Source organism: Solanum stenotomum, chromosome 8 (assembly GCF_019186545.1).
Source record: "Solanum stenotomum isolate F172 chromosome 8, ASM1918654v1, whole genome shotgun sequence".
Taxonomy (NCBI): Eukaryota; Viridiplantae; Streptophyta; class Magnoliopsida; order Solanales; family Solanaceae; genus Solanum; species Solanum stenotomum.
Genome location: NC_064289.1, coordinates 8,228,613 through 8,372,791, shown reverse-complemented (window position 1 = coordinate 8,372,791; position 144,179 = coordinate 8,228,613). Strand labels below are relative to the sequence as shown.

At 31.7% G+C, this 144,179-nt stretch overlaps 15 protein-coding genes, 1 long non-coding RNA gene and 1 other non-coding gene across 24 annotated transcripts in view; 12 read left to right on the top strand and 5 right to left on the bottom strand.

The window, feature by feature from the left end:
* Positions 1-752, bottom strand: part of LOC125872138 (probable serine/threonine protein kinase IREH1) — a 19,618-nt gene extending 18,866 nt beyond the window's left edge. The window contains exon 1 of the mRNA XM_049552816.1: positions 1-752. This exon is cut by the window's left edge and continues 156 nt beyond it. Within this exon, the coding sequence (XP_049408773.1) occupies positions 1-493 (493 nt within the window). The 5' untranslated portion in view covers positions 494-752.
* Positions 753-12,256: 11,504 nt separating this feature from the next.
* Positions 12,257-16,664, top strand: LOC125874344 (protein TIFY 6B-like). The gene is made up of 6 exons (XM_049555220.1): positions 12,257-12,487; positions 15,524-15,782; positions 15,881-15,971; positions 16,065-16,263; positions 16,347-16,404; positions 16,494-16,664. The coding sequence occupies exons 1-6, from the start codon at positions 12,418-12,420 to the stop codon at positions 16,600-16,602; spliced, it is 786 nt and encodes a 261-aa protein (XP_049411177.1). The 5' UTR covers positions 12,257-12,417; the 3' UTR covers positions 16,603-16,664.
* A 2,562-nt stretch (positions 16,665-19,226) lies between these two features.
* LOC125873196 (protein C2-DOMAIN ABA-RELATED 4-like) lies at positions 19,227-23,313 on the top strand. The gene is made up of 4 exons (XM_049554090.1): positions 19,227-19,391; positions 19,921-20,243; positions 22,523-22,618; positions 22,755-23,313. Exons 2-4 carry the CDS (start codon positions 20,133-20,135, stop codon positions 23,043-23,045), a joined length of 498 nt encoding a protein of 165 aa, XP_049410047.1. The 5' UTR covers positions 19,227-19,391; positions 19,921-20,132; the 3' UTR covers positions 23,046-23,313.
* Positions 23,314-27,990: 4,677 nt separating this feature from the next.
* Positions 27,991-36,151, top strand: LOC125874631 (phosphoethanolamine N-methyltransferase-like). Of its 2 annotated transcripts, none has more exons than XM_049555597.1 (12): positions 27,991-28,223; positions 28,635-28,756; positions 32,847-32,984; positions 33,146-33,283; positions 33,913-34,056; positions 34,361-34,471; positions 34,561-34,702; positions 34,907-35,187; positions 35,281-35,442; positions 35,540-35,593; positions 35,713-35,787; positions 35,874-36,151. In XM_049555597.1, the coding sequence occupies exons 1-12, from the start codon at positions 28,205-28,207 to the stop codon at positions 35,970-35,972; spliced, it is 1,485 nt and encodes a 494-aa protein (XP_049411554.1). In that variant the 5' UTR covers positions 27,991-28,204; the 3' UTR covers positions 35,973-36,151. The 2 variants fall into 2 exon arrangements, with proteins under 2 accessions (XP_049411554.1, XP_049411555.1); XM_049555598.1 differs by having other exon boundaries at positions 28,024-28,223; positions 28,641-28,756; positions 35,874-36,046.
* A 3,937-nt stretch (positions 36,152-40,088) lies between these two features.
* On the top strand, positions 40,089-40,931 carry LOC125874969 (calcium-binding allergen Ole e 8-like). The gene has a single exon (XM_049556016.1). It carries the CDS (start codon positions 40,213-40,215, stop codon positions 40,675-40,677), a length of 465 nt encoding a protein of 154 aa, XP_049411973.1. The 5' UTR covers positions 40,089-40,212; the 3' UTR covers positions 40,678-40,931.
* A 6,990-nt stretch (positions 40,932-47,921) lies between these two features.
* Positions 47,922-50,471, bottom strand: LOC125872840 (uncharacterized). Its single transcript, XM_049553639.1, has 9 exons — positions 50,403-50,471; positions 50,251-50,320; positions 49,515-49,582; positions 49,160-49,221; positions 48,964-49,045; positions 48,652-48,885; positions 48,374-48,502; positions 48,226-48,287; positions 47,922-48,151 (listed from the first exon to the last, which is right to left on the bottom strand). The coding sequence occupies exons 1-9, from the start codon at positions 50,451-50,453 to the stop codon at positions 48,046-48,048; spliced, it is 864 nt and encodes a 287-aa protein (XP_049409596.1). The 5' UTR covers positions 50,454-50,471; the 3' UTR covers positions 47,922-48,045.
* Positions 50,472-51,808: 1,337 nt separating this feature from the next.
* LOC125872521 (probable serine/threonine-protein kinase SIS8) lies at positions 51,809-61,756 on the bottom strand. 3 transcript variants are annotated; one of them, XM_049553253.1, is made up of 14 exons: positions 61,188-61,756; positions 59,401-59,838; positions 58,647-58,747; positions 56,625-57,616; positions 56,298-56,516; positions 56,163-56,203; positions 54,836-54,904; positions 53,971-54,071; positions 53,730-53,808; positions 53,535-53,633; positions 53,374-53,442; positions 52,922-52,971; positions 52,565-52,741; positions 51,809-52,312 (listed from the first exon to the last, which is right to left on the bottom strand). In XM_049553253.1, the coding sequence occupies exons 1-14, from the start codon at positions 61,677-61,679 to the stop codon at positions 52,162-52,164; spliced, it is 3,078 nt and encodes a 1,025-aa protein (XP_049409210.1). In that variant the 5' UTR covers positions 61,680-61,756; the 3' UTR covers positions 51,809-52,161. The 3 variants fall into 3 exon arrangements, with proteins under 3 accessions (XP_049409210.1, XP_049409211.1, XP_049409212.1); XM_049553254.1 differs by having other exon boundaries at positions 56,298-56,489; XM_049553255.1 differs by having other exon boundaries at positions 59,401-59,857; positions 61,188-61,386.
* Positions 61,757-69,011: 7,255 nt separating this feature from the next.
* On the top strand, positions 69,012-75,662 carry LOC125874632 (mitogen-activated protein kinase 9-like). 2 transcript variants are annotated; one of them, XM_049555599.1, is made up of 11 exons: positions 69,012-69,533; positions 70,412-70,820; positions 70,905-71,032; positions 71,129-71,188; positions 72,872-73,021; positions 73,238-73,393; positions 73,504-73,641; positions 73,725-73,801; positions 74,203-74,304; positions 74,691-74,931; positions 75,156-75,659. In XM_049555599.1, exons 1-11 carry the CDS (start codon positions 69,258-69,260, stop codon positions 75,225-75,227), a joined length of 1,809 nt encoding a protein of 602 aa, XP_049411556.1. In that variant the 5' UTR covers positions 69,012-69,257; the 3' UTR covers positions 75,228-75,659. The 2 variants fall into 2 exon arrangements, with proteins under 2 accessions (XP_049411556.1, XP_049411557.1); XM_049555600.1 differs by having other exon boundaries at positions 69,033-69,533; positions 70,421-70,820; positions 75,156-75,662.
* A 1,258-nt stretch (positions 75,663-76,920) lies between these two features.
* On the top strand, positions 76,921-79,624 carry LOC125873114 (uncharacterized GPI-anchored protein At4g28100-like). Its single transcript, XM_049553991.1, has 2 exons — positions 76,921-77,707; positions 79,088-79,624. The coding sequence occupies exons 1-2, from the start codon at positions 77,048-77,050 to the stop codon at positions 79,412-79,414; spliced, it is 987 nt and encodes a 328-aa protein (XP_049409948.1). The 5' UTR covers positions 76,921-77,047; the 3' UTR covers positions 79,415-79,624.
* A 1,514-nt stretch (positions 79,625-81,138) lies between these two features.
* On the top strand, positions 81,139-83,828 carry LOC125874778 (guanine nucleotide-binding protein subunit beta-like protein). The gene is made up of 2 exons (XM_049555802.1): positions 81,139-82,102; positions 83,545-83,828. The coding sequence occupies exons 1-2, from the start codon at positions 81,224-81,226 to the stop codon at positions 83,644-83,646; spliced, it is 981 nt and encodes a 326-aa protein (XP_049411759.1). The 5' UTR covers positions 81,139-81,223; the 3' UTR covers positions 83,647-83,828.
* Positions 83,829-85,133: 1,305 nt separating this feature from the next.
* LOC125874777 (uncharacterized) lies at positions 85,134-98,072 on the top strand. 4 transcript variants are annotated; one of them, XM_049555799.1, is made up of 19 exons: positions 85,134-85,244; positions 86,473-86,514; positions 86,694-86,765; positions 87,727-87,792; positions 88,798-88,950; positions 89,689-89,800; positions 91,618-91,663; positions 91,759-91,830; positions 93,982-94,044; positions 94,254-94,408; positions 94,493-94,557; positions 94,736-94,886; positions 95,176-95,281; positions 95,366-95,501; positions 96,560-96,624; positions 96,724-96,888; positions 97,214-97,286; positions 97,380-97,460; positions 97,664-98,072. In XM_049555799.1, exons 1-18 carry the CDS (start codon positions 85,241-85,243, stop codon positions 97,436-97,438), a joined length of 1,605 nt encoding a protein of 534 aa, XP_049411756.1. In that variant the 5' UTR covers positions 85,134-85,240; the 3' UTR covers positions 97,439-97,460; positions 97,664-98,072. The 4 variants fall into 4 exon arrangements, with proteins under 4 accessions (XP_049411756.1, XP_049411758.1, XP_049411755.1 ...); XM_049555798.1 differs by having other exon boundaries at positions 85,142-85,244; positions 86,691-86,765; XM_049555801.1 differs by lacking the exon at positions 87,727-87,792.
* Positions 98,073-98,511: 439 nt separating this feature from the next.
* Positions 98,512-101,117, top strand: LOC125874775 (uncharacterized). The gene is made up of 4 exons (XM_049555796.1): positions 98,512-98,781; positions 99,446-99,628; positions 99,728-99,787; positions 100,576-101,117. The coding sequence occupies exons 1-4, from the start codon at positions 98,563-98,565 to the stop codon at positions 100,870-100,872; spliced, it is 759 nt and encodes a 252-aa protein (XP_049411753.1). The 5' UTR covers positions 98,512-98,562; the 3' UTR covers positions 100,873-101,117.
* A 176-nt stretch (positions 101,118-101,293) lies between these two features.
* On the bottom strand, positions 101,294-102,632 carry LOC125874776 (probable glutathione S-transferase). The gene is made up of 2 exons (XM_049555797.1): positions 102,235-102,632; positions 101,294-101,818 (listed from the first exon to the last, which is right to left on the bottom strand). Exons 1-2 carry the CDS (start codon positions 102,541-102,543, stop codon positions 101,447-101,449), a joined length of 681 nt encoding a protein of 226 aa, XP_049411754.1. The 5' UTR covers positions 102,544-102,632; the 3' UTR covers positions 101,294-101,446.
* A 6,057-nt stretch (positions 102,633-108,689) lies between these two features.
* On the top strand, positions 108,690-110,289 carry LOC125874774 (uncharacterized). The gene is made up of 3 exons (XR_007447306.1): positions 108,690-108,787; positions 109,116-109,248; positions 109,978-110,289. It is a non-coding gene; the product is annotated as an uncharacterized LOC125874774 (long non-coding RNA).
* Positions 110,290-129,843: 19,554 nt separating this feature from the next.
* On the bottom strand, positions 129,844-129,924 carry TRNAL-CAG (transfer RNA leucine (anticodon CAG)). Its single transcript has one exon. It is a non-coding gene; the product is annotated as a tRNA-Leu (tRNA).
* Positions 129,925-133,443: 3,519 nt separating this feature from the next.
* On the top strand, positions 133,444-134,066 carry LOC125874024 (non-specific lipid-transfer protein 2-like). Its single transcript, XM_049554831.1, has one exon. The coding sequence runs from the start codon at positions 133,516-133,518 to the stop codon at positions 133,798-133,800; it is 285 nt and encodes a 94-aa protein (XP_049410788.1). The 5' UTR covers positions 133,444-133,515; the 3' UTR covers positions 133,801-134,066.
* Positions 134,067-138,303: 4,237 nt separating this feature from the next.
* The window catches only part of LOC125874510 (protein NPG1), a 6,909-nt gene continuing 1,033 nt past the window's right edge, over positions 138,304-144,179 (top strand). Inside the window, exons 1-5 of the mRNA XM_049555410.1 lie at positions 138,304-138,477; positions 138,820-139,017; positions 139,787-140,042; positions 140,141-141,351; positions 142,677-142,824. Of these exons, the coding sequence (XP_049411367.1) occupies positions 138,844-139,017; positions 139,787-140,042; positions 140,141-141,351; positions 142,677-142,824 (1,789 nt within the window). The 5' untranslated portion in view covers positions 138,304-138,477; positions 138,820-138,843. The remainder of the gene's footprint in view (positions 138,478-138,819; positions 139,018-139,786; positions 140,043-140,140; positions 141,352-142,676; positions 142,825-144,179) is intronic.

Genomic DNA, 144,179 nt, shown 5'->3' with positions numbered 1-144,179 from the left:
TCTTCCTCAAAACAGAACTCGACAGCCCTTCACCACCGCCCCGTCCGCCTGCTACATTCTTTGATAAATTGCTAGCACCTAATGAATTCACCTTATCTCTGCTGGCATACCCAAAAAAGCTCTCTTGTGGCAAGGGCCCAGATCGAGTCTTTATCTTATTTAACCCCAATGATGATGCTACTATCGGCGACACTGATACAGACGTCGGCGTCAGTTCCGGTTCACGGGTTCTCACCGGGTTCTTAGCCGAATTGGGACTCGGGCTCGAACTCGGACTTTCTTTACCTTTATCATCTTTATTCTTATCTTTGAAAGTTGAAATTGAAGATGGAGTGATCGGAGAGTTGTCTTTGGAAGTAGAACCTGACTTTGCTTTCTTCTTGTCGGATCGGATCGGGGAATTGGACCCAATAGATCGTGGACTGTTGGAGGATCCATCTGGGCTTGATGGGTCGGATTTCTTCGATGAGAAAAATCTACCTTTGAATACCATCTTCGGAAACTTAGCTGATATTGATTCCTAGGGTTAAATTAAATGACTCTTAATTTCTTCTTCTTCTTGAACTGAATTACAGCCCCTTGGGGCTGTGAGGTTTGACTAGAGCATTAATGGAGATTGACTGATTGCAGAGTTTGGTTTGGACTGAAGAAGACTCTGTAGTCCACTGTTGCTCTGTAGAATCGGAAATGGTGACGGTGACTGCGTCGAGAGACAAAGAGAAAAAGTATTGGGGGCTAAAATGAAACAATCAGGAAAAGACTTGACTGTCTTGGAATTCTCTATTTATATGGGGGGGCTTTCGAAATCGTGAGGTTTTTAAATCTCAAATTACACCAAAAAGGCAAATAAATGAAAATAAAAATGAAAAGATGAAAAAACATGTCCATTTTTTTTTCTAAAGAAATTAATACTTCTTCCGTTCATTTTTATTTATCACTGTTTGACTTGACACATTCATTAAGAAAATAATTACTCACTATATAGGTATTTTATTACACTATCTTTGTAAATGATATTTAATATTAGGTCTTGCAAAATGATTTGGAAAATAAGTATTGTCTTTTCTTAATATGTCAAAAGTGACAAGTAAAAATAAAAATTTATTTTAGAAATAAGTGATAAGTAAAAGTGAATTGAGGAAGTAAAACCAACTTCCCCATTAATAAAATATGGAGAAACTAAGAGATAGCCATCAAGCTTATTTTTAAAAAAGAAGTACTTATTTATTTATTTTAAAAGTGAGATATTAGTCAAATTTTTAGGAGAAAATAGGTATTTATGGAGAATAGCAAAAGTTATTTTTGAGAAGCTAAAAAGGTAAGTAATTTTTTCCTAATAACAAAGTGTTTTAAAAATTTATTGCTTAAACACATATTATTTACTTTTAAAAAATACTTTTTAAAAATAAGTTGATTTTAAAAACTTGACAATATGCTATTAATTTTCTTATTATTATAACAAAAAAAATCAGCAAATAGATTTATTGAGTTAAAGTATTTTTAAAATTTAAATTATATAATATAATTTAATTCGATACAAAAACTAAGTGAACAAGGGATATTTTAAAATTTTACGGAGATGCAAATTATGAAAGTTAATGTACAATTTAATTACTAATGTAAATTGAGACGTTACTTTATTCATTTTTTTTGTAATTAATATGGATCTTATAAGAATGTATTCATATTAATTATTACTTTTTGAGAGACGTGTATAATCCAAAATCAACTAGTAAAAAATAACTAAAGGAGTACTAACATTTGCAGTATGCTTGGCATTTGTAGTAAAGAAAAATATGTTAATAGTAATGAGATCATATGAAATGAGACCAAAAAAAGTTGAGCAACTTTCACATATAGCAAATATAAAAATTATATTATATGTTATAACTATAGTTTGCATAATTGTTCTTCGTAGCAAATTTTATGTTTGCTATGGAGCTTTTGATTTGTATAATTCGCTACAAATATCCAATTTTATACAAATTGTTCAGTTTTGTATAAATCCATTTAGACATTGTAATTTGTATAATAAGATCTGTATTTATATAATTATAAGTATATAAGACGAAAATATATGTATATGTATTTGTATATACACTTTTCTCTCGTTTTATACAAACACAAACGCATTTTATACATTTTATACCAAAATGTATAAAATGGCTAATTGTATACCGAAAATGACTAATTGAATACCGAATTAGATGGCAAAAAAAGGGGGATGTTTGTTGCGAATTACAATTAAAAAAAACTATGGCTATAACATTTAATTTGAATTAATAATTTGCTATTTCATACAATTTTCCCAAAAAAGTTTGACAAAAATAAAAAATTAGACAAATTTTAAATATATAGTATTTGTTTGCCTCACGTAAAAGAATTCTAAAACTGGTTGTTTTTTTCTTTAATGACTTCACCTTCTATACGTTTTGATTAAATTCCCCAACAGTTTTGCAATAACTTTGACATATGTTTGTGTAGTTAGGTTCAAAACCTCACAATTAGGTGAAGTAGTTTTGAAAATTAAATTCGAGTTAAAATGTAATTTAATAAACGACATTAATGGATGATTAGTATTTCTTCATCGTTAATTAAAAATTTTATTTTTGAACGTTGAATGAAACAACCTCTAGAAATAAGCATTTTACTTCCAAATATTTTTTTTCCAACATAAAGATAAATTAGTCAAGTCTCAAAACAAAAACATAACATCAAAGTGAATTAGGAGAAGGGCTTTAAGAAAAACATGCATAAAACATGTAAAATTAATGTACTACTCCCTCTGTCCCTAATTACTTGTCCATATTTCTTTTTTAGTTGTCTCTAATTACTTATTCATTTTGACAAATCAAGAAAGGACAATTTTCTTTTACCTATTATACCGTCAATTAATTATTTTGAAAAAGGTAGAACTTATTGAAAATCTTAAGTTTTTTAATTCTCCACTTTATAACTAATATGAGTAAAATGGTAAAGTCACTATGTCAATTGTTGTTTTCTTAATATATGTGTCAATTCAAAAGTGGACAAGTAATTAGGGACTAAGAGGGTAATAAATACACCAACCGCCAATAGTAACACAAATGTTAAGGAATGATGAGGATTAGGTATTCGGAGAACAATTAATACTAAGAGAGAATTAGTTGCAATATTTAATGAATCAGATACTGGTAATTGAATGTTATCATATGTAGGGGTGTGCACTATTCGGATTAAACCGAATAACCAAACCAAACCAAACCGAAATTTTATTTGGATTGGTTTTTTGGTTTTTCGGATTGGTTTTGGATTAATAAATTACTTTGTTTGGTTTTTTGGTTTGGTTTTGGATTTTAAAAGATAAAAACCGAAAAAAACCTAATTATATATATATATATATATACTGCGTGGAGTCGCGTGGTGTGCCACATAAGTCAAAAGGTGTACAAAATTACAAAAAAAATGAGTTCAAGGGGGTAATAGGACCTTAATTTAGTTAAGGTGTGTCTCTGGGATTTCGGTCATAGTCTAGGGGGTACTTGTGTCTTCTCCCTTTTATGTTTGAATTACATCTACAATAGGTATACTTATAAGTATTGTGTTTTAAGTTTTACTTATGATTTATATTAGAAAGTATATTTAAGGGATTAAATATTATTACTTTGGTTATATATGTTATTAATTATTGACATAACCGAATAACCAAACCGAAAAAAGCCAAACCGAATAGAGAAAAACCAAACCAAACCAAATTTATTTTGGATCGGATTGGGTTACACTTTTACAAAACCAAAAACCGAAAATCCAAACCGAATAGTGTAAAACCAAACCAAAAAACCGAATGCACACCCCTAATCATATGTACTCCTTCCGTTCTTTTTTATATGTCATTTCTTTCTAAAAATAGTTGGTCCATAATATTTGTTATTTCGTAGAATCAATGCAAAAATTATCATATTGTTCCCTTTTTACCCTTGTGAGTTATTAGCCTTTAAAATATATATTTGACCAATTTTAAAAAGTCAATTAAAAGATTCATGTTCATTGGTTAAATCAATTAATCAAAATAAATTAATTCACATTCATTGATTGAAAATTTGAGTTCCAAGAAAATTAAATAAGGATAAAAGGGTAAAGTTACAATATCATTTCTTAATACAAGTGCAAAGTAAAAAGGTGACATATAAAAGGAACGGAAGGAGTAACTTTTAAATCTTTAAAATCTAAAATCAATGCCTTCCTAAATATAAGCAACTCAATATGATACTTGTTTTTTCAATTTAGATTTATTCTTTTAATCTCTATTAGACGCACGTAACATCGAGATAGGAAGGGTTTATACTAGTGAGAATTGAACTCAAATATATCGTATATGATATTTCTACTGATGAAGATTATAAGCATATACACAATATATGTTTGGATTTCTGAATGATTGTCACATATATCTACTTTTAGAATGTTTTATTTTATAAACACTTATTATATTTCGAGTAATATATAATCCTAAATCCTAAACAACTTTTTGAATTGAAGTAAATAAATAAATAAATCTGATGACTGATCCACAAACCAAGTCAAGAAAGGAAAAAAATTGGTCCAACAGGGATTACACATTATAGGAAGATATTCCCAAATAACCACTTGAAAATAAGCGTTAATTACAAAACTAATCAAATATAGCCACTTCTTTATGGGGGAATAATAATTGGACCGGAAATGAGTGGTCTTAAATTTTTGATCTATGCTTACCGATTGACACATGAGAAAAATCTTTAAGGTCAAAAAACAAAATGTGTGGACCATGAAAGATTTTCAGACAAACTAATTCAAAAGTTCAAGACTATTCGCCTACAAAATTGTTCGGATAAATCATCCCTTTATTTCTTCATTCCATAGTTATAATGGCCTGGGCTAGCCCATGATGCTAGTAAACATGGCCCAAATGTTATTAAAAACTATAAAATGAAGTTGAAAGGTGTAAAGTAGACCAAAAAGTCTGAAATTACTAGAAGGTCAACCAAAAGTTAAAGAAAATTATAATCCTTTGTTTGGAGACCAACAATGAAAGAAAGTGTAATAGAGAGGAAAAATGGAACCCTTCGGGGTAGCCCAGGGGTTTGGACTTGAGACTTTCATATTGGAGGTCTAAAGTTTGAGATTCCTTGCCAACGAAAGCAAGAGATTTGCCTTCTGAGTCGAGCTCGTCGCAACATCACATAAATTAGACATAAAACATCAATCTTGAACTCCATTACATTACCGCTATGTATTTATTGCTTTCAATAAGGACTGTTCGAAATCACTATGGCTAGAATGTCTCCAGCTAGGACTAGTTCTTTACTTTCTAATTTCTTGTAAATAAATAAAATGCCGTCTTTAATTTCTTAGCTAAAAAATAAAAGTTATGTTAAAGTAGCTTAGTTTCTAAGTTATGTAGAATCGACAAACTCATAATTTGAAGACTTCAACTTAATTTTCAAGTTATGCACAAATCACAATATATACCAATGCAAATATGAACCAACTTTTTTTTTTTTGGGTACGTAGTGAATAGTGATGAAATCTTAAAATGTGTTAATGGATCAGCTATGAGGGCATTCTAGTTCAAATTTGATACATATTGGCTATAAACAGTGCAGTAGTACCAGTGTAGCCACTTTTCAGCCATGCAATAGAAAAAATACTATTATTATCAGGAAGTTTAAAATTTTATGATAATGTCATGGAATTTTACCTGTGGGATCTCAAATTCCATAATCGTAATTATATTACAATTCCATAAATTAAAAATAGTAATTACTTGTAAAATTTACAAAAAAAAACGACATCTTGATTTTCAATCACCAACATGATTTTATTGTCTTGTCACTGAAAATATTGATAGGAAAATAAATTTACAAGAACAATAATACTCCACATGTGGCCATCATGTTCATTACAATATTGGGTCTACTGCTGCAGCTAATCATAATATTTAAATTAAAGATCGTGGCTTTATTTTCATATCGTTGTGACCAGTGATAATAACTTGACGTACTTGAACATATGTTTTTTTACAAAAAATAAAACTAAAATGACTTCCACTCAACTATTATTACTCAAATTGTCGTTCTTATATATCCACATAGTACTAAAGAACGAGTTACATATTTGATGATCAGTCGATCAAAAATAATTAATTATATTCATTTGTTAAATATATATAAATTCTGTATTATATATATAATACTATTGATTCCTTGGTGCTTCCACGTTACTATTCGCCCCACCGTTTTTGCTATAATATATAATATAAGAATTATTTGCGCCAAAAAGAATTCATCCTTGTGGAATTATACAATTATGGAAAAATTACTGAAATACACATCTTATGTTTTCCTTATTTCCAATATTCCTTCCTATTTCTAAAAACCTCTAAAATTCCTTATTTCTCTCCTAATTTTAAATTATTTTATAATGTATCCGAGCTAGTTTTTAATGTATCCGAGCTACATATTATGTATTCTGTTTATTTTATAATGTATCCGGGCTAGTTTTTAATGTATCCGAGCTACTTATTATGTATCCGGTTTGTTTTACTTTTTCAGGGATTAATATAATTACAAACTAAATAGGGATAGATTGTAATTTCATATTAAAACTATGTGATTCCTAAAATTTATACATTAATTATTCTCCAATTAGCTCATTTCTATTGATCATATTTTGAGATCTCTGTAAGAAGCATACACTTTTGCCAACACATAATTCAAATATTGTTGATGCTAAAATTAACAAAATGAATATGGAAAAGTTTAGGCACATATATACGTAGAATAAACTTTTATTATGTAAACATCTAATTCAAATATGTTATTTTATTGTTGAATTGATGCCAACATTAATTAGCAAAAAGAAGATTGAAAATTTTGGAGATAATTAGTTACAAAAAAATGTTTCAATTTTTACATACTTAAATTATTAAAATTGTTCGTTCTCCTCATCTTCGCAATCATTTTTAAAATAATTTTTGAGTAATTTTTGTAATAATCATGAAAATATCGTCTTTTTTTTTTATGTGGTGATTAGACATGATCACCTAACAACAACTTTTAAGAATGGGGAATCATGTAATATTATTATTATTATTATCTTTAATATAATGCACTTTTCTTAATTAATAAAATAAAACACGAATATTAAAGGATAGTCATGGGTGGCGTGTATGAGATATTTTAAAAAATATTTTTGGTGGTTAGTGCTCATGTAGTCATGTGGATTCATTATTTTATACGTTAGTTTAAAAAATAATATTTGCTTCTTTTGGAATGGTCCTTCCTAGAATATACTGGGCACGGCTGCTGTTCTTTACTTTATTTAAATAATAAAAATAATAAATTAATACTCTCTAACTTGCACGGTCGAATTTATTTATTTTTATTTTCATGTACATTATTCATTCATCCATGTTGGGTTTTCGAATAAGGTGTAGTGTAAAATTGAAAACAAATGAAGGTAAATAAAATTTATTTGTCCTGAAAGAGGAAAACTCTTATACTTATTTATAGAGCGCACGATTTAACTTTTAGAGGTGTCAAATGTATGGATTGAATTAAAATTGAAGATATTCAAAAAATGTGAATTATTTAAATGAGAATTGGTAGGGTGGAGGATTAAAAAAGTCTATCTACTATTAATAGGCATTTTTTAGTGCGTAACATGCTATTTGTAATAAATAATTCCTCCTTGCAATTTTTAAAGCAATAAATTATTTGTCAAATTAATAGATGATTATATAATTACAATAATTAAGTGAACCAGATTTTGACACGCCCTATTAGTATATTAAGAACTACTTAATTAGATCTATAAATATTACTAGTATCTAATTTTTTAATTGTACATTAAATCGTGAATCTTGCTACTCCCTTTTTGTCCACTTTACTTGCCATTTTACTTTTTACATACTCCCAAATAAGAAAATAGTAATTAAAAAATAATTTAATTAAAATACAATTATTTATTTTAAAATCTTGATGATATAATTCTTTATTTTTTGATTTTCCACTTGGTGTCCGAAGTCAATAGTGGAACCGCAATTAAATTTGAATTGCATATTGCAGGGTCAATGACACTCCTAAGAGAATTATCTCGGTATTTATTACATGTAACTAAATAAATTTTAAATAATGAGTATTTTTAGTGCGTAACATGCTACTTGTTATAAAACAACTCCTATTGGGTAAATTTAAAGCAAGAAATTATTATATTTCAAATTAAAATAGATGATTATTTAATCAAGTGATCAAAATTTTGACACGCCTTATTAGTTTATTAAAAACTACTACTTCATTAGCTACATATATACAATGTACTATCTTACATCTATAAATATTATAATCTAAAATTTAATTAGTTTGACCTTCCACACCACTTATTAAAGAAGATGGAGTAGGATAAAGATTCTCATTAGCCATCTATTTATAATCTAAAATTTAATTTTTAATTGTACATTTAAAATCGTGAATCTTGCTATTCCAATCGTTTTGTATTTAAAAGAAGAAAGAAAAGGGGTAAAAGTAAACTCCTCGATTTTATCGTAATATATATATATAGACTTTGAAAAATAATTTGAAATAAATAATTAATATGTAAAGTAGAACGGGTTATTTATGTAACACCTCGGGTTTCAAAACGAAAAAAATCCTAGTTTTCAGAAATATGATTGGTGTCAGTACCAACGGAACCACCCACGGACCGTAGGTGGGACCACAGACCGTAGGTGGGGTTCCATCGTTAAGTCCCAAATCTTTATAGTCTCTGACCCCACCCACGGTCGACCAATATGATTTGTGGTTAGACCTATGGACCGTAGGTCAGGGTCAGCAGCCAGCTAAAGGGAAATTATTGTTGGGTCAACTTTAAACGGTCATAACTCTTAGTACATAAGAATTTAGGTTGCCCATTACCTATCAAATGACAGATAATTGAATCTTCTTTCAAACGCCACTGAGTTTGCAAAAATCCCACCTCCGAGTTAAAATTTATGCTTGTTTTAGTGAAGCCCTGTAGGGCAGACTTGACCGACGACCCCACCTACGGTTGGTAGGTCAACCTACGGCCAGTAGGTCCCTCCGTGGGTGGCTTTCGACAACTTTTAAGTTAGGGCCATTTAGGTCTTTTTTTCCATGCGTTGGGCACTTAAACTTCGTCGTTTTATGCCTAAACTATGTTGTTTTACGCAGTGTAAGCCTAATAACTTAGTTAGACTTACCCAAAACCCTCATTCACCTAAAATCATCCAAACTTGGAGCAAAACGAAAAGGAAAAGTCGATCAAAACTCCCAAGAACAAGCAACAGTGTTCTTCAAAGTTTAACCCTCGAAATCGAAGGATCTCTCTGTAGATTTCGTCACCAGGTATGTGGTATTTCACTGGTGGATTCCTTTCATCCACTAGGTCCGTAGAATTCAGTCAGATTCTTAATTCTCTATATCATGTTTAGACCTAGGGTTTCTCAAACCTTACAGAACTGTTGTGAATTAGTTGTTATAGTATACTTAATCAGATTATCATGGTTTCGTAACACTGTTGTTTAGTTCCTTGTATGAAATTCAGAACCCCAGTTGTGTATATTCGTTTAGTTCATGAATTACACTTGCTAGGTCAGTTTAAATAGATATACATGCTCTCACTACAAAAAAAATAGTGCTTATTGCGACGGTTTTTAAGACTTATTACGGCGGTTTTGAACCGTCACAAAGTACTATAACGACGTTTTCTAAAAATGCCGTAATCCAGTCTGTCACAAACATATTACGACGGTTTTTTGAAAAACGTCGTAATATATATGTAATAACCATCGTAATATCCCGTCGTTTATGCGACCTTTTTTGTTTTATAAAATGGCGGTTAGAAACCGCCGTAATTGTAAAAAGAGAAAACTTGCAACGGTTTAAAAACGTCATAGTGTTAGTTCTTGACTGAATAATTTTATTACAATAATTAATTTTTTCAATTTTGTCCATCCAAGTTTACATCCTATTTATTGAATCATATACATTTAAACTCTTATAATTAGTATTTTTAACCAAGCATAAAAGATCAAATAAGCAAAATATTCATCATATAAAACAAAAGTACTCTAAAATTACACAATCAAAATACTAATGTTTTGGAGTGTTATTGCTTATTCGATGTTCAGAAATTACATCATCTAAATATTAGTTTCAAAGTGTAATTCAGCAATGTATTAAAAAAAAAGGGTCCTAAAATGATTTCCATTCGATGCTTTGTCCATCATCTTTGTTACTTCCTAAAGATTTCTAATTGATGCTTGGTTCATCATCATCATGCCTGAAAATGGGATAAAAAAGAAGAGAAACAAGACTTAGATATGTGTTCAAAAGCAAATATGAAATTAAGAGATTCCTCCAACTTGTGACAATAAAGTGACATTCACCCGAAGCATATTTATATAATTTAAAGTGACAAAGAGTACAAATCTCCTGGACAATTTAAGCACTCGTTCAATTTGTTTATCCTGCTATCTTTCTTTAGTCCGCTTAATGTCTCTTTTCTCTTTTGGTGACTCTTTAATTCTAACCTTTTATGTGACATAATTTAAGATCACAAGATTCATGAGCATTGGTTTAAAATCACAAGATTTGAAAGTATAATTTAGTTTCTTAAACTTGGTGTCATATCAAAATGAGACAAACAAATTGAAAGAGAAAACTATTATGTTGAAGCCAAACCAATGAACCATCAGCCTATTTTTGGTTAACTGCACCCTTACTCTACTTTCTCCTCTGCTACACAATTTTGGTTAACTGCACCCTTATACTCTACTTTCTCTTCTGCTACACAATTTGTTACCAAAAAATTTACAAGTTAACCATTCANATAGTAGTCAATTGAGTAAGTTTATTACCTCAAACTTTTTAAAATATTCCAAACTTTTAACTCATATACAAAATCAATTTATACCACAATTTTGTCAAATAGAATAGCTGAGTTGTAGAAGCAAAAACTATTTTTTTTTTAAAAAAATAATTAAGCGAGATCTAAAATTCAAGATCATTGGATAGCGGAGTCATTCTCGTAAATCACCCGATCGTGGGAAGCACTGACTCACTGAGACGAGTCGTTGGCATAGAAGAAGTGAAGTCCAATGAAATGGCCACACGTGGACAAGTTTAATGGATACTTACGTGCCACTAATCTCGTGTTATCATGGAGCACGTGCTTAAATGACCTGTTTTCACCCTCCTTTAATTTCAACATTTACGTGATTATTTAATTGATTACGGAATATAAAAAATATATTCGTATAATTTATTTTTTCCAAATAAGTAGTAGTAATAATTATGCGATTATAAGTTATCTCACTAAAATAAAATAAAATAAAAATAAAAATAATGTTATTTTTAAATTAAAAATATAGTAATTATTTGTTGAATTATCAAACTTCTTCCTGAATATCCATCAAACTAATTGTTTGATTATTATTTTAACTATCACTAATCTAAGAGGTGTATAAATATATAATTTTCTAATATAAATATAGGATCTACAAAAAAGCTAGTGGGTTCGTCCGAATTCATTAACCCCACCTAGCTCCACCTATTAAAAGTCAAATCAGTATATTATTAAATCTGTTGATCTCGTCTATAAGATTAATAATAAACAAATGGAGTAATTTTTAGGGTTATATGTGTCGTGCAAGGTAAAATAGTAGTAATTAATAACCATTATATTACAATTCCAAATTTTCTCAATTTGCTTATTGAAGCTTCTTCTAGTATACTTTTTGCAAATTATTTGTTGAAGACATACCTAGTTTGCCAGGTAAAACATAATAATAGTATTAAATGATTTGATTGCGTAAATAGATTTTGCACCGCGCACTTTAACATATATAAGTTGACTATTACAAATTGTTTTAAACTATTGAAGAATATTATAAAATTAAGTTGTCCTATACCATTAATCATAAATCTGTATTATATTGTACTTTCAATAATCAAATATAAAAGAAAATTAATGTACCTATTATTATTATTTTTTCGAAAAACATGGTGCATGCATCAATGTTAAGTACAGCTGTGTAAATCTCTATTTTTTATTTTTATTTTATAAAATATGAAAACTTCATGAAGATGACCAATTATAATACGTTGAAAATTAGAATTAAGAATAACGTGGGAAATTTTCCACGAATCTTTATAAATGAAGCGAGCTTAAGCTTTAATTTCATTTATTTCCTTCTATAGTTCTTATATCTCTCATAATTTTCGCTTCATCCTCGCAGCACCAATCTCTTGATTAATTATTCTGATAAATACAGTTCTACGCCATCCCCCGGGTCACGTTGAAAGCCTCACTACCTCCCTCGATTTTTCTTTCATTTATGCGTTTCAACTTTGAGTTGCAGTGAATTAATTAGATTGAATGGAGAGAGATTTCATGGGGTTGACTGTAAAACAAGAAATCCTTGAAGAACCGGCCACGGATCCAGCTGGTATGTAGATACTCCCTCCATTTTAATTTCGTTTTCCTTACTTTTTTTTTTAATTAGTCTGCTAAAAAGAAAGTATCTTTCCTTTTTTTTGGTAATTTTTTAAACTTTGACTTTCCATGTAACATGTTGAAAACTAAAAGAATATCGAAGATTTCAATTTTTTCTAATTTATTTTCGTGAAATCAATATGAATCTGTTTGACTCCATGCATGCGGATTCTCAAGAAACTAGTTAAACCCAAAAATGGGTATTTGCATGTAGGTCAAAACATATGGTTTAAATCTTGGTTTGTGGAATATTGATATTAGAAATATTGTACTGGAAAATAAAGAATGTATTTTTATTTTTATGATGTTTGTTGTGCTTGTGAATACTATGATTTTGGTGTTATATTAGAACGTTGGATTCCTTTCAACGTGATTTACTTTTGTATTTTGGCTGAGTTGGGTATAGTACATTAGTAACATGCACCTCTGAGCTACCTTTTTTTTTTATTAGTCTATATAGTTAGGTAACACAAATTATTATAGGATTTAAGTTATATCATACAAATATGTAGTGCATTTTAAGGATTGCTATTACTAAGTTAATCGGTTAAAATTAAATTATAGGCGATTACGGATTATCTCTTTTGGTATAATTATTCATGAGTAAATGCCATTTTTTTTATGTAACTTATGAATCCTTTATTTTTTTGTTGAACAAATTGAAAATTTTATGAGAAAACATTAGATAACAGTTTAATGTTTGGCTCATAAGGTTGAAAACTATGAGTCTAACATAAGATTCAATTTAAAAATTTATGTGACACTTTTCTTTTGTGAGAGTCCAACCATTTAAATTTGACTGGGAATTTGCGTATGAAAATCTTCATTTTTTAAAAATGAAATTTATATATTTGTAAACTACATAAAAATGTCTATAAGTCACAATAATTGATAATTCAAAATGTTTAAAAGATCTATGAAAAATTTATGGTCAAAGATAGACTTGTTTAAATCTCAAAATTTTAAAAATGCTACATAAAATGAAACTTAGAGAGTAGTAAAATACACGTCTCCTTATGTTTCCCTTATTTCTAATATTCCCTTCTATTTCTAAAAATATCTAAAATCCCTTATTTCTCTCCTAATTCTAAATTATTTTATAATGTATCCGAGCTAATTTTTAATGTATCTGAGCTAGTTTTTAATGTATCCGAGCTACATATTATGTATTCGGTTTATTTTATAATGTATCCGAGCTAGTTTTTAATGTATTCGAGCTAGTATTCGATTTGTTTCACTTTTCAAGGATTAATGTAATTACGAATTAAATAGGAATAAATTGTAATTTCATATAAAAACTATGTGATTCCTAAAATTTATACTTAAATAAACTATGGTGCTATACCCAAAACAGGAATTAGCAATAAACAATAAACAATTACGTCTTGGCCACCAGTCCACCACTAGATTTAGAATGTAGAACAAACACATAAAATATATTTATTTCACTCTTTTGACCAGATCTTGCTTTAATTATAATTTATTACCTCCCATCAGATGCACTTAACAGGCTAATTTTAAATTCCACAGACATGTTCAGCCCCTCTTCTTCAGCCATACGTTGACAAATATTATAAGAAAATATAGAATTAGCTACAAAATTTATCGGTAATTTTTAATTAATTTGTCGTTAAAAAGTTTTGAAATAATTATTTTTCTTATAATTTATCGTTCTAAATGGGATTTGTAGAGAATTTTTGTTATTTAGCTATAAATTTTTATCTGTGCCTAATTCTTTATTTTCAAATATCAAGAGCGCATTGGATTATTATTCATCTGAGTAACATTTATCAATATTGATTAAAAGGGGAAATGACATAGAGATGATTATATAATAACATTAGTATATTGTTTGATGGGTTGGCTCTTCATCTATCTATTCTTAATGTGTATTGTTGGCTGTTGCCCGATTTAATTACTTAACTCCTGTTTGATGGAATTTTGTTCAACTCTATGGCGTTCGGGTTATTAATTTTGTGAGATATATGTTATCTTTCATCAATAAATAATTCTATCAATCAGAGGTTGAACAAATGGAAAGAAATCACTTTGCATAGTTTACCTTCGTTAAGATTTGAACCTACCATAGGTTACAGTTACACCCTTATGTATGGTTGTGTTTAATGCAATTAGTACATTGATTCTCATGATAAAGAGTTAAAAATTTGAAATTGGTATTTCTACAATAATTAGTACCTTTTTTTGTTTTTTAAAAAATAAAATAATATCAGGTCACTTAAGAGTGAAGTATAGCCTATATACATAATCTTCATTTCACAATGTAAAAAATAAAGTATATATTAAGATGGTATCTTATTCTATTGTGTTACCTATAAGTTAAAATTGTTGTAAAAGTAGTTTTGGTTTTAAAAGGTGTGAATAAGTTTTGATTTTTATGAAAAATTGTGACTTTTATGAAAAAATGTGATTTTTTTTGGAGAGTTTTGACTTTTTATGAAAAATTGTGACTTTTTTGAAGAGTTGTGACTTTTATGAAAAATTGTAACTTTTCTAAAGGGTTATGACCTTTCTGATGAAGCACAATAAACATCCGTTCACACTATCCTTTGTTGTCTATAAATAGAAGAATTTCTTCTATTTTTCAACAACAAAGCAACCAATTTCTGGACTTCTTCTTCTACTACTAAATCTAGTATTCTAAGTGTACTTTACTATCATTGAGTGGTTTGATGAAATCGTGGTTTTAGGTACCAATACACTGGTGGGTAAGATCGTCCTATCTTGGAAAGATATATTCCATTAACCTTGGGTACTTGATGGAAATAATTTCCTTAAGGACACACTGTATATTCAGTGAACTCGATTTTTTTCTTTGAGGAAAATTATTTTGTATATTATTTCTAATCTGTTTCAAATCCTCTATTTTCTTTACTAGTTTTAAGTTTCTGGTTTTGTATATACTATTTAAACTTTGTTGTTTCTTATCAAATTCTTCAAAACTATTATTCTAAGTATCTTAGAAATACAGGATCAACAAGTTCGGCAATGCATTGGTCATTTTCCAACAAAGCTCATCCTCAATACCACCTATCTTTCAAGGGCCAAGAGAATAATAATAATAATAATAATAAGCCTAAGATTGGTTTCGAATCACTTGCATCGGCTGGATTGGTGACCATAACCACAACTACTGATATTGTTGATACAATTCATCGACCATATAGTACTCAAATTGGTGCACATCATGTTCCCACACACAATGGTGTTGTGGGCACCACTGAATTGAGGTACGTTAATAAACTCGATTTAAGAAAGTATGTTTCATTTTATATGACACAATAATGACATTTTTTATAGTCGTAATTAAAAAATGTTTGTACTGTAGGAGTGCACCTAGAACTTCACCAGGACCTGCTCAATTGACCATGTTTTACGCTGGTTCTGTCTGTGTTTACGACAATATTTCACCAGAGAAGGTATATCCTATAGACACAAATCATCAATTTTTTTTGTTAGTATTTGATTTTAATCAGAAATTAATTATTCTTCGATCGATATTTTAATTTCAGGCTCAAGCTATTATGTTACTTGCTGGAAATGCACCAATTAGTACAACAATTCGAAATTTTCCTTCTCTTGATCATAATAATAATAATAATACGAATGAAACAACAATTATCAGATCAATCAGAGTCCTAAAATCACCTTCTAACACAACAGAAGTTTCCAAAATCGAATCTCGTCAACCTCCCAGCCATAATTTATCAGGTACGTATAATTTGGGCGTGGTTTATGAGGCAAAAGATTTTTTCGGGCACAATAATGATAGCCTTTTTGTTTGTTTTCTATAGCTGTTCCTCAGGCTCGCAAGGCATCCTTGGCTAGGTTCTTGGAGAGACGCAAGGAAAGGTTAGAGTTTTAAGTTTTATGTACTGACGTGTCAACAATAGTGATAGCACTATTTTAATCGTTGTGATATCTGACAAAGCATATTTCAGGGTAGTGAGTGCATCACCATATGGAAATGGCAAGCAAAGTTCACAACATATGATGAACTTTACAATAAACTCCTCAGGTTCCAGTACTCCACTTCCTGCTACAAATTAGTGTCTCAAATATTGAAGACCATGCATCACAAAATAATTAATGTTGAAGATTGTAGTAATTTTCTTTCATTTTACCTAGATATGACATTGATTATTAATTATTATAGATGTTTTTGTCCTTGTAATTGTGATAGGTAGGGAGCTAATTTCATCCGAAAATACTATATAGGTGTTTAATTTGTAGTTTTTTTTGCTAGTGTAATTAAGAGAAGTTCTTTTTTTCTCTTTCAAAGTTATGTTAATTCTATTGTTCTTTATCTTTTTTTTCATAGGATCATGTTTGTGTAAGATAAACTCAATTCTAATATCACCGCCAGTTAAAAGAACTATATATTTTTATCAGATTATCAACTTATGTTTATCAAAATTTACTTGTAATTACCTAACAAGTGGTCTGGTTATTAATCATCTTCTATAATAATTAAGTTCATTTTCTTTCTATAGTTTTTTTTTAAAGTCAAGATGCATATGTAGGAATTAGGATTTTCTTTCTATAAGTTATTATTTGTTCAAGAGGATCTTCTTGAATTTTATTTCAATGTTATAATTAGTTACACTATCTTAGTTATGACTTATGAAACATGGCATTGCAATCTAGTATATATCATTTTTTTGTTAAGATGAAAATAATATTCCCTTATTTTTTTTAACAAATCAAGCACTCATCAGAGGTGAATGCTTTTTCTATTTTTTTCGTATAAAAGTTTGAATAAATTTCTCAAACGTTCACTCAAGATATAAAATAATAATAAAGTATTAAAATTGTTTTGTTTTAAAAAAAAAGTCATTCAACGTATGACATATCTTAAAAAATCACGATTGGTGGATTGTGAACTAAGATTCTCCAGAAAGTGGAAATTCTTAATTGGCATTTTAAATTCTAATTTTTGATTTGGTTGATGTCACTGTAGTAAGATATTTCCAGGTAAACTGCCATCAATAAAATAGTTTGACTTGGACGGCAAATTAATATATAAATACAAAAAGTCATGTTGATCTATAGTTTTTTGTCGATATATTTGTGGAGTTAATTGTGCTAGTCTTTTTTTCCCCTTTGATCACTCCGAAAAATGCGTTTCTGTCAATGGTATCTCCCTTTTTTCTCATACTGAGAATATTACTTTGTACTCCGTTCAAAGGCGAATTTAAAATATTAATTATATGACTGTTAAATTCTCATGTAATTAATAGATTCTCAATATAAATACAGTATTCATGCAAAAGTTACTGAATTTTCGAGAATTATTTTAGTTGTTGGATTCTCAATGTAACAACTAGTTTTAATGGAACCTCAATATAAATATCTCCCTTCTATTTTAATTGTCGGTTTAGTAGTTTTTTTAAAAATATTTCAAAATGTGAACAGTTAATTGACCACATATATAGACGACCTGGTCTATTAGAATATCTAATAATTTTGATTCGTTTGTTAATGCTACAATCAATGTAGAGCTAGATCGTAATTCATGATGCCACTAAGATTAACAAATAAAACTATACATATTCCATTTTGGACTTATTCTATGAATTTGCTTCTATATATGACTACTACTTTTTGTTCAAAGCTATTTCAAAGTAATTTTGACTTTTGACCAAATCATTATGTTTAAAATCAGACCAACTTATTGAGTTAAAATATTTTGAGGTAATTTTATGTTTTGATTGATCAACTAATTGAGATGTTGGAGTGGTTCAATTAGATAACAATCTCCACATAAGATTGTAGAATTTGTTATTTGATTGAGCCGTGCCAATATCACATGTAAGGAAAATAACATACCTCTTTTTATGATAACCTTTATATATTGAGGTTTTGGTTCATTTTTATGGTGCTATTTTGATTCAATTTAACATCCTTTTCTTTAGTTTCTTTCACATTTTTTATTTATAACTCTTTTTGTTCTTACGTGGTTTGTGAAAGGGCTAATTTAATTGTTTTGGATGTACGTAGTTGTGACCTAATGGATGCTTATTTGGCGTATGGTGCACGTGTAATATATGCACAAAAAATATTTTTAGTAAATATACTTGAGATCTATTATTAAGATTTTGTATTAGATCACTATAATTTCATCAAACCGTTTGGTTAAGGATAACATGCATGATTATATTCATTTTTCTACGGCCCTTAACAATATTACTTGTTCATATATATATATATAAAAGAAGTCTGTATAAAAAAAATTGTCATATTAGAATATTAGGGCAGATTGATCCTAGACTCGAGGCTATCGGCTAATCTGTTCGAAGACCAAGTCATGTAGGGGGACTGTGATGTCAGAATTTTCTTAGGCTGAGGTAAGAAGAACCAACGTCTCTTTGATTTCAATTCAGCCACGTATCATAATATAATTTGTCTGTTTATCAAGCACAAATTTCACCTCATACAAGAAGATCTTGTTCAAAGAGGTTTAATTCAGTTTTTCCCCCTTCTAGATGTTTATAAATTCAATATTATCATTCATTCTTTTAGAATAATAATAATACCTATAAATAGAAAAGACTCACGATAGGTAAGTGTTATAAATATGGCTAAAATCATTTGCCTAATGGACTAGAATTAAGCACTCATTAAATCATATATAATTAAGAACCACAATTCCTATTAACAACATATTTTCGAAGTTGTTGCCTTGCCTTAAAATTCATCATTTTTTCCCCTCTTTTGCATGTAAAACTCCATATCCCCCAAGAAATACACAAAATAGGCATTACCTTAACAATTTCCTCTCTTTCTTCCTCTCCTAATTAGGCAGCGCTAAGCTCCTTTATTAAGAAGATCATTCAAATGTAAGTATTAATTATCAACTTTTATTTACATATGAAAATGGATTTTTTTTTTCCATCTTCTTCAAATAATTGAAATTAAATTTCTTTTTTTTCTCTACTTTTTCTTAGAATTGTAATTGGATCCAAGTCAATTTCAATAACAAATTGGATTGGATTCTTTCTTATTAAAGAGGTTCCTAATTCCTTTTACATGATTTGTCATTCGTGATAAACAATGGCGAAATAAAAAGTTCTGATAATCAAATTCAAAGAATTTTAAAATGTCACACATGGAATTCTTTTCTAATTTTTTAAATTTATGCAATATATTTTTTAAATCCCCTTCCTCTTATTTGTGTTAAGAAATTCATTGAATATGTATAAATTGTTAAATACAAAATCCCAGAATATAAAAGAATTAAAATTTCGAATCATAAATTGTAAATTCTAACTCAGCTAATATATATGAAATTCTTCTATTCATACTCCTAAAATATCTAAATTGTGACTATTTTTTCTAATATATATACTTGTTTTTCCATCTTTTCAGATTGACTAGAGGAAGAATTTCACTTGGTAGGGAAGGTGTTAAGGAAAAAAAAGTAAAAAAAAAGATTTTTTTTTTCTTATTAATTAAGTAACTGCTATATTACTGTAATCAATAAGTTTTTTTTTTTTCTTTTTGAAAAAAAAATAATATAAAGAGGGGAGACTATATTTTGTTTAAGCAGCAGAGGAAGGAAGAATAGAGCAAAATCCTTAATGGACAATCTTTTTGGTCTTTTAAGGATCAAAATTAAGAGAGGCATAAACCTCGCTGTACGTGATGTCCGCAGCAGTGATCCCTATGTTGTTGTCAAAATGGGTAAACAGGTAGGCAGACCTTTCGACGAAAAATTACATTATTTATATATGATTTTTTTTTTATGTATATCAGTATATATATAGTTGTACTTTAAAGCCCTTATTAAAATTCTGGATCCGCTACTGGCTCATTCCCAATTAGATTGGGATTGAATGTCTTATGTTTGCTTGCATTTGATTGTTTCCAAGATTGAGTTTTGTTTCCTCTTTTGTCCAATTTTTTTATAATTCTATCTCAATATGTGTATTTTTTGTATTTCTTGGGATGTTGGGTTGGTTTGGTTTCTTCTGGTTATGATTATCTATGAAATTGCTTTTTTTTGTTAATCTTATGAAATCATTGTTTATATGGTGATGGAGATGTATTATATATGATGGTTTGATCACCCCATAGCTACTCTGTTGACTGTTATAATATGTTGTTTTATGAGTGGCAAATGGATTGGTTGATACCATGTTGTTCACGTATTAGTTGTGTGAGACTTTTTTTTTTTAAATTCGAAGTTTAAGAACCCAAAAGTGTAATATTTGGGTCTATCAACTTGTACGACAAAAAAAAGAAGCCTCAAACAACTAGTGTCAGGTGCGGGAGGTATAAAATAAAGTTTTTCTTGTTAGTTTTCTGAAGAGATATTTTAATTTACTTACTTTTGGATCTTTGTGCACTAGAGGCTATAATCAATTATGTGACATTTGAAGATGTTAGTTTTAAAGTCTTGTATACCAATTACATGAAGTAAAAGATGTGATTTTTTACCATATAGTAGTTTCGATGTTACATTAACATTTATGAGGATGGCCTACCATATGTGGTTTGATCGTGCTTCAACATTGTTTTCTTGTCAAAGTCCGGTTAAGATGGTCCTGTAAGTCATGACTTGTGAAAAAGGGGTTGAGGAAGGATTGTTGAATTCTGTAGTGTTTACAACTTTACATATTTCTATCCACCTTTAGGGTGTGTTAGGTAAGAAGGAAAACTTTCCTACTTATTTTCTTGTGTTCGGTAGGCAAGCAAAAACTATTATCCTCAAACCATTTATATATAGTTTAAGCAAATACTATGGGAGATGGGGATGAGATCTATGGGGGGTCGGGGTGAAGATGAGGTATGTTGGAGGGTAGGGAGGACACAATCAGTGTGGATTGTCACTAGTAGAGCTTGTTTTTCCTCATTTCTAAGGAGCTTGTTTTCATAGAGAACATATTTTCCAAAATATTTGACCAACCGAACATGGAAAAATTGAAAAATCGAACACACCCTTAGTCTTTGACTTCTAAAAGGTGTGGCAGAGGGGACTAGTAATCATACAAAACTAAGGCCAACTTTCAGTGTGTTAGTGTGCAGTCCTTATTCCCAATCCTTTTGGTTTTGTAGATTTTAGAAGTTTGGTGCCATAAGAAGTGCTTGAGTTTCGGAAAGTAGATAAAATGGACTGGATGTAGTCTTTATCTCTGTATTGTAGCCAATTTTCGGCAGGCAATAAGCAAAACAGGAAAACGGGATATGTTCTTCGTGGATCTATGAAAATATTCTGCTTTGTAAACTAGTAATTTTAGGTGATTGCTTATAAAAACAAAATGTACTATGTAATGTTAGATGTTTTTGCTCTTCTATGATATCTACGTCCTTTTTACTTTTGGAAACAGCTATGTAATAGATTGCTTCTAGCTTTCACGTGTCTTCAGCGATCAGTCCTTGAGTTTAACAAGTATAGTACTCCTGAGATAGTATAACAGTTTGAATGATATTCTTTTGCGCTTGGAGTGAGGTATATATCTGTAGTTTTAACCCTTGCTATTTTAATATATTGGGATTCAGAATGATGTTAAAAGGTCCAGCTTTCTTTTTCATGATGAGAAAAGATGGGATATTTTAAATTAATTGCTATAAACCATTTGTGGACTGTTTAGAACTTACAAAACTGCTGTAAACATGCAACATAAGTCACAAGCCCCAGCAGCTTGACAGCCTAACCTGTTTCGTTTAGATTCCTCTGATCTTCCAAAAAGAGCAGCTGTGGTTTTATTGATTACATTCTCAGTTTACTAGTACGTAATGCATGCTTCAGTCGAAATATTAAGCTTTATCAAATGAAGGATTATAATTTATATAGAAGCTATTGTTGTAGTGAGACAGAATCAGATCACACATACATGTAGCAATTTTTTTTACTCTACGCTCTTGATAATGTATCTTTCTTGTGAGTAGATTCACAAAATCTCGGACTGTTGCAATCTTTTTCCTATTCTATATAGTCTTTATTGATCACTCTTGTCAACTTATGCAGAAACTGAAGACACGAGTTATAAAGAAGGATGTTAATCCTGAATGGAATGAAGATCTTACCCTTTCTGTTTCAGACGCAAATCTTCCTGTTAAGCTGGTAAAGTTCATTACTTGCTGGTGATTGTATAAGATTAAACCTATATGTTCCTTTTAGGAGTGCTATAAGATAGTCCTTTACGCGTGCAAATTTTTCACTTGTATTGTCCTGATTTTGCATTTATGTTTGCTTTCAGACTGTATACGATCATGATATGTTCAGCATGGATGACAAAATGGGAGATGCAGAATTTGATATCAAACCGTTTTTAGATGCTCTGAAAATGAACTTAGATTCCCTCCCATGTGGCACAGTGATCACAAGAGCAACGCCGTGTAGGGCAAACTGTCTGTCTGAAGAGAGCAAAGTGACATGGCAAGACAACCAAGTTGTGCAAGATATGTGCCTGAGATTGAGAAACGTGGAATGTGGAGAGGTCGAACTCCAACTTCAGTGGATCGACATTCCTGGCAGCAAACGTTTATAGAATGCACACATCCAGTTGCTGTCTTCTGTTGTTTATTGTAAGCTGCTTCGCCCCACATCCCTTCTAACTCTTCATGATATAATCGAGTTTAACATATATAGGCCAAAATTGATAAATATGCCTTTGTACTCCACACTACAGAAGGTCTGCACTCTGCACCTTAGTAAAATGTGATTTGAAACATTCTATATTTTGTGTAGTAATTTGCTGGAATTGTTTTAGTTATATATATGGAGCTACAGATTATATAGTTTAGTTATACTGCTTATACATATTTAGCATGCTATGTCATTCTTAAATAAAATATCATCATATACATAGTTATTTACAAAACAGACAAGTTAAATACCTAAAAGATATGGAATCTAAGGAATAATCACAATTTCAAAAGTGAGTCTATTGTGAAAGGTTTAGATGCATTTACATTCTTTAACACTAATAATCTGTGTGGAATGTCTTAGATTGTTTAGACTCTGAAAATATCGGCTTCTCTAAAAGCAATGCGTTTTCAGAATATTTGATATGGATGCCCAACATTTTTGAAGAGCCGAACAACATAGCCAAATTCTGTCGATTGGACTAAATCATATATAGTTAAACTTTTCTACAACAATATTTTACCAGGCAATATTTCCTTTGGAACCAACTTTTGATATATATTATATTTTATGTTCTCTAAAACAACATTTGTAAGAGGGAAAAAAAAAATCAAACCTAAGCATCAATTATTGAACCTATGCATGTAGATGTAGGCAACTATTTTTATAACCAAACACCGCCAAAAAGCTGCTTTAATATAACTTTTATATACAACACTATGTAAATAAACAGGAAAAAAAAAGAATCACTTTGTTGCAACTCTGCTTTTCATTTTTTTTCTAAATGTGGGACAATGGACAAACTTTTATGGTGGATGAGTGACATGTTAAGTGAATATAGAGTAGGGGTGGATCCATAGATCGATTACGATTTACATGAATTCAATAACTTTTATTCAAAAATAATACATATGTATAATAAGAAATCAATTCAATATATGTGACTATTTGTTTGTCAAACCAATTATTATTATTGTACTAACTAGAAATTTTCGTAAAAACTCATAAAACTTCAAATTTTGAATTCTTTCCGGGGAAGTAAGGGCAGAGATTATGCATATAATAAAGAGATTCCCAAATCGTGTATAATATAATAATTTGTGTCCAAAGGGTTGGTTTCTTGGATCCATCCAATCGTCTCTTATACGTTATTATATATATATATATATATCTGCACGGCCTTACACATCTTGGAAGGGCTAGCAGATATAATAATATAATATATAAAAGCAGAATATTCCCAAAAGATAATGGAGAAATTTATAAGTAGTGAGTGTGATAAATAAAAATGAGGAAGAAAAATATATTAGTTTTCTTGGATCTTGTTTTGTTGTTTGTGAAATTTATCTTTTTAATATTCAAAAACATGAATCATCAGGGTGTGAGGGAACAACTATTTTTTTTAAGAAAAATTTTATCATTGCATTTTAGTGTTTGGATCTAAATATGAACAACCAAATGTTTCCAAAAATATAGTATACGATACTCCCTCCGTCCACTTTTAATTGTTATGGTTTCCTTTTCAAAAGTTAAACGATAAGAACTTTTTGACTAACATTTTACGATATATTTTTTCATCATATTGATATGCAAAAAATGTAATTTATAGTACTTTTCGTATAATTTTTGAATATCTAAATTTTTTGTTTAAAATATCAAGTTAATATAATTTAATTTAGCTTTAAAAATTATTTAAATTGATTTTCAAAATGCTCAACCTGATAATTAAAAGTAGACGGAGAGAGTACGTTAGTTTCAAATATTTGAACATATAGTGGATTGCACTCTGGAATACTTGGTTGATTTACACATATGTTCGATTTTTAAAGCTACTGTTTAGATTTCATTTCTTAAAATTATGTGAATCCAAGTTATCTTTCAATTCACAGAATGATTGGCACTCTTATTTTTCTCTTTCAGTAATTTTATTACATATACTGACATATTTTGGAGTCAAAAGGGAAATTTTTTTTTATCAAAAATTCTAAAAGGGTATATCAAAAAAAATTTAAATCAAAAGAGCAAATCGCTTCTGACCTCTAACACAATATTGATGCCGTTACTCCGTTAAAAATAAGGCATCGAAGCACTAAGACATTTGTGAAGACGACAAACAAATTGAAAAATATCAATTGTATTATTTTATTTTAAAGAAAAACAGAAATGATGATAAAAATGTATGACTCTTTTGTCATTGGAATATGTACCCAAGAAAGAAGACCACAAAATATAATATTCTCTTGATCCAATGTTAAGCTTTTAAACTAAAATATTCAGCCACTAGCCTACCAATAATGTAGGAAAGAAAGACTTAAAAATTCAAAATGAACATCACTCACATTTCTCCTAATAATAATAAAATAAACAAAAAATACAATCTTGCTCATGAAAGCTGAATTTTACTCATAAGAGCACATGGGGAAATGATAATTTTTTTTAAAAAATATTAGAGATTTAATAAATATTTATGATTTTTTAAATTTTAATTTATGTGATGTTTGAATGAAGATGAAGTTTAATAATGAAAAGACAAACTTTAAAATTTTATAATCTAAAAAAAACTATAAATATTTGTGTGACTATAAATTATCTTATTTAAAATAGAATCAACAAATATCAAGTTCGAAAATAACTTTTTATTTTCATACATAAAATTACTTCTTTAATACCTGATACTACAATTTTGGACAATAGATTATTCAACTAAATGTCACTGACTTAAGTAGACATGGTACGTCTAAAGTGCAACAAAGTAACTTAATATTTTTACACTATGGGCTCTTTAGGGTGAGGAAACACAATTATTTCAAAATTGTTATTTCTGTTAAAGAATGACAAATGTCCCACATAGGTGGTTAGTGAGATGGGTGGACTCCTTATAAGGCTTGGGCAATTCTCCTCCATTTGAGCTGGCTTTTGGGGTGTGAGCTAGGCCGAAGACCCAATTTAACTTGGTAGCAGAGCAGAGTCTATCTCACTCGATGTTGGGGCCCCCAAAATCAAAATTGCCCACGCACTAGATGCTAAGCACTGGGCGTGAGGTGTGGTGTTAAAGAATGACAAATGTCTCACATCGGTGATTAATGAGATGGGTGGACTCCTTATAAGGCTTGGGCAATCCTCTTCCCTTCACATTGGTGGTTAATGAGATGGATGGACTCCTTATAAGGCTTGGACAATCCTCCTCCCTTTGAGCTAGATTTTGGGGTGTGAGTTAGGCCTAAGACCTAATTTAACTTGGTATCAGAGCAGAGCCTATCTCACCCAATGTTGGGGACCCCAAAATCAAAATTGTCCACGCACCAGATGTTAAGCACTGGGCGTGAGGTGAGGTGTTAAAGAATGACAAATGTCTCACATCGATGGTTAATGAGATGAGTGGACTCCTTATAAGGCTTGGACAATCTTCCTCCTTTCACATCGATGGTTAATGAGATGGGTGGACTCCTTATAAAGCTTGGGTAATCCTCCTCCCTTTGAGCTAGCTTTTGGGCTGTGAGTTAGGCCTAAGACCTAATCTAACAATTTCACCGCACTAAAATGATAATTAGTTTCATAATCAATTATTTGTCATTTTATCTTGAGAAAATGGTCTAAAACCCCCCAACCTATACCCGAAAATCCAACTACACACTTTAACTTCACGAGTGTCCTATTACCTCCCTGAACCTTTTATTTTTGATATTTTATAACCCTTAAACGCTCAACTTTTGTCATTACCAGATATACACATATGCTTGTATACACGCGCTAGGTGGGCCCATTTTCTTCAATTTATTTTCCTATTTATTTTAGATGCAGTAGACCCCACTTTTTTTTAACTTATTCGTTTAATTAGGTTAAAATTCTCAATTCCAAACATAACCAACAACATGTCTACTCTTCAATTGAATATCAACCTTTCTTCTTCTTCTTCTTCTTCTTCTACATTATTCTTAGCAAGTAATGCAAGTCACAGTGACCCAAGAATTGTTCTTTTCAAGATTACTTGCTCCGCCACCCAGATAATTTTAACAATGTCATTTATCATGTGATATAATCTTTTAAAAAATAATTAAAATTGATCTTTAAATGAAAAAATGGATCTGGCAAATTGGTATTTTCTAAATCAGTAAATCTTCAAGTTCAGATGTAATAGTGAAGGAGTTGGAGGAAGGTGAAAAAAATGGGTGTACATACGTTGTGGTTCTATATTTATGAATTGAAGAGGGAAATAACTTATTTTTGGGCATTGACATGGAGAAGAAATCTCAAGCTCTATAGCTAGATCTAGTTGACTTTGCAATTTTATATTTATGAGTGAGGAAAATAACTTTGAACCTTGAATCTAATAACGATTTTTTTTTAGAGAAGATTAGAAATTCTAAAGGTTCAAGATTTGAAATGGAAGTTACCATTGAAGCTTTGAAATGAAAGACAATCGTTCCCAAGCTTCAAGCTTTTTAAATGGCAGAAGAAAGGAAGAAGATGGAAGATTTGTGGGAGAAAAAAAGCTTAGAAATGCAAGTTGTAATTGAAAGCCTTAATTTTAGGTTGATTTGGACTTACATGTGGATTCCAAAATGCAGATAATGTGTTTTAGATATATCCTTATGCGCCTAAGGGAGGTGAGAACACCTCTTATGACAGGTCAGCGTTTAAGTGTGTAGAAAATAGAGAAATATGAAGTTCAGGGGTAATAGGACACTCGTGAAATTGGAGTGTGTAGTTGAGATTTCGGGTATAGATTAAAGGGGTTTTAAACCATTTTCTCTTTATCAAATATGAGAACTCGTCATAAAATTAATTTCGAGATTATTTATTCCTATTACTAATTTATAAACCATTTTTTGCTTTCCGCTTGACAACAAAAAAATATCAGGAGTGTTGTGTTTCCAATGGTTTTGTCGTGGTCTATAAAGTGGCAAAGCCACAGCAAAACAAATTGCTCAACATATTTTTGTTTAGCTGATGCAGCAGAGAGGTAGAATTAGTAATTGTAAATCAAGGTCCTTTTCTAGATCTCGTCTTGCTGTTGAAGGTTTTTAACCTCTTCAGCTGCTTCCATTTCAACCTTCTATCATGGCTGCCATTGCTCCAGGTAATCAATGTTCTCTAATAATAATGCGCGCTCTTCAACATGATATCAGAACAACTAAATGTCTCTATTACCAGAGTATCCATATCGGGTTCATCTGAACTAATACTTTTGATGAGGAACATAAAACTCAAATATAACACTATAACAAGTTCAATGCTAAGAACCTTGAATATTAAATTAATGCTGGATCCGCCTCTGTCTATGCACTCATCAACAAAAATAATGCTCTGTTTTCGCTACTGAAATAGTCATATCGTGCATAAAGGGAGTGTTGTGAATTGTAGCAAAGTTAATGTGTCACCTATCTAATTGTTATGTTTTTTTAGATGAGAGAGTGAACTATACAGTTAAACTTTTTGATTTTTCTGTTTTTGTTTATTTGATTTGGACATTTTAATGTGATGTGTGTAGGGGTAGGACAAGAGCGTGAGATTCAAAAGAGTTATTGGATGGAGCAAACTACTGAACTCAATTTGGAGGCAATGATGCTTGATTCTGCAGCATCTGATCTTGACAAAGAGGATAGGCCTGAGGTATATATATAATATATGCTTCTTTCTGTATAAATTGTTTCCTTGTTCCTTGTTAATGTTATAGTTGTTGGAAACACAGCGGAAGCATACTAGAATCTTTACTGCTTACATGAATAATAGATAATCAATATTGTTTATGCTATAACACATAAACTTGCTGAAATTTAATTCGATAAATACCTCTTGAAGGGTGAACAAATACTTTCAAGCGAATCCACAAGATAGACAGACTTTTAAGTGAATCTACAAGATAAACAGCAACTATGGTCTTCTACAGTGATGCCAAGTCACATCCGAACTCTCTCAATACTTGGGTGGACAAGTATGATTGAAAACTAATTCATCTAGGGCTAGAAGAATCCCTAATTATAGAGATTTCTTCACAGTCCAAAGAGGAGAACCAAACACACATTATTTTTCTTCAACCGAAAAATACACGCCCTCTCCCCTCTTCCCTTTAGAATTAGGATTCTGAGTTCTAGTTAAATATGGGCACGGGAGGGACCACATAATTAATTACCGAGGCTTCGTATTATGGAAATAATTCCAAATAATTAATTTGAATTATTCTTACCATAATAAATTACAAATCATTCTACTAGAAATTCGTAATTACACTTCTCTATTTATATTTTGTAATTCCCCATTAAACACTATGTAATTCCCTATGTTAAGATTTCAGATATTAATCAATAAATTAAATTACTGACGAATTTAACTTAATGATTAATTTTCTTTAGAGCACTACTTAACTTATTTCATGTGTTGGATTCATAAATCCACTTGCAATGTTTGACACGATGAAAACTTATAAGTGACTCAAAAAGACATATCAATCAATCTCTATAACGAGACATGTATTCCATCAACTAACTTATTATTTCACCAATATATATTATTATCATCCAACTTACCAGACATATTGACCCATCTCAGAATCTTACCTTTTAATAAATCAAAATGATAATTAATATATACAGATCATAATAGTTATATCAGGATTAAGAATATAAGTACATTTAATAGTTTAGAGAATATGTTTTGTCAGTCAGTCTAAAACAACTATCTCTACTCGGTCTCGTTCAATACATACAAAGTGCACTAACACAAGAAGTTAGAACTATACCATTCCCATAATCAAGATAAATTACCTATAATCTTGTGCTACAATCGTACCAATGGCATGTCCAATTTCCATCATAGATTGTGAACAAAAAACTTTATATTTATAAGAACCGATGATTTAATCCTCTGTGTATAAGCTAAAACTCTACACACTAAATTATCTACTATATAAGTAAATAGACATCATAAACAAATATATGATCTATTAAAATTGAGCAAATATTTATTCTATAATAAATATTATTTCTTAACACATGGTTAATAATATATATCCCAACAATAGTTTCAGACTTACTTAAATTGAGTGTGAAATTCTACTATATTATAAAAGGGAGTTTAGGCCTAAGTATAATATATAATATTCAAGATTGAGACTTTTCCCAATCTTTAATATTATATATTACACTTGTGGGACTTTTAAAAGGAAGTTTTTCTATTCTACTATATTATAAAAGAGAGTTTAGGCCCAAGTATAATATATAATATTCAAGATTGGGACTTTTCCCAATCTTGCATATTATATATTATACTTGTGGGACTTTTAAAAGGAAGTTTATATTATATTTATTATATAGTAGAACTTGGGCCCACAAGTATAATATAATAATGTTCAAGATTGGGAAAAGTCCCAATCTTGAATATTATATATTATACTTGGGCCTAAACTCCCTTTTATAATATAGTAGAATATCTCACAAATGGAAAAGTCTCAAGGAAGCAACATATATCATTGACATAATACATATATTGGACCCTAAACTTGGCTTCAAATTTCAACTTTGACCTCCAACTTTTCATAGTGCACAAACAAGCACTTTAACTATCCAACCTTTTAATAAATAAACACGCGATTTTTGGAGCCAAAGAGCGTGAAATGCAAATGCTTCCACGTGTATTAGTGAGCCACTCAATGGCTGCCAACTAATTAAATACTTTACATGTCCATTTTAGAACTAAAAAAAAAAAAAATTAATTAAGGGTAGAGTTGTCATTTCAGCATTTTTTTACTGTTGTGGGCCTTGAAAATTACTCCTAACTCGTGCAAAATACGTGCACATCACGCGTTTTGCCAGATAAGACACGCGTGTTTATTTATTAAAAGGTTGGATAGTTAAAGTGTCTGTTTGTGCACTATGAAAGTTGGAGGTCAAAGTTAAAATTTGAAGCCAAATTTAAGGTCCAATATATGTATTATGCCTATATCATTTACAAATGACTTAAAAAACTTTAAAATATTTAAAAGCTATATAATAAAATAGGTTGACTCTCAGAATTCTATCAGGCTCACATATATTGGGACAGAAAAAATAACACATATCATTTTAATATTACCAAAAAAGTATTATAAATAATAATAATTAACAACTTAAAATATCTGAAAGACATTTTAAAATGGTTAATTTTGTAATTTTATCCATATCACATAAATTAGGACAAGGTGACCAGTAATGTACATTATTTCAAAGTTACATAAAAATATTATAAATCACAATAATTAATAACTTCAAACATTTTTAAAAAAAATATGAAAATTTGGATGACTCTCCAAATTTTATTTGTGTCACATAAATTGAGACAACAAAAATAACATATATTGGGTCCATTTTAATTTATTTGTCTTTTTTTTATATATATTTAAAAATTGCGTAAAAATACTATAAATCATGATAATTGACAACATAAAATATGTTTTGAAAAAAAATACAAAAAATTCCACTGATTCTTGAAGTGAATTTATCGTAAAAATACTATAAATCATGATAATTGACAACATAAAATATTTCAAAAATGTTGTATGTGGGTAGTCTTATTATGCCTTAAATAACGTCAAAGAAAGTACATGTTTGTGATAAAAAAAACTTATTCCTTTATCCACGCAAACAATCGCTTCAAAAACTCGGTTATTAGCCTTAAAATATACAATTTATTATGCACGGGCAACATTATCTAGTCTTATTAATATACACCGGATTGGTGTCTTCCGTTTACCATATGTGTGGGGGTGCTGCTCTTGTGACCCCTTAGTATAGCAATTCTTTGTCCTCTCGAAAAAAGGGTAGTCCAGTGCCGTGGTGGAGCTAGAATTTTTAATAAGGGGTTCAAAATTTGAAGAAGTAAACCACGAACTAATCGAAGGGGTTCGACATCTACTGTATATACATAAAAAATAATGTTAATCATGTATAAATAATAATATTTTCCGCCGAAGAGGGTTCAGATGAACCCCCTAACTCTATGCTAGCTCTGCCCCTGGTCCGGTGCACTAAGCTTCTGCTATGCACGAAATCTAGAAAAGGCTGACCTACAAGGGTCTATTGTAAACAGTCTTATCCTGCATTTCTGCAAGAGGCAAGTGTTTGTCCTCTATATTAGGCACAAATCCTGGATCAAGATTGGCTATCTATTACTTTCTCATGCATGTTACTAGGGGACTTATTTTTCATTAGATTAAGGGTTGTAGAATACCGATGGTTAACTAAAGAAGAAGAAATAACACAAGGATTTAAGGAAGTTCTGTCAAGCCTATCCTCGAGGCAGAAGTAGAAATAGTTTTCCACTATGAAAAAGAAGAAACAGTACATCATCCTCAAGTACAATCCACTTTAAATATCCCAAGTGTTTCCTAAACCTACAGAGTTGGGATGAAAACATACTAGCAATTAGATTCAGGTCGTGTGACCGTGCTCAAGTTGAGCTTCAATAATTAGAAGAGTGGTTTTGATCCAAAACCAACTTACATTAACAAAGTTTTGTGGTTATGCGTGGTGATTTGTTATAAGTTTTTATTGATGTATTTCACTTACTACGACCTCTCTTTTGGAGGTTTAGAATCTTTGACTTAATTTTGTCCAAAAGGTTGTATTATCACATTTTATTATGGTTCATTTTGTGAATTCACAAGATTTGCCGTAAGAAAATGTATTGGCTAAATACACTCAAATATTGAGATTTGTCATGTACGTAGGTGCTTTCACTGCTCCCCTCATATGAAGGGAAATCCGTGTTGGAATTGGGTGCTGGCATTGGCCGTTTCACAGGGGACTTAGCCGAGAAGGCTGGGGAGCTTGTAGCAGTGGACTTTATTGAAGAAGTGATTAAGAAGGTTTGTGGCTTTTTTCCCTTTGGGACGTTTGATTATATGAACTGCTGAATGAGTTGGTTCTATGATTCACTTGTTGTTGCTTCATTTTACATAAATATGGTGACAAATCTAGTGAATAGGTTTTTATATACTTGCTTATCTATTTATTTGCTTCTTTGCAGAATAAAAGCATCAACGGGTGCCACAAGAATGTCAAGTTTGTGTGTGCTGATGTGACTTCACCAGATTTGACGTTTTTACCTGAATCGGTGGACTTGATATTTTCTAACTGGCTACTGATGTATCTTTCCGACGAAGAGGTAATGTTTTCCTGCTTCCTACATGAAAAGTTCAATAAGGTTCCTCACAGTACAAAATTTATGTCCAGTAAGTTATTTCTAAGCTCAAATCCAGGAGGCATGACATGATGCCTAGGCGGACTTCTGCTAATTAAATGCCTATCTTAATAAGAGGATTGTGTAAAAGTCATGGTTGAACTAAAGAAAGAAGTATGACAGACACACATTAAACTATGTCAATAACACAAGATATTTGAATTGACATGATTCATCAATATCTTTTTAGTATTATGTCTGATAACTTCTGTCATAGTGTCTGCATCTAACAGTGACATGCATATATGATCATCAAAATGCAGCCTCTCTTCCAGATCATGCTTGCGGTAGGAAAGCTGAAAAGTAAATAATGTTGTATAGGTTATACCAAAGTTTTTGGAACTGGAAAGTATCATCCCTTTAGTAAAAATTGGAGAATTTGAGTAAAAATTTTCCGAACAAGCCTACGTTCTAGAGTCATTAGGCAACTTCCCAAATGTAGATAGTAACATCTCTTATGGATGATGATTATGGTAAAAATGAATTTGTCTTGAATTTCTTATTTGACTGATTACTATTTAACATTTTAAACTACTTTTTTCCATTTTTCGCAGGTTCAGGACATTGCGGAGAGAATGGTCAAATGGTTGAAAGTTGGTGGCTATATATTTTTTAGAGAGACATGCTTCCATCAATCAGGAGACCACGAGGGAAAGAACAACCCAACTCACTATCGAGAGCCTAGATTTTATACAAAGGTCATTTAGAAAGTGTTATGATATTCTTTTTTTTTTGGGAGGGAAATCCTTGTTAAACAAATTTCTTTCTGCAAGTTTATAAAGAATTTCACAAAGTTTTAGCAGTATTCAAGTCATAAGTGCGTTGAGAGTTAATGAGTTACACTCAGTTACCAGTTTGTCTAGTCATGTTTTTATTCAAGTCCTTGCTTTATAACAGCATAAAAGATCCTCCAATATAGTCACATGCGTTTTCGTTGCTCAGCTTAAACTACTTGATTCTGTTGTTTGATTATCTTCTTCTTCGGATTGTAACTTAATGCAGGTTTTCCAAGAATGTAATTTAAAGGATGATGCTGGAAAATCATATGAACTTTCTCTTATCGGTTATAAGTGCATTGAAACTTATGTAAGAAACAAAAAGAATCAAAATGAGGTATGACTTTGCCATCATCACTACTATTCTGTTAGTTACTATTCACCTGACGTTAAAATCAATGTGTTCTTGCTGCTTGCAACTTGCAGATTTGCTGGATATGGCAGAAGGTTCGTTCCGAGGATGACAGGGGATTCCAGCATTTCTTGGACACTGTCCAGTACAAGTCTAATGGTATACTGAGATATGAACGTGTGTTCGGGGCAGGCTTTGTCAGCACAGGAGGAATTGGTATGCCTCTTGGATTATCACTTCATGCAATAAACTATAGGATCTTTAGTTTGTTTCTCTGGATTTTCACTGTGGTTAGGGCTTGTGCACATGTTTCTTCGAACATTTCTGTTTGCGAGTTTTATTCTTTCTTTCCAAAAACAATAAGTAATTTAGTACAGAATTAAACTGATATTCGGTTATTCTGTATTTGTTCTTGAACAGACACCACCAAAGAATTCGTTGCCATGATGGATCTTCAGCCTGGCGAAAAAGTCCTTGATGTTGGCTGTGGCATCGGTGGAGGTGACTTTTACATGGCTGAGAAGTATGATGTTCATGTTGTCGGCATTGATCTTTCAGTTAACATGATCACATTGGCTTTTGAACGTACTATTGGTCTCAAATGCGCGGTTGAATTTGAGGTTGCTGATTGCACAGTGAAAACATATCCTGAAGAATCATTCGATGTGATATACAGCCGTGACACTATCCTGCACATCCAGGTAATTAGCAGTCTCTCATTTCATTTTCTTGGTTATTCTGCAGTCACAATTCTTCCTTGTCCTAATGGTTGAATAATTATTGAGTGTTTGCAGGATAAGCCTGCATTATTCAGATCTTTCTATAAGTGGCTGAAGCCTGGAGGCAGAGTCCTCATAAGTGATTACTGCAAAAAGGCAGGACCAGCATCCGAAGACTTTGCAGCGTATATCAAACAAAGAGGTTACGATTTACACGATGTTGAAGCATATGGACAGGTATACATTTATCACATACAATGAATGTGTCCCAATCCTCTTTCTTTGCTAGTCTTTTTTTCGCATGACAATGCTACTTCATAATTTCACATCACAGATGCTCAGAGATGCTGGTTTTAATGAACTTATTGCTGAGGATCGAACTGAGCAGGTATGTAGTTATCTTTTTTACATCACATTTGAACTTAAAACTCGTATTCTTTCACGTGCTTAATTTGCTTGGAAGACAGTGATGATATGAACCTAAAATGTCTATTACTTGCCTTGCAGTTCATGAAAGTTCTCCAGAAAGAATTGGATATTGTGGAGAATGAAAGAGAGTCATTTATCCAAGAATTTTCTGAAGTGAGTGCATTATTGTCATATAAGTATAATTGAAATGTCTAATTAGAAATTTCATCTCATTTTGTTTCTGATATTTGTGTATACAGCAAGACTACAATGATATAGTTGGAGGTTGGAAGGCCAAGCTAGTTAGAAGTTCATCTGGTGAGCAGAGATGGGGTTTGTTCTTTGCCAAGAAAAATTGATTTGTCTCATTGTGTGTTGTTTCATTGAAGATAATAAAAATGATTTAATTTAGATGTCGTAATGATTCAACCTCTACCCTTGTAGGATTATACTGAATTTGTTGTTGTTGTAATGATTCCTTTAATGTAATCTGTGAGTTAGTTAAGATCATGTTAACAATAAAAGTTTGCCATAAAAATTTAACAACCTTAGCAATTTAATTTTCATATATTTGATTGTGTAAATTTTTCTTATATTATTAGTGTTTTAATTTGTTATAACAAGTAGCCTATCTAATTTTCTAGGTTATTTGACAATGTAAAATTCTTTTTACAAATGCTAAAAGCTCAAATCCAAGAACTTTTAATTTTTTGATAAACAATATATCACTTTCCTCTTGATTAACATCATCGATACAAGTGATATTTGGAGTGAAAAATAAACATACTAAAAATTAACATATATATCAGCAAAATGGAAGTATTAGAGGTTAATAATATACTATGAGCCTTTTCCAGTACAATTCTTTTTGTTTTCTGCCCGATATCCGGAACTTACACTGGAATGTGATTAAATCCAATTCGTGCTGAGAAGTCCCACATTGGAGGGTAAAGTGTTTTCTTACAAAAATGACTCCATAGACCGTATCCAAAAAGACTCAAACCCAAAATATCTAATCATAATAGCCTAGGTTGTGTTAAAACTTGAAATTTTAAATCCATTTGTTATATTCTAGGTCCAATAATCTATTTTAATTTAAAAATTAATTGCAGAAATAAAAAAAATCCACGATAAAGTGTTCAGATATTTTAATCAAATGTCTAGTAACATAATCAAATCGGATGATCATAATCTATGTCCTCTATCACGATCTTTATAAAGAAAATAATAATTTATTTCCTCTATCAATACTATATGCTTCTTAAATATTTTTCTGCACGCTCAAAACTAAACATTTAAAATATGAACAACGAAAAATTGAGTAAATCAAGATTATGAATGAGTCTAACTATAATATAATGAAATTTATTGAAGTATTAGGTTGTGTTCCTCCACTAATTATATACTCCCTCCGTCCCTTTTTAGTTGTCCACTTTAGAAATGACACACAGATTAAGACAACAATGATTAGCACAGTGAAGTTACAATTTTACCCTTATGACAACTTTTCACTTCAAAATTACAACCACTTATTTGAATTAAAGTGAAATAAATTGGAGGGAAACAACATACACTTTTACAATTTTCAAGAAATGTAAATAAGGGTATAATAGGAAAAAATTTGTTGTCCTTTCTTGATTTGTCAAAATGGACAACTAAATAGGGACAACTAAAAAAGAAAATATGGACAAGTAAATAGGGACGGAGGGAGTAGAAGAGTTCAGATGAAGTAAGATATTTTCTCTAGTACATAGTTGATGATTTATTATTTATTGCAGACAAGTCAGACTAATAATATGAGACATAGTACTGTATCAATAAATTATGCAATTATGGAGTCGTCAGAAGTTTAGTCGGTTTCGTCAACTCTTTTAGCTAAAAAAGGCCGCAACACGTCCTACACACGCCTCACTCCGTACACGCGGCTCACTCACTTCCAACTTGTCACATAGCCCCCACCTCCCTCTCCCATCGATATATTCGGTGTAATTTCACGAATAGTTTTAAACAACATAAGATATACAATTAGGAGCGGTTCAACGTAGTTGGGGGTTTAAAGCGAAATTTCAATTTGAGGTTTAAAATATAAACAAACTTTGTATACACATTTAATCAAATTTTATTTCTATTAGTAATAAGTTAACAAATATTGAATAAAAATAAGAGTTAGAACCATAGAATTTCATGAAGTTGATGACTTGTTATATCCCATTTTAATATACTTGTTGTAATGCTTCAAGCTAAAATTTAAAAATAAAATAAAAAAGAACTTATAGTTTACTTTGTTCAACACCTTTTAGTTTTCATTATTAATTTTTATTTTTAACAAAGTACAAAAAATGTTAAAATGGGTAAAACAATATATTTTTAAAATATTATACTTTTAATCATAAATAATCAATTTTTTCTATAAAATTTTTAACACATAATTTATTCTAGATAAATATTTTAGGACCTCCAAAATTTGGGGGCCTAAGGCATAAGCCTTATTTTACAAAGCATAGAGCCTCCCCTGTATACAATAATTTTAACAGCATAAGAAGCCAATGAGTCATTCATCCTTCAAAGTTCACTGTCGATTTGGAAGTTGGTCATCCAGACCTAGGATCGATTTTCATCAATGCCTTCTGAATTGAGGCTTGCTTAGTATTGTTTATAGCTATTATGTGATTTGCAGACTATTATGTAAATAGTGAAGGATTTATCCGTTGCGTTAAGTGTATTTATTTTTCTTTTTAATTCACAAACTTTACTCTCCGTTTCCAATAATCAATTACTCTCTTAATGACAAATACAAAATCATTTACTATTTTACTCCATTTTGATTTACGTTAACANTTAAGACAACAATGATTAGCACAGTGAAGTTACAATTTTACCCTTATGACAACTTTTCACTTCAAAATTACAACCACTTATTTGAATTAAAGTGAAATAAATTGGAGGGAAACAACATACACTTTTACAATTTTCAAGAAATGTAAATAAGGGTATAATAGGAAAAAATTTGTTGTCCTTTCTTGATTTGTCAAAATGGACAACTAAATAGGGACAACTAAAAAAGAAAATATGGACAAGTAAATAGGGACGGAGGGAGTAGAAGAGTTCAGATGAAGTAAGATATTTTCTCTAGTACATAGTTGATGATTTATTATTTATTGCAGACAAGTCAGACTAATAATATGAGACATAGTACTGTATCAATAAATTATGCAATTATGGAGTCGTCAGAAGTTTAGTCGGTTTCGTCAACTCTTTTAGCTAAAAAGGGCCGCAACACGTCCTACACACGCCTCACTCCGTACACGCGGCTCACTCGCTTCCAACTTGTCACATAGCCCCCACCTCCCTCGCCCATCGATATATTCGGTGTAATTTCACAAATAAATTTAAATAACATAAGATATACAATAATTTGAACAGCATAAGATTTGAACAGCATAAGAAGCCAATAAGTCGTATTCATCCTTCGAAGTTCACTGTCGGTCTAGGATCAATTTTCGTTAATGTGTTTTGAGTCGAAACTTACTTAGTATTATTTATAGCTATTATGTGATTTGCAGGCTATTACGTAAATAGTGGAAGATTTATCCATTGCGTTAAGTGTATCTTACTTTTCTTTTTATTTCACAAACTTTACTCTCCATTTCCAATAATCAATTACTCTCTTAATGACCAATACAAAATCATTTACTATTTTACTCCATTTTGATTTACATTAACAAAAACCGAAAAGATACTCCCCCCTCCTCCATTTATTTGATAATTCGTTTTTCAAAAAAATTGTGACATTCATTTATATATAATCACTAAATTTCAACTAAGAATCTTCAGGACAAAAGTTATTTTATGGAAATTTAACAGCATCATAAATAATACATATAATTACTTGACCTGAGCTATCCGTAAGTTTCATATATTAAAAAACAAATACTTTAGCACTTTGACGTAACTTTAATATCTGCTCATACTTAAACTAAAGATATTACTTTAAAAAGATGAATTATATTTTAAAAAAAACAAATTCAAATGAAACAGACAAATACTACCGACTCATATAATTGAACTTAACTAAATTTGTGTTTTTTTCTATTTAATTTCTCATTGGGTACTCCATACCGTCAACTCAACTCAATTTGAATTTGCATGAAAAAAACGTCATATAATGTGTGTTAAGGTAATCTTATATGAGATTCAAATTCAAAATGTTTAAAATAATAACATATTTAATGATTTCATAAATGAATCTGATTATTCCTTATAAGATACATGTAGATTTTATTTTAATTTTTATTATGCTTTGAATCTCAAAATTTGAAATGTGGCTCATAAATTGAGATAGAGGGCAAGGTAAATTTGTGTTGGGATGTACTAATATTATCATAGTAGGATTAATATTTTAATGTAAACACTTAAAATAAAAATAATAATTTAAAATGACAAATTAAATCCGTTGGGTTCAACTGGTCACGAGTAATCAGCTCTCTATCTCTAACCCTGCACCTCTCATTCTCTCTCTATATAACTCCCTATATAAATCTCCCTCCATTTCTATAACGTATTTTCTCCATTTTTCTTATACACAATATATCGGAAAAAATGGCTACCGAAGGTTCCAAGCCCAGCGTTTACCTTCAAGACATGGAAGAAGTGAAAAAAGTATTTGCACGCTTCGACGCCAACGGCGACGGAATGATCTCCGGCGACGAACTTTCCGGCGTACTCAAAGCCCTAGGATCCGACACTTCGCCGGAGGAAGTTGCACGTATGATGGCAGAAATCGATACCGACAAGGACGGTTGCATTAACATAGATGAATTTGCAGATTTTTGCAAAAACGACGATTCCGTCGACGGCGGCGCTAAGGAACTGAAGGAGGCGTTTGATCTTTACGATCAGGACCATAACGGAAGGATTTCTGCTACGGAGCTTCATCAGATCCTGAACCGTTTGGGCCAGAATTGTACAATTCAGGATTGTACCAGAATGATCACGTCCGTTGATGCCAACGGTGACGGTTACGTTTGCTTTGAAGAGTTTAAGAAGATGATGGGTAATAAATAAACCATTTTCTCTTTGTTGTAACTTTTTCAGTAAAGCGGCTGATAACGGTGAGGTACACCGGATATTCGTGCGTCCTGCTGTAGTGTATAACTTTGTGGTCTAATAAATAGCAAGACCTTAGCTTTCGATCGGCTTTATTCCGCATGTACTACTATCCTGTTTGTCTCAATTTATGTAATTATTTCTATTTTTGAGTATTAATTTATGTTAATTTAAATAATAAGATTATATAAAGAATGATATAAGATCGGTGAGCATGCTTTTAATGAAAAATTCATACGAAGAAAAGTGTTCCTATAAAGAATTAGAACTCAAATTTAGAATTTTTAATTAATAAAGGAATAACTTTATTAGCTCTACCATATCCTGTCATAAAAAGTGATAGTTCCCACAAAACAAAAATTTGTGTTCAAAAAATTTGATGTAAAGGCCATTTTCACAAGTATATCTGCCACAACGAATTTGCCTCTCTGAAAGATCACTTACCTTCAATACCGCTAAAAGTCACCAACAAAATTTTCAATGGAAGAATCGTTCCATTTTATTTAAGTTTTACATAAAGTTATTGAATAATTCTTTTACAATAAAAAGTCGTTAGACTTTGATCAAGTGTCATATAATCTCTTTCATTATTTTTTTCCAAATAAGTTCTTGTGATAGCAGGCAAAAATGAATGACTTTTTGCTTACAAACCTTTTTTATGAATTTTTGTGATACTTCAATAAAAATAATTGAGTTTTTTTTCTACAAAAGATATTTTAGTAAATTTAGTGCAATAAAATAAATTCCAAGAACTAACTCCAGTCTTATATATGGAATCTTTACACAATAAGATGAATCTTAAGTAAATATTGCAATAAATAATAATCGGTAATTTCAAGAAATTCTTATTTGATAATAATTTACTATAATTTGTTAAATTATGCAAGAAAAGCTTTAAATCGACGAAACATTCACCAACTCACCAAGCAAAAAAAGAAAATAATTCCGTCTCAATTTAACTATCGTTTTAGCTCCAAATAATTATACTAAAATAATCATCACTTTAGGAATTAAAATTGATAATTATTTTTAATTATAACCTTAAAATTACAAAAGTATTTGCCTTTTTTTAATAGAAAGCAACTTAAAAAACAGTTAAAATAAGACGAAAGGAGTAACACATACTAATTGTTAATTAGTTTGTTACCTTTACACGTACTAAACTTCCTTATTTGCACTTTCCAATTAGTACTAATTCCTTATATATATATATATGTTGTCCATTTATTTCCTTATTCATACTTTCCTTCTTATTTATGCGTTTAATACATAAAAATTATGCTCTATAAATACTCCTCAAAATCTCAGCTCTCAACAAAATAGTAAACATGTCAGACATAGAAGATGGAGGTTGTTGTATCAATTTTTCAGAATGTCTTTACATCATCTTTTATGCGTTGATCGAAATATTTGTCATCAGTTTCATGTTTTACGTTGCATTCATCAAACCACTTGCTTGTTTACCGCATAAGTTCGATATATTCATCAAAATTTCTGCAATTGCACTCTCTATCAGATTCGTGCTCAGTTTCATTTATCGATTCTGCTGGTGCTGCAGAAGAGGACATTAATTATGAAGACATCTAGAAGATTATTTTTAAGTTAACTTTACTTTTTATTTTTATTTTTTTGGTTATAAGTTTTAGCAGATTTATAATTCATTTATTGCTCTGTTTTATTTAGCATTCAAATTATGGAATAATTACAATTAGTTTCAGAGTTTTGTAAACATGTTGATTTTTTTTTTTCCAATCAAGTCATATACTCCCTCTGTCCACTTTTAATTGTCATGTTGTGCTTTTTGAAAGTTAATCTGACTAATTTTCAAAAATCACATTAATTCAATATTTTAAACAAAAAAAATTTACATATTCAAAAATTATAGGAAAAGTACTATAAATTCCATTTATTTTTTTTTGCATATCAATATGATGAAAAAAATATATCGTAAAATATTAGTCAAAAGTTATTATCGTTTAACTTTAAAAAAAGAAACTATGTCAATTAAAAGTGGATGGATACAGTAATAAGTAGTATTTTTAATTTGTGAATTATTAAACGCATAATTAATGTTGGAAAAACAATAATAGTATCTCAACTATATTACTTATATCATCTCTTAATATTCTTGCATTTAATTGCCTTTATGGCTTTCTTTATGAGAACTTTTGGCCTTTATTATCCCTTTCTTGAATAGCCTATGTTTGACCATTTTTCTAACATAATGTCAAAACGATAATATTTCCAATTGTAACAGATTTCGTTACTTGGACATTATTCCTCTTAATTTTGTTAATAGTCCATTATTCGTTGGAGCTCTTTGACCATATAATGGTATATAATTCATCTACAAATACTCAAAAGTTTTTCTTGTGTAGAAAAGATATTAAAAATACATAAATTTATCCTCCTTTATAATGATAATTTTCATTTTTATCGATTTTTTGTCGGTTTATGTGCTCCTAATTTCTATACCGAATAAATTATCTTTTAAGTAGAGTTTCCCTACAATTTTGTGACTGAATATTTTCCCTAAGATTTCCAATGGTTAAGGACCAAAAAGTAGAGCCAGCAACAATTATATTCCTTGTTCACGTGTTTAATAATTCACTAGTTTAGAGTACTGGATATGTGTTTCACGTCAATCAATAAAACTATATATTCCATTACATTGCCAAAGTATAGTATTAGATAAATTACACATACTATATAGTATAGAAGATAAATTACAAAATTATTTTTTAATTTATTGCTTTTAAACTAATTAATTGTTAGTATAAACTATAGGAGGCGTGAGTCCTAAAATATAGAGGTTTTGTTTAATAAATTGAATCCGAATTTGTATAGGAATCCATTATTGCTACAACTATAAAATATGACCCTTTTAATTCTTAAAAATTCTTCCTAACAAAGGCGACTCTGTATCTAATCTTAGTTATCAACAATTAATAATTAGGTATGGCAGGGCGTCTTCAAGCATGCCTTAGCTTCGTCGAATTTTTTATTAAACTGTTTCTGTTCAGATTTATTTTATACCGTTCATTCAAACCGCCAACTTGTTTACTCTTCAAAATTATTATAGTTACACTGAGTGTGTGTCCTTGACTTAATCTTATATTTGCATAGCTTCAAGAATCAACAATTGGAAATCCATAGAGAAGATTAGTGATGTTACTTTTAACTTCTTCTTCTTTTTGATTAATTAATTTTCTTTAATATTTTTGAAAAGTTACTATCTAAAAAGTTTTTTGACCCAAATTATTTCCCTATACCATAGGACCTATTCATACCTTGAGAGAATCAAATCGTTGCTTCATGTTTTTAATATAGTACTAGTTAGTGTGCGTGCAAAACACGTGTGTCTTACCTCAATCAATAAAATTATATCAAACAAAATTATTTAAAAAATAGTATCAATAAATTAAAGACTTACCTATACATCAATCAAATTAATATCATAGAAAGATTTATTTATAAATATTTTATAAATAGTTTACCATTTTTATAAACTCAATAAGCGGGAACATAACTTTTAAAATATAATACTATAAATTATTTGCATATACAATTTCAGAGAAATTCTTTGAAGTTTGACCTCACAACACTAACCTCCCACATAATTTATAATATTAAGCTTAGCTCCCTTATTTTTATTAGTAATTTTTTAACTCATCTTTGATTTGTAATCTGTTGGATCAAGAATTCGAGATAGCAATGAATTTAAGAAATAAGCCTTAATAAAGATTAACAAAAATATTAAGTTGATAAAGAGTTTACAATATTTAATTTGGTATGATGATAACATGAATTATATAGTAAGGATTCATGTTTATTAACATCAATATTAATTGAATCCGAATTTGTATAGGAATCCATTATTGCTACAACTATAAAATATGGCCCTTTAAAGTCTTAAGCGCTCTCTAACAAAAACGATTATGTATCCAAACTCAGTTGTCAACTATTAATACTTAGGTATGACAGTTAGTATTGATGCATTTGGAATTATTGATTGTTCGTTACTATTTTGGAAATTTGCAAGCTCAAAGATTAGATCAAGTATTCAACATCCATGGAGATTGGAGAAGATTAGTCAAGTTATTTATAACTCTTTTTTTTCTTATGATTTTAGTAGGTTTAATTTGAATTTTTATCTAGTAGCTTGTGTGAGATTTTTTTATTTTTTTTTGAGGTATTCTGGATTACTTACGTACGCATACGTAAAATTTGGAGTTTCTACGGATAATATTTACTGAAATATTTATATAAAAAATTATTATATTTATGTTATGTATTTAAATATAAAATTATTTTATTTAATCATAATTAATTAATATGTATTTTACTTCATTAAATCACTAAAATATAATCAATTATATTGGTTAATAATTAAACACATCCAGCAGATAACTTTATATACTTCAGCTAGTCATAGAAACAAAACATATACATATAAAATTATTAAGCACGCTATATCAATAAGAACAATTTTTTTAAAAAAAATAGCATCTATTCATTTAAGACAAAAAAGTGTAATACTCACTATCGCATATTTGTATTGATACACATTTTGATACGTGAAAACACATTCTAAATAATAATAACTCACTATCAGATATTGGTATTGATACGTAAAAACACATTCTAGATAATACGGTATTGATACGTGAAAACACATTCTAAATAATAAGGTAAAAAAAAAAAACATTGCTACATGATTTATGAGCATAAAAGAAAACTGTTATCTAGCTTTACATTATGTGTAGCATATATAAATTAAATTTTAGGAATAGCAAACATAAAAATCATATTAACGCTCTATAGCTACATGCTATTATGGAGCATCTGATTTGTATAAATAGCATCTGATTTGTATAAATCGCATCTGATTTGTATAAATCAAGCGTCTATGTCTATGAAAATTGTGTGTGTATATGTGTGTGTTCTTTGTGTTAGGCTAGAGTGGTGAGCGAGATTAGGAGAGAGGCCAGAGAGTGGTGAGAGGTGACTTGTATATGTATATCGGTTAGATAATTGTATATATGTAACTATTATTGTGTATGAATCAATGATTGTGTTTGTACATTTGCATAAAATTCAAATTTATATATAATTGAATCGAGTTAAAATATTGGTATTTGTATATCAAATCTCTCTTTCACTTTATACAAACACAATTGTACATTGTATTTGCATAATTTGTATTTGTATAAAGCAAGAGAGAGAAAAGAGAACTAGGTGAAAATTTGTATTAGTATAATTATAAGTGTATAGTATTTGAATATAAAGTCTCTCTCGCTACGAATTAAAATTAAATGAAACTGTAACTATAACATTTATTTTGAATTAATAGTTTGTTATATTGCACAATTTTATATAAATTGATATATTTATGTTATATTTAACTTTTTCATCCAACTTAATTTCTGTAAATATAATATCACATTAGAAAATAATAATGAAGAACATGTTTTTTTTTAAAAAAATAATTAAAAAACGATAGAATATAAAATAAAACATTATTATTTTGCTATCTTTTTTCGGATCTTTTCTAATAACAAAAAAATAACTTGAGAATATAATAAAATGATATATTGATGAAAGAGATTAAAATTTTAGAAAAGTCTTACCATATATTTTCCTATTATTTATATTAAGACTCCTTAATATTTAAAATACATTTTTCTTCTTATCATATATTTTAGTACTCCATAATTATAGTTCATTAGTTCTCCTAAATTCTAATACCTCTTAGGAGTATCATATATTTCAATTATTATTTTTTTACCAAATGTATTTTAGAAGTTATTAATCATTAATTTTGCTAATACTTGTTATCATATATTTTCCTCTTACTATCCTAGTTGTGATCATTATCTGATATATTATTATTATTATTAGTATTAGTATAAGTATAGGAATCCATTATTTCTGCAACTATAAAATATGGCCCTTAAGTCTTAAAATTTTCACGATTCTCCTACAAACAAAATCCCTCAAAATAAATAATCTCAAGAATTGATAATTAGATATGGCAGGACGTTGTTGTCTAATTATTCAAAATTGTCTTAAAATTTTCACAATCGTCTTGTTTTTGTTCGTTGAAATATTTGTAATCAGTTTCATGTGTTTGGTTTAATTTGATTTTTATGTAGTAATTTATTTTTGTTATGTGGGAATTACAATTAGTTTCTTTTTCTTGCAAGTTAGAATATTTGAGCTTCTCTTGACTACAACTATACACCTCCTTCAATATATAACTAAATATGGCACAAATTTGTCCTTAGTTTTGATGGAGTGATACGAATGGGTCTTAATAAATTATATCATCCTAATTTTTCGGGTATCGGTTCAGGTTTGATAAATTTTTTATTTTTTTTTTACTTTTAAAATATCACCTCAAAATATATTATTACTAAAATATATATTTTTTGCAAATATATTCTTATAGAAACACTTTCATTCTTCACCAAGAAGTCAAGAATGTAAAACTTTGTTGCCATATTGTTTGATCTTAGAGTGCTTGCATAGGTTTTGTCGTATTGTTTGACTTAGTATCAATTATAATGTCTTTTAATTTCAAACCTAATTAATTAAATGTTAATTAAAGAGTAAAGATTGAAAGCATTAGAGGTCTAGGACCTAGATTATATTTATATTTGAATAACTATTATAAAATATATTTATATATTAAATTTAACATATTGATAATATATAAAAAATATTTACATACCGGAATGTACTAGGTTCAATGGGTTGCAAACTGGATAGTGCACAACTTGGTTTTGGAATATATGTCACTAAAAGTTGTAGAGCTGGTCGTCTTTCATATCAAGTCGTTACATCGTGCTATAATCGGAGGGAAACCTCCTTTAGTAAGAATGGGAAGAGGAAATAGAAATCCTACGAGTTGGATTGCTTGCGTGTCCAGGGAACAAATCCTATTTGAAATGGATGGTGTGAATTTGTCAAATGCTGGACAAGCCGCTCCCTGTAACATATTCCAGAGTCTGTTTGACTGGCTCAGATAACTCCGATGGGAGAAGAGGTTCTTTACTTGGCGCTCTAGATTTCTTCTAAGCATAATGTTCAAATACTACGATCCGCAGATGTTAATGTTAATATAATTACTGACTTTTGGACATCAACCCTGCCAATAAGGCTAGTTTGTGCACTAATAGTACTAGGCAGGAACAATGGTCACAAGCACAATATTCATGAATTTTATAAAGATTGTTGCAACCTATGAATCATATAACAAATAAAGTTGCAGAAAAATTGAAGAAACATTCTTAGTAGAAGATTGAAGTTTTACCAGCTTAGCTCTTATTGGGAAAGATTGCGACTGTACAGCGGAAACTCAAAAAGGAATATAGTTTTGTACCATGAAGGAAGCATTCCATATAATCCAGGGGGCAGCAGAATAAGAGGGCTGAAACAATTCATTTCAAAAGTCATTGTTACCATCTAATTTAATCTACAATCAGAGAAAGATTATGAACTGACCTTGTTGTGTCCTTATATATTATATATTCAGCCACATTTCCGTATTTCTTGTCTGCTGATTCCTGTTATAAGTACACTTAAATGGTATAACGTCATATATACTCGAATCGGCAACTAAGAGATAGAAGCAACAAGTCAGTGATATCACCTCAAGCAATGGAATGCCACTAACGAAAAGCAGCAACAACGTTAAGAAAACTGGTCCAAGCACAACAAGCCATTCAGCACCCTCCAGCACAGGCGTTGATGCCACAAATATTCCCCACCATAGAAAGATCTGAAGATAATATAGGGATCAAAACCTTCAATGTGATAATGTAGTGCTTGTGTATGCACTGATCCTCGGCATAGAAGCAAATGACTTGTATATCCAACATATTTAGTCCAGAGGATATCAAATTCAGAAATACGAATTGAAAGTATAACCTCGCCAAAATAGTTTGGATGCCGTGAATACTTCCAAAGTCCAACATTGCACCACTTTCCTCTGTTCTCTGGGGAGTTTTTGAATGTTAACTTTTGTTGGTCAGCTGTGATCTCAACTAAAATTCCGATAGACCACATAATCCAACCAATGATGTCTACCGTCTGAAGAGATGGCTGGTGGTCACTTGCATTAACAACTGTTACTGGTAAACTCACAGTCCACACCCAGATTGCCTGTAATACAAATTAAAAGCCCGCGATCATATGCAAGATAATGTGGTATATATAATGGTTTGGAAAAGGAAAATGAACCTGAAATAGCCAAAATATTGCCAGTTTCCCCAGATTATCACGCTTATCATCAAAACGTCTATCCTCGCCCCATTGTAATATCCTGAATAGAACAAATAAGTAAAATCTTAGAGGCTGTAACAAGGATCTGATATGAAAAGGGCAATAGTCCTTTTCTCAAAATAACATATGCCATATAGTAGATAGGTGTTTTTACCTCATTAATAGAAATAGCCCCAGTCGAAGGCCCCATATCACGACAAACACAGACAAAACCACCTGAAAGAATAGACTTCAAATTTTTGATCCGCCTCTTTAACTCAGCTATAAACTTATGGGCACGTTTTATTATGTAATTAAGCTCATTCTTGATCCAACAACATGTGCAGCAAAACTTATAAAACTGACTTCTTTAGAAAGTGAAGCATGGAAGTGCTAGTTGAAGGCAAAATTCCCATGTGACAAACAGTAAGTAGTGGCAAAGTCCTTTATGAAATTACTTAACACACACCAAAAGTAACTTGAACCAATAAATTCAACATTGTTAAATCAGAACTGAGGAAAAAACTTACCTGTCGAAAATTCCATGAACCCTTTAGTATCAAAGTTAATAATGCAAGCACAATGAAATTTGTACCTCCTGTATCCAGATGAAAAAAATGACACACAGTAGTATTAGTAAATGTATTACTAAGTTACTAGTAAAAGTCAAAGATCAGGGTTCATGATTTGGCTGCTTTTAGGAGTACCATTTTTGAACCGCGAATATAACATAAATGGTTATGTAAAGGCTTTAATACATAACCAACCACTTAAACTCATCTATATATTCCATTTATACGCAAGTGACCATGTTCCTAATGAAGTGCTTCAACTAGACATTTTTTGTTCAAATTTTGATATTTGCTCATTCGTCTATTAGATAGTTAAGTTGACCACATAAAATATGTCATTTCTTTTACATATACACATTTACCTAGAGGTAAAACTCCATACATTTTCTACTTCAGATTGATGTGTACAATTAAGAAATACTAGTAACATATTTTATAAAGTGTCTAATTGTAACATTTCATTAGAAGTTGAGGTGTTCTAGTGTCTAAATGAGATTTTCTCCGGGATTGACTATGTACTAAGCCTATGATGGGGAATCCTTAACTCGGTAAGGGGCGGTGCTAGCTTATAATTTATGGGTTCACGTCGTAGATATGTATTAAGAAATTTATTAAATATGTATAAATGTTAATTGTGAATTCAGATATACAAAGTTTTGACAAGAAGTGAAGGTAAATAAGGGTAAGTTGTTACCTGCGAAGTCTGTGACTTTATCAAATTTGAGGAGTGCTGTGATTATAAAAAAGATTAATTGGTAAACCACCTGCAACAATTATTTTTTGTTTGTGAATTGTAAGAAAGAAATAACAAAAGATAGCTAAAAAAAGAGAGCTAATTTTACTTACTGTAACAATGGCGGTTAGGCCCAAGAAATGGGAGTCGATAACTGTCCCCATTCGCACAAAAATTCCTTTCTCTGTTACTCTATTTTTTAGTAGTATACTATATTTGACCATGTTCTGAATATGTACTACGTCACCACTAGTATTGTCCTCTGATTTTTGTGTGGTGTAGGATTTTGTCGTCGAATGTTTTAACCTTTTGACTGACATTTTTTATTCCTTTCTTGTTTATAGTATATCAATTTTGATTCTTCCTTCAAAGTTCAAATCACACTACGGGACGGCTATTTAGTAAAAAGTTTTTGGATAATTGTCTCATGGGCAACGCCGAGTTTAACTGAATTCAGTACTTTCATTGTGGAGTATAATTTTGTGTAACAATCCATGAAAGTATATATGAACTCATGACTATAAAAATAGAATGAGCTCAACGCGAAGACACTTAGGGATCGTTTGGTACAAAAATTAATAACGCAAGAATTAGTAATGCAAGGATTAGTAATACAGAGTTTATTTTATATCAAGTATTTGGTTCATTTTTTTCAACCTCATCTTGTGTTTGGATTAAAACTATATAAAAAGCTTCTTTCCAATTATATCATTGAATTATTATGTAATTGGGTCAAGGTAGATAATTGTCAAACAATATTTTTTTATAACATTCTAACTAGCTATGAGAAGAACAATTTTGTTGTGATATTTGCTTTTTTTTCACTTGAATTATTTGATAAATAATTGTCATCTTAATAAATTAATCACTCACAGAATCATTTTTCAATTTAAAAAAGATAAACCATCTACTTTGAAAAATCGAAAAAACGGTCAACAATGGTAAAACTAAATAAATCATCTACATTTACACATGAAAATGGCGAGTGGTAGTTATAATGTGTATGTAATTTTTTAAATTGTTCAAAATACAAATAATTAGAAAATCACACAAATAAAAAAATATATATATATATATGTGTGTGTGTGTGCGCGCGCACGCGCATATAATCACAAACGTCATACACAAACAAACAACTCTCACTAAATAATTTGTAAGCTAATTTATTTAAATAAATTTACTAGTGCAAATATAAATCATAAACTCAAGAAAATAAACAAAATAAATTAAAATGATTTGAGGGATATTTTTGTCTTTACATAGATTTATCCCATGGTATTATATCGTATGTGTTACTAATACCTCCAAATGGAAGGTATTAGTAATACATTCTATAATACCATATAGGAGGTATTACTAATCCATGGATTAGTTATACGTAGGCACAAATTTCTACCAAACATTATACTAAATAATACCTTACATAATACATGAGCTATTTCTTCTAATGCGGCCTACCAAACGACCCCTTAAAATTGAATTCATAAAGTTTAGATCTTCAAAATATAGTCTAATGTTTGTTCGTCTCAAGAGCTATATTTGCACATGTTTCAATAATAGGTACAAAATATAAATGTTGACCTAAAACATAAATAAAAGAGCTTGAGCGTCTTTTAAGCAATTCTTTCTATTTTTTGATTACAAAAGAGAGTAACAATAGAATACACAAGGGAAGGGCAGATACACAATTTTTGAGAATTGGGGAAACACTGCTAAAAATACTAAAAGGATGAAACAAAAGAATCACAATTTGGCTTAAATATGAAGTATTATGTGATTGTCAGGTTCTTTGATGTCTTCCTTCAGTTTCTTGAGCTCAAATTTGGACCTGTTTAATCCAACGAAAAATAAGTCTATTTACGTTCTTCAGTACTAACCCTGCTCCGCGGATGGATCTTCTATGATTCGCGATGGCTGACCTCTGGCAACTGGTGGTTTTGGTGCATGTGAACTAGTAATAGGCTTTTGTAGTGGTTTCAGAGCAGACATTATCTCAGCAAATGAAGGCCGTAACTTTGGATCTCTGCATGTACAAAAAAACACAATCAGGTCAGCTAAATGAACCGTTCTGTTGTATTGTAACCAGCAGGAGGCCTGACCAAAATTTAGTAGTGAAGAACGAAAGATAATGAAGAATCTACAAGTCGTCTATGTTGCTTGGACCCTCCAAAAATGCATAACTTTTGAGGATCCAACACACCTCGACAGTATTTTTGAATAGTCTGAGCAAACATAAAGTAAGTGACTTCAAGACTGCAACACCACAGAAACTCACGTTTGCCAGCATTTCCTGATAATGTCTGCAATAGCTGGATCCATGTAATCTGGTATGTCAAGACGTCGGTGCTGAAACCCCACAGCACCAACGACTTGCATTGGATTCATTCCTCCCCATGGTTGCTGTAAAGTACAAAGCTCCCATAGTATAACACCGAAGCTATATACATCACATCTGCAGGGGACAATTGATAATCCCACATCATCAATCATACATATACCAAAAGCCACTGAATGAATCTATTTGTGAAACTGTCACCCTATATTAAAAGTTCTAATTTTTGGCAGTCTATAATCACTCTAGTGCATCATTATTCAACATTTTTCAGTTGGGTAATATGGTTATCGGACATACTTTTCATTTGAAGGTTCATTTCTCAGCACTTCTGGGGCCATCCACTCTGCCTGAGAAACAAAATGACTCGGGGAATTATGAGATCGGATGTGGAAAACCACTAAATATAGCAAGCATAGAAAACAACCAAATGTTTCACACTTCAAAGTATGATGGAACACTTAAAAGATCCTTAAACAAGCATAAAAAGTAAAAAAGTGCCCAATTTGCACTATATAACCAAAATTTTATGCCTTGCGTGTACACTTAACTCAAAAAGAAAAAACATCACATGCTACACCTCCACATATCTAATGGAAATTGGTGTTACTACTAATATATAGAAAAGAAATATCAACCATCAATAGATGTCAAACTATATTAGCAAGACAAACAGATCTAAGAATGTACTAAGGAGCATGTTTATTGACAATCATACAGAAAAAGCATTAGACTTCAACCGTCCTGCTTACCGTTCCAGCAGTCGACCTAGAAGAAAGAAATGTGCTGTGCTTCATTCTTGACAGTCCAAAATCACATACCTAGAGTCAGAAAAATCAAAACATATCACATGGATTCATAAGTGAAAAGCAAGCAGCAAACTCCCTAGAGTTAAGAGTTAAAGGAAGTTCACCTTCACAACCCAGTTCTTATCTACAAGGAGATTTGGAGACTTCAAATCTCGATGAACTATCATGGGAGTGCAGTTGTGTAGATAGTTCATCCCTCGAGCCTGTTAGTTCAGTACAGCACATTCACCAGAAAGTCACAAACTAAAACAAAAGGCCTGAACAAATGGAGAAATTATAAATGAAAAAGTCGAGCATACAGCATCAAGAGCCATCCTCAACCTCCTGCGCTCATCTAGCTGATTGTTGGGTCGATGGATTAATCTGTACAAACTACCTCTGCAAATCAAAAAAAATATTTTGAATTCAAGTAATCATTACCAAGTTTTAGTTCAGATTTCCAAGTTAACATACAACGGCCACTTCAAATTAACTGATGACCATAAAAGTGAAGTATATTTTATATTATCCATAAATTTCTGCCCATAGCTTTTAACATACCTATGAAGAAACTCAGTAACAATTGAAAGATGTGGAGAACGAGTAACAGCTCCCATGAATAGAACAACATTTGGATGTCTGAGCCTTTTCATGATCCGCACCTTGCAAACCACAGATGAATATAGAGAATACAAATCAAATTGTAATCCAGAAGTTAGGCTAAGCAACACATCAGAAGATGAAGCACTGTGATGCTATCATCACAACTAGGGGAAACTGGATTGTAGTGTCAGAAACTGATTAAAATGGATTATGCAAGCAATATCTTCTGCTACAGCCTTCAGAAAGCAAATCTCATGAAAACTTTCACGGGCATTGTTAATAATGCAGCAGAACTGATAAAATAAATAACTATAACACCATGATATATAGTAAAAAGTGGTAATTTCTGGCTGAATCATCTCGTCTAAAAAATTATTTAAACCCAAATTACCTCAGGAACCAAAATGTTACCAGCTTCGGTAATAATGCAGCAGAACAGTTAAAAATGAACACATGTTGTGCTATATAATATGCATTGATAATTCGTTACCACTGTGTTACAGCAAGAAAACCCCATAGGAGATTATTATAATGATCAGGAAAAGCAGAACTACAAACCAACAGGTTTAATGATATGTCTTGATTTCACTAAATACCTATGTATCATCAGGTACGAGTTAGGAAAAAAGTGACAAGTTATTTATTTTTCTGATAACTTGAAATTTTGATAAATTTGATGAAAACAATAACTTCATTCAAGATTTTTCCATCAGTTTTTAAAATTTGTTCAAGAGTAAGATCTCTGAGGAGATGATAATAGTTACAGAGATTGTAATATTTAAGAACACTGATAGTGGCCTATGTATGTCAAGACGGGTAATACCTCACTTCTGAACTCCTCAAGGGATTCACCAGTTATATCTTGATCCAGGAACTTCTTTACAGCAACTTCCTGAAAATAAGAAGGCTTAATATATTTGTCTTAACTCAAGTTGAAGAAAATAAGGAATTCTTAAGTGCAATTTATGTGTTCGCATTTATAGTTGATGACAGTAAGTAATGAATGAATATGACAAGCTATGGTAAAATATTACGTGTATGCAACAAATGTTTTGACCCAGAACCAGACATGTTCAGCAAATAACTCGGCAGTTAAATTAGCAGAGACATCATCACATCAGATTTGAAGCACAGAAATTCAAGCCAACCATCAAGTGTAAACACTTAACAGTGTCTAGAATGTAATGGAAAAGTGGTTAACAAAGGAGTTTTCAAAAGAGGCATGAGACTCCCCAAAATTTATGAAAAAGAAGAGGGAAAACAAGCAGATGATACAGATTGTATATTCACTTCAACAAGTTTATGACAGATTTTTATGAGAAAATAACAGATTTTGACAAATATGCATTATATAGATTAAACCAAGATATCAAAGTATGCCTACAAAAAACTCATTCTTATTTTCCATATATAAACATACACAACCCAGTGTAATCCCACAAGTAGGGTCTGAGGAGGGTAGTGTATATGCAAACCATACCCCTACCTTGGAAGGTGGAGACATTGTTATCGATAGACCCTTGGCTCAAGGAAAAGCAGTTCGAAAAAAGAAAATAACGGGAGTGAAGAAGCCATGGCAATAAATAGACTCATTCTTCTTTTTCATTTTAGCAAATTATGAGAAATAATCACATACATTACTAAGAGCCTGTTTGGATTGGCTTAAAAGTTGGTCAAACCTACTTTTAAGTCAGTTTTTGACTTCTGAAAGTGTTTGACAAATATAACAATAACTTAAAATAAGTTAGAAAGTGTTTGGCAAGTTCAAAAATGACTTATAATAAGTTTAAAATGACTTAAAATAAGTCAGAAACCAAAAGTAGGTCTCCCCTACTTTTTATTTTTTGACTTCAAAAGTCATTTTAGTTTGACTTTTTATTTTTGACTTAAAAGTTACTTTTTTTAAGTCAAACCAAACGGGCTCAGTTGCAAAAAGAACAAGGAATCTTCTCATTATTAAGTTCTTAAAGATTTGATCTACAACTCAAATCAATTAGATTTAAGTTCTAATCGATCTAGTTATTTAGATCGATAAAAAGAAAGCTTGGCCTTTTAATGCAGGAAGGAAAAAGATGTCACTTAAAACTTCTTTAAGCAAACCCCAAGATACATAAGAAGAAACCTAACTGACACAAGGATAATGAACTTACAGTTCCATGCCACTCTCCACGATAGACCTCTCCATAAGATCCTAGAACATAGAAATTATGAGAAGTGTCAGATTACAGAGTCTAAATCACCTACTTTAAAGAACCTTCAGGTCTGTAACACAATGCAGGTCATACCAAGTCCGATACGCTCACCCAAGGCAATATCCTCCCACGGAATCTCACAATCTGCTACATCATCAAGTATCACATCTGATTTAGCACTATCATTACTGGTTGACTTATCTGACATCCTTTCACCCTCTGAATTTGCTCCTGCTGCCTCATGCTCTTGATGACCACTTCTCTGTTGCTCATAAACAGCAGTATCTGCATCTCCATCAACTCTTTCACAGTCTATATGATTAAGAAAGACAGCAGATTAACTGGACAATGGCACGTATCTCCAAGCTTTCATTTTGTTACCAAGAAGGAACAACAAATTCGTTAACAAGTTGGACATACCTCCTTGTGCCTCATATTGCTTACTGACTGCTGCAGTTGTTGCTACCACTGCTGCAGCTGTGGCTGTGGCAGCAGCTGCTACGGGGAGGTCCCCGTGAGGGTTAGTCTTGGCTGCAACAACTACCATCGAAGAGGCAACAGCAGCTGCGGCGGCGGCAGCAGCAGCAGCAACAGGAACTGTTTTCATATGTTTTGGTGGAGCTACTTCAGACTGTCTAGAAACTTGCTGTTCACCAACTTCTCTCACATCTGGCTGAGGTTCCAATGATCCACGTGCATTGCCCTTAGAGTATGGACTGTGAGAAGGCAGAGGGGGTAAGAAGCGGGCTCGATTCTTATCAGATTGACCCCTGACTTTTTGGAACTCATCTCTTTCCTCTAGCCTGGATTTTCCCTCTATATGAGATGCGTCTAGTTGTTCTGGATAGATCTCAGCGAACAGGTTTGGTGGTGCAATAACTCCACTCTCAAGTAAAACAGTGTGCAGTTTTTGAGCTAGCTGTGGATTTTCTTTGGCAGCGTCAATCATGTATTGCGAAGCATCCTTTACTTTCATCTTGTGTGCAGCTGGGGAGCTAACACCTTCTGTCCAGGAAGGAGATCTTGCATGTGTAAAAGCAGATCTTGCATGCCCAGCTCTAGAAGATGTTTCCTGTCCTTGCTCCTTAGGACTGGGAGCCTTTGTAAAATCATGGAAGGTATTATAAAATTCTTTCTCCGCTTTTACCTGCAGTTCTGAATTACCAGAAGAGGGAGATTCATTTCCTGCACTAGTGCTTTCCGCAAACCTGGATCTCTTGTCTGCCGTTCCATAGTCTGAATGATCTCCCAATGAAGAAGCAATCCCTCTACTATAGGAACCTGGATGAGAATCAACATCTTTGGAGGATGGACTGATGGAGAGAATAGATTCTTCATAGTCTCCATGTACTCCAGATGTGTCAGATGGAATAAGTGCTCCGGGTGCTGCCATCAAATCGACAATATACTCCCTGCAAATGTATCATCTAATTAGTGAATAGAATAAGATAATTCCAGCAGAAGAAATTATTCCAGCAAAAATTTATCCCAAACAATGTATCAACAAATCTCTGCAGCATACAAACAACAGCAGCAATTTAAGACCGTAAAATGCTGTAAATTGTGAAGGAAATTAGAAAAATCAATTCATAGTCCAAATTAATTACTATACATATTTTCTTGAAATGTTTTATCAGCTCAACAAAACAAACTTTTCAAGAATTTAATCTAGAAATTTGAACAGTATGCTTGTCATTGTTGTCAAAGACATGCTTGAGGGGTGCTTAAGCCCTTAAGTGAGACGCAGGGCAAGCTGCACAGAATGCCTGGCAGGTGATCGTCTAGTGAAAGCATTAAGGTATGCGCCATAAACCAGCCAACCAACAGCTTTTTCAAAGTTTATGTTAGTTTATGAGCCTCAGAGGCCTGGTGCAAAACAGTATATGTAGCTTGCGAGAAAATATATTAATTATTAAGGAAACTTTACAAATGAGCACTTTAGCAATTATGAATAGGAACTCAGAACTCTCGAATTATCAATAAGAAAACTAGTCACTAGTGAGAAACTTAAAAAGGTCTCTTGCATTTGATCAGGAACTTAAGATTGATATTTACTTTGATTGACATGTTTTTCACTTCATTGCACGTCCTTTTCAAGTTTCCTACTAATATTGTTGGTGTTTGTGTTTATAGTTTTTCTTTTCAATTATGTAAATCTTTCTTCTTCAGTCTGCGCCTTTTCTCGTTAAGCAATGTGTGATGTGCCTTAAGTAGCTCCTACCTTGGCCCTTTGTTACTACATTTCATGTTTGCTAAGGCCGATGCTTGCTCTGACTAAGCCACAAGGTGTATTTGTGCAATGCAAACCAACCAAGGAAGAATATCCAAGAAAAGTGAAAATTCTGACCAAGTTTCAATATGTATACCCCACCTGAGAGAACATAAAAGAAAAAGATTGCATCTATAGCATCAAGGAAAGAAGGTAAAGTGAATAGCAGCAACCTTCCATCGATTTTTACATAGTTCATTGCAACATCATCTGAACCTGTATACTGCTTTCCTTTTACTAATCGACAAGGAATCCCCACACTATCAGCTAAAACCTAAATAATTTTCAGAAGCAAAAAAAAATTTTTAAAATGTGATGTTATAATCAAAGCATAGCAAATGAAAGGGTAAGGCTAACCATTAGCAAGTACCTAAAATAAAAATAATAGTGATGATTAGCAGATTGACAAAGAAAAGCGCCATTGAAATGACTAATGCATCAAACCAAATAAAAACTATGGACAAGTAATATCGTGAAGACAGAATTGATTGCTATCTACGAAAAGGATCAAAGAGAACAATAAGGTACAATCACAGAAGCAATGGATGCAGAAAACTGACAAGTAGTTGGAAAGATCAAGAACTAGGGGACAAATACTGGAGTTGATTCAGATTAGAACTGAACCATGCCTATGCTAACGTTCTGCTTAAATGAGTTTATTTTTCTATATGACATTTGCCATCCACAGAACCAATCATCCTTCACGACGAGTAGAATTCCCTTCTTTAAATAGTCATATACATTCCGAGTCTTAGCCAACTAGACAAGTAAATTAGGCTTTAGAAGTGAGATTAGGATATTCAGGTATCTCAGGTATTTTCATTGTCAATAAGCAAGGGATATTACTTTATGAGAAAACTAAAAGATATCACAAACTAATTATAATCAAATACTGCTATAGATTTAAGAGTCCAAAATGCTTACTACCTTGAATAACAATGCACGATGACGAGCCAATCCAATGGTCAAAGAACCAAGAGGCAAAACCATACTCCCTAGAGTTGCCTTCAGATTATAACTAATACTTCTCCATGCAAGCAACATGCTCTCCGGATCCACAACTGGGCCCCCCATGTGGTCAGAAACAAGCACAGCAAGCTTATGTACCAAACTGCTGGCTGAAAAATCCATGAGTTTTGACCTCTCCTCAACAGCAATCTCTAGAGCTCTCTGTTCAAGTTTCAACAACTTGGAGTCCGCAGCTTTACTGACAAGGATGGCTTCCCAACTAATATGATCTGATACTTCCATTCTTTGCAGATCAATCAGGGAGGGCATTTTCGAGGAATTGGACTCCATGAGGACACCATACAGATCATAAAATCCATCCAGGATCTTGTCATCATAGCTTAGAGCATTGTAATTCTGTGAAGCATTGATAAATCTATAATATGAGATATGTCATGTGTTAGAAAGGAATAAGGACTAGGAAAGGGAAATTTTTGCACAAACAGAAACTAATCTGACGAAACAATAGAGCAACTTATACACCACAAAATCAATCCCTCCATATTTTAGATAATGTAGCTGTCTAATATACCTTCTTGCTGATTGTTTAAGACGGATAAGCTATTGGAACCACTTAAACACCAGACAGGAATATGGAAAAGTAGAAACCAGAAAATATGTGCATTGCTATGAGCCAATGCCTATGATATCTAGACGGCAAAATATATATCGTCTTTGGCAGTGTTTCCTACCCGCAATTTCAAGCTTATCATTACAAAATTTCTAGTCCAATAATGTCAGTAGGGTTGAACTTGGTATCTCTCTCTCCTCAACTATATCAATCAAGTCTTATACTCATTGATCACTTAATTCCTCAGTCAAGCTAAACTTTGTTTTCTCTCACTACCTTCACTACAGCATTTTGAATTCTCATATTTCCAGTGACTTATCAGTGTTACCAATAGGCAATAGGTTCTCATTTATACCATGTCCCAGGACCTTATGATATGAGTAATTGTATTGGTGTTCCTTCCATGAGAAAACAGTACGCCTCCTAAATGACACAATTCGAATTTCCTTTTTACTTCTTTCAATATCTCTTTTTGTGACAACAATGGTGCCGGGCCAGCTTTTGCTTAGCTGGATTATTCCACCGGGTACTTCTACCTCCCACCAGCACAAGTACCGGGTAATTTAACCTAACAACGGTTAGGTAGATTCAAAGAAATCACCTAGTGTTTTTAGTCTTTGTAGGGAATTGAATCCTGATCAAGTAAAGTTTCACACTCCAGTCAGCTTGAGGCCATCCCCAGACTTAAAAGATGAAAGCCGATAATCTAAGTGCTTAATTCAGCATAAGGATTAATGAATCTACTAACCAATACCTTTGAGGAATGACAAATACAATCAACAGCAAGGCACAATTACCATTACCATTATAATACAATTCTCGAATTCTATAGTCTGAATTTGATAAAGAACTAAATCAGTAGATGCCTGTTCAGCAGTGGTCAACCAAATCCTTAAAAAAAAAAAAGATACAAACTTCAAAATGCATACGCGACTATCTCAGCAAGGTAAGTCAGAACATAAGGGATTAAATGACATGGCCATTTCCTTTTCTTCTTTTTTTGTGAAATAAAATCCATATACAATATATTTACCTAAAAGATAACAGATTTGCTTAGCATGCCTTTAGGTGCCTAGAGCAAAGTAAGCCAAGAGTTGTAATATGAATAAAACCAAATAGACAGAGACGAACATACCCAATACCGATATGCTACAACTTCTGCAGGAGCATTCTCTGGGGCAGAAGAGCCTAAACTGATTTGCTTAACAGCCTCAATTTGAACTGCCTCAGGGTCTTCCTTCGCGCTCAACTCTAGAGCTAACTGAATTTGATACTCCTCCTCTACACCAGGATCCCTCGAGCTGCTAGACTCCGAATCACGCTGTACAGCATCTAAAACAGCATCAGTGCCACCAATACTCACAGAGTCAGAATGTTCCATTCTATTCCCTCTATTCCCATTTGAGGAAGACGGAGGACTAGGACTATGCCTATTTGTAACTGAATTTAACCATCCTGAAATTGCTGAAAAAGGTTTATTATCAGACCCATGATAGCTTCTAGAGCTTGAATGCTTTTCAGGTGATGAAACATCACTTAATTTCTTGCTCCTTGAGGAGGATGTTGATCCTTCTGAATCCTCCGATTGATTGGACCCAATATGAAGTTTTTTAAGAAAATTCTTCATTGTTGTATTCACTGAACCACAATAATTAGCAGTAGTACTAAAGAAACATAAAAGCTGACCATAAACTTCTCTATAAATAAATGAACTCCAAAAGCAGCTCACTGGTGGTGGTTACCCAAGTCAGAGACCACCTATCTCATTACTTTTTCATTCCTCAACACTCTCCATTGTCCCACTACAATCATGAATCACAGTTACAAATCACTTACCTTAAGACCTGTAATAACAAGAACTACAAAGTTTAAGCTCGTTTTAACCAAATCAAATCCAAGAACCAAACTTTACTTCGTTTCTTAAGAGACCCCAGTTACCACTTCCCTCCTGAGCAGCAAAAAGACTCAATCTTGAAAACAAATTCAAGAATTCAGCCTAAAAACACTCTGCACACACAAAACCAAAAAAGATTGTTCCTTTATCCCTTAAACAACTAGAGCAAACCAAGAAAAGGGTATCAAAATACAAATGAAGATGTAGAAAATGGACAAAAAGAAGAAAGACTAATTGTACAGTTGAAATAAATGTGTCAATTAAAGTGAAAAAGGGGCTCAGTGGTCAGTTTTGGAAAGAGTGGGGGTGAGGGCAAAAACAACAAGTGGGAGTGGGGAAAGTAGGACCTCAATAATCAAGAATGACCCACTTTGTTATTCTGAGGTACCAGTATCACTACACCAACCAATATTCCCAGGAATTTCATGGTCATAGAAAAACAAAGAAAAAGGGTACCATGAGGAGTATTTTGCTGGGAAAGGAAATTGAAAAAATAATACAGTAAACAACTTGGCTGCTTTGGATCTCTCTATTTTACACACAAAACTCAATGGTGAATGACTATTGGTCTGATTTTAGCTCCCGACAGAGTACTAGAAGTGGCAATAAGTGGTTAATTGCTGTAAGCCTGTAAAACTACATATATAGTAGAATATTTGAAAAAGAAACTAACTTTTCTTTGTACTATACTGCCCGCTCCGTTTCATCTTACTTGACTCTATAGTTACTAAAAATGAGATTTTCTTTTTTTATTACAGTAGTCGAATTTAGAATTAGATTAGTTTAATAAAGTACACTTTTAATAAGTTATGTTAAAATAACATGGATCAAGTAATATAAAACGAAGGAAGTGGTAAGACACTCTTATTATGTTACTACAAATGAATGGGCAAAATTGGAAATCTCTTTTTAGGGATAGTGCAGCTGTGCAAGAACACTTTTTGTTAGTATAATTATTCCAGCTAGATAATCATAGTGGTAAGAGATTACAAATGACCTTGTTGATCATCTTTCATGTTTCCCTAAATTAGTTGTGTAAAGTGGAAATTTATATATAGGATAGGATAGGTACATTTAACATGTGATTTGTTATATTGAAACTAAACGGTTAGTTTATTTGATTTTATAATAATTTAAATGTCTATATGCATGTAAAAGTGAAAGGACATAACTATTTGTTAAAGCTAAATTACAAGGGCAGATTCATATTGTATACATCAAAAAATTTTGAACTCTACCAGCTGAATTCTATTTCAATTAGGGTTTTCGGAGGTTACTCTACCCTAAACTCCAGCTCATGTCTCTATACTAAGGGTTATATATTCTCTTTAAGAGACATCTTGTAAATTCCATAAATTCTTGAAATATTCATAAAGAGATCAAAATGTGGTCTTCAATGTTTGAGAAATACGCTACTAGCTAACAACCCCTTCAAGAAATATGCTACTAGCTAATAACCCTCGAATAATCAAAGGAGTAACAAAATCGTACTTGCACTACTTATTAATAAAATATTCTTATTTCTTCATATTTTATTTATAATTATAATTTATTTTCTGACGGTTTAAAAAAAACTAATTCTCCTTTATGTTCCTAATCCTATGTTGTCTATTTCTTCTCATAATTTAATTTCTTGAAACTTGAAAGGATATAAATGACAAGTAAGAAACTTAGGCAAGACAATATGAAAGTGACATGCATCTTAATTAATTTACCACAAATGAAGATGTTATATTTATTTATTTATTTATTTGTATTGTAAGATGAGCTGGAATAGTGAAAGCAGTATGTGTGGTTTGTAAATGCCCAAAAATTAAAGAAACAAAACCTAATTCTGCAAATATATTATTTTTTCTGTGGTATATATATATATGTGGTTGTGTGGAGGTTTCTTCCTATTGTTCACTTGCTACTTTGAGCAGACTTTCCCTAAAATGTTACGAGGCTGAATAAAATTGTCCTTTTATTTATCCAAAACTTAGGATATGAGGAAAAAGGTGCCTCATCTAGATAACAATTCCTCCTATAATCCTACTTGTATGAATCTTTAGTCCTAAGAACCATTATTTTATTATCGAACCAGAGTGACAAAACATGTTCTAGAGCACAAATTTCTCAATGATTTGTGATTAAAAAAACTTTATTTTTCTAATATTATTTCAATTCACCAAACTATATCTTTGATGTGTGATTTTTTTATTTCTCACGCACAATATTTGATACTTGTATTGAAATCCGACTAAACAACACATATGCATACGATCAAAACTTTTTATTATCGTTGAAAAAAATGATAAATAAGTCTCTCTCTGAAAATGAAATTAAAGGTATGATTTATCATATATTCTTGTCTTTTCTTTTTATATTCGTGCCGAAAAATCTTAATATACATCAAAAATAAATAATATTTCCTAAATATAATTTTATAATACAAATTTGAATCTGAATTCTCTAATTAACAACTCGAGATCTTCTAGAAATCTCATCACACGATCAGTGATAAGTAATTTTTTTTCCTCGTGCCGTATTAACTTGCACTTTATGACCTATTATTTGGACGGCTGAAATTATTTTTGGTTGTCACAAAGAAAAAAAAAAAAAATGGACTACCTACTATATCCGTTTAAGTCCATGCGACGACATTTTCATTTTATGATTCCAAAAAGTTTTTTTGAAAATTTATAAATAATTTAATTTGACTTTTCTACTTTATCTTTAATGATAAAAAAAAATAAAAAATCATGGATGTTATGATATGCTTAAAACAAAAATAAAAATTATAATCACCCAAATACTATGATATACTTATGTTACATTGAGTTCTCATACTAATCGAGAAGAGTATTATCGGTCTTCATATTATATTAGGTAATTTTTATTTATCGGTTTTTGTTGTTGATGTTGAGTTAAATTTACACAGTTAATTTTCTTATTACAATAATTAGAAACTCATTTTAATTTGTAGATTATTTAATGTTGGACCCTCATCTTATATTGTTCATGCTTCAGATAATTTAATTTTAGATATTTGAAAGGTGTTAAAATTCTCACATCGGATGTTATTGGTGATGGAACATTCTTGGAAGATGTGTCATATTTTTGAGGAGATAAGATGCATGGTGCGACTGAAGCAAATTAAAGAGAGAATATTATCAGATGCAGGGAATTAATTGTATACAATGAAAATAAAGTTTGGTTCCCAAAAAGCAAAAGTAAGGTTATGGTGACCATCTAGAAAAGGAAAAATACGAAAGTTGAATATATATACCATTTTAAGGAATACGAAATCATTTATGGTGGAGCAACCACCGAAATAAGGATCGAGTAATATGAAATATAGAGAGTATTATTTAAATTTTTAACTTGATATAATCTTTGTCTTAGCTTTGAAGCTTTAGCATACATTGACCTTTTTTTTAAAAGTGATTTTAAATTTATTTTAGAAAAAATATGACGATTTTTAATTAATGCTTTTACCGCTCTTTTAATAAAAGTCTGTGAACTAAAATATTTTTATTTATGATCTAATTAACTCGACATAAGTTTAGTGAACTTCTCTTTGCAGTTTGGTTGACATAAATTTCATAGGAATTAAATTATTTGATATGAGTTGTGTAGTATTGCTATGAGCTAATTGCTTAGCATAAGTTTTCTATGTCTTTTACAATATAATTATTAAAACTTAAAAACTGATCTTTTGATTCATACGACATAAGTTTCATTAAGTTTGTACGAGCAATCCGTTAAGTTTTACATGCAAAGTTAAAACATGGACCTCATTTTTTGATTCACTTCAAAAGTCTATACTTTCAAGACCACACAATTTTAAAAAATAAAATAAAATAATTTCTCATTTGATTTTGTATATACGTATTAGAGTGTTATTGATTTGAATTCATAATTATTTTTGAATGTACTTATCACTTTTAATGAAATTATTTTCATATTCAAAATTTAAATTCGAGGCGTTTTAATCATTTCCTTTCTTAATGTGGTTCGGTCATGAAAATATAGTTTTTTTTAATTAAAAAGATGGAAAAGGCTCAAAAATACCCCTAAACTATCAGAAATAGCTCAGATTTGCCCTTAAACTATATTTTGGCTCAAAATTATCCTTTCTGTCAAAGTATTGGGTCATATTTACCCTTCTAATTAACAAAAATATGTTAAGTGCCACATGGATGCCACATAAGCGCCAAACATTTCCCACTTCCACGTATACTAATAAGATCCCTAATATCTAATTTTCCCCTCATTACTCTTAAGATACGATTTCACCAATTTTCCCTTATTTTCGCAGCTACAGTAAAAAACGATTTCACATATTTTTTCAGTTCAGATGACGAGATCAAAGACAAATTAGTTGCTTTAAGATAAAGCATACCATTTAGTAATTGTATGATGGCAACAACACTTGTATTAAGTGTTGGTTGCAACAAACTGCCTATAACCATCGCTGGGTTTATTGTAACCATATCGAAAGCTTTCTCTTTCACAAACTTCCCCCGTAGCATCCTCAACTAATGTTGCGAAATCAACTTTGAAATCCAGCCGCGAAATGAAGAAATCGTTTCTTACCCTAGCCGCGAAAATAGGAGAAATGGGTGAAATCATATCTTAAGAGAAATGAGGGGGAAATTAGATATTAGGGATCTTATTAGTCTATGTGGAAGTGGAAAATGTTTGGTGCTTATGTGGCGTCCATGTGGTGTCCATGTGGCACTTAACATACTTCTGTTAAGAAGGGTAAGTATGACCCAATACTTTGACGGAAAGGATAATTTTGAGCCAAAATATAGTTTAAGGGTAAAGCTGAGCTATTTCCGATAGTTTAGAGGTATTTTTTAGCCTTTTCTGTTAAAAAAATTATAGTTAAAGTCGTGTTTGATCAAATTTTATATAAAAAATATAAATATATTTTTTTAAAAGGCATAATACATGAATATATCATTTAACTTGGTTTCATTTGACATGAATGTCCTCCAATTTTGGATGTGCATAGTAGATAAATTTGTATAGAATTGAACAAGTAGACACATGTGTCCTACTTGACGTCCTACGTGGCGATACAATTCATGTCCTATGCGACATTTTATGTGGTGTCCTACGTGAATTAAGTCTCGTAGGACACGTGTGTCTACTTGTTCAACTTTATATAAGTTTAAATGCTAACATGTGCACACTCGAAGTTAAATGTCATAGATGTTAAATGAGGTCAAGTTAAAAAGACATATTTATATATTATATCTTTTTAAACATGGTCTACATTCCTCATTTTCTAAAAATTACTTGATTAATTTACCTGAGACATACAACCAAATTGCACTAAAAGAGTAATATATCAAAATAAATAATCGTATAATGTCATAGATTATATCTCATATAAGAACTACTACATACTATTACAAAAAAAAATCCAATTTATTTTTAAAAAAATTAAGGTGAATTTGTGTTAAGTTATTGATTTTGCAAATAATATTTGATTATTTGAAAATGTTTTTTTCTAAAAATAAAATAAAATATGAAATATAATTAAAATGGAGCCATTTTTATAAAAATTAATAATTTAGGATAAAATTTGAAAAAAATATACAGAACGTATTAAAAAAGTTTTGAATGTTTTTCAAACTTCAAATACAACTTTAAGTTATATTTGTAATTTTTATAATTCGACATTAATTTTCAAATAAATAAAGTGAAATAAAAAGATTGTCTATTTCTTTGTGTTAATTTATTTTTCATATTTATAAAAAATAAATAATCAAATATAATATTTATTATCTTAAGAAATAAGATATAGTNNTAACGTGGTTAAGAAAAAGTAGAACACAAATGAGTAAATAAGATTAATTCACTCAAATTGTTTGTTGAATTATTATAGATGAGTAAAAAAAACCATTAAATTTTAAATTAACTTTTTAATTCGAATGTGTATGTTTGGCATTCTGTTAAAATAACCATTGGATCATATGATATTGTAGTGTTAATTAAGACAATTTAAATAAGCTATATTATTTGATAATAATAATAATATTTTATTATAAAGTGTGATTTTTATTATCATTTTACTATCGTTTTTATTAGAAAAAATATTGATGACAATTTTTCTTTTCAAAAAACTAATTAAATATTTATAATACATTGGAACCGCTAATATATTTAAGATTGTAAATTGTAATATTAGGCCCGTTAACGAGCCTTTTCATATCTAGTTTTTATATAATATAGACAAATGGATAAACTAAAGAACGTCGTGCTTAATTAATCATGATTAAAAAATGTGACATTATTATTATTCAATATGTGAGTAGCATGAACTGGAGAATGTGCCAAAACATGACTATGTTGTTTTCAATATTTAATGATCGGATTTGAGAACCTAAGGAGAATTATTTATATTAACATACATTTTAATATTACAGATGCAAACGTCTTAAATCTCAATCTTAAAGATAATAATTAATGATCAACCAAACTTATGTGCCGTTTTAACGTGAGCAACTACTACATACGTTAAATTTTTATTTGTTTACGTTACTTTTCTTTTTAGTACGTTTTGAAAAGATTATATTTTTTTAGTCTTTTTTTTATTTTAACTTTATATTGACATGTTTATATCACAAAATTAAAGAATATTTTGACATATATTCCATATTAATTAAATATCGAAACTCTTTACATAATTCAAAATAAGTAATTTTTTCTCAAATTAAAAAAAAATTTGAAACTGCACCAAAAATTGTAGCCTAATGATCAATGAAGTGATTGATAATCCAAATGTCTCGTTCAAAACTCAACACACTAGATTATTCTTCCCATTTATCTTGTCTTGATGGATAAAGTTAGCTGTGTTATTAATGAAAGGTGATAGCGTGACATGTATCTCATAAAATTAGCGGGCACCAAAGCTGACCGAACACAAAACACTATCACTTAATGTGAATTAGATCTTAATTTAAGATCACAAGATACAAAAATATTTTTTACTATCATAACCTTGGTATCAAGTTAAAACAAATTAATCTCCTCTCCCTATTTTTCCTTAGGCTGGCCTGACATGTATAAAGCCTGCCTTTTTCCTCTTTCCTCTTTTTACTACTCTTCTTCTTCTTCTTCTCTCCCATTATCTTTGCACAACACCAAGAAACTCGGAAGAAACCGCTGTATTTTGTGGTGGCAACTGGCAAAATAGAGAGAGAAAAACATATTAGCGTGGAATGCTGAGATCTTGTGGTGGCAAATCAAGAATCAACACGACAGATTAGGGGAATTCATAAAAAAAGAAAAGACAAGGGGGTGCAGTAGTAGTATATGGGGGGTGGTAGTACATTCGTGGACGGAGTTCGTCGTTTGTTTCATCGTCGTTCAAGTACTATTACTACTATTGTTCATACCAATGCAGAACCGATCTTGAACAATCTTGAAAAACCCATCAAGATTTCAGACTCACAATACCAACAACAAGAAGAAGAAGAGCTTATCATTATTGAAGACTTTGACATTTCGGGTCTTAAGTTTATCAGAGTTCCTAAAAGGGTTGATTTCCCTTTTTCATCTGCTTCTTATCAAATGGATCATCACAGAAAGGTTTGATTTTTCCCTTCTTTTTTTTTGCTTTTTATTGACTTTTTACTTCTTTTTTTTTTTGCTTTTTGACTTTGCATGGAGTTGATTAAGTTTGACCATCATTTTACTGCTCAATCTGATGTTGATGTTTGTTTTTCATGTATGTATAAACAAATTGGTTTCCCACCTGAGAATTTGGTTGATATATGTAGAAAATGTTGCTAAAAAAGGATGAGGGAAAGTAAAGCTTGCAACTTTACGCATTTTGGATCTTTCTGTCTATTTGCTTAGGTCATTGAAATGAAACAGATATTTATTGGTAAGTCACAGTTACTCACCCCCACCTTAAAAGAAAATAATCTGAACTATCTTTCTTTCCTATCTAAGAATCTTGTAGTCCGGTTGGTCTGAATCCCCTACTCGTTATTGCCATGCGCTTTTGTCTAGGAGGCAAACAAAAGATGTGTGTGTGTGTGTGTTAGATTATAATATTTGCTATCTTCATAATTGCTTAATCTAAGGAAAAATGAAGTTCTTTCTACCAATGACGAGTGGGATTTCACTTGGTATGTTGTTGCTACCAATGACCAGTGTTTTGTAGAATCTTGTGTCTGTTAGATTTTTTCAAGACCCATCAGACTTGTCTTGTTCATATGAGGATCATGTTTCAAGCATCAGTTTTGTGGTGTTTTTATTTTTTTCTATATTATTGTGTGTTCACTTCCTAGCACATAAAGTAGCGTTAGACCATTATGCAGATTACTAGTATGTGGCATATTAGTGCCCTATGAACTTTTCAGCTCTATGTAGACTTACATGGGTAAGGAAATGGGAAGATGCAGCTGTTTTATACTGCAGATATCAGTCACATTTGTTTTGACTTGAATATTGTTATTCAGAACTCACAGGAGGCAGAGTTCTTCACAGAATATGGAGAAGCAAGCAGATACCAAATTCAGGAAGTTATCGGCAAGGGTAGCTATGGAGTTGTGGCCTCCGCTGTTGACACCAAAACTGGAGAAAGAGTTGCTATCAAGAAGATTAATGACGTGTTTGAGCATGTCTCTGATGCCACTAGAATTTTAAGAGAAATTAAGCTACTTCGGCTTCTACGGCATCCTGATATCGTAGAAATAAAGCACATCATGTTGCCCCCTTCTCGGCGAGAGTTTAAAGATATTTACGTCGTCTTTGAATTGATGGAGTCTGATCTCCACCAGGTTATTAAGGCCAATGATGATCTTACACCTGAGCATTATCAGTTTTTCCTATACCAGCTTATGCGTGGATTAAAATATACTCATACTGGTTTGTTTTTATACAAGTTGAAACCTTCTCTTTGACATCTCTATGTAATGGAGAAGCTAACGTTTCCTTGGGACCTCTTAACAGCAAACGTTTTCCATCGAGATTTAAAGCCGAAGAATATTCTTGCTAACGCTGACTGTAAATTGAAGATTTGTGACTTTGGGCTTGCTCGTGTATCATTTAATGACACACCCTCAGCTATTTTCTGGACTGTATGTTTGAGCTCTAGAAGGCTTCTCTTTTCTCGTTATTTTTGTACTTAAAGTTGTGAGTGATTTCTGATATACTTGTTGTTTGATGTATTTAAGGACTATGTAGCTACCCGATGGTATCGTGCTCCTGAGCTATGTGGCTCTTTTTTCTCTAAGGTAACTTAGCTTTATCACTGACATCCACAGTTATAATTGTTAGTTCCATTTGCCAAACATGCAATTATTGCAATGACACTTACATTTCACATGGTTTGTGGCAATCAGTATAATGCATTGTGGTCAATGATACTTTTTATACTCTCTTTTCTCCGGTATTTTGGTTGTCTGAGAATTTCTTGGTTGTCTGTCACTCTGTTTCTGTCTTCGGAGAAGGCCGGAACAATTATAGATTGAACAATATTTTTATTTACATGGTTCTGTTGCTGATACAGAATGAAGTCATATTCTGTTTTCCCTATAAGTGTCTGCTGGATGCTTATTGACTTATCAGCCTTCAACGATGCCTTCAGAATTTACTTTCAAACTAGTATTGTTTGATCACAAGGTTCATTATCAGGTGATGGATCACTTGACTTCTAATGCTTAGAGGTTGGTGGCTTGAGAGGGAGATGAAGCACGTCTAGGTTTCTGTAGTATGCACAAAAAGATCGATTTTGACAAGATGTAAAAAACACTTCATTGTGAGATTGATAACGTCACTTGTTCTCTATATTTGGTACTTCATTTGGCTGGGAGAATGTTCAATTGAGGATTCAAATTGTTTATTGTATTCAAGTTCTATCTGTATAGAGTCATAGTTTCATTAGAAGTGGAAGGCAAGTGGATTGATGAGGAGCTTATTGTTGGAAAAAGTAATCACCGCTGGACGACAGTTTTGACTTCAAGAGCTTAATAGTAGATTTATTCTTTAAATTGGTGAAAGATGAGAGTTCCCTGTTTATAGTATCCCAGTATTATGACTATGACCTATTCAACTTGCAGTTAGGAGAAAGTGGCAAGATTAGTAGGTCATCTTAAGTAATCAATGAAACTTAAAGGACTGTCCCGAGCATCAATCTCTCACTCTAGTTCAATGCTCAGTAACTCTGTGATATGAACATGCTGTTCAGCTTTCTCGTTTCAAAAGTCCTACAACCTATGTTGCTGGGACTTTTTAAAAATGTCAATGGGTATGTTCGGATCCAAAAGTAATGTATTTTTGGAGAATCTGACACGGGTGCGGCATCGAAGTAAAGAGTTAGCCTGCAACTGTGAATGAACATATTCGGACTGGTGGCTGTAAATATGTCAGGTTTTAATGTTAGAATATAAACATACATATCTTTATTACTGTGGAGGCATAGTATAAATCTCTTGGAACAGAACCTGCTTGCAAAACAGATAGTTAGGGTAGTGCTTCGAGGGGGTTTCCCAATTTCTAGAAGTATTTTCTGCCCTTATGTGTGGGAACGTTTAGCCTAAGACCGTTAATGTTCCGAGTATGCAGATATTTTTTTTGTGGTCTCAGTGTCTCCACATCATGGAGTGGTATTTCTCCTAAAAAATTGAGATTGATAATCTGGGAAGTGCTCTTTTGCTTTATACACTGAAACAATGATGTGGATTTTATTATTTTTTCACTATTTCAAAAATGAGGGTTTGTTACTTTTTACCTTATCAGAGAACAAAAATAAACGAGACTTTCTATCTAAACCATAAAATTTGATGACGTGATTTCACTGTGAAGCAATTATATCAGATAATATATGTTGAGAGTTTACTTATGTTTTTGACATATCTGTATAGACAGATTTACTTATGATGTGACATGTACTATCACTGAGAGTTCTCTATTTGCAGTACACTCCTGCTATTGATATTTGGAGCATAGGATGCATATTTGCAGAAATGCTCACTGGAAAACCATTATTTCCTGGAAAGAATGTAGTGCATCAATTAGACCTTATGACTGATTTGCTGGGAACACCTCCTCCTGAAACCATTGCAAAGGTTAATTCGCTTATTACATACTTCTCTTTCTTTGTTAATGTTCAATCAGATTAGCATCACTTGGATGATAAGATGTCTTCATTACTTGCTAGTAAGAACATCAGAGAACAAAGGTTAAGACAAAAAGAATAGTTGCTGAGAGGTCCCTGTAAATCACGTTGTATGTCCCACTCTAGTTTTTCCTGTTTCACTAAAGAAATTCTACTGAACTGGCAGATTAGAAATGAAAAGGCAAGAAGATACCTCGGTAACATGCGGAAAAAACCACCAGTTCCATATGCTCAAAAGTTTCCACATGTGGATCCTTTGGCTTTGCGCCTACTTGAACGCATTCTTGCATTTGACCCTAAAGATAGACCATCTGCAGAGGAGGTAATTGTTTAAAGTGAATAAGTTTTTATATTGTTCTATCTACCAAAGAAAATCTTGACTCTGATAATGTGACAAGGCTTCAACTCATCATTGGTGGTTTTGGTTTCAAGGCTCTGGCTGATCCTTATTTCAGTAGTTTGTCGAATGTGGACCGTGAACCATCTACTCACCCAATATCAAAGCTTGAGTTTGAATTTGAGAGGAGAAAGTTGGCAAAAGAAGATGTTAGAGAGCTCATTTATCGGGAGGTACAGTTTTCTCCATTTTGATGGCTCCCTTTTATGTGGAATGAATTTACTGATTAATTTCTAAACTTGTTCTGAGTAAACAGATTTTGGAATATCATCCTCAGATGCTTCAGGAGTATCATCGTGGCGGAGATCAGACTAGTGGGTTTATGTACCCAAGGTTAGGAGACACCTAAATCTTGCTCCACATAATTTATGTTCTTTTCTAATAACTTTTTTCAGCCTCATTTCCTTGCATTAAAAGCTGATTGTTTAGTTTAGTTAGATCAAAAAATTGCTGGTCTTTTAGTTTCCTCCAGTGGTCGAAAACTATAATGTATCTTTGGAGGGCATTGACAACTCTTTCCAAAATGGAAGTAACCTCAAGTTAATATACAAAAGCATTTTCTTTCCTTCAAGGGCCGTGCCAGCTAATTCACAAAATATATGTTGTGTTAGTGTGTAATGTGTTGTCCAAATGTATCTGCTTGACTGCTCCTACTTTGTGTACATATTGCAATAAATGTTTTGACTACTCTTTGAGAAATACTTTTTGATGGTCTTTCTTTTGTGTCAATTTAGTGGTGTTGATCGGTTCAAGCGTCAATTTGCACATCTTGAGGAGCATTATGGTAAAGGTGAACGAAGCACTCCACTTCAGAGGCAGCATGCTTCCTTGCCTAGGTGTGAACTCTGTACTATTCTTTTGCTCTGGGTGGTAAAGGCCGTTCTTCAATAATAATCTGCTGAATTAGAAGTCATTTGTCTAGAGAAAATATGGACATTTTAATACTTGTCCGATTTAAGCAGTCCTTATTTTAGTTCCAGTTCTGAGAGACACCATTCCAATTTAAGCCGTCCTTATTTTTGTGCACTTATTTGATAAATGATTGTTTCTAAACAGAAATGTTGTAGGTTGATGCGATTTACTTTAAAAGCTGCGTGTGTTTCCTGAACAAGGTTAATTTTGAGTACATAGCAAGTGCTTTAGGAAATCTGATTTTGTGGTTATATGCTGCAACTTTAGTCATGGAATTAACTTGGTCTGTTTTTGAATACTCTCATCTTAGAGAGCGGGTTCCTGCACCAAAAGATGAAACCTCTTCCCAAAACATTGATTTTGAAAAACGAACTTCAGCATCTGTTGCTTCAACTCTAGAGAGCCCACCAGGGCAGTCCGAGGGATCAGAGTACTCAGATGCTAATGTGCAAAATGGACCAAACAAAGCAAACTATAGTGCTCGTAGCTTGCTGAAGAGTGCTAGTATCAGTGCTTCAAAGTGCGTCGTAGTTAAAAGAAGAAATGCAGAGGTAACTTCTACCCCTTTTCTCTTTGTTGAATATCAATGGCATTCAATCATTCAACCATGAAAAATTGTTTTCATGTAAAAGGAAAAAAGACTGCCATTCCAATAATGAAAACTCAACAGAATGCCTGCTAATGTCCTTGCTTAAAACCAAAATGCCAATTGTTCCTGCATTTTTTTGTCATTTTATTGATCTAAAAGGTTGGCATTATATAAATGTTCTGATAGGAAGAGGCAATTAAAGAGCAAACCGACGGTGTTGATGGTTTAGCTCAAAAACTTGCTGATCTTCATGGCTAATTTATTACCAGCATACTCTGTAGATCTGATCACCAGCCATTGACCCTTCCATTGGGGTAAGATGCTTACATCACACCCACTTCATGCACGGGGCTGCCCTTCGATAGTTTTGACATTCTTGATCATGTACTCTATTATGTATCTCCTTGTCCTGTAAATCATAAGCTTTTTTGTACTACAAATAGTTGAAGTTTACTACGGCATTTCAGGCAGAATGCCAACAGTTAGGTTTTCAGTTGCTATTTGTACTGTGAATTTTTATTTCACATAGCAGGAAAAGAAAATGTTCTCCAGCTATTTGTGGATGAGATTACATTTTCATATTCATTTGTAAACTATAGTTACTTGTGACAACTGACAAGTTGAAGTTTGTAATGACTTGAAGAAATACAATGCCTAAGATCTATCCCTTGAGGGATATTGTTCTTTCTTATGAACTTTTGTTCACTTTATTGCGAAAATTCACTCGTTTCCTTGCAGTAAACAACACCTACCCTCCAGTCCTAGTTGAGCTGATTTTGAAGGCAATTTGTGCAGTGGCAAATTCATAAATCTCTAGCAGTGTAACTTTTTTTGAGACAAAGACAAGATAATTGAAGAGAGAATGTGGATTTTCAGATGAAGTGGGGTAAATATATGTGATATAGAGGCTCGTGAGGAACTCCAATTATTGAGTTTATTGCTCTCCCAAAAGAGTAAGGACCATGTGATCTGCTTTTCCTCTTATGTCATGTCATTTTCCATGTTATACGACAAATGCATTTTTCGTTCAAACTGGTAAACTGGAACTAATATGAAATTTATGACATTATGGTTAAGAATGGAGTTGCTTTTGGTATAAAGCGTTTTACTCGGACTTCCAAGTGTGAATCCGATTTGAGGTTTTGAAAAATGTGTATTGGCTAGCAAATTAGTGACATAGACATTGGAGGATGTTGAGAGGACATTGATGAATAAGAGAAGTATATATATCTACCAATTAAATAGCAGGTCATAATCATATTATTACTACACAAAACATCTTGTTTCTTCACTTATTTTTTTCATTCCTTTTTGGTGGTTGTTAACTTGTTACATGTCAAAAATACGACACCATCACTAGTAAATGTTTCAAATAGAAAGAATCAATTCCCTTTCATGTTTAAAAATTTCACACTAGTACATGTAAAAAGCAAGTATTAAATTAACCAGCTGCTTTCACTTGCATGTCGTTCAACATGAATTTGCAAATGATGACCAAATAGTATAAGTAGTTGAATTGTTGCTTTAAAGCATATTATAATCATACACATGCTAAGCCTTACAAGAGTAACAAATAAACAAACAAACTTTGTCCAACCTGCCATACCCCACATTACTCAGCCATTAGCTTTCCATTCAGTCCCTTCCTTCCAAACCACTCTTCTACTCATTCAGAATTTAAAATTTATAAGTTAAATTTTAAACTAATAATTTATTCATATTTAACAAATTTCATACAACAAACATAGAGTTTAAATCAATAATACTAATCCAACTGAACCGATTGTCAAGCTATACATCCGTATTAATTCGTATGTGAATGAAAAAATTCTTAGTAAGGAATGGTTTACCCTCTTTCGTAAATTTATCTGATGTGAATACAAAATTAATCAAATAATGAATTTCAAATATTAGACACACACAAAACAAAAAAAATCTAAGAGTACTGTTGTCACTACTCCCTCATCACCACCACCACAAACCAAAGGGAAAAATAAGCTACCATTTATAATCAATGGCTTCTCACTAAACTTCCATTTATAATCTTCCAACTTCCTTCATTTCTCTGATTATAAGCTATGTCCCTTAACTGTTTTTCCTTCTTCTTGTTTACAGTTGTTTACATCACCAATCTAACTGTAATACCTGCCTTTCCAGTTATACCCGAACCCGACCCGACGGAACCCAATCCCCACCCATTCTCCCCAGCCCCTTCACTGCCAGCAACAATCCCTGCTTTCCCAGAACAATCAAACTTCGACAGCTGTTCTCTAGACATAACAGAGGAGCTTTACAAAGGGATAAAATCATCCTGCAGGTCCAATGATCATTCGGGTCAAATAAACCCGACCCGTTGCTGCCCGGTTCTCGCAGCATGGCTCTATGCAGCCTACTCAAGAACCGCGCTGCACAGAGCCATTGCAAAGTTCCCACAATACTCAACCTCTGTTGAAATGCCTGTGCTCCCTGATGATTCAGAGACGTGTGTGGATTCTTTTGGAAAGGCTTTGGAAAACAGGGGAATTGAGTTGGTGAAGCCAAATGAGACTTGTGATGTGGTTTATTGTTACTGTGGTATTAGGCTGCATCCACTTAGGTGTCCTGAAAATTTCGCGGTGAATTCGCGTGGAGAATTGATTGGTGGTGAGAGTGTGAAGAGATTAGAGAGAGATTGTTTTAGCAGTAATGGATATGCTGGTATTGCTGGTTGCTCCAAATGCTTGAACACTCTTTATTTGGTAAGTCTTGTATTTAGTAACAGACGAAAACAGAGTACATAAGTTGTTGTAACATGTTAAAATAGTCTGATACATTTTATGTATATACAGTAGACGTTGAATCCTCTTACCTTTTTCGTATGATTGCATCTTTATATTTTGAATCCTCTTGATGAAAATCCTGGTTATGCCACTCTTGTAGCGTGTCGGTATAGTCTAGGGGTCAATTGTTCAAAGGACTAAAGAAGTTGCTTAATTGTGGAGGGGACTGGAAAGTTGTTTTTAAATTGAATTACGGTGTGTTTGGGTTGATAACTTGAGATATAATATCAATCAACTATACTTCAATCCAAAGCTAGTTGAGTCAGGTTATACTAATTATTTAGGAGATTCATCTTTGTTGACTATTTGTATGCTAATATTCAAGCTTCAAATAACACATAATCCTCTTTCTTTATTTAGATTTAAGACTGGTTTTGGGTAATGTTAGTAGATTAACGAAAGAAGTTAGAAGAGAATTGAGGCATGTTGTGTTTACTCTAGTACAATATGTTCTAAAACTAATGGCAAACAAAGTCTTATGTTCGTCTGCCACACGCTTCCTTATCAGACATTTTTTATACAATACACGTTTATATGCTAACCTTGTGAGTCATTAAGTTGTATAATGTGCCACGATTTCAGTGTAAGTGTGTACACTAGACATAGAAGATAGGTGATCAGTAGATATCACCAGCAGTTTGTCTTAGGTAGTCAAACAATCATGAATAAAAGAGTTATCTGATATAGATGGCATTGATAAATGTTACCTAAAGTGATTTCTTCACATGGCGACCTCTGACTGATCAGTCGTTTTAAGGTTAGTATCCTACTCATGACCGTGTGGAGATGCTCTTCTTCTAATTTTTATGCCTTCTTTACTTCCTGTGGTGTAGATAATCAAAATTTTATCTTGCAACTAGTTTTTGGGGCTGACAAATGAATAAGAAAAAAAAGGTATCAAGTCTCATTGGAAATATTGGAGCCTGATCCACACAATGAACCTTTAGATGGTTCTATATAACAATTAGATTTCCAGGAAAGCAATATGCCAAAGTTAAGCTTCGCTGATACTTGGCTGGATCGTCTATGTTAGGTGGGATACGATTCAATTATTTGACAATAAACTTACTTAGTCCATATGTTATTGTCCTGTGCTTAGATCAGTTATCTCCTTTTATTCATTTTACCTGTAAACTTGCAATGTTCATTTAACCTTGGGGTCAACAGCTGCTCATAATTTCTTCTAGGAGGCATGTTAAAGAGGGGTATTTTGTCAATAACGACCGAGCATATATGTCTTATCTGAGTTACAAGTGAAATATTTTATTTATTGTCTAATAAGTTGAAGTTAATCTGCAGCTCAGTGACAGCAGATTGGAAGATACAAGCACAACAAATGATAGAAGTAGCAAACTGCACAGCATGGGTTGCCAAATGATGGGCTTAACTTGGCTTCTCAACAAAAATACATCTGGTTACATTCATACAGTTTCTGCTGTTTTAAGGGCTCTAATGATGAGTGAAGACGGTTCGAATCCTCAGTCATGCACACTTAACAGTGACGGCTTGCCACTTGCAGTCGACTCCTCAGAGATCAACTATCAATCTTCTGCGACTTTTCTTCAGGCATCGGTTTATTGTTACCTCCTAGTTTTTGTTTTGGCATACATAAACTTCACTGCATAACTGTTTTCAAAATTTTGCTGTAGTTAATCTCCAAAAGACTTGTTCTGTGTACTCGGAAAATACTTCCTGATTCAAATGTCACCGAGAGTAAATACATTCCTCTGTATTCATTGATTCAGGTTCATGAAATTGTAATTATTTTGGTTGTGTGAGACTGTTGAAAAATGAATGGAGCTTCCATTTGTAAGAGTTAAGACTAACATATTTTTAGCGGCAATTAATTAACGAAAAAATTGCCGCTAAAAACATATTTTTAGCGTCATTTAACACTCTTTGTAAATGTCCCTAAAGTCTATAGCGACATTGGATCCAATGACAATTAACTAATGGTGATAAAGGCTTTATCATTCTTTATTTAATGTGTATATATATTTATTGTTGCTAAAAACTATTTTCGTTCTAGTGCATGCATACTCATAATTTTATTAAGTAGCTCTTAATCTGTAAGACTAAACATGCATACTTATTAAATAATTGAAATTTTAAAAGGGATAGTTTAAAATATATCCGCAATTAAGTAATTAGTTTACAACAAATATAGTCATATTTTACAGTTAAAAGTCATACAAAGTATACCATGACGGTACAATATAGCTTACATATACATAAATTATACACTGCTTATATATTATGATATATTCAAAAAACTGAATGTAGCTTAACTATATATGTACACTCACTATACATGAAGAATATTATTCAATCTCAATCAACTCAAAATCACTTCTAAACAATCCCCAATTTTAGGTATGAAATCTTCTTGACGTTTCGAGTCTTTTAATATATAATTTACTCGAAACGATTCATGCTTGTGGTATATCAAATTTTTAAATCAAGGCGGCTTTGAAACTTTAAATCTGCCCTTTTTGAATACCTCTATAACAACGTAAAGTTGAGAAGTCAAGCAAAATCAAGAACCCCACCAGATACAACTAGTAAAGGGTATGAATATCTATTTCTTGATGAGAATTTAGTCATGGATCATAACAAATGTTTATTGCTAAGAGAGATTGTAGTTAGAAACTATGTTGCTTGGATTCTTTAAAAATGACGATGGGTGCATGTTTGATTCTTTAAAAGTAGTGCCTTTTTGGAGAATTTGACACAGGTATAGCATCAACTTTAGAGAGTCCGAGCTACATAGGCTAATAGTCAGAAATATCTATCTTCGTTGTTCTATCTATCAAAGAAAAGAAGAAGAAGACGCAGAACAAAAAGACACCATTTAAAAAAAAAGAATAAGCGGAATGACTATTTTAGGTAAATTTTGTTAATTAGGCTAAAAAGATGATAAGTAAAGTTTATGCGTTGATATTTTACATAATTTGTCAGAATAAAAAGTACACATAAGTCATCTAGTCCTAAATGAAAACTTATTTCTATCAAGTCTATTTTACTCCATTAAAGCCCACAAAAGGTTAAAGCACAACAATCCAACTCAAAAAGTCTTTTTTTTCGAACAGTCTCAACGTCCTCGACTCCTCATTGAGATTCACTTTACAAGACATTTGGTAATCTCTGCATGATCTTCGAACCATTAGTATTAGCACCAAAATTGCAAACAGTGTCAAATTTATGAGATTATAAGGTGCTAATGGGCCTCAGGAGAAGTTGGGTCTTTCATGTATTCAAACAACCCGAAATTCAGTACCCAGACCCGTTTGCCTGCACTCTAAAAAACCCTAAAAAAATTTCTCATATAAATACATCCGCTTAAAACCCTAGAGTTTTCTCTGCATTTTCATCTCCGCCTCTCCATTCTCTGCCACCAAAGGTGATTTCACTGACGGCCGCCACCAATCTGACAAAATGTCGCAAGAATCACTAGTCCTCCGCGGCACCATGAAAGCCCACACTGACTGGGTCACTGCTATTGCAACCCCAATTGACAACTCCGACATGATTGTCACCTCCTCCAGGGATAAGTCCATCATCGTCTGGTCTTTGACTAAAGACGGTTCACAATACGGTGTCCCTCGCCGCCGCCTTACCGGACACGGCCATTTCGTTGAAGATGTCGTGTTGTCGTCTGACGGCATGTTTGCACTCTCCGGTTCATGGGACGGTGAGCTCCGTTTATGGGATCTTCAAGCTGGAACCACTGCTCGTCGTTTCGTTGGACACACTAAAGATGTTCTCTCCGTTGCTTTCTCTGTTGACAACCGTCAGATTGTCTCTGCTTCCCGTGACAAGACCATCAAGCTCTGGAACACACTCGGTGAGTGCAAGTACACAATTCAGGAACAGGATTCACACTCTGATTGGGTTTCTTGTGTCCGTTTTAGCCCAAATAATCTTCAGCCCACTATTGTTTCTGGTTCATGGGATCGCACTGTGAAAATCTGGAATCTTACCAACTGTAAGCTCAGGTCCACTCTTGCGGGACACAGTGGGTATGTGAATACTGTGGCCGTGTCTCCAGATGGTTCGTTGTGTGCTAGCGGAGGGAAAGATGGAGTCATATTGCTATGGGATTTGGCTGAAGGAAAGAAACTGTACTCTCTTGATGCTGGCTCCATTATCCACACCCTCTGTTTTAGCCCGAATAGGTATTGGCTCTGTGCTGCTACAGAATCTAGTATCAAGATTTGGGATTTGGAGAGCAAAAGCGTCGTGGTTGATCTTAAAGTTGATCTGAAACAAGAGAGTGAAATGTTCGGAACTGCTGCTACCGATTCCAAGTCCAAGGTTTGTTATCTTTCAAATATCCTAGCTTTTATTCTATTTTGTGTCAATCAATAATCATCAATCAATTATTATATCAGCTACTTTTGTACTCATTCAAATACTAAGAAAATGATTTAAAAATTATCTTCTAAGGGAACTTTTCTATCACGGGAAATGATTTCCACTACATATGGAAAATCATAAACTGCTTAGGACAATATAGGATACTTGTAGGTTTTGCTGTTTACTTTTTACTCTGAGTTTTGGTGCCATGAGAAGCTTTGTAGTGAAACATTGCAGGATATGGAGCTTTCCAGTCACTTGTTTTTGTTTGTGGTCAGGAAATTGCAGTTGTAAACTATTGTTGTCCGAATATAGTTTTTTTGTAGTATTGATGTTCTGATTTTCAAGCTGTCAATGAAAGGCTGAAAGTTCAGAGACACGGTAATAGTCTAAATGATATTGCATGTCACATTGAAGTGGGGTGGGTGAAATGATGGGGTATGGTGCGATAAGAATGTGTGACCAAAGGTCAATTTTACAGAGCTGTGGCTAAACCAATATTGTTTAATTGGGTAGTGTTAGCCAGTCAAGAATTGTGTGGGCATGTTCAAGAGAGATATGATTAATAACGAAGTTAACAGGGCAATGTAAGAGTGGGTCCTGTGGCAGACAAGATGAGAGAAATGAGCTTATAATGGTTTGGGCATAAGAATAAGAGGCACGCAGATGCTCTAGTAAAGAGATGAGAGAGATGAACCCTAATAGTAGTTAGGAGAGGTAGGATGAAAAATAACATGGGGAGGTGGTTAGACATGACATGAAACATGGCCCTAGCTAGGAAGGGTTGAAGGGTAGTAGGTGGCTGATTGTTGTCACACATTATGGGGGAGAGGCGGGGGTGGCCTCCTTCTCCTCTCTTCTCCTCATTAGTAGTATTATCTAGTAGCCATGTAGTCTCTTATTCTTCAATTTGTATTACTGTTTGGTACTTCATTTGCGTTCTGTCTTACTATTTTGCTGTCATATTTTTTTTGTAATCCTAGTTTCAAAGCATTTGTTTTGAGCTAAGAGTCTATCAGAAACAACCTCACTTACCCCAGTAAGACGGGGTAAGGTTTGTGTATTCTTCCCACTCAATCCCAACTTGTGAGATTACACCGGGTATGTTGTTATTGTATTGATCTGTGTGTAATTTGTCACCTGTGGTGTCGTGGAGATTTTTTTCTCTTTTTTGGTAGATCAAGCATATTTTTGTGCTGCTAATTGTACACTGTCTCTGCAATGATAGAATTAATATGCCTCTGAATTGTAACGACATATTTGCTCCTATAGTTTTTCAGTATTCGAGTCTGCAACTTTGTACTGGACTGTGCTTCTGTTGACCCAGTTACTGTAATGTAATATTTCCATTGTTGTGATGTGAATGGTGAATCTAAATATAATTGCATCTAAATTGGCAGGTCATATACTGCACCAGTTTGAGCTGGAGTGCTGATGGAAGCACACTTTTCAGTGGCTATACAGATGGTCTGATTAGAGTTTGGGGAATTGGGCGTTATTAGGGAAGAAGAGGATCCAGGGGAGCCATTTGGCCATACTGAATTAAAGTCATTTAAATTTCGAAGATTCTCCCTGTGTTTCATTGTTATGAGGCCTCAACTGTTTCAATTTTGGATTCTTATTTAGTGCGTATTTGTTACATTGGATATCTGTCTTGCTATAAATCTTAAGTTGTTTTGCTTAATCTTCGGGTATTGGAGTTTCTTGCTTGTTGTTTACCTCCATCTTCATCAAATCTTCACTTCATCTGTGTGTCTCTTTGCTTGATGATTTTGTATGGTGAAAAGGAGAAGTGATCTCGCATTTTCCCAGCCTTTGTTTCCTTGCCCAATTAACTTGCTTTAGTCACGTCTTTATGCTATAAACTTCTTCCGTGTTTTAGCTAAGGATAATTTTCTCTAAATTTTATCTCTGCATTGAAAATGGGTAAGCCCGTGATGAATTTTCAGAAGTACACCATGGAAATGACCAACATGACACAATTTTGGAGCACTTGAGTGAACTTTTATTTTGTTGCTAAAAATTCATAACGTATTATATAGGAAATGGAGTGAGTTTGGTAGTATAATATGTGAGACATAAAATGAACCCCATTGAGCATTTATTTTCTCAACGTGATATCAACATTGTATAAAGTAGAAATGGGAAGAGATGATTGACATGAACTGTTGTTGATGCAAGTCGCTTTGAGGACCTTCAAAACATGAAAAAATATAAAAAAATACAGAATTGATTACAAGAATGAAAATAAATCAAATGGCAAAAGTATAGTCGCTTTGAGGACCTTCAAAACACGAAAAAAGTATAAAAAATACAGAATTGATTACAAGAATGATAATTATTTTTATAAAAAATACAGAATTAATTACAAGAATGATAATAAATCAATTTGTAGAGCAAACCTTCACACGCTAAATCGATACAAAAAGTCAAAAATTGAATTACTATCCTTAGAATTTGCTAAGTTGATGTAAGATATGACTTAAATTACTGATTTAAAAAATTTATGAGCGAAAAAGAACTTTTAAGTTTAAAAATAGTCCCAAAGAAAGAAAAAATTTCCTATGAAATAAAATAAGGGGAAGCTTACATAAATATACAACATTAAAAAAATATTTACCATTTAAAACAGTAACATTTTTTTCTCATTTGATCACTTTTAATACATATCACAAAGAACAGTATATAATACAAGTTTTATTGATGAATAATACATTTATCACATATCACTTATAATACATTGTGTCAATTTCTTACCAAACAAACATAATATATTTGAAAAACATATATCTTGCATATATAATTTACTTGCAAATTTAACATAATATTACTAAAAATGATACAATAAATAAAAAATATCACTAAAATCAATAATTATTTATTAAAAAATAATCAGGAGTAATTTTTTCATAAAGTAAAATAGTTTGACAGGCCGGTTTAACATCTGAACCGATCCTAAAACCCCAGGTTACGGTTTCAGCAAATGGTATAAAAAAAGAAGCGGGCAGCATCCAATAGATTTTCATAAGCAGCCCTTCAATTTACTGTCACCGCAAGCACAAACCCTACGCGTCCTCTCACTCAATTAACCGCACCATGGGTATGTAGGTTTTTTCGCTGTTGATTTATATGTTATGTATCAGATCTTCACTTCTTCTATCGATTTTTCAATCTAGGGTTTATCGTTGCAGTTAATCCATTATCATTTTGACAGAATTTGCATACTGAGTTAGATTAGAAGCTATTTACTTTGACTGATAATCGAATATCCGTTGCTTTTTTAAGAAGAACTAAATAATTATGTAGTAGTCATTTTCGTGAAGATTCAGTAAACGACAATTCGCTTGTTGGAATGTTTTAATGATAAAAAATCTGTTCACTGATGATATGGTTTTTCAGTGTTTGGTCACCTTGATATGTTTCCTGGATTATGTCCTTTTTTTGTTTATTTGTTGAATAGTATATCCTTAGGTTAATAATGGTGAACTCTGTAAGTTTCAATTTATACTTATTTATTACTATTTTATTTTGGTTCAATGTGAATTAATATAGAATAAAGTTTTCTCTTTTCATAAAAATTCAACAAAAATCTTTTGAAAAACTAATACATAGGCGATTTGTAGCTTAAATAGGAAGTGTCTTTTAATGATAGGACAAAGGAAGTCCTTTTCTTATAATAGCATTTAATTCAATTAGTAGTTAGCAGTTATTGGGGTTAAATTGAATAATAACGTCTACAACAACTAAACATATACATTGTAATCCTACTTTGAATAATAACATCTATTTATCCATTATTATCTTGAAAGTTCTTACTTTGTATCTTATGTATTATCATCATGAACTAAATGGTTATGATATGTTTGTGCCATTCAACAACTATTTACTAACAACATGATTTATTCCCTTCAATTTTCATGAAGTTTCTGTTAGTACAATGCATAGATAAGCAAGATGTCAATTGAGATTTTGTTGAAGCAATTAGAGTTAATGTGCTCAAAAAAATATGACAACAATTTGCTATGATTAGTTTTCTTTAGTGTTGGGTTCTAATGCTCATATTACTAATAGCATCATAGATGTATGGTATCTACTTTATAATCAACTAGTTAAAAATGATATGTTTCAAAAGAAAACATTTTTTACCGAAACATGTTAGGTGTTCGATGGATAACATATTCCTCCATACCGAACTCACCTTCTATGGATAATGACTTCTGTGATGGGTTTTTTTTCCCTGTGTTTTCTCCCATTTGATAATAACTTCTGAGATTGTTGGGGTATGATGGATTCATGGATTTCATACTTTTGGTTGTTTGATGTGATAGATATTGAAGAGGACATCAAGGCGCTGCAGCTTGATTCATCTGGTATAACATTAATTACAACAGTTTTATGATTTCTTCTATTCTTATTGCCACCTAGGCTTTCTTAGGTAGTCATAGATTGTTTATCCACTTATCATTGAAGTCGACCATTAATGGCTTACATTACTTTACCATAAGGAAATATGGTTTTGAGTGTCTAATCTGTGATTGAATATCAGCAGAAGATACTGTGTTGGTCAACGTGGAAGACGCTAGACCTGATGAAGCTATAAAACATGATAAAGCTGATGGAGGTTTGTAGCAATTTCAATGATGTTGTTGCCTTGCTTGTTCTTGAGTGGCTATTTGCTTGTAGTGTTTAGAAGTGGTCTCCTCATTGCGATGGCTCTGATGTCAGTATATTATTGCTAAGTTCATGATTTATATTGATTTTTAAAAAAAGTCTATAATTAAATTTGATCCCTCTCCCCCTTCCGCTCCACTCCTTCTCCAAGGATTGTAATTATTATCCACATCATAGAAACTTCTTGTGGTTTAAAAGTAAGGCCTGTTCTTGTGTATATTGAGATGCTTCCTTGCACCTTTGGGCCTGGGGGTCCATGTAAGACTTCTCTTCTTAGTTTTCCTTGGTGGATTCACATCATTGAAACTTCTCGTGGTTTAAAATTTAGGCCTGTTGTTGTGTATATTTAGATGCTTCCTTGCTCTTTTGGGCCTCGGGGTCCATGTAAGACTTCTCTTCTTTTGTTTTCCTGCTTGGGAGTTAGGTATTATTCCTCATAGGACGAATTTTTTTTGAAAAATTCCTTTGTTGGTCTTATATTTATATGCGATCATGTGATGTTACTGTTAACTTTGACATTGTCTTTTTCTAAATCTTGTTTCTTTGGGGGTGGTTGTTTTAAATATCTTTGACAAGGTTAAGAGTCCTTCAAATCACTACTTTTAGTAGGCTTCATGAAAGTTTGATGCTTTTAGTTTTGGATGGTAATGCACACTAGAAACTACCTACAGAGTTTCTTTTTAACAATCCAAAGGAGAGAAAATGTTCCTTTTCTATATTGTAACTTGCAAAGGCTATTAGACTTTGTTATTAGTTTCTGCTAATATCTTTCTAAAATCTATTTTTTGATATCTTGTACATTTGTTCTTTCACATATATACGTCGATATACTTTTTCCCCTGCTTTCATGTCCTACATTGATATTATTAGGAACTTTCTGGATAACGTTTTGATTGTTTATTAAATGGTAGAGGATAGTCTTATGGAAGAAGAGAGGAAGACTGATGATGTTGAAAAACCTGATATGCTGGAAGATGGTAGGTAGATTCATGAACAGATTATGTATCATCTGGTTCTTGTGGAGGTTATTCTTTTGTGTTATTAAGTGATTCTTTTTTATATGCTTGACCGGGAAATCTGCATCTATAAACAATTTTTTGTCCTAGTTACAGGATTCTGTTTTATCATCAATCCAATCCCCGTTTTTTCTTTTTCTTAAAAATGAATAGATCTCTTTACTTGTATGACTTAGATGTCTCGTATTTTCTCAAAAAAGTGATTCTATTGATGGGATTTGATATGAGATCAATTATCTCGATGAGTTTCCTGATTTTCATCTCCTTTTGACGGGGAGGGTTTTTGAGGTGGGAGTTGGGAAAAGAATCATGCTGAAATTAGCTGAAGGGGCTCATGTCATCTGCGCTGAAATGGTGGCTTTATGTTGCAGAAAGATGTCAGTGTAATGGGGATTGATCCCTTTTTTTTTTAACTGTATTCACAAAGAGTAATCTGGTGGGCCTTACTGTTTAAAAGAGGGAGATCAGTTGCTACTTGTGCCTCTCTCTCTCTCTGGGTTCTGCTCTGCCGAGAGAAGATATACTGGTCTAACAGCTTGGCAATTTTGTAGTCACAGACATTGATGTTTTGGTGATTCAGCTTATACGAAGATTTATTTGGAAGTTTATGTTTATTAGTATGACAATAAAGTGCCAGAAAAGCTATATATATATATATATATATATATATATCTGGGAACGTGCCTCGTTTTGGGTAGTATATCTACGAAAATTCACCTTGAGATAATCCTTGTTGAGGTCTTCAAGTACCCACCCTTCAATGATAATTGTTCCCGACTCTCTTGTTGAGATCTCCCTACTTTATTACATTACTCATAGGGAATTTTTGTGTATTCAAGTTTTAAAAAAGGGAGAACTTTTGGGGTATTTAGAGTTTAAATTGTTTTGGTGAAAAATGATATCTTTAGATTACTGAAACCTTTATTCAAACTGTTATGTAATTGTTTACTTCATTGACGGTATCAGAGTTGAGAGATGAAGCACATCCAGACTTAAAGCCAGAGCATGTCGAGCCAAAGGGTGTCTCTGGAAAAGAAAGTTCACCCCCAGAAGATATGCAGGTGGAGGTTGAAGTCAATAAAAAGAGGCACCTGAATGTGGTATTTATTGGTCATGTGGGTAAGTCTTCCTTTTTCTATGTACTCTTTGTCCACTTGATGCATGATTGTCATTGTAGTGAAGCTTGATGAGTACAAATCTCCCAAGTATCAAGAAGGAAAATCAGGCAAACAAAATAATATGGTAGAAGAGGAAATGGGAGTATTAAATAATTGTTGGTACTATGTAGTTTTATTTTCCGTCTTTTTTAAAATTCTTTTATGGTACTGATATTGTTTTATCATTAAGGACTTACAGGTCCTGCCCGTTTATTTAGTTCCTCCTAAATTGTATGTCATCTTACCTCTCAAACATATCTTGAGCGTTTTTAGGTACTCTGTGGATGTAGTCCTCTATGCATCTTTCCTCAACTCTTTTGGTATTTTATGTCCGTGCATTTTTTTATTTATCTTTTCTCCCCATTCTTGCTTTGGTAAAACATTAGCTATTGCTTGATGAGAATTGAGATGTTGGTGTGGCGTGGAAATAGAAATGGTGATGTTTGAGATTTTGGTTAAGTAGGTAAGCTGTGTCCAACTTATTGAACTAGTAAAATCCATTTCTGCATGTGCAGTATGTCAGATGCAAGATCACTTTTTACTTATTCCAATTATTAAAAAAGGATGCAAAATCACTTTCTTGTTTTTTATGTGAAAGTTGTCGTTCCCAAAGCTGATTGGTAACTGTCAAGATGCGATCTAATGGTTTAACTGAGAAACATCATATATTATTACTTAGAATTCTCCATATCACCTGCAGATGCTGGAAAGTCTACTATTGGAGGACAAATACTATTACTTAGTGGTCAAGTTGATGACCGTACTATACAAAAGTATGAGAAAGAAGCGAAGGATAAAAACAGAGAGAGCTGGTAAGGTTTTACTGGCTTACTATAGTCAAGATATGCTGTCAGTGTTTCTTAATTGATGAACTTGTGTATGACTTTTGCATAATTCATTGTGGCCTCTTGGTTTGTGAGATAACCTGCGATACATTCTAAATCTGAAGCTTGGTTTATCATGATTTTTTTATATTATTTCATCAGTTAGACGGATTTTGGCTGTTGAAGTCACAATCTACTGAGAACCAATGGCAAATGGACCATGACTCTGCCAGAACACTTCTTAAATAAACTACTTGCATTGTCCACTCTTTTGAGGATCTCATCCAATACGTAGGTTATCTGCAATTTATACCTTACCATTATAAAGAAGTATGTTATCTGCAATATTACTTGCAAATTGTGATGGTTTGCTTTCTGTGAATCTTTTGTTCAAATGTGAATGACAATAATGAGATATGATAATTGCAATCAAGGAAAAACTAGCTGTTGTTCCACTTTTAAAGGATTTGTTAGGTTCACTAATTAGTAATTTAGTTTTGGAATCCGAATTATGTGCTAGTTAATTTGCACAGCTCTTAGAAGTGATCTGATTGCTTTAGAGCATTTTGTTATTTTAGAAAGCATTGAGTATGTTGTTGTGCAGTATTTTGTGTGTGTGGGGTGGGGGATGCTTTTTGCTATGCAGCTCTTGTATTGTAGCTCCTATGACCTTCTGTTGGATAGGCCTGATGTGAAAAAATTGCATGTTATTGGTTGCTGTAATCCCTTTTCATTTTTCCTTTCAAAGTTGGTTTTTGCTTCTTTATTATTTTGGTTTGTCACTTGCAGAAATCACTATATTCAGGTTAGTTTCGCTTTTCATAAGCTAACATAGTTCCTGGAATTGGTTATATGGTCTGTATTGAATTGTGCAAATCCTTATAAAGAACAAAGATACATTTTCACTGGAATAATGTTTATTATGTTCTTTTGAATCATCATAACACCTCTATTCGAACTCTTCAATAGCTCACCGTATAAAAATTCATTTTAAGATTGGGAAATAAGACTATCATTATACCATCTAGAAACAGTTCCCTCAAAAGTGTGATTGTGGCTGAAGGGTCTTTTTCTTTTTGACAACAGTTGTTGTGCTTAAGATTCTGTTGCCACCATTAGCTTCTTTGGGTGAATATCGAAGATTTAGCCCATCTATTTGTCATTAAAGAGCTCAAGTTGTAGATGTTCATGTCCTATTCTTATTACAACCCAGTAAAGCATATCGTCTGATGTTCAAGTTTAGGATATTGTGGGCATTTTTCTGTTGAATTCCATGAAATGATTGTTTTCTTATACAACCAGCCATCTGCAATTCTGCCGGTATTTTTCTTTTAATGGGAGGCAGAATTTGGTTGATGTGAAGTTGTACTATCAAAGCTTGGATCATTGTTTACTGCTAGAACTCTTGAAGTTCCGAGTTTGGTTACGACACATTCGGTTACTAGTTCCTGTTATTTCTGATAAGCTAGGCATATTCCTAGAGTCCAACTGAGCTTTTTATCTGCGAGAGATGGTTGCAAAGATAGATAGATGCCTCATTCCTGTTTTTCTCGATTTCTTTAATTCTGAAGCTAGTTGTGTGTTGTTTGCATGGTTCCTGATATTTCATGCTTGATTATTCTTGAGATAGAATATCTCTTGATTCCTTCTTGTCAACTTTGAGTGCACAATTATCGATAATGAGTTTTGAAGAGGGTTCACAGCCAGTTTATTTTCTTGCATGTGGAGTGATCCTCCACACCTGGTCTTTAATTAATTATTGCTTTTCCTTTTAGTTCTTAACTTCCCTTTTCAATGTCTTTTAGGTATATGGCCTATATTATGGATACAAATGAAGAAGAGAGGGTGAAGGTATTGCTTTATTTATTACTTAGATTGGTATATTACCTGATTGTGGAGGAGCTTACGAGTGATTCTGTGTTTCTTGGTCGCCACTTCCTTTTCAGGGAATAACAGTTGAAGTAGGAAGAGCACATTTTGAAACAGAGACGACAAGATTTACAATTCTTGATGCCCCGGTAACTTTTTATCGTCATTCTTTCTCTGGTTTACCTTGTACACGTGAGGAAAAGGTGTGAGTATTAAGTGACAAGTTTATGTGCACGAGAGGTGCCGTTTGCTCCACGGTTTCAAAGATCTATAGAAAATTTTCCTTGATCTAAAGTTGTGAGTCTCTATGCCATATTAGTGTTTTTGGTACCATCTATTTTGTATCATTTAAACATTGTTGGAAGCAACAGTGCTTTAGTAATACATCAAAGGGAGTTACCTAGTGGTCACTAAAGTCTCAAGTTCTAATCCAACGGAGACAAAAAAACTAGGTGGTTTCTTCCCATCTGTCCAAGCCTTGATGGATAGAATACACATTACATGTGTTGGTGAGAGGTAGCAGGTACCCGTGTTATCAACCTAGGTGTGTGCAAACTTGCCCAAACACCACAATTATTTTAAAAACAGTGCTTTAGTGATCTTATAATGAGTGATAGCTTGGAAAAAGTCCCATGCTGATCCTAAATCATAAATGAATCCCTTTTGCATCGCTAGAAATTGACATTCATCTCCTCTGCAATTGTCTTTTGAGCCTTTATCCTATATCTACTACACGGCAAGAAGGTCGAAAAGCTTAGGACGAGGCAATGTTGTGAAAGGCGACCGCCTCGTCGCCAATGGCAAGAGGCGAGGCGAGGCGACCCTTCATTGCCTTTTAGCATTGTGGTGAGGCGATCTTCAAAAGGCAGTGCCATGATGACTAAAGGCGAGAGGCTAGAAAGGCGTCGCCTGTTGTATTTTCTTATAAAAAGACAACAAATTTTTCAGTGACTCCAAAGTCTAACCAATACATATTTCTTCTTTTCTTCTTCAGATTTCTTCTTCCTTTGTTCTTTTTCCTTCTTTAGACTTTAGAGTCACATCTACCTTTGTTTTGACTTTTGTTCTGTTTTTTTTCTCATTCAAGTTTTAGACTTTTAGTATGTACTATCGATTTTTAGTTTTTGAATTGAAAAATTTGCTAATATGTTATTGTTTGATTATTTACATATGCAATTAAATATTTTAATTTTTTGGTATTAAATGGTGCCGCACTTCAAAAAGGCGAGCGGCGAATGCGAGGTAGACCCGCGTCGCCTTTTATCGCCGTCCAAAACATTGGGACGAGGTCTAGTTTTCTATTTTGTTAATGAAGTGTTAGAGTCTTAGAGAGCTACTACTGATAGACTGATGACACTAGGCTAAAATTGGAGTTTTTATGGGATTGTCTTTACGCCTAAAATGAAATACTCTCTTCGTTTTAAAAAAAATGTCCCAGGTTGATTTGACACGAAGTTTAAGATAAAATAAAGAAGATTTTTCTATCTTGTGGTTCTAAATTAAAGTTATGTCGAATGTACCAAAAAACCTTTAATCTTGTGGTCTTAAACATGCCACATGAGCTTGTGGTCTTAGAATGTTGCCCAAAAAAGGAAATGGGTCATTCTTTTTGAAAAAGACTGTAAAAGATAGTAGGTTATTCTTTTTGAAATGGAGAGGGTAATAAATAATGATTCGAGATGTAACAGATAGTTTTGAAACAAACTTTCTTAACATTTATTTGACAGCGGTGTCAGTGTCAACTTGCACCTCAGTTGTCCCAACGAATACATGCTACCTCCCACTACAGGTGTCGAGTAGCTCTACTCACCAAAGCTTAGAGAGATGAGAAGCAATCACCTTTGTGTTGTTTGCCTTTGCTGGGATTTGAGCTTGAGACTTTAGGGTTATCCTTTCCCTTCATTCATTACTAAGCCACATCCTTATTGTAAAGAAACAAAAATAATGACTTTTATAAGTTGCCCCCAAGGCCTAGCTTGAGTGGCAAAAGGTGGAGGATTTGTGACTTAGGTCGCAGGTTCAAGTCCCACACCATGCAAAGCGAAGCCCGGTATTTAAGTGGAGAAGGGTAGAGGGGCGGGCCCATTATCCATCGAGTTTAGAAGGCTGTGATTGGTCCAAAGGGCAGACGGACTTCTCGGTTATAAAAAAAATATGACTTGTTGAAGTTGATATTTACTAAGTTCTGCCTGTAAGTGCATGCAAATTGTGATGTTCTTTGTAATCTATGTACTCTCTTCAACTTTTGCTTCTATTCTCTCTCTACATCTTTTTTATTATTGTGCTCCATTTGTCACCAGGGTCATAAGAGCTATGTTCCCAATATGATCAGTGGAGCATCTCAAGCTGACATAGGTGTGCTGGTAAGAGCTTTTGTCGTATATCTTTTAAGTCTTTCATTTTGTGTGAATCAACTCTTTACTTGGAAATGTTGAATCCCGAATTATTGAATTCTGTAACAAAATGGGTCCAAATATAGTGAATTGGACAGTGAGGATTGATATGAAAACTCCAATAGGTTGGGATTGAGGCATAATAATTGTAGCTGATCATTGTTTGCTCTATTGTGAAGGTTATATCTGCTAGAAAGGGTGAATTCGAAACTGGATATGAAAGAGGTGGGCAGACACGCGAACATGTTCAATTGGCAAAGACCCTAGGGGTTACAAAGCTTATTATTGTTGTAAATAAGATGGATGATCCGACTGTCAATTGGTCTAAAGAAAGGTGATCTTCCGTCTACTATTTCGATTTGTATTATCACATCCTTTATACACTAGCAACTAATCTTGATCCAACTTATTCATGAAGGTATGATGAGATTGAGTCAAAAATGGTTCCGTTCTTGAGATCATCTGGGTACAATGTCAAGAAAGGTAAAGAAGGATTATTTACTTGCAGATTGCCTCTTTGTTTGATGTACTTGTTTTTTCATATTTATGTTCATTTATTGAATGTAACTGGTAACTGTTATTCTCTACTTTGTTTAAAGATTCTACATATTGGCTAAGCTACTGATACTTGATTCGTGTTCTTTTTGTGCTTGAATTTCAGATGTTCAATTCCTTCCAATCTCTGGGCTTTTTGGTTCAAATTTGAAAACTAGATTGGAGAAGAGTGTATGCCCATGGTGGAGTGGTCACTGCCTTTTTGAAGTCCTTGATGCAGTCGAAGTTCCACCTCGAGATCCTAATGGTCCATTGAGGTACTTCTTTCCTCTTTCTACTTATCTGGTGGCATCTTCCTATTGCTGTTTCCTTCTGCACTCATATTTTCTAATTCCAATGCTAACCTTCTAGGTTATTTTGCTCGAGGAGTAAGACTTGAAAGTTTTGTTTGTAATATTTATTTGATCTTTTATTTCTATGCATCATCACTCTTGTTTCCTTCACCCGATCATAAGCGAGGAATTCCTTCTATTTTTCTTGTCTCGTAACTCCCCTCTACACTTGTGCCAAGTTGTTTACCTATTTCAATTTCCATTTTCTTTGCAGAATGCCTATTATTGACAAATTTAAAGACATGGGAACTGTCGTTATGGGTAAAATTGAGTCTGGAAGCATACGTGAGGGTGATAATCTACTGATTATGCCAAACAAGGTGCTATTTTTTTTACCTTAATTGTATCAAGTTTTTTGATCGATGGAATACTCGAGGAAATTCATCTCACGAGCTGATTTATAGGCTGCTGTAAAAGTTCTTGCCATATTCTGTGACGAAGACCGAGTAAGGCATGTTGGTCCCGGGGAAAATGTGCGTGTTAGGTTATCTGGAGTTGAGGAAGATGACCTTTTGTCAGGCTTTGTCTTGTGCAGTGTTGGTATGTTTTCTCAACTGATCTATCTCCTTGTCATAATGAATTGACATTCCTTATCTTCTTGATCTATGCCAATTATTTCTGATTGTTTCTATTGCTAACGAGTTAAATAATAGAAGAAATATTACTTCTATTGACCATGTGATGTAAGCAAGTGGTATGTATCTGATAACATGTCATGAGAAAGAATTGTGTTACATATAACATAACAGCTCACTGGTAATGGACTGGTGAATATGTTATTGTTTTATTTGCTAGGGAAAAAAGGCATAAAAAGTAGCCTTTTTTCACTGGGGTGTGCAAAGCAGTTAGCAGTCTGTACTTTTGTGAATTTAAGAAGGGTGCTATGTTATGTTTTTAGATGATACTGTATATGTCATGTTAGTCCCTGATTATGTCAAGCCCTTTTACAAATATCAGTTGCACCAGTGGTCTAGCAAGAACAAATAAATACAATACTTGTATTTAATTCTTGTGTTGGAGTTGCTCTCTGTCTAGGCTGTCCACAGTCTCTAGTTTAATCATATTTTTGTGGAGAATTTATGAAGGGTTCAAAAGAAACAACTTTTGACAGCACTTCATTTAATCAGGTAGGTTAGTTAGATATTGAGCTCTATGAGAAGCTGATATGTATGATAATTAGAACAAGGCATGCAAATGAATTAAGTTGTAGCAAAAAGCATTCAAACAAATAGGAAATGGTTGCAAGTGCAACTCATACAATAATATCTTATCAGCTATTTGATAACAAACTAACATTGATATGTAGTCCTTACCTGGGCAACACACACACATTCAGTTGTAGCTGGTATTGAGGTGGCTTGCACTTGAAGTCAATCACTATGTAGTCTTGTAACAAATATACAGTTACCAGCTTCTTTAAAAAAAAGGCAAGAGGAAAATTTTTGACAAGGATAAGAGAGGAAGTGATTTCTTTGTCTTGGTTTAATGAAAATTTAAATGTGGTTTCATATTGTAATCTCAAGTGGGTTTAGACTATCATTTTGTGATGGATAGCTTTCAAGCGTTTTTGTATTTCTAACAAAGCTTACTGTTTGCAGCAAAGCCAATACCTGCAGTTACTGAGTTTGTTGCACAGTTACAGATTCTTGAGCTGTTGGACAATGTATGAATCCAACCCTAACTTAGCATTTCATTACCTCACTTGGATTCTAAATTGCACATGTGCTACCAGTCTTCTGTTAATGGAATTTCATGTTGTCAGGCTATTTTTACTGCTGGATACAAAGCTGTATTGCATGTCCATGCGGTTGTTGAGGAATGCGAGATTGTTGAACTGATGCAGCAGATTGATCTAAAAACGAAGAAACCTATGAAGAAAAAACCTCTGTTTGTTAAGAATGGCGCTATTGTTTTATGCCGTGTTCAGGTTAGCTGTCTTGTTGAAAACCTGTAGATTGGGAATACATGGTTCTTAGATCGACTCTTATGGTTGTCTTTCATAATTGTGGGTTACTTCAAGTTATATTTGAATTTGCAGAAGGTACAATTCCTGTATCACAATGTGTTCTGTGTTTTGTCCCACCTTTCTAACGGGGAATGATGAAGATTTTCTAGTTTGAGGACAAAATCTTTGCTTTACCTTGAATTCCCTAGGCCCTTTCAAGTTCACCCTTTTTTGGTTGCTTTTAGAGCTAGATCCTTAGGTTAACGTCTTGTGTTGGTATTTGAACCTCTTGAAACTATCATGCCAGGTGAATAATATGATATGTGTAGAGAAATTCTCCAACTTTGCACAACTTGGACGATTCACTCTTCGCACTGAAGGTAAGAAACCATTGTGTTTGTAACCTCAAATTTCTTTTTATTTCTGTATCATCACACGACATAGGAGGATCATAATTTCTGTCATTTGTGCAGGGAAAACTGTTGCTGTGGGGAAAATTACTGCACTGCCTACTGTTGCTGATAGTGCATAAACAGCATAGGCAAACTCAGAAGGTGGACTTCTTGCTTCCTTTTGTTGCTACTTCACATAAAAGATTTTGGAAATAAACATGTTTTGAGTTGTGAGATTTTAGGAATTATCCAGTATTGAACATTGATTTTTAGATGTTGTAGTTTTGTGGACCATTGCTTTTGATATCCGGTTTCAAGCCGATGATCACTTACACGTATCTTTACTATTTCAATTGTGTTTTCAGAGGTAAGTTAAGTTGATCATACAAGGTTTTCATTGCACCCTGCTAGAGCAGTGGCAACACAAACATGTGGTCCTCCGCAGCATTTATTGGAACAGAAGTTGGTCCTTTGTTCAGATACACACATAAATGTTCATCAGTTTAGTGGAGATGTTTTCCATAGCGTGGTGTTGTTTCTGGTTTTTGTTATTTTCACCCCCATCCGATGATGTATTGTTTTCTAGAATGATATCCAGTATGAGGTTATTTGGTTATACACTTGTGCCATCATAACTTAAAACAAAATTTTGGCATTGGAACTTTAAGTTCATGCGTGCTGCACATCTGTTATTCAATTCTTGACATTGACTATGACTATTAGTTTATTGAGCTGATATTTATATAATCCAGGACCTATATTTTTTGGACATTATTATATAAAGTATCTTGCAGAAATATTATGACGGTATATAAAATAACAAGCTTTCCTCTAATCTTTTGGCTTTAATCCTCGCGACTTCCAGCTACGTCTTTCCTTTTTTTGTGACCGGTACGATCTCTCTTACACACATTGGGAATATGCATTTCTTGCTTGTTCTAAGGTTAGAGTACGACAACATACACGCAGTGAAATCGGGGTGTGCATAAAGCTTACTCCGACCTTTGTTGAGGTAGAGTTAACAATATGGTCTAAAGTTGGTAAATAATTGTCTAAGATAGTGATAATTAATTCTTATGCCCGATGTCAAATTAAGATAATAGTGTATGTTAGAATGCAGTAAATAAACAATTAAATTATAGGAATTAATTAATTTAGACGTATTGAATTTGTGGATGCACCATTCTATTAGGAGGTTAAAAAAGCAAAAACGAAGGGGCGCGTCTATCAATTAACTAGAGCCACAGCCACAGCCACTTATGAGATGCTGCTGCAATCTTCTTCCTTCTTCTCCTTGAAATGGGGTACATCTTCTCTCAATCCCTCAATCTGCACTTTCCAAATCCCTTGCTGTCATTACTCCAAATTACCAACTCCTCTGAGATTCTCTGCTCTAAAAACCAGAGCCATCCATGACGAAAAGGACCAGAATTCTCAACCTTCCATTCTCATTCAAGATGAAGAAAATGAACTACTCAACCAGGTATTACTTCACCTTTCCCCTTTCTCATGGATTTTTGAAGTAAGATTGGTCCAGAATATTACTATATGAGTTGTAGTGAAAATTCAACTGATTTTTATCAGCTCAATTGAGCTCATCTAAAGATTGAGTTTATACGTGGTCTAAATTGACTCGTAAAAAAACTTATTTTTCTGTTTGATATGTTTTACCTAATAATCATAACAACAACATCAACATATCTATTGTAGTCCACAAAGTAGGGTTTGAGTAGAGTGTACCCAAACCTAAAATTTACCTCAGAGGTGAGGTAGAGATGGGAAAATCTCATACACCCTCAACTCAAGACCAAAACATTCTAGATAAAGATGTAACGGAAGTACAAGAGACAATAGATAGTAATAAAATAATAAAATAATACTCACGGAATCATATATAGTGATAGAAATTGAAGAACAAGAAACTACGAGTGTTGTCCTATGACTACTAGTAAGGGCAGCAAGACAATGCACTCCTGCCTACTAGTATGGACACTCCTACCTGCTAATAATCATAAGAAAGAAAAAAGTTTTATTAGTTATTTAAATGAATTATAAGAGAAAAAAAAAACCATTTTAGACTGGTTGGATTATTCACTTTCGTTTTCCAACTGGTTGTGTGAATTTATGTTGGTAAAATTTTAATTTAGGAAGTTGAAGAGAGTGTAAGATTACTGAAAAATGCTGCCAAAACAAGAAAGGTTCCAGCAGAGGAGATTTTGGCTGCTTTGGCTGCGATCGAGAGAGCAAAAATTGATTCCTCCAGGTTTCTTGAAACTCTTGGTGGAACCCAATCGCCTGGAAGGACATGGATGCTCATTTTTACAGCTGATGTTTGTAACTGGTTTTTATTTTCGTTCGTTTTTTATGCTTTGATCAAGTTCCCTATATTGTCCAATGCTTCATTTTAACTTGAAACCTTTATATTGCAGAAAGGATTAGGACAAGGTAGATATTTCCCAATTACAGCCATACAGAGATTTGATGCAGCTGTAAGCTTTACTTGTCTTTTTTATCCGTCTCTTAACACTGATTATGGTAATTACTCTTAATTTAGAAGATAAAACTAGAGAATATGCATTCTAACGACGACTTAGAGTAATAATTCATATGACCTTTTGGATAACAGCTAAATAATAATACTCTTAATGGGGTGATATAACTATGTTTGTTAGTTTTTGTCTCTCTTCCCTACTTCTTGTGTCATGTAATGGTCGGTACAAATCCAGATTACAATTTCCTTCATGAACGCAACCAAATAAGCAAGACTCGTGTCTTTGTATAACTTGTGGATTTACCATGGTAGAGAGATGATTAGATCAAATGACAGATCACATGGTTGTTGCATGTGAGAGCAGGGGGTGCTAGAGCAATGAACATGAATAACAGATCCTTTTGTTTCTAATTGTGTAAACTGTTAGATGAGATAACATCAAATAATTCAATCTCATAGAGACCTATGGTGTTAGCTAATTCTCGTCAGTTATAAATTGTGTATCTAGTTATATAATGTTACACTGGGGATCTTCTATAAAATGACTATCTTAGTGTACATTTCCCTGCTCGGAATTAACTTCAAATCCAAGAGAAGAAGATAAAGATAAACAAGTGCACACCCGCTATTCAAATATATTTGTTTGTGCTATACAAGCAACCTACATTCTCTCTTTAAATATCTGCTTCCTTTAGTTGTTCAGATGATGCACTCCAATTTAACTGCAGTGTAGATGCTTTCTTCTTTCAATCCTAAGATGAATAATATGTTTGAATAAAATTCTAGGCGAAGAGGATTGAAAATGGTGTTTACCTGGGGCCTCTTGGATTCTTGACATTTGAAGGGCCATTTTCATGGAAGAATAGGATTCTAGCTTTCGTATTTGAGCGGCTTCGGATAAAACTTGGACCATTTGATCCTTTTGATATCAGTATTAAGGGAAAAGAGGAAAGAGAACCTAGCAATAAGGATAAGGATCCATTTTTCATCTGGTTTTACATTGACGAGGAAATAGCTGTTGCTCGAGGACGGAGTGGAGGGACAGCTTTCTGGGTCCGTTGTAGACGTGTTGGCTATTCCTGAAAGCTTCTGTATGTATGTATAGTTTGACTCTCCCAATGCACATGACGTTGGATAGAAATACTATACTGCTGAATTTATGAGTATATGTAAAGGAACTAGGAGAGATAATGTCAATATTATAGGAAGCATTCCCTTCCTTCACTGTTTCAGTTATTTTACTTGTGTGTTAATAGGTATTACTCTTAGATTGAAAAATCTTTGTAAACTAGATTACAAGAGTATAGAATAAGGTTCTTATTTGCATATATTTATGGCTTGTAGATATAATACTATAGCAGTCTCATTTGGTTCAGGCGCGTTAGCAATGATGTTTGGACAATCAAGATCATTGGTGGCATCAGTTTCATCTTGGTTCACACATCATCTGCTCTTGATGTTGCAAATGGGACTGTTGTCTGCTTACATAAAGGTGAAATATATATAACAGCAACTTCAATATAAAACTGCCAGAATAAAGATCAATTATCCTTACAAACCTGAGAAAAGAAGGCTTAGCAACAGACACATAACATAGGAGTTGCACGCAGAATGAATAGGACATCACCACAACACTTTAACAATCATAAAAGGAGACTTATGGTTTGTTTGTTTCTAGGGAACGCAAGTAGTTTAGACCACCTTGAAAGTAGTTGACTAGGGTTTCTTGTTGTGGCATGCTTTCGTGTATAATAGGAATCTCTTTGAAGTTTTCAGCCCATTGATGGAGTGAAGGGAACTTCTCTGGATCAAGTAGCTTCACATTTCCTACTTCCTCCATGGCACTGAGCCAAAGAGTTTTCCAACCCATCACTAGATCCAGGTAGCCTATCTGCTCCCCACCAAAAAACTTCTTGCCTTCAATCTGCTTCTCGATAAATGCATACAATTCTTGTACTGACTCTATAGCTTTTGCTTTTGCCTCTCCTTCATCTTGCATTGCCATAGCTTGCCATGATCCTATGACACACTGAACATGAAAATTAACACAATCAGAAAGCTACCATTTAGTAATTTGCTATTCTTGTCTATGATATTTTGTCAGATGCATTAACTTGTATAGCATGATTTCTTAACGATTAAATTGTTGTCAATTGCATTCTTCACACCAAATTACTTGAAATGGTTCCATATATATGATTGCAGTTGACTGAAGATCATGTTTATGGTCTCATAATGAACGTTACTGTCTTAGTACATATATCTGCTAGCTTTTGTACAACAACATATCCAGTGTAGTCATACACAGTGGGGTCTGTGGAGGGTAGTGTGTACGTAGACCTTACCTCTACCTCATAAGTGACAAAAAACAGTCTAGGAATCTGCTAAGTTTTTGTATGCCTTATAATATGAAGAATTGGATTATGCCAAGAAAGAATATCTTACCTTGTCATCAACAAATTTTGCCCAGAAACGAGCTGTAGCTCGTTCATGAGGATCCTGAGGCAACAAAGAGTATCCTTTCCATGTTTCATCAATATATTCAAGGATAACTAGTGATTCAACGACGGGTTTGTCATCGTGTAGTAGGACAGGGATCTTCTTATGAACAGGATTGGACTTGATGAGCAACTCACTCTTGTTCAATAAATCTTCTTGTATATATTCATAGTCAACTCCCTTGAGCTTCAAAGCCCATTCTACTCTGGTGCAAAATAAGCTTCCTGATGACCCTATCAACTTCACTTCTCCCATTTTTCAATGAAAAATCTATAGAATTGGCTGTGACTGATACAATTTGTTTGAATATTTTGCTTTACTCTCTAGTCTTTATATGCATTAATATAGTCTCATGACGAAGGTATATGATGGAACCATAAGTATGAAAATAAAATCTACAATATTTTTATTTCTTCCATAAATCGAAAAATCTAACACGACTCATTCAACTTGTATTTTTTAATTAGTGTTCATACTCTTTTTGGTCTATTTATCATGTTTGACTTTTGCATGTCCCTTAAAATAGTTTTACTAAAAGGATTTAAATTACCTTTGTTTAATCTTTTACTCTATTTAATCTATTGCAGTCAAGTTCCAACAATCCAACACCCAAAAAAATATATTCGTTGCATCAAAAAGGAGAAAAAAATGGCATTCCTTGCCGTTTTCCCTCTATAGTCCATTTGAAGTAGTTTATAAATTTAAGAGACTTTTTGAATGTTACGACCGAGTTTATATTTCCATCGTACCGAACACATCCAACGAATATGCGTTATTTCTGCAATTTGTGTATATATTATAGTGGACACCAAATTTATTGGACTAAATCCTAAATTCAATGCACAATGTTATACTTTGAAATTATGAGCAAAACATTAATGAAAAATGATATAACATACAGAAAATTTGTTCATAAAGAATTGTTATATCGTGGGATATGCTGAAAAATATTTTATATATATATATATATATTAGGCATCCACGATCTTTTCTGATTGGGAAGTGGACCTGTTATTATATTTTCTATTTCATTAGTCAATGTTATCTCCCAGAAGAATCAATGAAGTGAATCTTGAGCACGTTATAATAGAAATCAAAATCAATATAGCCTACTTATTTTATACTAAAAGGTAAGACTAATATCAATGGAACGCTACTTGAAAACGGCACTATAATTCAGCAAAAAGAAATAAAAGAAGAAGCTAATTTATCAACTTAAGTTTTCACTTGACAAAATAATCAAGAAAAAACTCTAGCTTATCATATCATATATATATATATATATATATATAAAAGAAAATCTTAGGCCCGCCTACGTGGCGCCATTACAAACCTGAATTCCCTTTAAATTTATTTATTTCCAAAACTAGCATTTCCCTTTCATGAAAAGTTGTGACTTTTATGAAGAGTTGTGACTTTAATGAAGAGTTGTGACTTTTATGNTATATATATATATATATTAGGCATCCACGATCTTTTCTGATTGGGAAGTGGACCTGTTATTATATTTTCTATTTCATTAGTCAATGTTATCTCCCAGAAGAATCAATGAAGTGAATCTTGAGCACGTTATAATAGAAATCAAAATCAATATAGCCTACTTATTTTATACTAAAAGGTAAGACTAATATCAATGGAACGCTACTTGAAAACGGCACTATAATTCAGCAAAAAGAAATAAAAGAAGAAGCTAATTTATCAACTTAAGTTTTCACTTGACAAAATAATCAAGAAAAAACTCTAGCTTATCATATCATATATATATATATATATATATAAAAGAAAATCTTAGGCTTGCCTACGTGGCGCCATTACAAACCTGAATTTCCTTTAAATTTATTTATTTTTAAAACTAGCCTTTGCCTTTCATGAAGAGTTGTGACTTTAATGAAGAGTTGCGACTTTTATGAAAAATTGTGACTTTTATGAAAAGTTGTGACTTTAATGAAGAGTTGTGACTTTTATAAAAGGTTGTGACTTTTATGAAAAGTTGTGACTTTAATGAAGAGTTGCGACTTTTATGAAAAGTTGCGCCTTTTATGAAAGGCTGTGACCTTTCCGAAGGATTGCAACTTTTCCAAATAGTTGTAACCTTTCCGATAAGGCACAATAAACATTTGTTCACACTATCCTTTGTTGTCTATAAATAGAGGGATTTCCTCTCATTTTAAAACAACGGAAATTCTGAACTTTTTTTTTTTCACAATTAAATATTTGTGTACTTTGCTCCTGTTGAGTGACTCACTGACACCATTGCTTATGTTACAGATCCTGATATGTATTTTTACAGTCATTAATATATGCTTATGTTATTAAGGATAAATGATACGATGAAATAATTTTCATTTTCCTTTATATTATTAATGTTTGTTACTACGTAATCTTGTATGTAAGATGATATAGTGTTTTAGTTTTAATGACTAATAGGTTTTAAGTATTATTTTATAAATTCCGTGATATTCACACATGTAATTTTACTAGTATATATATATAAAAGAGAGCCCTAGACCCGCCTACGTGGCGCCACCACAAATTAGTATCCTCTTTTAATTTATTTTATTTCGAAAACTATCCTTCCTCTTTCATGAAAAATTGTGACTTTTATGAAGAGTTGTGACTTTATGAAGAGTTGCGACTTTTATGAAAAGTTGTAACTTTTATTGTGACTTTTATGAACGGTTGTGACCTTTCCGATAATACACAATAAGCATTTGTTCACACTACCCTTTGTTGTTTATAAATAGAGAAATTTCCTCTCATTTTAAAGCAACGAAATTTTTTGAACTTCTTCTTCTTCTGGACAATAAAATATTTGTGTATTTTGCTTCTCTTGAATGACTCACTGACACCATTGTTTTTGTATCAATACACTGGTGAATAGAATCGTTCTATACCTTTAAACCTCGGGTACTAGAGGGGAATAATTTCTTTAAGGGGACATTGTGCATTCAGTGGGCTCGATTTTTTCCATTCTGTTTCATTCTGTTGTTATAGATTTTGGTATGCTTTTAACAATCATTAATTTATGCTTATATTATTAATTGATATTTTTGAGTACATGTTGTAAACTTTGTTGTTCATGTTTCTGCAAAGTTATTGTTACAAGTATTTGTTAGTATAGATTAAATAACAAACGTTAATTGAGTATTCAAGAAAGTTTACTCTACTGAATTTGTTGAAGGTACAATAAAAAATTTTTCTTATAAATCTCTAATTTCTTCATCAACAATGTCATTCATTCACATACAAGGGTGAGATTTTATGTTTTTATGAAAATCCTCTAAGAGTTAATAACTTCGCATTCCCATATTTTTTGATTTTTATGTTGTTGTTATCTATTCTTACTAAATTTTATCAGTGGATATTATGAGTACTTTAAGGATTGAAAGTTGATCGAAGTGTTAGTCAATTTTTTGAGGTATGTTATTTCAAAACCTAGGAACTTTTCTGGTTAAAATGATTTGTTATCATCATTGGATGTCTCATAGTTTACTCCTTTAATGCATGTTTTTTCTTGTTGTTTTTATTGTCTCCTTAAAATTGTATTGATTATTTTTCGTTTGGTATGTATATGATCTCACTTGGACAAAACTTTCGTCCTTTTAATGTTTTTTTTCCCCTTCTCATTAGGCTCTTCTAAATATTTTTGGTGTGAGTTATGACTATTTTCGGCAAGCTTAATTTGAAGAATATGAAACAAAACCTGCTCTAATAAAAGTAATATTTTAAGCTACAAAAGATATGTCTATTAATATAGATTTGTTGTTCTTTATGTCCCAAGTCATTGCTGAGCGTTTGAGTTATCTAGGTTAGACTCATTTTTAATTTTTTAATGTTCCAGAATATTTCTTTAACATGAGTCTAGAATCCAAAATTTTGATCTACTTGTACTTTCATAGTGCAACAATTATACATACATATTACTGAAAAAGTCGTAAAGTTGCATTGATGAGGCATCTAGAAGGGCATTCAGAGCAGCAATTTAATTAAGAATGAATTTCTAAAAGGGTCAACAATATTATTTTGCTGTTTTTTCAAATTTATTTTTCTCCTTCTATAAATTTTGTTAGAGTAACAAAGTAACAATAACGAAAAGTGGTGAACGTTTGACCTCAGACAAGTAGATTGTCTCAAAAAAATTTATTTATATTGTTGTCGTGTACATTTTTAACGGTCTTGACTTATTTATAACTAATATTGATTATCAAAAATTTTCACATAATTTTTTTCATAAGGAGTTATTCTAACCATAAAATTATCAAATTCTATATTTTACATGTACAAAAAAATAGAAAAAGTGATGGTTAATCGCTACATAAAAACATCACTCAGTTTTAACAAGACAATTATATCATCAAACATATATTATGATAAATTATGTAAAAGATAAAAATGATTAGCTATCAAGATATTTTTAATCATTCGTTATATATTTACAATTCTTGAGATATGTGATAATGTCAAATCATTTAATTTCTGTTGAAATGTTATTAAAACCTAGTAAATTTTTTTTTCTTATAACAGTCGATTATTGAAAAGGTTATTTAAAAGCTTAGAAAGATTATTTGTGCCCACGCGAAGCGCGAATACATTACCTAGTTAATATATAAAAAATATATATATAAATAATAATAAAAAGTAACATAATTTTTAAAGTCATTCTTCAAAGGGTATGCACAAATTTTAATTTTTTTGCTTTCAAAAATAAAAAAGATAAATTAAAATAAAATAATAAGACGATAAACATTGACCATTTTGGAACTTGCACCATTAGGAGGTGATAAGTATTCGGTGAGAATAATTCAAGTACCTTGGCATGCCAAATTATTGCCAAAAAATGTATTAAGCAAATGAACAGGCCCGGCTCAATGTAATTGGGGGCCTAAGCGAAATTTCAATTTGAGATCTAAAATATAAACAAATTTCGTATACATATTTATTCAAAATTTATTTTTCTTACACCATTTAGATGAAAATTATTAGTATTTAATATTATTTTTTCAGTTATTGATTTTAGGTAAGATTTTATCAACTGAACATCGAAAAACATTCTTTCAATGAGGCAATAGGAGTTGATGACTTGGTATACACCATTTTAATATGCTTGTTGTAATGTTTTTCTTTCTTTTTTTTACCCTCCCTAGGAGCTCCCACCCCTTTTGTTCCTTTGGTTACTCGAACTCGCAACCTTCGGGTTGAAAGTGAGGGGTGCTTACCATCCGAGCAACTCCCTCTCGTCTTTTTGTAATGTTTGAAACTAGAATTTTAAAAAGAAATAAAAAAGAATTTGTAATTCACTTTGTTCAACATTTTTCACTATTAATTCTTATTTTTAACAAAGTATAAAAGATGTTAAAATGAGTAAAATAATATATTTTTTTCTCATAATTAATCAATTTTTTTTATAAAATTTTAACATATAATTTATTCTTAATAATAATTTGAAGCCCCTAAAAGGCATAAGCCTTATTTTACAAAGGCAAGAGCCGTCCCTGGAAATGAAACGAGTTATATCATTAATTCGAACATACATATGTCTCCATCGCTTTGAATGCACTTGCTATGTGTTGCCTACATACATACTGAGCCGAAAATGTCGTTTCGACTGTGGCAATGATAACTACTTCTTTCATTTTCTAACCTACCCAACTAAATAGGCCCATAAATCCTCCACTCCAAAGCGGGCATTTGTGTCCACTTCATTCAAGTTAGAATTACATAATATACTCATATAACACTTACTTTTTTTGTTCAAGACATTAAAAAAATAATATATTTTCTCTAGTAAACTTTGACCACATAAATCAACATGATAGTAGAATATGTCTTATACTCATATATGAGGAGATATATCAGAAATCTAAAATAACGATATTTAATAAAAGTGTGCACTCTTTTATCATCTATATATGTTTGTACATATAAAATGATCATATAATTCAAACTTTTATTTTAAATGAAAATGCACGAACATGTACACAGCATTGTCCCACATGACCCTTTGATGTTTGTTTGTGCATTGAATTATGATACATTTGGCTGTCCACTTGATAATCACACTATAGAAAGTTGAAATTTATGCTCCACTTGCTTTTGACTATCTACTACTATTATATTATTGTGTTTGTAAAATAGGCTTTTAGGACCACCTCCGTATATCCTGTATTCTTCGTATATAGATAAATAAAAGAAATGGATTCATTCAACACAAAAAGTTTACCCTCATTGGATATGGTTTGCTAAAATAGCTACTACTCCAATAATGTACTAACATATCTAAATAGATAACATTTCGATGTTCAACAACATTAAACTTATGACTTTTTATTTTTTTTTATTTATCTTAAGTTATTGGATAAGTCAAACATATTCACATAAATTGAAGAAAAGGAAAAGGGAGGGACAAGGGTTATATATGAAGCCTTACATATCTAGTTATTAGGGAAGTAGACTGAGGAATAGCAGAAATTGCAACTGTACCTGTTGACAAGTCGAAGCAGTAACAACTCCTTTTCCTTTTTTGCTTTGGCGCAAATCCCCATATATGTCTCTTTAACATTGCTATCCTCTTTCCGTCTATATTTACTTATTCAGTATTTTAGAAATAAATTTTTATTTTTATTTATTACTTTGAATATATCAAGAAAATTATTTTTTTCTTGTTTAATCATTAGTATTTCTTAAGAGACATGCAAAGTTCAAAATAAATAAAGTAAAACAGTAAAAGGAGGGAGTATTAATTAATTCTTATCCACACAAATTGAGGAACTAACATCGACATTTCAATTCATGAGTGTTTCACTTCCCTTTCCTTGTTCCATTTTCAGACTCATGATGTTCTAACCTGAAATAATATCATCAACAATAATGTTTTTAGAAGATGAAAAAGAACCTTAACAAGAAAAAATGAAGTTCAACGCTCACTTCTCATCAGATAGTTTCACCAATACTCTTCTTCAGGTAAGAAACTGGTTCTTTAAATTATGATTATTTATGCCGTAGATTTATTATTCTTCCGCGCTAGGGTCATTTAGTAGAAGGTATTAGAAAAAATAATACATATATTAGTAGTTTTGATATATTATTTATTAATCCCTTATTTGGTTAGGGTAATATTCTTATTCTAATACACTCATAACAAATCAAACCGTCAATAAAAAATAATACTAAAATTATACACCCTACAAAAACCCCTTTTAGTATTTGTGTGTTAATGTGTTAGTGATTAGCTACAAGTAATTAATCAAGCCTGAAGAACAGATAATTTTAATTTCTTACAAGTAGAGTTAGTAATCTGAACAGAAACAAGAGACATTATTTGTTTATAATGGGTTAAAATACACAAAAAAAAAAATTTAAAAATTATACTATGATATTCCTTGATAAAAATCTTTAGCTTCTCAATAGAGAAAAAGATAGCGACGCAAGCTTTCTGTTCGCCAGTAAAATCATACTCTCTGCTTAATTTATGTGACACGTTTTATTTTTTATTTTAGTAAAGATTGTTACTTTTCTACTACGTATTAAAAATAACTTAATTTTAATAAAAACAATTTATAAAATAAAATATGTTAAATTTTTTTAACACGTTTTTTTTCTTAAATTTTATGTCAAATCAATTGGTATCACTATACAAATAGTTAGGTCATTGTTGATAGTACAAGAATTAATTATGAGTAATTAATGTAGGTTAATGATATGATGAGAAGTCATAATACGAGGTTACACCTTTCGACTATTGATTGGCTAATGGACGTGGAATTCTCCATTTGTACTAATAAGATTTGACATGTAGGGACTTACAATTCTATCTTCTCCATGTCTTTTATTTTTCCTTTTGTCGTGTTTGTATCTTTTCAAATAATAGAAACTTCAAAATCCCTAATAATAGTTTCAAATATATAAAGTATATATTACAATTCAATTTATCTATCTTCCTTTCAAAATTTTATGCAAAATATTTATGACTAGTTTTAAAAAAAATTGAAGGTAGAAAAAAGAAATTACAAGGTCGAGAATCAAACTTTCATAAACAAGGTAAATACTTAGAGTCAATCAATTAAATTACTAAAAATTTTACGTGTTCAAAACTATCACACAAGATTTAAGCATTTTAATACATAATATGCATGTTTAATTTAAAATTTTAAGATTCTAAAGTCTATACTATATTCTTAAATGATGTGTTTAGTCAAAACTAAGACACATAAAAATTAATGTAATGAAGGGAGACTTTAGAAAAAAGTTTTTAAAGATATATATCTATATATATAAAATGTGGACAGAAGTGCTCCATGAAAGAAATAATGAAGAGAAAAAAGAGGATAAAAACATAGAAAGACATATTGGTGGCCCCTTTAGGGCTTGAGGGTATGTGTGGTGCTTCATTTTTGGGGTTTTGTTTTTGTTTGTTTGTTTTGTTTAGGCTAATAGAATGTGTGATGAATAGTTCCAAATCAGTTAGCACTACCTTTTACCATTGTGGAATGGTCATAAAAGATGTGAATGGGGGACTTAAAGGTACACACCACAGGAATAACTCTTTTTTGTTCATTCATTATACAGAAAGTGACACTATTTTTGTTCTCTAATGTATCTGAGGCCTCATTTATTTGCACATAATAGATATTTTGAATGATATAAGTTTTAGAAAATTAAGAACGTCTTTTTATATTGAGAATTAAGTATTTTCTAAACAAAACTTTTACACAAATCATTAAAAGATATTTTTGTGTGAATAATTTTCACATGCACAATCATCAACCACCTAGTTAATCACATTCAACATCACAATTACCAATACATCATTGACCACTATACACAATATAGTCATTACTACTAACATTAGCTACTAATTACAATCACTACTATCACTACCACGTACCAATTGTCATTAATCACACATTACTTACAACGAACATCAATCATCACCACCACCGTTGCTACGGACCATCTTTATCATCACTAGCAAACATAATATTTATTTATTTTAATCAAATAATAATTTTATTTTTATTAAATTTTTATCTTTTTTCTTATATTTAATTTGTTTTTTTATTTGAATTGTGTATTTATTATATTTAAAAATAAATAAATTTTGTAATTTCATTGAGAAACATAATTAAACAATTAAATATATACGCTTTGTAGTCCCAAAAGATTTGACAATATATAGTCAATAAGCACTTTTAATATAAACACTTCCATATATTTATTTAAGGAATAAGGGTCTGAAAAATACCTCAACTTTGGTCGGATTTGCTGTTGTGATACTAAACTTTCATGAGGACCTATTACCTCCTTAGACTATTTAATACCGTATTATAAACATATATATTTGTCCACGTGGACATAAAAAAAATGCAAAATTATAAATAGTATGTGTCCACGTAGACACATATATACCTTTAAAATACACTATTAAATAGTTCAGGGGTAAAAAATACGATATTAAATAGTCTAGGGAGGTAATAGGTTCTTATGAAAGTTTAGTATTGCAACTACAAATTCGACCAAAGTTGNCGCTTTGTAGTCCCAAAAGATTGGACAATATATAGTCAATAAGCACTTTTAATATAAACACTTCCATATATTTATTTAAGGAATAAGGGTCTGAAAAATACCTCAACTTTGGTCGGATTTGCTGTTGTGATACTAAACTTTCATGAGGACCTATTACCTCCTTAGACTATTTAATACCGTATTATAAACATATATATTTGTCCACGTGGACATAAAAAAAATGCAAAATTATAAATAGTATGTGTCCACGTAGACACATATATACCTTTAAAATACACTATTAAATAGTTCAGAGGTAAAAAATACGATATTAAATAGTCTAGGGAGGTAATAGGTTCTTATGAAAGTTTAGTATCGCAACTACAAATTCGACCAAAGTTGAGATATTTTTCAGTCTCTTATCCCTTTATTTAATACACAAAAAAACATCTCTATAATAATATTTCATTATAGTGGTAAAATTCTCTTAAAAACATACTTTTGATATTACATTATACTCTATATCTTTCTTAACAACATTTTGTTATGACAGTAAAAAAGATATTCGGACAAATAACAATATTATTACTAGAAAGGTTTGATGGTATATTTTACTTTGCATAATAAAGTCAATACAGAATTTAATCAATATACATGTTTACTGAAATAAATAAACAAATCTTTATTAGATGCATGTTTAAAGAGCTCTTTTTGGAAAAAGTTTCGTTCCGAAAATTTCGGCCAACTTAATTTGTTTGACTACAAAGGAAAAAATAAACTGTCACACCTTACGTAGCCTGAAATTCAGCCGGCCATCTTTTGTGCTGCTTTTATGTGTTCAATTCATTTATCATATTCCGAACTCAATTAGAATACGTTTGGATTGATTTAAAAAAAATTATTTTTAAGTAAAAAATATAAAGTCAAACGTAAATTACTTTTAAGTCGAAAAATAAAAAGTAAAGGAGACTTACTTTTGATTTTTGACTTATTTCAAGTCATTTTTTACCTTGCCAGATACTTCATAACTTATTTTAAGTCATTTTTAATTTGTTTTAAGTTATTTTTTTATTTTTGTCAAACACTTTTAGAAATCAAAAATTGATTTAAAAATAGGTTTGATCAACTTTTAAGTCAATCCAAACACACCCTCTTAGTACGAGGGACAAAGAAAATAACTTATTCCAAAATAAACTTTAGAATAAGTTTATTTTTTTTTAGATAAAATTACAAAATAACTTATTTTGATATTAGTTATCGCAAGATTATAGTAATATTTTTAAATCTATTAAAGGTAAAATAACAATTTTAAAATAATTATTTTTGGAATAATTAATTTCTGATTAACTTATTCCCCAATGAAACGAGTCATTACACTTTCTTTCTGCAGTACTAATATTGTGTCATTGTTGTTGAGCGATTTGGCTTGACACCTATCATATCTAATTCACCATGCAACAAAAGAACAAAGAAAAGAAGGGAACATAGCACTTATAGTCTCCAAAAATATAAACATCCAAGACTGAAGACATTCAGTCTTCGAAAAATATTATGGAAGATATATATTTTTATAAATGATCAATTTCATATCTATCAATTATATTATTAACTAACGAAAAAAGTTTACTTTTGTCATATCTAGTTGAAATGATCCTTTTTTTTTTCACCTTATCTACAGGGAAAACTAGTTGAGGACATTAGTTAAGTTAAGAAATCAGGTACCTAATTAGCTTCTCTAAAATAAAATAATGTGATATAAACAATCTCAATAATAATAATTAGAGTGCAGATCAAGATTGAACCTGCTGAACACAGAGAATTTTGTAATTGAAAAGAATAAAGAGTACTTTCTTCGTTTCAAAATAAATGGTGTTTTTAGCTTGAACATATTGATTCTTAAAGAAACTACTCATTCGTATAAGATAAAGAGTATTTTTACTACTTACCCCTAATTAAATGCCTTGAAGACTAAGTTATTCTATAATGATGTACAATTCCATGTATTAAAACAAGAGTAATTTTATAAGAATAAAATCAATTCCTATCAAAACAAAATAAACAGGCAAAAACACCACTTATTTTGAAACAAAGGAACTACAATTTTAACCTTCTCCTTTGTAGAAGTTCAGGAAATTATTTGGTTGAGATTTTATAAAAGAAAAATAGTATTCAAAATTGATGTTGAAAAGGAGTATTTTGAAGTTAAAATTGTGTTTTTAGTCCTCTTGCTGAAATGCCTTCCAAAAAGATTATTTATTTCCCCTTATTGAAACAAGATGCATGGACATGAAAACAAAGTTCAAAGTTTTGTATGTGAAAACTTTAAATCATTTGTAAAATTTTCCATGTTGTAATGACAATATGAATTAATTCATATATAGATTATCAATTGAAATGATTATTATTAAAATTCAGTTTCATTAGTCCCTTACTGTATACCTCCAATCTTCTACACCAATAAACATTCTTATCAAAACAAATTACTTGTAATTAAGTGTTACTTATGAGACTCCTTGGAAATATATGTTTTTTCATCAGAACTTTTGGTTCTGCCACTGTGTACTGCAGTCTTGGGAATGTTCAAAATTATTACTAAAACACACAAAGACCAAGTTGAGTAACATCCATATATACTAGTGATATTCCAATTACAAAGTACTTATGAACTTTCTCACACAAAATAATGTGCCACTTCCCCTATTTATATAATGTCACATCTCTAATTTTTTTTTTATTAGAATGATGAGAAATAACACAACTAACATAATATACATCACAATAAATGTATAAAAGACTTGAGAGAAGATACAAAACATTTTGAAAATCAATTTAAGTATACCAATTATATGGGTGTGAATATATAATTATCTATTTTGAATGACATTAAATACTATCTCTAACTAGGAATGGAATAGACATAAATTGAAGATTTTTCCCTTGTTTTTAACTTTTTGATCCAAAAATATGTTGAATTCTTCTGTTCTTTTGCCTTCTTTCTTTAGTTTAGTTTTTTAACTACACTTTTATCTCTACATATCTTGAGCAATTTATAACTCTAATGATGAAGAAACACTTTACATGTGATTATAACCATAAAATTATGATTAACTAATTATCCACAGATAAAGTCTTCCAGTTTGTCACACCATATTTATGTTTGGTGTAACATGTGAATATATTAACTCCTAAACATGACATGATCTTTTAGCCCTACAAAGTTCTATCATCATATGCCATAGAACGATTGGTACCTATTTGTTTAGAGTACATATCCATCAAAAGACATGTAAAAGTTATGTTGCTTGGACTCTTCAAAAATAATCACAAATTATGTGTGTTGCATACTAAAAAATAGTCCATTTTTGGAGAATCCGATGAGATTAGACAACATTATTGGAGAGTCCAATTAACAACATAGTGTAGACATAGCATAAACTTAATCCAATCTTTAGGAAAAAATTAAGACATAGTAACTAGTTAATCTCTCAAGGCAAACAAGCTAAGTAAAAGTTTAACACTTTTGTTTAAACTATTTGTCGAGCTTCAAAGAGGATTACATAATAATCCAAATAACTAAACCAACTGTGATTACTTTAAACTACTATTCAAAGAGTATAATTAAGAGAAAGAGTAGAGGGTTAATTACAACATGAAGTATCCTTCGTTGGGTGCCTTGCAAAACCCAGGAGATTTGGATCATCTACCAACAGCTGCAAAGGCACTAAAATCACAAAATTAGTGTTAGCAGCTAGTATGTATCGTCTATCAATAGCTGCAAAGGCATAATTTAACTCACAAAATAGTGTTAGTAATTGAACAATCTAACAACACTTTCAGATCTAATCGACAAAATAGCCAAGCAAGAAATAACATCAAAAGTAGTCTTCACAATCATACAAATTCGAAAACCTATACACACAACCTAGCTTCTTCTTTCGCACAGATTTGTGTATGTATTTGAAAAAAAAAAAAAAAACGAAAGAGGGCGAAGGTGATGACAGAAGCATAGAGAGCACAAATGAAGTGAGATGCTTTTGCTGCCCAAATTGAATGAAATTAGCATATCATCATTAGTGCTCTCTATCTTCTGTCAACAATTATCACCAACCTTTCTTCCTATCAATTTCAATTATATAACCTAAAAATCAAATACAAACAAGTAAACACTTTTGGGTTTGGGGGAAGAGAAAGGGTGTTAGGGCTATATTTGGGGCTAGAAGAAATATTATATAGATAGATATTTGGGGGTTTAACCTATTGAGTTGTAGCAGTAGTGAGGGGTCTTTTTATAGGAAAAAATAGGAGCAAGGAAGTGAAGATTCAGGGAAAGGTTATTATTGGTAAATAAAGAAAAGAAAACGGTACTATCCCCATTTTGTTATAACAGTTTTTTCACGACTAGTGTTTAGGTAAAAGGACAACAACATCCACTCTTAACTTCTTAACAAACTCCACTCATATGAATTAGTAGGCGTTTGGAAATAATCGTATGTTTGAATATGTAATTTCACGCTGATTTCTTATCATGAGATAAAATCTCAAATTTTCCAAAAAGCATGATTTTGTGGTTTCCATGTTCACCTTCACCTTTCGAGTTCTTGAACATGAACTGGTTTAGAAGGTAAAAATTTTATAGTAAATTGAATTTTAAAATTAATGAGATATTGAATGAAAAATCAAAAACTAAATCATGCATTGTAGCATATTGCCGTCGCTTATTTGAGTTTGGAAATTAATTTTCTTTATTAATTGTCATATTTAAATCAATTTATATGGAAATTGATTAGTTTGGCTATATATGTGTACTCAAAAAGCATTTTGTAACTAATCGTATAAGGAATTTTGGTTTATTATTAAGAATTTTAGGTTTTTATTGGATAACAAAGATTAGAAATTTAGAAATTTATTCAAAATATTTAATAACTTGAGATTTATCGTAATAATAAGGTCAATTTTTTAAAATACTTTCTGCGATGTTTTCCTATTTGTCATGTCACTACATCAAAAATGATCTTTAGCGGCAATTAATTAACGGCAATAGCTCAGTTGCCGTTAACTATGTATTTTTAGCAGCAATTAGCACTCTTTGTATATGCCCCTAAAGTCTTTAGCAACATTGAATCTAATGCACTTAACTAATGCGGTTAAAGACTTTAGCACTCTTTATTAANATTTAAATCAATTTATATGGATATTGATTAGTTTGACTATATATGTGTACTCAAAAAGCATTTTGTAACTAATCGTATAAGGAATTTTGGTTTATTATTAAGAATTTTAGGTTTTTATTGGATAACAAAGATTAGAAATTTAGAAATTTATTCAAAATATTTAATAACTTGATTTATCGTAATAATAAGGTCAATTTTTTAAAATACTTTCTGCGATGTTTTCCTAATTGTCATGTCGCTACATCAAAAATGATTTTTAGCGGCAATTAATTAACGACAATAGCTCAATTGCCGTTAAATATGTATTTTTAGCAGCAATTAGCACTCTTTGTATATGCCCCTAAAGTCTTTAGCGACATTGAATCTAATGCACTTAACTAATGCGGTTAAAGACTTTAGCATTCTTTATTAATGTGTCTATTTATTATCGCTAAAAGTTATTTTTGTTGCAGAGTGTTGTGCTAAATTCACTCAGGAACCCTTCTTGTATGGTTTTTTGATGTAATAGATGGACCTTTGCCTCTTCTTATACATGCTACTACTATGGTGAGATGGGAAATTCCTCCCTTTACTTATCCTATTTTAAGTGATATTTTTTTAGTGTGTTTTAAAAATTAATAATAGATTCTATATTTGTATTTTTCATTTTATTCTTAATAGTAAGATGATTTACTAAAATTATTACTATTTTTTTAAAGAAAATTGAAGAAAAATTATAATAAAAACTTATTTTTATTCATAATAAGTCAATGCATGCATATCTTATATTTCAATATAAAGTCCTTATATTTAATTGTAATTAATTAACACATATTTTTTTCTTTATTAAAGCACTTAATCAAAACAACTTATATTAATTTGGTGTGACTGCCTAATTTCTTTTTGTCTTAAAATGGCCATTGATTTTTTATCACCTCATTTACCTTCACTCCATCCCCTTGAATGGAAGAAACAAGAGGTTCCCCTGTTTTTCATTGTTAATTATAAGAAGAAAAAAAGTCAACTAATTGTCTTTTTTAGCTATGGAGTTCTGATTAATTCATCAGAAAATTTTGTATTAATATTTTAAAAATATTTTTGTTATTTAATATACATTAAAATAAATAAAGAATTTTAAGTTTGGTAAAATTGAATTGTGTCCCAATTTTTCGCTTATTTTGTCCAATCTATTTCAACCCAAATAACTTTTGAACAAGTCTTAACGCAACTCAATTAACCGCTAATTTGACATTCTACATTGGGATGTCAAATGGCCGGATTATATTAAATTAAGTACGGTTAAAATGGATTGAAATAGATGAGATTAAAATAGAGCAAATAATGAGTTATAATCCAATTTGCTTAATTCTAATCAAATTTATACTTTTGTTTGTTTCTCTAATGATTTGTTTATTTACCTAATAAAATTCTTCTTTACTATAACTCTACAATAATAACAATAGCTAGCATTACCTAGTGTGGTCTGAAAAGTGGATTTGGAGAAAATAGAATATACACATTATATATCTATCTTTGTGGAGTAAAGAGAGTATTATCTAAATTAAAGACTCGGAATCAATAAATATTCTAATTAGGAAGAAAGAAGTCATTCGACTACCTAATAGTATTTGATATTGAAAAATATTGACAATTTTTTTTCATTGGTTGAAATGGCTACATATATAGCCTAAATCAACTCTAATTTCATAGTATAACAATATTTTCCGTTTGAGAATTCCTACAAGGGGAGGTAAAAAAACAAAGTGCGGCGCAGTAATAAATTAATTAGGGTAAAGTAAAATAGTGGACTGACATGAATGGAAGGATAGTATCATATTTTCCAATCATTCAAGATCTTGGTTGTTATCAGTATCTTCTGAGTTTTGATTTTAATTGGTGAGTACACTTCAAGTTGAACAATTCACCTCCCACAACTTCCTTTTCTCCTTCTAAAACAAAAAATCATTTTCTTCATTTTACATCAACTCGTGCCCCCTTCCAATTTTCCATATCTTTCAAGATTTGTCACACCTTTTCCCCTTCTTTTTTCATCATTCATGCAAGAGGCGGAGCTAGGTGGAGTTTCATGAGTTCAGATGAATCTATTAGCTTTTTTGTAGACCTTCTATTTGTACTAGAAAATTAATTAAATATATATGTATATTAGTTTGTGAACTCCTAACAAAATTGATTGACAGTTCTAAAGGAAATTTAGATTCCCCAAACTCTTTATAATGGCTCCACCCCTGATTCATGCCCTTTTTCACGGTATAACTCAACCTCAAAAAGCTAGCTTATGAAAAGAGGATTGTTCAAATCCATACTGTAATTAGCAGATCGTCTATCTATTTCCTAATCAATATGGAACTTTAACCACTCTAACACAACTAAAACGGATTATATTTTTAAAATAAAATATTATTTCCTCTATTTAATTTATTTGTCTGACATTCTTTTTTAATTTGTTTCAAATTTCATATGACGTGTATGTTTAAGATCATAAGATTAAAGGATCTTGATATGTGATACATATCTTTAGTTTAAGATTAGAAGTATACAAACAAATCGAAACAAAGGAAGTTTCTAAAAGAACTTTTATATTGTCTTAATATTAGAAATAATCATTCTATTCTATAAAGATAAGGGTAATTGTTTACGTACATACGTCTTTCCCTTCTCAAACTTCACTTATAAAATTATACTGAATATGTTATTGGAGTCTGAGTGAATTGTTTTTTGGAAAGATGAAGATAAGGTGCATAACAAATCCTGTGTAAAGATCTTTAAAGAAGGCAACAAGTTGGGTGTGGGGGGTGGGGGGTGGAGAGATGGTAGCCTGCAACAAAGCATGTGCATTCTATGGTATAGCGACCTACATTATATTAAGACTTCAACTATTCAATAATTATTCTGACATCTATACCTTTCTATCTTTTGGCAATGCATGCGTTACACTTAATGTCCTACTTATTTCCTTTATCAACTTGTTGGAGGCTTTGAGCTATATTTATCTTGGAAGCTAATGACCTTTTTTTTTCTTTCCAACAAAGTTATTCGATATCTATACTGATATAAAAGATAGCCAGATGAAACATCATGAGTATTTTAAGTAGATTATATGTAATTAGTGTATTACATACTAGGGTTATAAATTCTAAGAAACTTTTACCCCTTTTAAGTCTTGTACATAATATTTTTCATGTAAGATATTGTATGTTTAGTCACTCGGCATTCAAGGATCACGTTTGGCATAGTGGTCAATGAAGTGGTTGAGAGTAATGAGATCTCGCGAAGACAAAAACACTCGGTGAATCTTTTCATTTGTTCTGGTCTTGGTGCTCAAAGTTATTACCATTTACATGGTACATGTTCCTAGTAGGAGATGACAAGTATCCTGTGAAATCAGTTAAGGTGCGCAAAAGCTGATTCGGACAACACTGCCAGAAAAAGGAAAAAAAAGGGTATAGTCACTCAACAAGTAAAGGCTCAGCGATGTCTGCAAAGAGGCAAATAATTAAACTAGGGACAACACTGCTATAAAAATTCTCTACTCTAGGAGAGCCTAAAGTAAAATCCAAAAAAATGTATTGGTCCCTAATAAAAGTAGACGACTATTAAGATTTGTGTTTTATCTCTATGATGATCTTTTTATACTATGTAATATTTGTTTCAGATATCCCACCTAATTGATATGCTACTCGTGTTACAATTATTGTTTAATTATGTTATAAGTTTAGAACTCTTGATCATGTTTTTATATAGTCAATACTTCAAATTTTGACATGACATTTGATGTCCCAAATAGAGGAACCACTAGAAATGACCCTTTCCACATCCTACAAACTTACCATTTACAGTAACAAAAACAATGATTGTATACCTATTAACATCACAAATTTTGCAGAACTTATATAAAAATATTGCTCAAATATCTCACGAACTAGATGTCCTACGTACTATTGTATGTTTAATTATGGTGTTGTTATAAAGCACTAGAGAGTAAATTATCTATCAATGCTTATCCCTCACTTTACACATTAATAGCTCGAACTTGAAACTAATTCAACCCAAAAAAAAACTACTAATTTATAAGGAGAGATTGTAGAAACCATATAAAGAGTTCAAATTCTCCTTATCCAGTGATGTGGGACTCATTACGCTGTCTCACGTCCAAGGCTAAATATCTGGAGTAAGGGAAATTTAATATGTGGCCCAGGAGCGGCTCAATAGACTAAAAAATAAGGCAATTGTCTTAGGCCTCCAAATTTAAGGAGTTCATTTTTTAAAAAACAATAATAGATTATAAATATATTTTATGAATAATATTGAGTATTATTTGTAGAAATATAAATTTTTCATATATGAGGAATTAAAGAATTAATAGATGTTTGACAAATGTAGAATACTATGTCTCAAGAAATATTAAATGAATTGATTATAGTAAACTTCTTAATTTATTAAAATAAAATTTAAGGCCTTCATTCAAATTTTGCTTTAGGCATTCATATATTTGAGCTGCCTTTAATGGAGCCCAACATCAATAAACAATATATTATAATGAGTCTAACTCTAATACTATACAGAATAAACCTTGAACCTAATTTTTTTTTTTAAAAAAAAAACTAACTCATAAGTAAATTAAAATTAATCATGACCATATAAAGAGTTCAATTTTTTCTCACTCCACCGATATGAACTCAACAATAACCACAGAAAGCAAAGTAGTGCAAGTTGCCAAGAAACATGGAGAAGCTAAGCCAGAAATGTCAAAGCAATCATCGACACACATGTCTTATCCATCCAATTGAAGCCCATTTACATTAAAAGTAGTGATCAATATAGGGACATGTAAATGGGGCGGTGGACCGTTGATAATAAATAGTACTAATAAATATGAACGATATATCATATACTCTTTGGAAGAAAAAAAAAACTATATTCTAAATTAACGTGTCAAAACCCTACAGCTTAATTCAATCATCTTTACCCCATATAGTGGGCCATGAGAATTGATACTGATGCATAAGTATTTCCAATTTTGTCAATTTTGAACTTTGATGGGACTATATATATTAACTTTGTTGCAAAGTGGTATATAGAACAATCTTAACTACAACAAGGGTGTGAAACTTTTTCTGCCAACATCTAAAGATATCAAAAAATGGAATATATATAAAATTAAAATATGATAAAATATGGTAAAGAACAATGTATATTATCGTCTATATATAAATATCTGGACTTTTGTTGATTCTGTACATGCATATTGATAAAGAAAATTTATTGTGGACGAAAACGAAAGTTGATCTAGTTGTCGATCGATAGTTGATCTAGTTGTCGATTACTTAGTGGCTTTATATAGGATAACATTTCATGGTCCCAATGAAAAGATTCAGGATATATATTCTCCCTTTCAAAATAAGTAATGTGTTTAGTTTGGACGCATTTCTTAATGAACTAACTATTTACTTGAATACATATCTTGAAAAAAATATAGCTCTATAGCAATTTCTTATCGTGAAAAAAATTGTAGCCTAAATTATGGTGCACCTGAACGGGTGGTCTCTCCGTAAAATTAGATATTTTATGTATATATTTTATGAAATTGATATATATATATAATATTATCTTCTGACACCCATATTATAAGAAAGCTAAATATTACACTTGGTTGAAAGTTGAATTCTTAACCTAAAAGACAAGGGATCAATTCTTACTTAATATATTTTTTAGTCTCCATGAAAAATCCAATATTTATTAAATATATATTTATAAGAGATTTTAATTATTATTTATATATATATATATATAGCCAGCTCCGCCGACGATATTTGAGCATTTGGAAGGGAATTTGATTCAATTAAATTTTGGTTTAGAGAAAAATAAGGGGACGGGAAAAAAAGCCGCAATTACTGTTAGAACTTGAACTTGGAAGTGTGCTTTTATGATTTTTTTTTTTTTCATTCAGTGTTTAGAACTTCAATTAAATTTGAATCATGCATCACAAGGTTTATTATATTTGGAGGTGATGCTTTTAACATAATTTTTTCTGTACTCAAAATTCAAACTCAATATTTTTAATTAAGGATGAAATAATTTCATCACTACTCTACCCTAAGATATGTCTTTTTATTTCTACTCAAGCGTGGGGTTAGACTGCCCACTACCTATTTATTAAAATCAGTAAAAGTAATAAACATATATGTGGGATGGGGACATGTTTTTCTCCTTTGGCAAAATACTCGCGCAGTAATTTAAATAAGTTTTGTCCTTTTTTGAAGAAAAAAATTATGCAATACAATATTAGATTTTACTTGTATATGTTTTAAACAGAAGTTGTTAGAATATTTAAATACACAAGTAGTTGTTATTATTGTATATTTACTATAATAACACATAATGTTGCTGTGTTTTGAAATTTTTCATAAGTACCACCATCGTATCAACTAATTTTCTCCAAAAATAATACGTAATTTAAATATTATCAAATTCATAAATATGCTAAAAATGTTTATATATTACTGTGTTTTCGGCGTCTTACTTTTTTTTTTTTTTCCAGCTTATATTCTCAGAAAAACAAACTTTTAAATCTGTGATAGTGACATGCCATTTCTGTGACTTAATTCTCTAAAACAGTATTATATATCACCTCTTTTATAAAAGTGGTGGTTGAAAATTTGTATGCATTTTCAGTGGTCTTTCTTTATTATTCAAAATAGAAGAAGTAATCAATATCTACTGTTAGACATGTCAAACCATTATCCCTTTCTTCCCACTAACAAACCATTATTAACATTTCTTTTTTTCGCTACTGAAAAATTGCTGCTCCTTCTATTTCAAACTATGTATTATTTTTTATATGTTCTTTTATAAAAATTTATCTAAATTCTTTTGACTAATTTACTTTTCCTTTATATCTTAAGTTATAATTTCTTTGCATTAAACGTTTAGTATGTGGACTTGTGTGTAGTCTACAAAAATAGTTACTACTAAGAACAAAATAGAAAAAAGTAATTAATTTTGTATATAAAAATCACGTCATATAATTTGAAACGGAGATATAAAATTACATAATTATATTTAAGTTATCATTTATTTTAGATTATAATTTTCTCAAAATTTCCATCTTTTTAAAATTTCATATGTAATCAAACATCATCCAAATAAGCATGAGACTTGGGAAATCATTGTAGAACAATGAAAATGATACTCTTTTCATATCAATTTATCACCAATTTTATCACCAATGAATGTGGTGTTGTGAATGAGATACTATTTCCTTAATAAGATATCTCAGGAATCGACTCTGGGTATGGAAAAATCATTTGGTAGAGAGTGCTCCCCNCCCTCCCCCTCTAAATGGATCCCTATCCGGCATGAATCTAGATTAGTCGGTCTCCAATATTGATATCAGATCCCGTGAAAAAATAAGAAAATTCATTAATTCATGAAAAAACTGTTTTAAGTGGACATATTATATATCAAAAAAGAAAAGACCTTTTAAATAGATAATTTAAAATAAATTATATAATTATGTAATAATATATCTTATTACTAATAAACTAAAAATTTAAAATTAGAAATTATTTTTAAAAATATAAAAAGTAGTTGTGATGATTCTTTGAGTGCCTCGAAAAATGGTCCAACAATTGCTGTTCATTTGGCAGTGGCAGCAATTAGAGTGATTGTCCCCACAATACTGTCCAAACAGACTGCCTTTTTTGGACGAGATATTTTCTGAGTTTGATGCCATTTTTGCCTTTTTTAGGTTAAACATTAAGGATCCGTTTGGCAATAAATCTTAGTTTTCACCTTTTTCTAAATATTTTATCATAAAAAAATTAAATTCGACTTTGATGTTGTATTTTAAATAAAAATTTATACAACTTGCTTCCCACTCACTTTTTACTCGTACTTAAATACAATCAAATATGAATATTATTTTTATATATAAATTAATAAAATTTAACTTTATAATTTTAAATGAAATAAAAATATTTAAAATCTATAACCAAATCCCTGCTAATGCAAATGCAATTCATTTCACTTTGTTATTATTCTACTTTTCTCTTTCCAATTTCTCTCCAATGGTAGTAATGTTCAGATTCTCAACAATTCTCAATTGATGACTATTTATTTTTTGGTTCTCCATTGCGAAGTTAGAATTGTGTGGTCTTAAATTAAATAATGTATATTATATGTAGCAATATATTCTTTACTCGTATGATTTTAAATATGTCATGTTAAATTTTGAAATTTAAAAGTTGCAAAATTAGGAAAGTGACAAAATAATTTTTGCTAGTTATAGAAGGGATCCGATACAAAAATATACCTTTATTATTCATCATTTTGATGACAGGTTGTTTATGTAATATATATATATATATATATATACATAAACAACCTCTCATCAAAATGATGAATAATAAAGGTATATTTTTGTATATTAATATATAAAATATATACATAATTATATATACTTTTTAGATATAATACAATTATTTTGGATCGACCTCTCAGTAACTTTCCTTATATTGTGATATACTAATTCGCATAATTATTATATTAGGTTGGCGTTAGAGGTAGTTTTTAGTCATGTGGAAATTGGAAAACATATCTCACAATTCTCAAACTCCAATCTTTAAATACAGCTCAAGGGTACTGAGCTTATGAACTGGATGAGCCCAGTTTCTAAAGCCCATACATCACTACAATAAATTCGATTATCAGGGACAAATAATTTCATCATTTATAAATCATATTTCGTCACTAAAATTCTTGTGAGACGAAAAATAATTCATCACTTAGTCGTCACTAAATGTGTGTCTCTAAAAGTATACAAAGACGATTTAGTGTTTCGTCGCTAAAAGTATTATATTAACTATAAAAAGAAAAATCGTCCCCAAATGCTTAAACATTTGTGACAAATTCATTTGTCGTAAAAAGTATATTTTTTGTAGATAATAGTATGTTTTGTCACTAAAAAGGTTATTACTACCGACAAAATTATATCGTCGCTAATGACTATATTTTATATACCAAAAATTATTTTGTTATTAAATGTATTAATTAGGGACAATTTTATTATTATAAAAAAGATTAATTTTCCTATTATCCTCCCCCCACCCCCATCTCAAATTTATTTTAAACTCCTCCCTATGAGCTCCCACATCATGCTTTCTTGGGGATTTGAACTCACAACCTCAAGGTTGGAAATAAGGAGTGCTTACCATCAGATCAACTCTATCTTGTCTCTCATTTTTAATTTATTTTCTATTTCATTCACTTCTTTCAAATTTAACTTTTGTAGATATAATATATTATATGATTATTTATACACATACACAAGTGCATGAAATTTACCACCCACAATTCATTCAAATGTAGATTATATTTTAATTAAATTGTATATTTTTTAACATATCTTTAAATATATTCAGTATGATTCTGTTATTTTATTCAGTTATTTTTATAAAGTTTAAAAATTATATCGTACAATTATAAATTTAAATAAAATTAAACTTTCGATTTTATTTAAAAAATTGAATAATCGGTTCAATTCGGTCAGTAAATCAATTGTTTTGTAAAAAAAAAAACATTGATACCCATAACTATAGATAGTACTTCATCATAATATATTTGAAATCCTAGGTTGTTCGTTTCTTTCATTTGTGCTTTCATTTTTTTAGTTTATTTTGAGTTTACACTGATGGAAAAATTAATAGAAATTCATGAAATATATCGCACATTTGCAAAGTCTAAGTTTGTAAGTCGATGTTATCTCTGTATAATTGATCTACGTGCATTTGTGGAATTACTATTAAATAACTACATATTTTTAGACAGAACCAAATAGATCGACTTAGTCTATGCAGTTTACCAATCACAAATCAATAGACACGCACAAAATTAGCACCAAGACTTGAGAATTATTTTTTCTATCGTCTTTATCGATGAAAGTGTATCAAATAAAAAAACAAAAGTGTTAAACCAACAAATATTAGTGATCTAGCGGCAGAATCGTACCCCACTCTCGATACTTATAACCTGGATTGTATTTTTGAAATGATGCATAATTGTGCAATTTAAGAAAATTCATGAATTGAACTTTTTCATTTTTACAAAATGGATCGAATTCGTTGGTTTTAATATTTTTCCTCGCCAATTAACGAAAGGACTCTGTTATTTCTTATGAAGCACTTATATTATTCTTTTTGTAAGTTGTCACGAATAATTGTAGGAAAAAAAAACTGTATTTAGCTATGAATTTTTTTCGTAGCAAATAGTTGAATTATTCACTACAAATTTTAAGTCGTCGCTATTTAACACCTTACATATTTTGTGACAATTTTTTTGTTGTCACTGAATCATAGATTGTTTAGAGACAATAAAATCTTTGTCACCAATTATTTATACTATTAGTGACGAAAATAAATATCATAATTAAAGTTAAATTCTTATAGCTAAAACTTATAATAGTTAACTACGAATTCTAATTTGTCGATATTGTAACAACATATTTTTTTAGATGAAATTTTTTTGGGTAAAAAAATCAATAAATTTTAAGACAAAATAATTTGTCATGAATTAGATACATTATTAGTGACGAAATAATGTGTCACCGATAACTTTAAATTCGTGACTAACTCTACTTAACAAATGGCGCCAATTAATTTTTTCGTGGGAAACTTTAGTAGTTGAAACTTTGCTACGATTTTTTTGTTTCGTCACTAAAAGTATGTGTCTCGTATATTTACGCACGAAAAGTAAATTTTGTCACTAAAAGAGAACAATTAGTGACAAATTTGATATCGTAGCTAATAATTTTGTAGCTATATATCATATTTGTTGTAGTGCATATAGGTGTTCAATAGGTACAAATCTTAGTTGAGGTGTCTAAGTGAATTATGCGGACAACTTTAAGGGGCCGCATATGACTTAAGCCTAAAATTTATATATAGAACTGACATTAATCTCTATTCTATCCTATTTTTCGGAAACATCATTTCATGCGATGTATTGAGACGTACACGATGAATAAGACGTACGTGATATATTGCGACATTAATGATGTATCTGAAATCAAAATGCAATGTATCGAGACATTAAGGGAGGCATCCGAAATTGAGACGCACGTTTTGTGATGTACCCGGATTTCATCAAATTTAAGGTATTTTTGTAATTTGGAAAAGAGTAGAGATATAATGTAATTAGTTCTTAACACTATGAGATATGTGTAAAACTCCCTATGTTTAACTCCATATTTTGTTTGGTAACTTAAGCTTACAAATAATGACATTTGTAGCCAATTTCTCTTCTAAAATACACACTTAGCATAATATTTTTGCCCCTAAAATCACTCTATATTAGGCATACACTTCAGAAAGAATAGTAACGTAATAATAAGAAGCAGAATCCAAAGTTAGATCACTTTCTTATATGTTATATTTATACATTGTATACATTGGGTGATATACATACATCAGACACATTTAGTTAAACTAAAAAATTGTTGGGTGTATAAAGAAATATAATGTCCTGTATTTGTAACATGTATATGTATTTAGAGTTGGATTACTGTATGTATGTGCTACACTGTATATATTCTTATCATTTGTATACATAACTTTCATCGACAACGACTCTTCAAAATACGTATATCTAAAAGTTTGTCTAGTCCTTCATAGTGAATATATACAAATGTATATCTATAACTAAATGTCATGTATAATTTGATGTATATATGTTAATTCACTAGATATGCATCAGAATATATATACACACTCATTTATTTAATAAAAGCATGAAAATACTATAAATCATATTTTTTTATATTTACCTATATGGCTATATCTGACTGAGTTGGATAAAGTCTTCGAATGTATCGCCCAGACCCGGAGGGAATCAACATATATTCCAAGCTTCTTTCTTAAGCGACTATAGTACTGAAAAATGTTTTTTTTTTTTTTATATTTATGTCCTCCAACTTTGGGTGTGCACAAGTAGACACTTAAACTTGAATAAAGTTGAACAAAGAGACACATGAGTCCTATGTGGCAGGACACAAATTGTCATGTAGGATGCCACGTAGGACGTGTGTGTTTATTTGTTCAACTTTATACAAGTTTAAGTGTCTACTTGTCCACATCCAAAATTGGAGGGCATAAATATAAAATGCGGTCAAGTTAAAGGGCACATTTATGTATTATGCCTATTTGTTAATATACCAGATGATTAGAAGAGCTAGCACGAACTTGTTTTGCCAAATCCAATATATGTCAAATCCTAGGCATAGTGAACCAGCATCAGCCACCAGCTGCGGCTGCAATGACGCGGCGGAGTTTACGTGTACATTATGCTTATTATGTGTGTGTTGTCCATTGTCTATCTTTTGTTATTGTGTTAAGACACCATACAAGATTGTGAAGCATGTCAAATGTGAAGTTTGTCGTTGTGGATCGGGGAAGAAAATTCTGCCAGAATACTCTTCTGTTTCAGACATGGATATAATCGATTCTCCGAATAAGCTTGCACGTCGTCGTCATAGCAAGAAGAAGATCAAGAAATTGCTTATGTTCAAGAATTGAATGTTGATATTTTTGATGAAAAAAAATTGTTGTCTTATTGATATGAATACCTTAAATTATTGTTGCATTGATTTTTTATTTTTTTTTGAAGTAGCAATATAATGAATTAGAACAAATTATGATTGGAAAGATTTGAATTTGATGGTGAAATGGTTGAATTTCTTTTGGTATTATATTTGATATGAATTTGATTAGATCCGGTCACTTTATTATGTTGGAATTAATTATCAAAAAGTTTAAGAATATTGGTAGATCAATTTTGTTATAAAGTTTAGAAAATATATATATAAAGGATTTTTAATAGGGGAAAAATGATTTGTCAAGAATGGGATTCGAACCCATGCCCTTTCGGACCAGTACCTGAAACTGGCGCCTTAGACCAACTCGGCCATCTTGACATTATTGTTATATTTATACCATATAATAATATAAACGCTTTTATGTATTGATTCTTATGAAAAAAATCTATTTTTCTTAAATATTTTGATTTTTGAAATATGCTAATATTTTGACTGAGTGGATATCTCCCTATTTCATGCTGAAGCTTTGCCACAATTAAGTGTTAATATATATACGAGACGATATGTTAATAACAAAAATATTAGCAATCTGAAAATATAATGGGGAGTAATTTCAAATTAATTCCGTTAAAAAGAAGGTAAATTTGGACGTATTCTAGCTTTATTCAAAATGATATAAATACAAAATTGATTATGGTGATTACTTAAAACCCATATACTAGAAGTGAAAAACATTTTTAGTTCTCTTATATTAGAATTTATTAGATAGGAAACGGCACTTTTAGTCCCTGTGTTAAGGCTATATTCTTATTTTAGTCCTTGTGTTATCTACCTTAGCACTATTAACCTTCAATTATATCAAGTGAGTGATTTTAATCCCTCAACTAACAGATCCAAAAAATTAACAGAGAGTTCACTGCTAAAAGGGGCAATTTGGGTATTTAAAAGTTATTGCTTGAGAGATAGAAAACTTTTTAAAAAATTCCCTGCATAACCTAGTTCTACACAACGAAGAAGTCTCGATCTATTTGGTGTGGATGTGCCATGGAATTGCATTCTAAAAGTTGGTTGCAATCCACTCCATCAATTACCTTATAGTAGCTCCAAGCCTCCTATATATCCAGATGGAGCTCTAAAAGATAGGGACGATCACTGCAAAAAGTCACTTTGGCAGATGACAAATAAAAAGTTATTGTAGAAAGGTAACAAGCAAATGTTTTCTTGCTCAATTGGATATGTTGTAAAAATCTGCTTGCAAGTGGTTCAAATCCACTCTCTGCCAATGCTTTGGCAGTCAATTACACAAATGTAAGATTATGAAATTCATTAGTAATAATTTTTTAAGGCTTGTTTTAAACTGCAAGTCTCAATCAAATGATTAAAACGAAAAAATAGCTTTGAAAACTACACATATATCTTGCCATTTGGACATGGAAAGTAGTGATCGGGAGATCAATTCATTTAGTGGATTAAAAAGGGATGATAAATTTACTTTCTTTGAATTATTTTAGTAACTTAGAAATGGCCAAAAGTTGCAGCAATATAATTGAACAGCATGCTTCAATAAAAAAAAATCTTCATTTATGAATAGAAAAACCTAGCTCAAAATTATGAAAAATCGAGAAGAGACAACGAGAGTTAAATAAATAAGAGCAGCAACATACCAAGAATCACAAATACATTGTTAATGTTTCAGTAGATCCAGGTGAATTTTGTCCAAATGTAGCTTAGATGACTTCAAGTTCGTCGAACAAAGAGAGAAATCTTATGCCTATATGGTGCGTTTTGTTCAGATGTAGCTCAAATGAGCTATCGTTCGTCGGTGTGAGGGAGTGAGGGTCAATGCCTATCAAGTTAGTTTTTTTGAAAATGTGCTCAGATCGATGAGCTTGTTCTTCAAGATAGAGACAGGGAAGACTTGAGCTTGTTCTTTAAAGAGAGAGAATTAAAATGAAATACCCAAATTGTCCCTTTTATCAGTGAACTTTCTGTTGATTTTTTTGGATCTGGTAGTTTAAGGATTAAAATCACTCACTTGATAGAATTGAAGGTTAATAGTGCTAAGTTAGATAGCACAAGGACTAAAATAAGAATATAGCCTTAACACAGGGATTAAAAGTGCCGTTTTCCCTATTAGATAAGAAAAATCAGCAGATTAAAGTCAAGATATATGACGTCAACATGGAACTAATTTAGGCAATTACGAAGGTTAAAATTCATTGATAATATAAAAATTCATTACATAATTATTTACTTGAACTTTAATTTGTTATTAAACATCCTGTGGAATCTCCCCCTGGAGATGTTAAAAGTATGAGGTGCACCTTTTCCCTAGTTGACAAATCTATTGGCATTTGATGGCATAGGCCTACCACTCAAGGGTTCCTATAGTGGGTTGGTATAAGTAACAAAAGTTGGGTTTTTCTTACTTGGCTAATGCCCTTATTATATTGTGCCACCACCACCAAGATGTTGTTCACACTTGTCTTGATACTGTCCAAAAAATATATTTTAGCGATTATTAACACTCTTTATAAATGTTTCTAAAGTCAATAGCAAAATTGAATTCAATAACAATTAACTAATAGCGGTAAATGTTTTAGCACTCTTTGTTAGAGTAATATATATACTTATTATGCTAAAAGTTATTTTTGTTATAGTATGATAAAGTTTGATAGAAGCATGGTATAGTAACTTAAAAGTTGATGTAGGATTATCATATACTCAATTTGACTCATTGCTATGATGGCAATGATTTTGATGCTTGGAAAATCACACCTGAGAAGAATGAATCAATGATTTCAATCGTTAATTAATCTCTATGTTGATAAATTAATTTTACCTATTGATCTAAATTTTATATAGTTTTTGAATGTTTAAACTTTTATTTTAAGAAATATGCTAAATGTATTTAGCTTTGAGAATTAATTGGATTGATTTTTAAAAAGTAAAATATGACAAATATTTTTGAATCACAGAGTAGAACTAAATCCATGTGAGAGAAAGTAAAGAAATAAATAGAAATTTTCATTTTCTACTGTTTAACACTTCAATTTATGGTGAAAGATTACCAATAACATGTTATGAAATTAATTAATTAATGGAAACATTGATGCAAGAATATTGTGTACTAATAATTGCAATTATCATAACCGAAAGCAGGTTGCGCGTGGCGCATTTTTTAATAATTGCAATAATTAGAAAAGGCTTATATATATTATACTTTTTAAAGTAAATTATTTATTAGTAAATCTGTATGACGCAAAAATCGTCCCATATACGGTTTGGCTCCACCCCAGCAGTAAGAATACGGCATAATATTCAGTCTTTTTTGGTGTAAATATTTGTAGCGGTAAATTGAACATTCGTGTGAGATTAGTCTTCTCTTCTGAAATGATTGAATTCAATAGCTTTTGATCTATACTTGTATTTATTTTATTATATATGCAACAATCAATTTCAAAATTCAGTTACTACCTGATGTCGCTATTTTAGAATTTAAAACTCATAAAGTTTAAATACTAGCTCCGCCCTTTTGAATATGCATAGATAGAAAGTAGGTAATAAGCAGGGCAATATTTGGAGAAGCACCATGGTTGCACGCGTGTGTTGGTTGAAGCTGAGAATGAACCAGTGACTTTGGTTTTTGGATTTGGTGGGACACCATAATCTTAGTAATCATATATAGTTTGAGGTAATTAAACATCATGCTCAACTACTTCAACCAAAGCTTTTTCTTAAATACTCAAACGTATACCATTGAGTCGATCGAATATCTTTCAGAAACAATCTCTCTACTAACACACCATCCTCTCCAGACCCGACTTGTGGAATTACACTGTGTATGTTGTTGTGGTTGTTATACCAATACCTCCTCTATAAATTGAGCCAATGCTAAACCAACTGCAACTCATCCCAAATGTGCTCCATCAACGAACTCTTTCTCATTTACTAAGCAAACACTTGAGAATGAAGAGAGAATCAAAACTTGTGCTTGTGACAATGCTAGTGCTGATGCTTCTTGCTGAATCACACATCTCACTTGCTGCAACATGTAGCCCAGTTCAGCTGAGCCCTTGCCTAGGTGCTATCAGATCCTCATCACCACCATCTAAACTCTGCTGCAGCAAGATTAAGCAACAAAAGCCTTGTCTTTGCCAATACCTCAAGAACCCAACTCTTAAGAAGTATGTCAACTCTCCTGGTGCCAAGAAAGTCGCTCGCTCTTGCGGCGTTCCATACCCCAGGTGTTAGAAAAAAAACACTAAAATGATCATATACTATATATATTTCATGAATTAATTATCTATCAGCATTATATCTGTTTTATCTACTTTCTGCCAATTTTAGTACTCTCTGTGACTGACTCTGTTTGCACAAGTTTTATACTAGGTGTTCTACTACTATTTACATAAATAAAGTACTAAAAGTAGTACTAGTATTTATCTTATCTTGTCCCTGTAATCTTGGCTGCGATTTACTTGGAATGCAGATGTATTGAATATTACTAAGTTGAAAAACTTTTTAAATAGTACTCATATAGTATTCGATCATTGGATTGACAATGAGAATTATAATATCGGCATCGTGTTAGAAATTAAACGTAACATATATACTACTGAAAAAAACTAGGAACACATCATATTGGACTTGACTTCCAACTTTTTTTCTGCAAATTATACATATGAGCACTTTGAGATACCTAAAACCCATGTACATTAGGGGACTGGCGGCGTGCAGATCAACAAATCTCTCTGATCTCTGCTTGCCAATAGTCTATTCTTGTTCAAATTAAGGCCTCTTGGGCTAAAATGTGTAGTTAAATTGTCAGTTGCAGGTATCAATATCTTATATGCAAACAATGAGCCATATATGTATGTCAATCAACTATACCTTTACTACATTGGGCCTGTTTCTCTTTTAATTTAGGTTGATGCTCGATTCTTCCGAATAAAGATACAACAACATACCCATTGAAATCCCACAAAGTTAGGTTTGAAAAGGGTAGAATGTACGCAGACTTACTACTACCTCGTGGAGATAGACAAGTTGTTTCTGAAAGACCCTTAATTCAGGTAAGCAACTCTCATCTTGATACTTTGTAAAATGCACAAAGCCCAAATGCTCGAATATAAACTTCAAAACTACACATCAAGGTTTACACGTAACACATTAATTAATCTAAATAATTTTCAAAGGTTCCTTCAAAGGGGACTCAGTAGATGATTTGATAACGTGTCAACTATAAAACGGTAACTTACACATTCTTCAAAAGTGGAAGACTGGGACGAACTATAACTAATAGTATTGGTCGATGATGATTGTCACATATGTCAGTAATCATTAGTATAAATAATTATTGTGTTTATCAAAGATCTTTCCTTAAATTTTATTTAAATTTATAACCTTAGCCTCATATGCGATTTACGATGTTAAACAAACAATACTTCCCTCCCCTTTTGAATGAGAAACAAACCCCTTCGATCCAAAAGAATTGAAATCACTTAAATTTACAAAATGACATTACTCACCCTTGTTTATATAGACAATAAAAATAAATATTGTTGCCATACATGTTCACAAGAGTGGTGACGTTACGTTGAGTTTATCTTATAATATTCCCAGTGACTTAATTTACGACTGACACATATGAAATGAATGCAGTGTAGCATATATCACAAATATATTAAAGTATATTGTTCTTTTTGGTATCACATGACAACTGAAAAACTAACAAGTAAAAGTGATATGAAAATTTATTTTCAACATACAAACCGATCTGAACAAGTAAAAATTAAAATTTAGAAATGAAATATGATCGTATCAACTTATATTAATTATCTTATTAAGACTATGACTATCACTAAACAATTTCCAAAAAGAAACTGGAATTAATCAAACTTGATAATAAGAATTACAATAAAGGTTACTCCTTTACTTTATTATCAATCAAACTTGGAACGAAATGTTGATCAACTAAATAAGAAAAGTGAATGTAATATTTAAAATCAATCTGCCTTTTAATTTTTGACATTAATCTGTAGGTGAGAGGTAAATGAAATTGCTATGTTACAACATCAGATGCCTTTTTGGTGGTATTTGTATAAAATGAAATTACACCAATATATGTGAACATCTATTTTTAATATAATAAATAAATAAATAAATAAAATAGGCACATAAGCATAAGAGGAAAGCATTTTCATGGTTCATTTCTTACCACTGACACTAGAGGTGTACAAGTCAAATCACAAAGTCAAACTGAATCGATAAATCAAATCAAATAGAAAAAAAAATGATTTGTGGTTTGGTTTGGTTGGCCGGTTTGGCGGTTGAAAAAAAAACCGACCACTCTTTGTTTGATTTGATATTAAAAGAAAAAAAAGTCAAACAGAACCCAAACCAAACCGACATAATATATATATAATTTTGTTTTATTTATAGATAAAAAATATTATTTATAATCTACTTTGTTAATATATTTTTAGTAAGTTTATAGTTTTCAATGTTTATATATTTTATTTCAAATTTGGGCTTGGAAAATTTTGTAAATATTTTATTTATATATATAATTTTATTTTATTTATAGATAAAAAATATTATTTATAATTTACTTTGTTAATATACTTTTAGTTAGTTTATAGTTTTCAATGTTTATATATTTTATTTCAAATTTGGGCTTGTAAAATTTGTAAATATTTTATTTAGTATTTAGATCTGAAGTTACAATTATATTGTTATAGGTTTTCAAATTCAAAGTTAACAATTTACATAGAAAATATTTTGTTTTGTATTCAGTTTGCATGTAGCCTTTAATCTTATTAATTTAACATAATGAACGTTGATATTTCAAAAAAAATATTTTGTACTCTTGTGAATTTTACCGTCTTTTCAAAAATTTCTATTCATTTAACATTTTTTAAGTTTAGCTTATCACACATGTAAGTGAAAATATATTTGATCTCTTTTTCAAACACCGTATAGTTATAAAAAATGGAAAAAACCCGAAAGAATCGACTAAAGACGAAACCGAAATAACCGAATTTATGGTTTGATTTGGTTTTTAGATTTAATAAATCGACATAATTGGTTTAGTTTTTTTTTTTTAATGAAAAATCAAACCAAACCGACCTATGTACACCCCTAACTGGCACTGAGTCATCAATCAATTTTGATAGAAATTTACAAGTTAATAACTTAATATACATATATATTTATTTAATTTTTCTAGTAAAAATATAAAATTTATGGAAAAATTATTGTATTCATCCGAACCATGAACTGCACCGAGCTCCGCCCTGCACACAAGAATATTTAATTTCTTGATCAACAGCTCGGACAAATTTAGAAGCAAACCGCATGTGCCTAGTGAACTACCCAATTGTTTTTTTCTAACATTTTTATTATTATTATAAGGAATAAACTACAGAGTATTTTAGATTTGATCAACTGGGAGAGATAGTAGTGATAAATAAGTAATAAGGGCAATGCATTAATCTCACATAAAATGTTTTGATATTTTCGACCTCACATAAAATGTATACTTCCCTATTCTATGTAGTACAAATACAAAAGTAAGGTTGACTTACACACATTTCCCTTTTTTGGGTTATTATTTAGATTTTATCCTTATTTTTAAAAGGTTTACAAATATACCTTTAATTTAGTAAGAATTACTATGTTTTATATTTGGGTCTATCACTCTTCTATGTTTACTTATATATTTCTCAATTTTATTTGATAAAATATTATTGTCCATTTGTAATAACTTACCATAAGAATATTCAGTTTGCTTAAAGAAAATTTTTAAGTAGATGTCTAAAAAGGTCCTTAAATGCCAAATGGTAAGAGATTTTTTCTTTTTCTTAAAAAAATAATTATTTACTAAATAACTATTTCATAAAAGGACAATTGCTAAAAATTTCGCCAAAAATAATAAGTGTTACGGTGGAATAAATGAAATCTCTACGCCTAACAAGAGATTTTAGTTTCAAATCTTAAAAAATGAAAAGCAATTCTTGTAAAGAGTATTTCTTTAATAGGTTTTTATGTTAGTGAATCTTAGATTAAATGACCAAAAATAAAAAAAGATCATGACATGTTATTTAAATTTTTTTGTGTCTATGTAAACATAAATTTAAAAGGAAAAAGACATAAATTCACTTCCGAACTTGTTTCGAAAAGTCAGTTATACGCTTAAACTAATATGGTGACCTATTACACATCTCTGCTACTAAATAGTAAGTTTTGGATGAGTAATGGTGTGTAATACGTCATCAATGGTGATTGGGGGAAAATGCATAAATCCCATTAATAAATACAAAATATTAGCTCAATGATCCAAGGCATTCAAAATGTACCATGACATCCGAGATTTGATTCTTAAGAACTGCATCTTTTTTTACATCTACTTTAATCTTACCTTAATTTATTATTTAATCATATATAAATTAATATATACATCGTCTAGTAATCAATAAAATAGGGCTATATACGTATCAAATTTAAATTTCAATAGAAATAAAACACATGTAATATCTATTATATATTTAACTTTGATAGATTATTTTGATAGGTAAGTTACTCGAACATCAGGATTATAAAAAATAAAAATAAAAATAAAATGAAATGATACATAAAATTAGAGGATAAAAAATACTAGTAGTAGTTTCAAAATTAATCTCGCCGGCGGTAACTCTAAAATTCCCAAAATGGAGCAATATAAAACCTGAACCGTAAGTACTTGTCATGTTTTGTTGTTGTTTTTTCTTTTCATAGGATATTCCGAGTAATAAGTCAAAACGCTGTCACCAAAATTCTTCTTCTCCTCTCTCTCTCTCTCTCTCTTTCTTGATCCAGAAATTTTTCACCCATTTCGTTGTTTTAAACAATTAACCATTTATCTGCCACTAAAATCAACAACATTTTGAGGTAATACCCATTCCCATTTTCTCGAATTCTTGATTCTTATATATTGTGTTATGAATTCTCAGTTGTTTTTATTTTCAAGATTCATTTTTTATGCGCCTCTTACTGTTTGATTATATAAATTCTTAGGATTCTGATTCAAAAACGGTTTTTCCCCATTATATAGTGTTTTTTTTTAATAATGTTGAATCTTTTTCACCTAATGGGTTGGTAAATTTGAAGTTTGTTGTGTATATTAACATCAAGAATGAAATGGGGCAAAGGGATTAACCATTTTCTTGATGCTATTGAAGCTAAGGGATCAAATTTAATGGTTAATGGTGTTTCTTTTAAAAAAAATTGTAGTGAGCATAGAAAGTGGGGCCAGAGATGTCTGGAAATGAATCACCAGAATTAGGGCAGGCTGATGCTGATCGATCAGTTAGGCAAGTTTGTGCAAATGGGATTTGCATGCAAACAAATGTTGTTGAAGCAAAGCTTGATGAGGGAAACATTCAAGAGGCTGAATCTGCATTGCGTGAAGGTTTGTCCCTCAATTTTGAGGTGAGTGGTTGCCAAAGTTTATGTTTGTTCTTTGCATTCCTATTGAATTTTCATTTATGCAGCTATGAAGCTTAGAGCTTATACAAACTCATAGTGATAAGTAAAGAAGTAAAAGTTAGGATAGAATGCTCTCTTTTATTAAATTCATGATTGCCGGCAGAATTCTTTTTTTGGTGGCTTAAATACTTGAAGGAATCCATTGATGATGAGTTTGAGATTCTATCACTTTAATCCTTTGGCTTCAAATGACAGATTCTTGAAAATACCCATATATCTGGTCCTGTCTGTTCTCATATGTTGTATGATTTCCATCTATTATAGGCATAATGCATTACTAAAAGTTTCTGTGAGTTGTGAGCTTTCTGATCTGTTGTCTTGTAGTGATGCTTTTATATTTCTGGTGAAAGTTTATGTTCAACAACTATGCTGTATTATAGGATTTACAAACTTCAATTGAATAAGCTGAACTGGTATTGGTTTCTAGTCTAGAAAAAGAAACCAAGGAAGTGGAGTAAACCTTCTTTTGTTTTGACAGGATTTTATGTATGTTTATACTTTGGATTTTGGTTTAATTTGCATGTAAATTCGAACACTAGTCAATGAATGTATTTTATCTTATTTCCCTGAAAGCTCTTTAAGTTGTAATAGTTTTTAAATGTCTGTTTCTTCTTCCTTTATCAGTTTATCCCTTCCGCTCTTGATTTTCATCAACATAAACTTAAACATCTGAAGGTATGTGTTTGCTGATGGATTATAATTTTGATCGCAGGAAGCACGAGCTCTTCTTGGAAGATTGGAATATCAAAGAGGAAATGTGGAAGGTGCTCTTAGGGTGTTTGATGGTATTGATCTCCAAGCAGCCATACAAAGGATGCAGCCTTCTGTTACTGAGAAACAACCTTCTAAAAAGGGCCGCACTAAAAGCATTGAGTCTGTGCCAGGTGTCTCACAGCATGCTGCTGGTCTGGTCCTTGAGGCCATATATTTGAAAGCGAAGTCCCTGCAAAAGCTTGGGAAACTGACTGGTAGAAGGCACTTTCAATAGTTTTTATAAAGTAATGAAAAATTTGGTATTTCTTTGATTTGATCATTTACAGATGTTTCTTTAATTGGGAATTTGTAGATGCTGCTCGTGAATGTCTAAGTGTGCTTGATGCCGTAGAGAAGATATTCGATAGTGGCATACCTGATGTACTGGTGGAGAATAAGCTGCAAGAAACTGTGAGCCATGCTGTTGAGCTCCTTCCAGAGCTATGGAAGCAAGCTGGTTCCTATTCTGAAGCAATGTCTGCCTATCGTCGTGCCCTCTTAAGCCAATGGAATCTCGATAATGACTGCTGTGCCAGGATTCAAAAAGCTTTTGCTGTGTTTCTGCTTTATAGTGGGGTTGAGGTTTGCCCACCAAGCTTAGCTGTGCAAATTGACGGTTCTTATGTACCTAGGAACAATTTAGAAGAAGCAATACTGCTGTTAATGATTCTGATGAGAAAAGTTTACCTTGGTAAGATCAAATGGGACCCTTCAGTTTTAGAGCACCTTACATTTGCTCTGTCTGTATGCGGCCAAACCTCTGTTTTAGCTAAGCAACTTGAAGAAGTAATGCCAGGGGTACTTAACCGGATTGATCGTTGGCGATCTTTAGCACTTTGTTATTTTGCGGCTGGACAGAACAAAAATGCCTTAAGTCTGCTGCGGAAGTCTCTGCATAAACATGAAGAGCCAGATGACGTTCTCTCATTGGTGTTGGCTTCTAAAATTTGTTCTGAGGATGTCTTTCTTGCAGCTGAGGGAGTGAAGTATGCACAGAGGGCGATAACTAATGCAGAGGGTTCAAATGAACACTTGAAAGGTGTTGGTCTCCGCATGTTAGGTCTTTGTTTGGGCAAGCAGGCGAAAGTTGCAACCTCCGACTTTGAGAGATCACAACTTCAATCTGAGGCTCTAAAATCTTTAGATGGTGCAATGGCTTTAGAGCATGAAAATTCAGATTTGATGTTTGAGTTAGGCGTTCAATATGCAGAGCACCGTAATCTGGATGCAGCTTTGCAATATGCGAGAAAGTATGTTGATGCAACAGGAGGATCTACTCTAAGAGGTTGGAGACTGCTTGCTTTAGTTCTTTCTGCTCAACATCGCTATTCGGAGGCTGAAGTAGTTACTGATGCGGCTTTTGATGAGACTACAAAGTGGGATCAAGGACCTTTGCTAAGAATGAAAGCTAAGCTTAAAACATCCCAGTCACGGTACATCGACGCTGTTGAACCTTATCGTCATCTCCTTTCATTGGTTCAAGCTCAAAGAAAATCTTTTGGACCATTCAGAAATGCGCCTCAGGTTAGATTGTATATCTAGTTACTTTAGTGGAAACATATGTGTCTTAGATTTTCCTTTTCACTTCCCACCTCTTTGTGCCCCTAGTTGTCTGCTTTGGAACTGAGAACTGGGATAGAAGTAACCACTTCTCAATGAGATTCCGATTGTGAATTCAATAGCTTCAACTTCAAAACCAATTCTTGACTCCACCTCCACTCCTCCAGTCTCCCCAAAATTAAAGAACTCATTAAAGCATTTACTTGGTCCTGACTTTCTTGTTAGCCAGAACCCAGAAGCAGCACAATTCTGTCATACAAAAAAAAGTTATCACCAAATCAATAAAATCTTTTCAAACCAAAGATTGTCTCCTCCCTTCTATGCCATATGTGACCACTAGCTGCCACCCACTACTGGTTTCTCCATTGGGATTACTTTCACTCGGCACTAGAAGTGTTTCATCAGTATGACAACCTTGAAAAGTCATTAATGACCACAGTTACCAACAACACTGGCTCGTAAGTCATATTCCAGTTTCAGCCACCTTAGCAGACATCATCAGAACCATTAACAGAGGGTTAAAATCCATGAAAAACCAGTACTGAGACCATCTTCCAATGCTAAACTTGTCTAATGGTTGTCATCGTATCCACTATGATCTTTTCCACCATGACATGATTTTCTCATGAACATCCTTTAGCTTTTCTTGGCGTAAAGACTAATTGTTTTTTTGCGATCCAACATCATTACACACTAGAATCCACCGTCTCTTGTTAGATTAACATGCTACAGATAGATGAGTGTTACCATTTACCATTAAATTGGTTGAACATTTGTAAATTATGACTTTGATGTTCATGTCTGCAGTAAAAAGGTCGTTGTATTTGGGTCTATTAAGGTGCATGTTGGTACTGTGGTTTGAGACTTTTGAGTGATTTTTTTGTAATGAGTGGTGGAAAGGGAAAAAGGAGGGGTGAATGGAACTAATGTATGAAAGAATGAATGGGCTCGTCTGCCCAATTCCTTGCTTTATAGATACTATGTATTTCAGTACACTTAATTTCAGTTCCATCATGATTTCCTTATGTTATCAAAAAATGAGATTGAATATGTGCAGATTCCTTTCTAATATTTATTCTAATGGTCTTACAAATGAAGAGAAAAATACATATTCCAGTATAAAACCCGTTTATGTTTGCCTGTCGTAATTCTGTAACCCACTTTGGTGCCTTACCACTGAAAACTTTTTAGCTTCAATCGTGAAACAACAGAATATGCTTTGCCATTCATACAATGCTTCTAGTTCTGACTTCATTGAATTATTTTCTTTTTGTATTTGTCTATTACAGGTGGAGGAAGATAAGGTAAATGAATATGAAGTTTGGCATGGACTGGCAGACTTGTACTCTAGCCTTTCACATTTTAAGGATGCAGAGACATGTTTGGAGAAAGCTAGAGGTCTTATCGAGTACTCAGCAGACACTTTGTATACAGAAGGCAAGATTATTAACTTAACTCACAATGACTGATCCAACTTTTGTTTTTTAAAAAAAATTATTGACTTTCTTCCCTTGTTTTCTTTACTCGATATTAAATTTAGAGTAAGTAAGAGTAGGTGAGTTGCAACTAAAGACTGAAAACAGTGGTTGTTTACAGGACTTGGAAAATTACCTCATCAATGCAAATCTGCTCATCTTTGGTGGGTTCAGATAAAGTATAGAATTGCTCGTATACATTTGAATTAAAATGTAGCTTTTTCTTTCTTTGCACCTTATATGATCTGGGAGATAACCTGTTAGACTGGGAACTTCAGACTTCCATATGTTTTTAAGACTATGTTTCTTGTGAGATACAGAGATCTACATAACATTAGATTCCTTATTTAGTCATGGAAAGTAGTGTAAATATTTATATAATTGTATTTTTAGTTATAGTAGTAGTAATAGCAGGAGGGTTCAGATAGTGCATGGTGCTTCTCTACTTTGTACCTTGTGAAGTTCGAGCATGTTTGTCTTCCTCCTCCTTTAGCATCTGCGTCCCATCAATGTTTTTGTAGCTGGTATCTGGAATTTTCTGAATTACTAGTTTTGATGCACACTTGATCCTAATACAAGAGTTCCAAAGAGATATAAAATCTTAAGGGTTTGAAACACAGGAAAGATTATAGGTACTTTTACATTTAGTTCTTCTGCCTTTTTTGGGAAGCAAAGATTCATATAGGTTGATACCAACTAACTAGTAAATAGGATTAAGGCTTAGTCGTGTTTGTACACTTACACTAGGTCTGTTATTTACCAAAGTAGTCAAAATTTAAAAACCCAAAGAAAGTGCAAAGCTTAATTAAAGTGTGGGCTTTAGCAAAGAAAACCGCCAATGAAGAATAAATTAAAAAATGGAAATGTAATGCAAGAAAAATTAACTATAGACACAAACAACAATTGACAAAAGATATGTTGTTTCTTCCTTAAAGACAGAAAGTATTGGTGAAGGTGCACTTGCGTTACCGTCTTGACGCCTGTACTAAAGCAACAATTATCGAGTTGAAGTGCACAAAGGGCCTTTACCAAGCTATTAACAAAACCGGTATTTATAAGAAGTCTTTTTAGTTTGTTTAAAGATTTAATATGTCCACAAAAATGTAGAGAATCTCTACTTAGCAAACCTTTTATAGTATTGGAATGAGATAAATATTGAGAATTCAGTTAACCGACCCCACTATTTTGGAATTTAGACAGTTGTTATATATAGTTGTGTTGATTCTTCTTTCTTGGGAAAGGGTGTAGAACTTCACAAACTATGGTATCAATGAAGTTGCTGAAAATTTGAGTAAATGTTGCTATAAGCAAAATCTT

Coding starts and splice junctions, on each gene's coding strand:
- LOC125874344 (XM_049555220.1), top strand. CDS start 12,418: ATGGAGAGAGATTTCATGGGGTTGACTGTAAAACAAGAAATCCTTGAA. Junction 15,783..15,880: donor GTGGGCACCACTGAATTGAG/GTACGTTAATAA, acceptor TTTGTACTGTAG/GAGTGCACCTAGAACTTCAC. Junction 16,264..16,346: donor TCCCAGCCATAATTTATCAG/GTACGTATAATT, acceptor TGTTTTCTATAG/CTGTTCCTCAGGCTCGCAAG.
- LOC125873196 (XM_049554090.1), top strand. CDS start 20,133: ATGGACAATCTTTTTGGTCTTTTAAGGATCAAAATTAAGAGAGGCATA. Junction 20,244..22,522: donor TTGTCAAAATGGGTAAACAG/GTAGGCAGACCT, acceptor CAACTTATGCAG/AAACTGAAGACACGAGTTAT. Junction 22,619..22,754: donor CAAATCTTCCTGTTAAGCTG/GTAAAGTTCATT, acceptor GTTTGCTTTCAG/ACTGTATACGATCATGATAT.
- LOC125874631 (XM_049555597.1), top strand. Junction 32,985..33,145: donor TTGAAGAAGTGATTAAGAAG/GTTTGTGGCTTT, acceptor GCTTCTTTGCAG/AATAAAAGCATCAACGGGTG. Junction 35,188..35,280: donor ACACTATCCTGCACATCCAG/GTAATTAGCAGT, acceptor GAGTGTTTGCAG/GATAAGCCTGCATTATTCAG.
- LOC125874969 (XM_049556016.1), top strand. CDS start 40,213: ATGGCTACCGAAGGTTCCAAGCCCAGCGTTTACCTTCAAGACATGGAA.
- LOC125872840 (XM_049553639.1), bottom strand. CDS start 50,453: ATGGGGACAGTTATCGACTCCCATTTCTTGGGCCTAACCGCCATTGTT. Junction 49,583..50,250: donor TAAAGTCACAGACTTCGCAG/GTAACAACTTAC, acceptor ATCTGGATACAG/GAGGTACAAATTTCATTGTG. Junction 48,886..48,963: donor CAATATTTTGGCTATTTCAG/GTTCATTTTCCT, acceptor TTTGTATTACAG/GCAATCTGGGTGTGGACTGT.
- LOC125872521 (XM_049553253.1), bottom strand. CDS start 61,679: ATGAAGAATTTTCTTAAAAAACTTCATATTGGGTCCAATCAATCGGAG. Junction 56,204..56,297: donor GGGTGAGCGTATCGGACTTG/GTATGACCTGCA, acceptor TCTATGTTCTAG/GATCTTATGGAGAGGTCTAT. Junction 54,905..56,162: donor GTGGAGAGTGGCATGGAACT/GTAAGTTCATTA, acceptor TCTTATTTTCAG/GAAGTTGCTGTAAAGAAGTT.
- LOC125874632 (XM_049555599.1), top strand. CDS start 69,258: ATGGGGGGTGGTAGTACATTCGTGGACGGAGTTCGTCGTTTGTTTCAT. Junction 70,821..70,904: donor ATTAAAATATACTCATACTG/GTTTGTTTTTAT, acceptor ACCTCTTAACAG/CAAACGTTTTCCATCGAGAT. Junction 74,932..75,155: donor TTAAAAGAAGAAATGCAGAG/GTAACTTCTACC, acceptor ATGTTCTGATAG/GAAGAGGCAATTAAAGAGCA.
- LOC125873114 (XM_049553991.1), top strand. CDS start 77,048: ATGTCCCTTAACTGTTTTTCCTTCTTCTTGTTTACAGTTGTTTACATC. Junction 77,708..79,087: donor GCTTGAACACTCTTTATTTG/GTAAGTCTTGTA, acceptor GTTAATCTGCAG/CTCAGTGACAGCAGATTGGA.
- LOC125874778 (XM_049555802.1), top strand. CDS start 81,224: ATGTCGCAAGAATCACTAGTCCTCCGCGGCACCATGAAAGCCCACACT. Junction 82,103..83,544: donor CTACCGATTCCAAGTCCAAG/GTTTGTTATCTT, acceptor CTAAATTGGCAG/GTCATATACTGCACCAGTTT.
- LOC125874777 (XM_049555798.1), top strand. Junction 94,045..94,253: donor AAGCTGACATAGGTGTGCTG/GTAAGAGCTTTT, acceptor TCTATTGTGAAG/GTTATATCTGCTAGAAAGGG. Junction 96,625..96,723: donor TTCTTGAGCTGTTGGACAAT/GTATGAATCCAA, acceptor TCATGTTGTCAG/GCTATTTTTACTGCTGGATA.
- LOC125874775 (XM_049555796.1), top strand. CDS start 98,563: ATGCTGCTGCAATCTTCTTCCTTCTTCTCCTTGAAATGGGGTACATCT. Junction 99,629..99,727: donor TGCTCATTTTTACAGCTGAT/GTTTGTAACTGG, acceptor TTTATATTGCAG/AAAGGATTAGGACAAGGTAG. Junction 99,788..100,575: donor TACAGAGATTTGATGCAGCT/GTAAGCTTTACT, acceptor ATAAAATTCTAG/GCGAAGAGGATTGAAAATGG.
- LOC125874776 (XM_049555797.1), bottom strand. CDS start 102,543: ATGGGAGAAGTGAAGTTGATAGGGTCATCAGGAAGCTTATTTTGCACC. Junction 101,819..102,234: donor CAAAATTTGTTGATGACAAG/GTAAGATATTCT, acceptor TTTCATGTTCAG/TGTGTCATAGGATCATGGCA.
- LOC125874024 (XM_049554831.1), top strand. CDS start 133,516: ATGAAGAGAGAATCAAAACTTGTGCTTGTGACAATGCTAGTGCTGATG.